Source organism: Micromys minutus (genome assembly GCF_963924665.1).
Source record: "Micromys minutus genome assembly, chromosome: 31".
Lineage (NCBI taxonomy): Eukaryota > Metazoa > Chordata > Mammalia > Rodentia > Muridae > Micromys > Micromys minutus.
This window is the reverse complement of record NC_137966.1, coordinates 543,127-687,305: the sequence shown is the minus strand read 5'-3', so window position 1 is coordinate 687,305 and position 144,179 is coordinate 543,127. Positions and strand designations below refer to the sequence as shown.

Below are 144,179 nucleotides of genomic sequence, written 5' to 3'. Positions count from 1 at the left end.
TTAGCCTGAAATTCAAAACCCTTCTCAGAGAAACCCTCTTTCATTCACTCCAAGTCCGCATCAATATTAGAGACTGTTTATTGTTACTTTCTGGAGAAAAAGGAAAAATAAATGCAGGCAGAACTTGTGCTCATTGCTCTGACCAAACCCCTGATGTAAGTGAAGCAAGGTAAGGAAGAAGAAAAGTTTAAGGGGACACAGCCCATCATGACGGGCCACATAGTATCCACTCTCAGAAAGCATAGAGTAGTTAAAGTGCTACAGTTGATCCCATTTTCTCTTTATTCAGTACAGAACTTCAGCCTATGGAATGGTGCTGCCCACAGTGGAGGTTTATCTTCCTACTTCAATTAACCCATTGTAGGTAATTCCTCAAAAGCAAGCCCAAACGTTACCCTTTTCTAGATGATCCTTCACAAGTGTTCCCTGAGGCTTGCTCCTAAATGAGTCTAGATCCTGTAAAGTTTATCATCTATATTAACCATCACAGCCTTCATTTTGCTTTTCAATAAAAGCTTGTTGAGCACCAGCTATGTATCTGGTTGATAGCAAAGTGCGCACAGTCAGGCAGAACTCTGGAGGGGGCTCAACATACCAGGGCTGGTTTTCTCATCACTAATTCTTTTCAGCCTCCTCCATTGGCTTGCCATCATTTCCCTTCACTCTCCCAAATGGAAGTGTTCTTCAGGTCCAGCTGTAGGTATCTCTGCTGATTTCCACCTGCACACGAGGCATGTCTTACATGAGGATATCTTATTAACCCATGTTGCTGATGCTGACTTTTTCCCAAGTGTTTCTCTTTCCACCAGAGCATCCTAGCTCAAGTCAACTTGCTAGTCAGGTCAAGTGTCTGATCATGGTGACAGGGTTTCCTTTGTGACAGGAAATGAAAACTTCATTTATTGAGCAGTGCTATTTTATTTATTTATTTATTTATTTATTTATTTATTTATTTATTTATTTATTTTTAGTGACTTGGAACTGGAGAGAGACAGCTCAATGAGTTAGGCACTTGCCATGCAAGCATGAAGACCCAGGTTCAAATCCCCAAAACCCACATAAGTCAGAGTGTGGCTCCATAGATAAATAATCTCAATGCTTTTACAGCAATATGGGTGTTGGAGATAGCAAGAAGGGATCATCAGAAATTCAAGAGCTACTAGCCCAGTAGAAGTAGCTGCAACTAAGACAACATATCTAGGTAGAAAATGGAAACAGATACCTGAAAGTATGACAGGTTTGTGTAAAACATCTTTTCCTATCCCCAGTTGCCTATCAATTCTTAAATACTGTCTACCAACCAGAGACAGTAACATCTCCATTGGTGTGTGTGTGTGTGTGTGTGTGTGTGTGTGTGTGTGAGTGTGTACTATGCAAAAATGTGAATTAATTTAGAACAAACAGATTGTCTGAATGCCGCTAAGGAGCTGCTGCTTTCGATGCTATGTTGCTGAGGTTGGAGGTGCTCCAAGGTGATTGGCTGCTGAGCAATACCTGAATACATCCTTTATCGGGATGATGCATCTATCCAGAAATAAATGTGCACTATTCTGTTGTATAAAGACCAAATCAGAATGAAGTGAACTTCCAATAAAGATGTCAGTGTTCACCAGGAGTAGGGGTATATGTCTGCAGTCCTAGCCTGTAGAAGGCCTAGTCAGGAAGACTGCTAGAAGTTCAAGGCCAGTCTCATGTATATAGGTAAAATTCTGTCTCAAAACAAAATTCTCTCAAATTCCTCTATGGGATCAGCATAAGCTCTTGGAAGATCCAGAATTCTTCATATAAATTAAAATGTTAATGTTACACTTTATATAGAAATAAAAGGAGGCATAACATTGCTTCAAAAAAGAAAAAAACAGAACCACAGTCTGTATGTGGCTCAGGGGTAGAGCACTTGCCGATCAGGCACAAGGTCCTGGGTCCAGTCCCTAGAACTACAAAAATAAAAAATAAAATTAAAAAAATAAATTTAAAGAACAATTTAAGGGAATTCACATTGCCTATATCTATCACTTATTACAAAGATATTATCAACAAGAGAATACTATGGTGAAGGCTACCATTATCAATAAAGGAACAAAGTAGGAGGTGCCAAAGCCAAATTCACATACATACTCAGCCACTTAAAATGAAGCTTCTGAGGCAGATCAGAGGAAAAAATTATCTTTCCCACAAATAGCAGAGAAAAAAAAATTCATTCTAAGTTTCTACCATATTAAAAAAAAAAAAAAAAAAAAACAAGAATTCAAAATTAAGCCCTGAGATGTGGAACTGTGATCCTAGCACTCAAGACAAGAAAACCTGTCTGTAAATAAACAAGTAAACAAATTGGAAACTCTAGCCGAGCAGCCTTTAATCCCAGCACTCAGGAAGCAGAGACAGGCAGATCTCTGTGAGTTCAAGGTCAGCCTCGTCTACAGAGCTAATTCTAGAAAATAAAGAGCCATAATGATACAAACCTATGATCCTAGTGCTGGAGAGAAAAAGATGAGAAAACACCAGAAGGTATCGAAAGCTCCAAGCTTAGCCAGAAGCCCTATCTCAGACAGACAGACAGAAAGACAAACAGACAGATAACTTAAATGGTTACATAAAGCCACACTTGTACTTTCCACATATACCACACACGCAAAACATAATATTTTTTTAATGAAGACATTTCATTTTTTTATAAAATGCAACAAATAAGCACACAAAAATTCTCACCAACCCCCCAGAACAGCCAGATACTGGGATGGCAATGCCAAGTGCTGGTGAGCATGTGAAGCTCCTGAAACCTGGAAGCTCACATTCACACAAAGGCTTGTATACAGTGTTCACTGTAGCTCTTCTTGAACTATCTCAGCACTGGAAATAATGCTATTTGTCATCAACAGAAAGACAAACCAGAAACCCATCTAGTGGACAACTGCTCAGTAATGAGAAGAAACCACTACCCATGCGTACTACATGAAAGAATCAGAAAATAACCACAACAAGGAGAAGAAGTGCTGCATGGCTCCATTTGCATGAAACCTTTTATTCTCTCTGACTTTACAAGTTCATCTCCTGAGCAACTTTTAGGTAAACATTAACAAGCCTTTTCACATGGCTACAACTTTCCCTTTAACTTGGTTTATAATGTTTGTTTGGTTTTAATTGCGTTTTATTATATCATCCCATTTTTGTAATAAAAAATTAGTGTCTATTATTACAATGTAGGACCTTAGAAGTGATGTCAATCTATGAACATAAAAGTTTCTTATATGTGCCATATACCTGTAATCACAGCACTTAGGAGGAAGGAGAATCAAAAGAAAAGAGAAGAGAAGAGAAGAGAAGAGAAGAGAAGAGAAGAGAAGAGAAGAGAAGGAAAGAAGAGGGAAGAAGAAGGATGGGGAAGGAAAGAAGAAAGGAAGGAAAGAAGGAAGAAAGGAAGATTCAGGTCATCCTTGACTATATAGTGAGCTGGAAGCCAGCCTGGAGAATATGTGACACCCTGTCTCAAAATATAATTTAAAAACAAATATAAAAGGAAGGCACCATTGAATAAGCAATAGGATTAATAATTCATAAAGCACACCCAACAAAACAATGAATGCAAGAAGCTATCTAGGGGAAAATGATATAGAAAATAAAAAAAAAGGCTTGCAGAGGCTAGGGGGGACAAAGGCCAACACATGTAGCAAGCCTAGCACCAGCACACAGACTTTCATACTAAAAAACAAAAACAAAAACAAATTTAAAAGGAGTTGGAGAGATAGCTCAGCAGTTAAGAACACTGACAGTTCTCCTAGGGGTCCTGAGTTCAATTCCCAGCAACCACATGGTGGCTCACAACTATCTGTAATAAGATCTGTTGTCCTCTTCTGGTGTGTCTGAAGATAGTGACCATGTGCTTACATACATAAAATAAATAAATAAAACTTTTTTTTTATTGAGATAGGATCACTCTATGTATCCCAGGTTAGCCTAGAACCCAGGCTTCTCCTGCATCAGCCTCTACAGTTCTGAGACTTGGGACATGCATCAACATATTAGGACCGGACATGTCACCTTTAAGATATTAGTCTTGCTATTAGATTCTTAGGCCAAAGGTCTGATTCTGTGAATTCAACAATAAACCAGGCTCAGTTATTCACTGCAACTCAGCTGACCAAATAATAACCCGCCCCAGTGAAACAGGCAAAGATTGTGTTCGGTGTAGTCATCCTGGAGAGGAACAGAAAGTTCCCTGCTGCAGTCTTCAAAGCACTGATAAGAAGTCAGGCTTCTGTACAGAGGAACAGCTTCTGTACAGAGGTCAGGAAAGCATACACAGTCAAGCAGTCTTTCAAACTGTAGGCTGGTTCATCCTTATCTCAGGATGGTTCTGCAGAGTCTAGTCAGCAGTCAGCAAGCAGTTACTGCCTGGGGACAGTTTCCTCCCCGTCACAAGATGTGTATTGATACCTGTTTTTCCTGGAATCCAAGATAACTTCAGGAAAAGATGACTCAGAGAAGGGACAAGTCAGACCAGCAAGGAGTCAGACAGGCAAAATGGAGTCATTTAGGCCTTCAGATTAAGGTAATTTAAGACTGGCAACTTCTAGGCACCATCCAGGTAATCTGGAAGAAGGCTTAAACACTGAAGGTTGATAATTTGCTGAGTAAGCCTTAGGCTGGAATTGGAGGTAGAGGCATTGCCACTTTTAGACCAAATGCACCCTAGTGAAGAGTCAAGGACTCTAGCCCAAAATTCAAGACAGACAGGCCCAGCCTTTAGTCAGCTATTAGACATCTATGAGACCAAATAAAGAGTCGGCACTTTTTAGCAAAAGCAGCCTAAGGCCCTGTTTTAGTCCGATGAGCCTGTTTGCAGAGTGGAGTGTAATAAGTTGTTGGGGATATTCTTTTTGTTGTTATTATTTGTTTGCTCCTGGCTTTTTAAGACAGGGTTTCTCTGTTTAGCCCTGGTTGTCCTAGAACTCTCTCTGTAGCTCAGGCTGGCTTAGAACTCAGAGACGGACTTGCCTCTCTGCCTCCTAAGTGCTGGGATTAAAGGTATGCATCACCACTGGCCCAGCTGCAAGCTTCCTCCTTGTCCTCTCCCCTAAGCATGCTCCACTTCTCTAAATAGACAGGAAACAAATATCAAAGGACCACCACACTGCTTTGAATACCCAATTATTAATCTTCCACCAGCACTCACTGGCTGCAACCAGCCCAGTCTTCAACCAAGCTCTACCCTTCCATCCAACCACCTACCATCCTATTACAGAGGCTTTTGGCCTCCCACTCTGCCCATGGTCACTTGGTTCTTGTTTGTTTCTGGACAGCCCCTAGGTATACGCCACATGTTATCAGCAAGCATCTCTTTACGGAGGTACAGCATGCTGCTGACAATCACAGGATGGAGTTCTTTCCTTATTACTATGTCAGCCCCTGGCTACCATAACCACCGCCCAGAAATATCTGCTAATCAACTGGCAAAATGAGAACCTCGTGGTCACTTCTGGGCCTGACATTTCATGGAGATCTTGGAGGGGGAACTCAGAGTTTCTCCGATGTCCATCTGACTCAGTCCTTCATCATTTGTGGAAGGACACTGCTTGCACGGATATCATCCCAAGCCGCCTTGCCTGGTTTTGGTTTATGACTAAGTCTCCCTTTATTGTCTTACACTTTAAGTGGTTCTACTTCCTCTCATGCCTAAGGCCAGTAATGCTCACTGGTAAGTACCATGAGGACTGACGGGGGATGTACTTGAATTAGAAAGTCCATGATGACTTGAAGAGCCAGGAGTGGGGTAAAATCACAAGCATGAGGTGGTTAATAATGTGAAGTCATTGGTGAATGCAAATTTTTACCTAACGTGTGGTAGGGGGATTTTGCTTGTTTTACATGTGTGAGGTCATGGGTTCTATCCTCAGAAGTGCTAACATACGATACTCCAATTAGATCATAAAAGAAGCTCATTATATTGAAGATGGGTGTGGTAACATATGCCTGGGATTTCAGCACTTGCATGGCAGGAGAGAAGGGCCTGGAATCAGAAACATTAAAATGAACATCTAAAGAAGATGTTTACAGAGAGAAGGAAGCATTTCCCCACCCTGGGGCTCTCAGGAGAAACTGAGCATGCTCCGGATCACCATGCTGGAAGACTGGAAGCCCTTCCAAACCTAGGCTTCCTCCTATGAAAAGAGCATGCCCAGTAATGGGCTCTGCACCTCGCCCTGCTGTGGCTTTTTCTCTCCACTCCCTAGCCCCCTTCTGTTCTGGGCAGTGGTTCCCCTTTCTTAATAAATTATATTTCTGTCTCTAACCACATGTCCTCGGCCCAATCATTCTGATTCCCTGAACCACAAGAGCCCAGAATAAGATGACCTCTAAACTTAGATCTGCAGCCCTGCGCCAAGCATGTTTCTTCTTTTGTCTCTGCCGGATGCTGGCCAAAAACCTGAGTGTACTTGCCCTTAGAGCTTCGTCACACCTCTGAAAGCCCGCTCTATCCTCCATGCAGTTTTATACAGCCCTCCATCGCTGAACACACCAGCTGTTTCAGACCCTAACTCGAAAAGTCATGACTTTCTCTGCTCCTCTTGTCTCTTTCCTTCCTCTTGGCCTTTGCTGACATTTACACTTGACTACCCAGTCACTTTTCTCCCAAGCTCTAATTGTCCTCAGACTCCCTTCTGAGTCTGTTTTGGAATCTTTGTATGAGTAAGACTGAGAACTTGAAAGGAACCTAAAACTCCCCCTCACATCTGGGAGATGTAGGAAGGAAGATCAGCAGCTCTGGGTCATCTTTGACTGCAGAGCAAGCTGAGGCCAGCCTGTGCTACATTAGACCCTGTTCAAAATAAAATAAAAGAGAAGAAAGGGAAGGTTAAAATCGGAAGTTGGGAGGAAGGAAGAACAAAGGTTTGAGGAGACCCTGGGTTACACAGCAAGCCACTGTCTCCTAGAAAGACAGTATTATTACGAAGTACCCAGTATCCAGCTAGGCATGTAACCTAACAATAAGATACTTGCCCCAACCCCTACCAACATAAATGTAGTCATTAAAATACCACAGTAGGATAACATCCCCTTAAATACCTATACGTCTCTTAACCGTGCCACCACCATCTCCTTTGAAAACATGTTTTCGGAGTTTATTGTGAATCTATCTACAAGCTACTAAAAACTAGAGCATTCTGGGGCCACTCTTTTGTATTTGTCATTTGTTTGCTTTTGCAGTGTGGAGGTAGAACACAGATGCCTTGCACATGTAGCACTAAACTGTCCAATTGGGTTCTAAGCCCCCTTCGAAATAAGTATTTTATCATGAGAAAACACCCCTGCCTCCTGCACAGGAAAGGCTATAACAAAACCCTGACTGCATTTGGTAGAGGGAACTCAGAAATAGTCCAGGCTCTCCCAGAGCCCTAAGAAGGAAAGAAAATAACTGCTGAACCAAACCAGTGCACTTCCAGCAAAGCCACCTTCCCCTTTTCGACTCTCTGAAGAGGTCCATTGCAAAGGGTGTGTGTGTGTGTGTGTGTGTGTGTGTGTGTGTGTGCGCGCGCGCGCGCGCGCGCGTGTGCGTGTTTGTGTTTTCCAGGGAAGATCAAAAGTTTTCACAGCTGATTAGCAACCAGAAAAGCAACAGCCTGGTTTTAACCTTGAGATGCAAATCGTCAAAGATTGTCAAAGGATCTAAAGGGCTGGCAGATTTGATGGAAGAGCAAATTCCCAACATTTCTAGGGCAATTAGTTTCACATACAAAGTTACCAGAATGGGCTGCCCATTCTCCACCCACAGTAAAGCCCTGATAAGACTGGAGAGGTTTACCGACTTCAGGACTAATTGGCCTGCACCCACCCAGCAGAGTTCATTAACCTTATCCGCAGCTTTTAGAACAGAGTGTGAACAGGGATTTTTTTTTTCACTCTTCCTCTAAAGGAACCGCCTCTTAAATATCTCCCTGCTTCAGATCCCTATACTTAAACTCCATGTACTACGGGTAAGCATTGTGCTGCTGACTACTATTCACAGTACTGGAAAGAAAAGGTCTACAATGAAGTCAAGTCTTTTTTGCAGGCTTCTCTTAATAGTCTACCTGAAACGGAGTCTAAGCCTCAAAAAAAGGCTTAATGGTTTGGCACTACTATTTGACCGTTACAGAAACCAGGGAGGAAGGAAGTTGCTGTCAGTTCCAGCCCAAGACTTTGGAGCATGAACTAAATGGATTTTGAAAGCTCTGATTGCTAAGCTACTTTTCTCGTGCCTATACCCCATAGCTAACTTCTCCCAGTGTGCAATGCTGTCTATGGTGGACAAGTTCCAGCCACGTGGACAAGGGCACAGGGTGACTCAAAAGTAGTCCATTGTCAGGATAAATTTTTCTACTCAGATATCTGGTTCTATGTGCCTTTTGTCATTGCCTTAGTTCTCTGAAGGGCTGTCCATCTGCTTCTTCTGGGGCTGTTTGATGACTAGAGGTCTTCCGTAGGGAGGTTCTGCATGCCTGACAGGTATGTGATCACCCTGGATGCAACTCTAAAGGGCATTTCCATTCTCTTACACTGATGAGGTTGTACCATATTAGAGCTGGCAGTCTGCTCTCTCAGATTAGCCAGAGGACACTTGCAAAGACCTCCCCTAAGGGAATATGGCCAGCAGGAGAGGCTGGTAGCTGGTGGAACCACAGTTTAACAGCACAGATTGCTGCTGACACCTCCACCATTCTGGCATTCTTCTTGTGTGTTTCCCAAAGAACGTGGCGTCTCCGGAGATAGAGACTAGAGAGATGGACAACAAAATTCACAACTAAAGAGATCATCTGACTAAAAGCCTGCAAACCCTTCCCTACCTGGGCTACATGCTTGGTAGAAAAGAAGAATAAGAAAAAAAGCTTGTAATATACAAATGTGGGAGTGGAGGAGCAGATCCTCTGTAAATGATCTATGAAGGGTCATGAGCCTTCCTGGCCCAGTGACTTGGGGGCCTTTCCCCAGCTCATTAGCTCTCTCCCATTCTCAGGAATGCTTTCTTCTTCTTTTTAAAGATTTAAAGATTTATTTGTATAAGTACTCTGTAGCTATCTTCAGACACACCAGAAGAGGGCATCAGCTCTCATTACAGATGAGAGACCATGCGGTTGGTGGGATTTGAACTCAGGACCTCTGGAAGAGCAGTCAGTGCTCTTAACCACTAAGCCATCTCTCCAGCCCTGCTTTCTTCTTCTTAATATGCCATCCCTGTGTCTATTTCTAGCTTGGCATCCCAGGGTGTCTGCCTGGGATTCTTTTTTCACACAGAAGAGCCTGGGGATGTCAGCAGGTGTCCCCCAAACTCTCTGTTCCATACTCTGAAACAGCAGGACAGAAAAGTCCTGCATGGGCTTCAGGGTGCCCGCTAAGCTTCCTGGAGAGCAACAGTCAGGTGTGGCCAATGATAACAAGGCTCTTATCTCTGTCACTGTGCTAACTCTTGTGACCTTCGAGAAAGGTTTTTTTTTTTTTTTTTTTTTTTTTTTTTTTTTTTTTTGTAGTTTCCTCAAGGATTTGTGTGAGATAATATGTTTTGAGTTGAAGTGGGCAATAAATGAGCCACTAAAGTATGGTGAACCTTCAGTCAGTGTGACCTTGGGAAGAGCTGGTAGCAATGTCAGCCTTTGATCCTACGCTGTGACATTCACAAAAACCAGTACAAAAACAACAGTCCAGTGACTTGTCTCAATCTCTTGCTGACCTTTTTTTTTTCCATGTCTTAAATCATTATCTTGGCCTATTCCTTCCTGCCCCACTTTCAGTTTTAGATGTTGTTAAATGTCTTATTTTGTGTGTATGGATATTTTTTGCCTGCATGTATGTCTGTGCAGCATCACTGTGCAGTGCCACAGAGGCCACAAGAGGGTGGGTGGATCCTCTGGAATTGGGGTTACAAGTCAGCTGCCCTGAACTTGCTGAGAACTGAACTTGGGTCCTTCTGCAATAACATCTGGTATTTTAAACTGCTGGGCCACCTCTCTGGTCTGACTTTCTAATTTTTTGCTCTTAAACAGCTTTGTGCATATAATAAATTCCAATCATTGCCACCCCATTATCTCTCCCATGTCTCCCTCCTTCTCCTGCGAAAATCCTCCCTCCCATCTCTCCTTCCTACTTTCATGCTTGTTAGGGTTGAGCTAAGATGTTCACATGACCACAACAGAGGTTATTTGTACTGGACCACGGGTAAGTTATGAATGGCTACAACCCTGAATAAGTGACAACCCTTCCCCAGCCACCTTAAACTCTCAGGAGTCCCATGGGGAGAGCTGGTTTCTCATGAGTCCTTCCCCCTTCCATGATGAGGTGTTGAGAGGCACAATCTTGAACAAGCTTGTGCAGTTAACCACAGCTACAGTGAGTTCCATAGTGCAACAACCAATGTCCTGTCCAGAAGATGTCTTTTTGCAACACACCGCTCCATTCTCCAGCTCTTTTCTGTTCTTTCTACTCTTTCTTGACTTTGCTCTCTGGGCTTTTTAAAAGTTTCTAAACAAACAAAAAAAGATTTTTTAAAAAGAGAAATCGGGATCTTGTATAATCCATGCTGGCTCGACCTTGCTTTGTAGCCAAGCATGACCTTAAACTTCTGATACTCCTGATACATCTACCTCCCAAAGGCTGGGAGCACAGGCCTGTGCCAACTCAACCAACTTTCTTCCTGCTTTGTTATCAGAAAGCCACCCCACCCCACCGACCTTTATTCCTGTGGCAGCCCTCCTGCATGCACCTCCCACTAAAAGGGAGCTCCCACTGGCTTTGGTTGCTCTGCTCTCTTCTCATAGTTTTGGTTGTGAGCCTAGCCTTTAATGGCTGAGCCATCTCTCCAGCCCACCCTGCTCTCTTCTCAATGACATAGGGGGACCATCCCCTGGGCACTGACAGATCACAAGAGGATGACATCCAAGGCCCTCCCTGCACTGCTCTGCCGCAGAGCCTACGTTTTTAATTGATCAGTCCTAAACCTCCAATATAGGCAGCACTGTCCCTCCACAGGCTGTTTGAGAAGTAGCCATTCATGACAAGGCAGCAGGGGTGGGTGCTGGGGGGAGCCCATCACTTCTCTTTCTAGGGACTTGAGTGTACAAAACTCATTGGATCAGCATTCTAAATAAAATAAAGAAAGATCAAGGACCTTTGAGTGGGGAAATTGTGTTTCTTTTGAGACAGGGTCCTATGTATCCCCAAAATTATGTATCCCAGGCTAGCCCCAAACTCACAGAGTAGCTGATGATGACTTTGAACTTTACTTCTCTTGTCCTCACATCCCAAACGTTGGGATCATAAAGTGCTGGGGTGGAACCCAAGCATGTCACTACATGAAAAGCCAGCAGCTCTGAGAGCTATAGGTCCTCAGGGACAATTGAGGGCTCAACAGTTAGGAACTGGGAAGGTAAACTGGCCAGGGTTATAGGATGGACACTGAGAGGTCAGCTTCTCCCACTTGCAGCCTGGGACCTGCCTCCCTGAAGCAGCCCAGGGGCTGCTGTTTACTGAATTTGCATAGTCATGGCCTGCTCCATTGTAGACAGAAGGCATGAAAATTTTTTATCATTTTCTATACCTGTCACAAGCTTGAAAACGTTGGCAATCAAATTTTAGAAGGCAATAAGTATGTCTGAGGTGAGAATACTCACATTCTTCAACTTAAAGAAGAAACTTTCTTCTGCAGGGACTGCCAAGTAACTGGCCAAGGGCAGAGATGAGGTGTGCATTTTTAATTCTCCCCTGAGGTGGGTCACCTTCAGTGAGAGAAGAACCCACAGTCTACAAGTGAGCAGTAATCAATGCAGACAAAAACACCACAGGCACATTCAGCCTGTGTTCAGGGAGATGTACCTTCCACCTTAGACCATAGCCAAGTTCATCTATAACTTCTCAGAGAAGGCCTGGGCACTGGTGACCACTGTCACGACTTACTCAAAGCCTGGATTGGTCACATTTTGGCACTATGCCAAGATAGAGCTGGTTCCCCCAATCCCTGCTGATATCCCTACAGCTATTCAGAGTATGAAAAAAAATAATTCAAAATGCTAAAACTGGTAGCTTCAAACACCTTATAGTTAAGGAAGCTGTGCTGAATGGTTTGGGGACCACTGAGGTGTGGATATGGTTTTTTATCTGAAAGATTATAGGCAAAAATGGTATTGTTGGCTATGGTGTTTGAAGACCAATCTTTAACTTCCAATTTAAGTTCCTTTTTAAAATTATTTATTTATTGATTTATGTATATAAGTATACTGTAGTTGTATAGGGCATTAGATCTCATTATAAATGGTTGTGAACCACCATGTGGTTGCTGGGATTTGAACTCAAGACCCTTGGAAGAGCAGTCAATGCTCTTAACCACCACCAAGCCATCTCTCTAGCCCCTGATTTGAGTTTTTATTTGAATGTTCTTGGACCATGTGTAATGAAACTACTGTCTGAACAAAATACTGTCAGGGAAAAAAAACCCACAGGCTTTTACAGTCGTGACTCTGTTGCCTAAAACATTGGAAGTATCAAAAATGTAATTTTCCATGTTGGGGGTAGCTGGGCGTGAGTGTGTTGCACACATACATGAACACTTGGGTACAGAAGGCCAGAGGACAGCCCCAACTGTCATCTTTTCTCTTTTGAGACTCTTAGGGGCCTAGAAGATGTCTTAGTGGTTGAAGGAACTACTGAACTACAACAGAGGTCAGTTCCTGGAGCATACACAAACAGCTGGATAAGGTAGTAGGAATCTATAATCACAGCTCTCCTGTGATTTTATAAATATATGTGGAAGATGAGACAGGAAAAGCATCTGGAAACTTGGAAACTCATGGTGTCCTGAAGTAGTAGACCACAAGCAGAAACAATAAGAAAATCTACTGCTTAGGAAGAAGGCAAGATTCCCAATAAATAAAGGGCTGAAAGGTGGCTCCGTGGTTAAAAGTATTGGCTGCTCTTGCCTGTGACCAGAGCTCAGTTCCAGCACTCACACAGGGAGAGGTGATTCAAACCCCCCTGTAACTCTGGTTCCAGGGAATCCATCACCCTCTCTGGCTTCAGAAGGTACTGTACTCACAAGCACAAACACACACAGACAAAATATAGATGATTAGAAGTAAACATAAAACCTTATATTTTCTTTAAAGCAAGCGTGTCTCTCACTGGCCTGGAGATTTGCCTAGTTGGTTAAATTTCTGACCAGCAAGCCCCAAGATTACACCTGCCTCCCCAAATTACTCCACAAATACTACCAGAGTGACTTATTTACCAACACAACCAGCTTCTCACCCCACCCTCATTTTTAACATGAATACCGAAGCTAAAACTCAGATTCTTCTGTTTGAAAGGTAAGCACCATGCTGACTGAGCCATTTTACCACCTCCTTAGGAGTAATTTGTATTGGTGTCCATACACACCATGTATTACCCTATAGGTCCCCAAAGCTTCCATGAAGGAGGAAGAGGAGGAGGAGAAGGAGGAGGAGGAAGAGGAGGAGAGTAAGTCAGGAAAATATTTTTGATAACCCTTCCAGAAAAATCTCAGGTGCTTCAGAGAAAAGGGCCTTTCCTTCATTGCTGTTCAAACCCAGTGTAGGTACTGTGGTTACTCAGGTGACAGGATCCATACGGTACATTCTTTATGTGGAGCCCATCCTTAGACGGGAAGGATTTGCACAGAGGGCTCTGCTGCACCTGGCCAGAGGAGATTCATTCACTTCTGCTTACACTGCATCGGTGTGAACTGGTCTCTGGCACAAATTCAAGGGATGGGGCTGGAAGACTGCAGTCCATCTCTGTGAGCATGCCCGGGGGGAGGGAAAATGGATTAGTAAGCACCTGGTCTCTACTACCGCAAGCACCATTAACGCTGGCATCTAATCAGCTCCACATTTGGTTTTGCCCTTCCATTGGCACAATGTGTAATCCAGACATGGCTGGGTTGAGCAAGATGGATTAATAACCACAGGAGGCAGAGCAACCATCTTTCCCCAGACTGGTCCGTTTCTGGCAGGTCGGCTGTCATCTCCCATTTCCCGATCATGGCAAACATCGATAATTAATCATGACATTCCTTCCCTGTAACTCCAGTCACAACTGGGCAGTCTTCATCGGGAAAGAACTGGAAACATTCAGGGCCAGTGGATTGTTGGGGTTGGCACACAGAACAACACTTATCTGCATCCCAGAAGCCAGTCCATCCCACACATTCTATCTGTGGGAAAACTGAAACCCAGAGAAAGAATAACTTTATCCATCCATGCACCCTTCCACTGACAAAGGTGCATTGTGTTCCTACTGTTCTCTAAATATTCTGTTAGGCTCAGACAGTGAGTGTTACCTATGACAAAGTCCAGGCCTGCCTTCCAAAACCACATGGGGGAATAGAAGGTGAACAGAACGAACCAGCGATTACTACTTAGTGAAACAAGCGTCTAGCAAAGACAAGTTTTTTAAAAGAATGTGACCATGCAGAAGAAAATCTAATTAAGCCATAGATCTGGGTGCTTCACACCTCGATAGTGACACTTGAGAGCTGGAAGCAGGAGATCATGAGCTCAAGGTCAGTCTTAGCTACATGGTAAGTCTGAGGCCAGCCAAGGTTACATGAGACCCTGCCAAAGAACAGAATGAGAGACTAAGAGATGGCTCCGTGGTTAAAAGCACTTGTTACTCTTGGCAGAGATCCTGGGTTTGGTTCCAATGACCCACATGATGGCTCACAACCATCTGTAACTCTAGTTCCAGGGGATCTGATGCTCTCTTCTGACCTCTGTGGGTACTAGACATGCACATAAAGCTTACAGGGGGAAAAAAACTCATACATATAAAATAAAACAAATAAACCTATCCTTTTTGTGAAAAGGGAGGGGGAGGCATGGGGAGCAAAGGGGAAAGAGAGTAGGAAGAAGGAAGAGAGGAATTTATTCTGGCACTTGCTACTGTACAGGCCTTTGCAATAGGCAAGAGAGACTGGGCACAGATCCAAATACAATAGAGAAGACTGGAGATTTAGGGCCAAGAGACAGGTACAAGGAGATGACTAAGCATTCAAAATACTTCTGGCTAAGCTGACTTACCTGGATTCTTGCTAAAAGCAGATAAGGGTGATCTCCAAGTTGGGAATTCTTCCTAACCTAACTTAACAGTATTATTATTACATTCTGGGAAGTACAGGTCTAACCAGAACATATGCTGAAGGTCCAGGCCTAGAGCAGTTAGAAGCATTTGACCAGAGTAAGGTCAAAGAAGTCTTTGTTAATAGTGACAGCTAGTCTTGCCTCTGAAGATTAAGGAAAAACCTATTGAGATGAAAACCATTCATACCAAGATTTAAAATATAAATATTCTTAATACAGGAGCATGTCAGGCATAGGAACTAACACAGGCTTACATAGGAATACTTAAAACAAAAGTTGAGAATTAAGATGCTTTATGAGTTTGGGTCCTTAACACCCATGTAAAAAGCAGCACACAGCTGAAATCAGTGAAGTGATTGGAGGCAGAGGCTCTGCGGAGCTCACTGGCCAGCCAGTATATCTGAATTGGTGCAGTCAGAGTTTAAAGAAAAGCAAGGTTGAAGAGCCTAGCAGGAGGCTCAACTGGTAAAAGAGCTGCAGGCAAACCTGGTGACTTGAGCATGACTTGAGGATGTACACAACAGAAGGAGGAAACAACCTCAAAAGTTGTCCTCCAATCTTGACACATGCACCATGGGCTGCATGTGTGAGTGCATGTGAGTGCAGAAACACACACACACACACACACACACACACACACACAAACAAAGGTCAAGAGCAATTGAGGAAGACACTCCAAATCCACACAACTGGGCACACTCATCACACTCATATATACATATACACGTACATGTACTAGGCACACACCGTCTTAACAGTATTATTTTGCTCATGAGTCTAGGATCTAATGAACTGTTCTGGTCTCGGCTAAGCTCATCTAAACACTGACAGTCGGCAGACATTACACAGATAGCTTTCTCCTCTCACAGGTCTGGGCATTAGCTAGACGGAGATTGGCTTAAGGCAGCCTTGGATGCAACAACCAGTCTGTCTTCCAAATAGGTCTCTATCATCTGGCAGGTTAGCCTGTCCCTGGATACACAGCAGTGACATGTTCCAAGAGCCAGCAGACATACTCTATTTCTCTAAGTCTGGGCTTAGAATTAATACAATACCATGTCAAATATTCTTAATGAATGAAGCAAGTCATAAGGCCATCCCATAGTCAAGAGTCAAGAAACAGAATCATCCCCCTAGTGGGAAAGGCTACGTAATCTTTTTGTAAGGCTGTACAAACACACAAAGAGAAGCTTGTGTTTTCTCTTGCTGGCTCACTCTGTCCCTTGCTCTTGACACATGCCTTCTTGCATCAGGCAAAGTGTGCTGCGTGGAGGGAAGAGGTTTGCTGCCAGTCTTCGACTTCCTCTTTGTTTGAGACAGACAGCCTGTTCTTTTGCTGCTGCTTATGTAGAGCTAGCTGACCTGTGAGCCTCTGGATATGTGCTGGCTTCCATCTTCCTTTTAAGCAAGAAGCACTGAGATCATAGCAGGCACTACTATGTTCAGCTGTCCATAGATTCTGGGAACTGTAACTCAGGTCCTCTTGTTTGCCAGGCAAGCACCTTCCCCACTGACCCAGGAATCCAGAACCTTTCAACTAGGAGTTCATAACTGAGACCAATGTGTTTTCTCCATCCTTTGGCACACTCTCCCAATCAGGAGTCAATGGGCCTCTGTTGATAGTAAATTACTTCTCTCAAGCTTGTCTCAGTGAATCATATGCACGACAAACAGATTTTGTCTGTATTCTGTTTGACTGTTGCAACCACACCCTCTGACCCTGATGAAATTGACTTCATTCATTTTGTGTGTCATGCTGGCCAACATGTGCCCTTTATAGTGAAAATCCATACCTCTGTGTGGACCATGCACTGCAAGGCTCAGACCATTTTGTGTCCTTTAATATTATTCCTTTTAGCTGGTTTTAGTGGGACATGCCTATAACCTGGGCACTCAGGCTGAAGCAGGAGAATAGAAAGTTCAAAGTTCAAAGTCATGCTGGGCTACACAGTGAAGTCCTGTAATTCCATCAATACACACATCACACACACACACACACACACACACACACTAGGGTTGTTAGATTCCCAGTACCTTACAAACCAAATGAGATAGTACAAGGCTGTAATCTCAGAACTTGGGAGGTAGAGGACATGTAATCAGCAAGTTCAAGGCCAACCTGGGCTACATGAGACCCTGTCTCGAAAAACATTAAGATAAAATATATATTTATTTGAAACTAGGGATAAGCCTGTTCTCATTACTCCTCTTGATTCATGTCTCCTACTGTAGATCTGAAGGGATAACCTCAGTAAGTGTGGTCAGCCTTTACATGCACACAACTCTCGAATCTGGTTTTGTCTTAGCTATTGCTTAAAGCAACAGAATAGGGAGGAAGCGATCCAGGATAACTCAATAAACCCTGTACTTTCCAATGTAGCTTTCCTAGAGCTGCCACCATGTTAATTAGTGAGAGCCTGCCAGACAACAAGGGCCATTTGTCCCAGCCAGCCTGCTGGGAGCTTAAAATTCTCTCTCTCTCTCTCTCTCTCTCTCTCTCTGTGTGTGTATGTGTGTGTGTGTGTGTGTGTGTGTGTTTGTGTGTAGATTCTACAGTTGATGTTGCCTTCTTGCTAATGTTGCTTTCTTACCTCACTTCTATCACAACCAGCTCCTAACTGGAGAAGGGCTGAATTTAATGAATAATGTTTGTACATTTTTAAGCGTAAGAGGGTAGTTTTTCCCTTTTCCTCTCTCAGAAATGGACTTAGAATCAGGTTGGATGACGGTCAGTTCAAGTGCATCAAATCTGCTTGTCATCTAAGGGAAGGCAGCAAGGTTCTTCAAAAAGCCCTGCCCCTTACTGGGAGAAAGGGTTCACTCTCAAGCAGGGAGAACAGAGAGTGCTTTGAGCTCTGAATACTAAGTATAGTTCAAAAACTCAACTCATTGGAAAGGAGAAAGGAAAATCACAGGTTTTACAACAAAGTCACTTTTCAGGTTCCCAGAATCACTTGAAAAAGACCTATTTTACTGTTTGCCTGGCAAACTTGAAGGTTTTTTTTTTTTTTTTTTTTGTCCTGTCTGCTGCTAACCTCGAAGGCCTCTGTGGGTCATCGTTTCTGAAGGGAGTGGGTTGCCTTGGCTGGACAAACCAGTCAAACCAGTGAAGAGCTATGCAGGTGGCAATCTGGTCTACGGAGATTTTTATGAAGAGACTAGGGTGTGGGTGGGTAGGAGTGGTGGAGAGGATAAAAGGATATTTTCTTGCTGAGACTCTGGGTGTGAAGGAAGCAGTGATGGAATCCAGCTCAAAGCAGAAGGCAGGAGGCCAGCTGAAACATCCTGACCATTATAAGAAATGCAGCCACACAGTGCTGGCAGCCCTTCCGAGGAGGCCATTCAAGACTCGGAGGCTTGCCCTTCCATGCTTGGGGACTGTTCATTGTGCCAATGAACAAGGGACTTTAGGGACTGACAGAAGAGAAGAAAGGGCATTAGAAAGTCACAGAGTCCACAACCAGGCAGTTCAGGCTACGGTGGTTTGCAATGGAGACTATTCTCTGTGGCACAATTGGAAATCAGCTTGTGATTTAGAACCTGACATCTGTATGGATATCGGGTTGGTGAGAGAAATCGTGACTTGGTACTCCAGACTTTAGACTTTCCCAAGCTTTCTAATTCCATCTTCCAGCCCCACACACTGAGGTCAGTGAGAGCTGCTTCTCTCACCCCCAGCTGTCCTTTTGGTGTCTCCTGCTCTTAGGAAGTGAATTCTGATACAGTCATGGAAATATGGAAGTGAAGCTTCTGGCAGGCAGCCTCAGCCTACCGCCAGTATTACTGTTTCTGTGTTCCTTCTTCCCCACTGCTCCATCCACTACAGGCAGTGGATGAAAGCTGGTCCTTCAAAGGTTGGTGCTGGCTGTGGTCTCCCTCAACCTTCCTTTCCTAAGGTCCCTGGGCTATAAGAAGCCAGTCCCTCTTCCTAAGAGCTCTCGGAAACATAACCACTCTCTGGGTAAGGACCTGGCATCTTTAAAGTATATTGTACAAGAAGCAGTGAGATTTGAAGCACTCAATACACAAGTCAATTATCCTATTCCTTTCTTATCTCAACAATGAAGACAGATCTGATGATGCCTATTAATCGTTGTGTGACAGGACCAGTGTCACCAAAGAGCTGAGCCCCTCGGATTTCCTACATTACATGAGAAGACACAACCTAAATGTAGGAAGTGCCATCCCATAGGTCGGGGTGGTATACTGTGCCTAACAAGGAAGTGAGCTGAGTGACAGTGTTCACCTTCCTCTGCTTCCTGACACACGAGCAGGATACTCAAGCTCCTGCCACAGATGCTGGTGTGTCCACAGCTCTGGGTAGCTTGTCTTTCCTGGCTTCTGAATGGAATAGCTATCTTCTCGTTCTTGGGCCCTGTGGTGGTTTGTATAGGCTTGACCCAGGGATTGGCACTATTAGGAGGTGTGGCCTTGCAGGTTGGTGTAGGTGTGTCCTTGTTGGAGAAGGCTTTCAGACCCTCATCCTAGCTGCCTGAAAGCCAGTCTTCTGTTTGCCTGTGAAACAAGATGTAGAACTTTCAGCTCCTCCAGCCCCACATCGCACTGCATGCTCTTTACCTTGAGGATAATGGTCTGAACCTCTGAACCTGTAAACCAGCCCCAATTAAGTGTCGTCCTTTATAAGAGTTGCTTTGGTCCCGGTGTCTGTTCACAGCAGTAAAACCCTTACTAAGACCAAATTCTACCATAAAATGGAGCAAAGCACAGTGGCTGGATACAGAACTGAAAAGTTGTGGAGGTAAGTTATTCCAAGCCCACACAGAGAGTAAATTCCCCAGGAGTTGTCACCACGCGTTTACTTTGCCACACACATCATGCCCAGTGAGGTTATATCTCTGATGATAATTACCGCATGCATCAGCATTATCACATACTATTATTTATTGGAAGCTTTATTTGTGATCAGTGGAGGGGCCACCTCTTCACAAAGGGTCAACACAGCTGGCTCAAAGGGCAGGACGATGTATGCAGAGAAAGTATTTCGCTTCAGCTCGTTCATGACACAGGAGTCTTGAAACCGAAGACTCTAAGCCAGAGGAAGTTATCTAATTTGTGTTTAGGTTTCTTGAAACAAGAGCAGCTTTGTTAGAAATGTGATTTGGATAAAACAGGAAGATCTGAAGAAAATAGATTGGTGGGGGGAGGGGGAGACCTAGCCAGGGCTATTTGTTCACATGTCTCCAATCCTCACTTGCAACATTCCTTAGCATATGGGTCATACGACCTATTACTACACAAAGTAAGAAGTTCTTTCTTGGTTTTTGTTTGTTTGTTTGTTTGTTGTTTTGTTTTTGGAAACAGGTCTCTGTGGCCCAGCCTGGCCTTGAACTCACTAACTCACTATATAGCCAAGGGTGATCCTTCTGCTTTTTTATAAGTGCTAGGATTACAAGTGTGCACCACCACGCCTGGTATTTGCAGTCCTGGGTTTTTAGGTGTGTTAGGCTAACACTCTACCGACTGAGTTGCATCTCCTGCCCAATATGTAAGATCATGGTGGCCACCTCTCTCTCTTTTTTAAACCTTTCACTGGTTCTTGGTGAATTTCACAACATGTATCCCAATCCCCCTTATCTTTCTCCCCCCCACACACCCACTCTCCACTCTTGTAACCTCTCCACAACAAAGAGAAAAGAAAAACCTCATCATGGATCTACAATATGTCACAGTGTGTCCCACAGTATACCCTTTTGTCCACATTTCTTTGCTAGCAAATGTTCATTGCAGTAACTTGTTGGTCTGGCCTGAGGCCTCTGGTTTCTGCTACTCTCTCAATACTGGAACCTCACTGGGATTCCTCTCGGATATCTTGTTCTTGGCCTGTGTCATGGAGATCCTGTAATCCTGTAATGGATCTGTAGAATGGCCCCTTCATGCACTCCAGGGGGTAGATGTTGGGGTGGGTCAATTCAAAGCCTTAGATCTGGGCATGAGAGGTATCTGAACTGGTCAATTTGATGGGTCTCCTGCTCTTGGGGATGCTCATCTGTAATCCCCATCCCCCTATCTCTCCATCCCCCCACTCCCCTATCCCCACAACCCGGGCCAGCTCTAACCTGTTGCTCAGGTAAGGTACAGGGCCCACTCTTCCACTCTCCAGAGTGTTGCAGCCAGTGAGGGACATGGCTAGTTCTCCTACTCTCCTGACACAGGGCCAGCTCTCCAACCTGCCTTAGATGTTGAGGATTGAAGGAAGGGAGGAGTGTATCTTTCCCTCATCCACAGGAAGGCTAGACAAAGGTCAGAATAGTAATTTTGGCTTTTGTGGTTGAGTTAGGGAAGAGGAGTTTTCTAACTTCTCTTTCTGATTTCTATGAACTGTCTGGAGAAAGAGGAATTCAGTGTCAATGACTTCCCTTGAGGGAAGACAATGGAGGGTGAAACAGGACAGGACAGACAGACACTCTAAGAGACCTTTACGTAAGAGCGCTCTCTCCTGAGCCTCAACATAAGCACTGTGTCAAGAGCTATGTATACATTCATGACCTTACTTCAGTCTCACAACAACCCTGAAGTTGCCATTACCATTTCTATTCTCCAGATAGAGAAATCACATCCACAGAGATTAAGTTGCCCCAGATCACTGATCAATAAGTAAAAGAACAAAGTTCTAGGACACGGTGACTCCAAAGCTGGAGCTTTGACCTTCTAGGATATAATCTTCCTCCCACATACAGCTTCTATTCAAATGTGCTTTAACTGAACCTCCTTGGTCCAGCCCTCCCACCTCTCTAGATTTCTTCAGTGAGTAGGAAAACATAAACCACGTAGAGATACCCTATTCCCATATGTCTGAGTCTCCTTAGCAGAATCACTCTCTACCCTATGCAAATCATTCACCTCACACGAAAACAATGAACCCTGAGCACTCTTGAGATACAGTCCCCAATACTTTCTCTAGACTGGGTTTGTCACTGTTATACCCGAGCACCTCAGGCATTCTGCAATCAGTATCATAGTGTAGGACTGTATTATCTGTTCATTTGTGCAAGCAAATGGGTAATTTGCCCGAGTGCCTCTGGTCTATAACCTCCTTGACAGAAACTTTTTTATTGTCTCTAGCACCAAACACAGTGCCTGGTCCATGGCAGATGGTCCATGAATGTTTGTGGGAGAATGTGTGGAAAGGAAGGAGGAAGGTCTCATGCTATATGACAGGAATAGATTTAAAGCTGGGGATGCAGATCCCCAGTCTTTCCTATGGTCTATGATGAGGGCACCAGTTGCTGTAGGTCACTGGGTGTCACACAGGGTGATCCTGAGTCAACAGCATTTAACTTGTGGGAGTTACAGATTCTCAAGCTCCACCCAGACCTACTGAGTCAGACCATCCTGGGTGGGGCCCAGGAATCTGTCCTCTTATGTCCTCCAGCCGATCAAAATGTATGTCGAAGTCTGACAACACAGTCAAGAGACCTCATTCTCTACTGATAATGCATCTGAGGGAATAATTTATTTTAAAAATCTAAAGTACATTATTAGGTCTTTTTTAACCTAATTCAGAACATTTATGCTACAAAAATGTGGTACCCATTCAAGGTATGCCAATACAATACTTAGGTACTGTTTATTTCAAAATAGTTGCAAGAGGCCGGGTGTCATGGTACATGTTATTAATCTCAGCACAAGGGAAGCAGAGTCATGTAGGATCTCTATGGGTTCAAAGCCAGCCTACTGACATAGCAAGTTCCAGGACAGCTAAAGCTACATGGAGAGACACTGTCCTATCCCACCGCCCCCCAAAAAAAGAAAAGAAAAAAAAGGTTACAAGAGAATTTCAAATGTTTTTATAATAAAGGAATGATAAATACTGGATGGCAATTGATATGTTAGTTACCTGGTTCTTTTATATTAGTGGTTCTTAACCTTCCTAATGCTGTGACCCTTTAATACAGTTCCTCATGTCGTGGTGACCTCCAGTCATAAAATTATTCTCATTGCCACCTCATAACTATAATTTTGCTATGGCTATGAATCAGAATACAAATATTTGTTTGCCAGTGGTCTTCAGGAACCCCTGTGAAAGGATAGTTTCACCCCAAAGGGGCCAAGACCCATAGGTTGAAAAACACTGTTTTATATATAATCATAGAATAAACATAGTCTAAAATGAAAATTATAAAATTATTTTAGTGGCTGTACTAAAATTATTGTAAACGATATTATTTGACCAATGCTCTTCTGTTATCCAAGTAGACCATTTTCAGTTGTACTTACCATCCCTGAACTGAAACAGATAAGTTTGTCTGCTTTTAATCTCCATACTTAACTTTTCTTTATGAGAGAAGTGGTCTCATGTAGCTCAGACTGGCCCTCAACTTTCTGTATGATCAAGGTTAACCACTGACTCCTGACCCATTGGCCTCCATCCAAGAACTGAGCCTAACAGCATGCACCACAACACCCGGCCTCTGGTCTTTGTCATGAGTCCACACAATGAAAAGTAACCCTCCTAAGGGTACCTGCAGCCTATAAAAGGTCTCACTGTCATACTTTAAGATGGGAAAACTAAATTATACCATGCTACCCAGTTTCCACTCTACTTGGTGATTGCATGGGTCACTTAAAAGCTCTCTAAGAGCTAATTTTGTTAGCTTTAAATTAACAAAACCACTGGTAATTGGGTCATGTATGACTCAGATGCAGGGCTGGAAAGATGGAGAAGGAGCACTAGATGGAAACATCTATGAAGAAAAACAAAGCTCTCCCTGAATGTAGCTTTATCCTGGGTCCAGATGCTAGACATTACACAGACAGCAAAAGTTTTTCTAGATTCTAGACATTACACATGTCCAAGGGAGGGAATGAACTTCAAGATTCAGTGAAGAGCTATGTGAGAAACTAAAGGAAAGGGCAGGAAAGCTCCTGAAAAAAATTTTTTTTCCTGAAAAGGCCATTTGTTGCATTGTGGTAAACTGCTTGAATAGGATTCTCACAGCAATTATAGAGTAAGAAACACAAACAGCCAAATCTGCACATCACCACAATCACCACAATCCTAGAACAGCCACAGTCCTGGAACAGCCTTCTTCAGCCTTTGGCATGCCCAGAATGGGCCTGGATGTCTCCCAAATATATCTTCAAGGAACTTGAGGGAAACCAAAATATGTAAGCTATATTAGAGGGATGATATCTACTATAAGCTAAATAAATAAATAAATAAATAAATAAATAAATATGACAGGAAAAGTGTCTATGCTTAACTACAGTAGAAAGGGAGGTGTGACTTGACAAATCCAGATCAACCCTGAGCCAAGTGTTTTAGGGAGGAGACGGACAGTTGGCGTTGCTAGATCTTTGTAGATGACTCCTTTTTTTAACCCTGTTGAGAAGTGGCGGGGGGGGGGGGGGACAACTTAGAGGATGTATCATGCAACTGTTTCTAAAGTCAAAGAGTATAAGCAAGCTCATGGGGCCTTCCATCCTGAGCAAATAAATGTTAAGTAGGCCACGGGAGAGTGAACTTATTAAAATAGTGGTACACTACCAGAAGCTAGCAGGGTCTATTGGTGTCAGGATCTAAGGAGACCTTTCCTGCCATAATTATTGCATTTCTGTTCTTGTCAACACAGGGTTTTGGAAGGTGGAGACAGGTTATGCTGGCATAGCTGGTCACCGGGATCATGCAATTAAGCCCTCCAGCATGCCAACTGTTGAGTCAAATACTTGATGATCCTGAAATGGGACAAGTAGAAACCTTAGTCTGCAACAAATCCCAGTCTGGGGTTTCATAGAGGAGGAAATGAAAAAAACAAACAGATGATATGACTTTTTCAGAGCAGCAAAGCAGCCCCTGGTAGAGCCAGGGTATGAACACAGCTTGGCCTTTGTTTTTACACTCACATGGTGAGACCATCCATCCAGTTAACCCCGTTTTCTTGGAATGCCCTGCCAGCCACACACACGCCCCATGTCTGTGACCTTATCTGTAGTGAGATCTCCTTAGCAAGGCCATCCGAAAGAGTATGTTATTTTACTAATTTTGTTTATTTTGTGTGAGTGTGTGAACATACCCAAGTCATGGCTGGCAAGTGGCACAGTCAGAGAACAGCCTATGAGAGTTGGTTCTTTCCTTCCACCTTCCAGGTCCCGGGATCAAACTCAGATCGTCAGACTTGGCAGTGGGTGACTTACCCACTGGGCTATTGTATACATTATTTTAATCAGTGCTGCTTACTTCCTGTCCAAGCCAATTCACTTGTCAGTGTGTTCTGCATGTCCCTGTCTGTTTCTTAATACAGATAACAGGTGCTTCATAGAGAATGGGGTAGAGGGAAGCTGGTAAAGACACGCACAGGGGATCCCATGGCAAGTGCCACTGAAGGCAACATTATTGTGACAGGAGAAGGGTGTCTGGGTATGAGGGACACAGCTCAGTAGCAGAGGATTCATCTACTATGTAGGAAGATTCAGGTACAAGCTGAACCCCAGAACCACAGCTAAAAGGATTTGAATCAGGGAAGAAAATCAGTACAAAATCCCCAAGCCAGTGATTCCATGTCCAGACTCTATTCTGTCTCCCCATTGGCAGCATCTATAAAACCTGGCTAGAAAAGATGGAGCTTTGTATATTTAAACAGTAGAAGGCTAATTAGAGAAGATTAAAGTTGGAGGTGCCACCAAGCCAGGACCCTGAATGACTGACTGATTGGCAAGCAATGGAAGGGAGGAGCCAAAGAGGCTCCAATCCAGCTGTATAGGAAGATACCTAGCTTATCATCACACAAAAAGAGCTAAGGAGAGAGAAAAGGCCAATTAAAAAGTACATGGGAACATACACAGGCAACTTTAAAAGAAATGCAAATGGCTTCTAAACACATAGTATGTCAATCTTAAACCACAGATTGTGACACACAGCCATAAATCCTGGCACAGAAAAAGATAATGAATTCAAGGCCAACTTGGATTACCCAAGGAATCTGAGAACAATCTGAACTTCATGAGATACAGGGGTGGGGGTGGGAATAAAAATGAGAATTATTGGCAAAACAGCCAAAGAATTGACGTGTTTTATAAGACTTTGCAGAAATAGATCCTGTATTCATCAATGGTGAGAAGGCAAATACTATACTATAGAAAGAACAGGCACTGATACAGAATTCTCACTGTTAATTTTTTCCTTTGACCCCAAGATCCCACTCCAAATATCTATTCCAAATCTGCACACACAAGGATAGGAAAGGTTGTCCATGCTGTGCCAACTATAAATTGGAGCTGTTTGGTGTCTCAGTTTGCTTTCTATGGCTGTACTGAAACATGAACCAAAAGCATCCTGGGGAGGAAAGTGACATTTGTTTGTTTGCTTTTTCACTTAGGCGCCTGAGCAGTTTATCATTAGAGAAGTGGGGGCAGAAACTCAAGCAAGAACCTGGAAGCTGAGCAGAGTCCAGGGAGAAGTGCTGCTGGCTGGCTTGCTCAGCCTGCTTTCTTATACAACTCATACCACCTGTCCAGGGGTAGCACCCCAACCTGGGCTTGGCCCTCACACACCTGTCACCAATCAAGAAAATGCCTCGAAGACTTGCCTGCAGGCCCATCTGATAGAAGCACTTTCAACTGAGGCCCCTTCTCCCAGATGCCTCTGGCTTGTGTCTCTGTTGATAAAAAACAAAGCACCAAACCTGGACAAGTGGAATAGTAAAAGAATAGAATTAATCAAAATGTTCAGGGTAGGGAGCTGGCTGAATAAATAATAAATATATGTATATGTGAAGAGTCCTTGGGATGCTACGGGTGCTTAAGGTACAGTTGCAAACAGGAAAGCAAGACAGAAAACGGTGGTTTAATTCAGCTGGTTCAAACACATTTGCACTTACATGTACAGTATATTCATGGTTGTATGTAGCAGACAGGAACTAAAGGATGCTGGAAGAACCAGGTGGCCAGCGTCTGCTTTGATAAGTTAATAGGACCTCAGCTCTTTATCCCAGGTTTGAGACCTAACAGTAACTAACTATGCATTGCCAGTATATCTTTATACAGTCAGGAGGCAGGGAGGAAATCAAGACTGCCACATTTATAACAAAGGAATCTAATACTTAGTTGCCAAAACCCTCAAGCAGGAAAGGAACTGAGGCAAACAAACCTAGGATCTTGTATACCTTTTCCCTTACTCCCGGCTGCCTGTTGAAAGGCAGGAACTGGTAGAGGAAAATAAATTGAAGGCAGACCTTTGAGTCAAGAGAAAAGGGCCTCAGTGGCTATCTATGGATACATCTTAGAGGTGGCCTAATGTGCCTAAATCCTAAAGTTGAACATTAGCCTCAGAGAAAGGGGGTTGAGAAAAAGGGAGGGGAAGAGATGAATGAGAGGCTCATGTAGCCCAGACTAACCTCTAACATATGTAGCTAAGGGTAACCTGAAATTCTTGATTGTCCTGTGTCTACAGCTCAAGTGCTGGTGTTACATGGGTGTGCCAACACAACCTGCTTCAGCTCTGTTTATTTTTAAGACAAAAAGCACTTAACAAGATCCTCCCTCCTCCAAGGGAGTGCTTGTGATCCCCTTTGTTCTGAGCATCCTCTCTTCATCATTGAGATGTGTGCTATAGCAATGCCAGGAAGCTAAAAGGAACAGAGTGAGAAAATAAGTGTATGCTGTGTATGTATGTTCATGTGGAGATCAGAAGACAACCTTAGGCGCCCATCCTGACAACCTTATTTAAGGCAAGACTCTTGCATATATCACTTCAGCCAGTCTACAAGCTCCTAGGGAAAAGCTCTTGTCTTCACAAACCAACTCACCCTAGGAGCTCTGGGACTGCAGATTTGTTACCCCTTTGCTTTCCAAAGGGCTCTGGGGATTCTAACTTGGGTCCTTGTGCTTGTCATGTCAGGCCATCTCCCCAGCCCATGGTATTGTCTTCAGCTCTGAGATCCAAGGTTCTCTTCTGCAGCAAAAGGAAAGTCCTCGGGCAGGACTCAGATGCACACTGCATCTCAAAGTAGCAAAGCTCATTTTTGTCTGTAGGGCGTGTTTTTGGTACTGCTTTAGTTTTTCACCAATTTTTTTAAATAACATAAGTGCACTCCATTTCACAATTCCATCACAACACATAAAAAGGAGAGTTTCAGCCCAGAGATGGAAGCTCTTGGCCCACTGTGACATTCTGCAGGTGCTCATTAACCAAGCTACTGGAATGTCACTTCTCTGGCTAGATTTTTGCCTCCCTCTCCAATATAAGGGAAATAGCTTGTCGCTTCCAGAAACATTTTGACATTGCAGCTTTGAGCTGTTTATTCTTTGGCAACAGATCACTCTGAAGACCTAGAAAGATGGAGGTGGAGAGAGGAGTCTGACATGAGAGACAGTCCTTCCTTTCCTTCCTTCCTCCTGCCCAGGGCCCATATAGTAAAGCACAACCCTAGGTGGTAGGATTATCTCCATTTCGCAGGTAAGGAAACTGAGGTACAACTGATAAGAAGCTGTATGTGTGCATACTTTCCTTGTTTTCAACAATCCAGAAGGGGCTGGATAAGTAGCCCTAACTGGCTTGACTCTTGATATATGGAACCTACTGGCCTCAGACTGGTGTTGCTCCTCTGCCTCAGCTTGCCAAGTGCTGAGACAGCAGGCACATGCCACAACACCAGACTAAGTTTACACTTTACCAAACAGAGATACTAAAGGCAGTTTCTGAATCTAGGATAAGTCATGTCAAACCATATACCAAGTGTAACTTTTTATGGTTAAAAGGAAAGCACTTAAGAAGGAAAATATCCCAAAGGAAGTTCCTTTTTGGACATCTCCAGATCCTAATCTTGTTACTCTATCCTCATTTTCATGACATTCTGCCTTCTTCACCACTTTCGGGAAAAATCTTATCCTTGCAGTGACTGTTCTTGCCCATGTCTTTTCTTAGACCAGGTAAAATGTCTGTGGATTAAAAAATAAAATTCTTGAAGCTTGAGTTACTCAAATTAAAATAACACCCAGACTTGCCAAAGGGTTAATATTCCAGCTGCTTAGCCTCTTTGGTGCCACTGTAACACACTTAGAAACAATTAATGAGCTTTTTTTTTTTCTATCTTGTCTTGTCTATAACCATTAGATCATATTTGTACCTCCCAGAGATTAACACTGTCAGAGTCCAATGAATCTAAAACGACCTGTCCAGGTGGAGAGAAACATCGAGAAAAGCTGTGTGATGTATATCTTTCTCAATGAGGCAGCTAGTTCTTCAGGCTTGCAACTATTATTTGGCTCACTGCTTCTTCCCTACAAATCAAGTTCCCTGGGGCAGACCATTTTTCCTCCCCTTAACTCCACAAGGTTGTAAATGGAACCGATAAAGGCTTAGGTCCTAGGCTTGTCACAAAGTAAATTAAGGTTATCCAGATTTTTGTTTGTTTGAGATAGTGACTAGTGAATGAGGGCTCGCCTCAGATTTCTCACTATGTAGCCAAGAATGACCTTGAACTTCTGATCCTGCTGCGCCTACTTCCCAAGTGTAGGTATTCACCACTATGCCAAGTTTATGTGATGCTGGGGATCAAACCCAGGGCTTCATGTATGTCAGGTAAGTACTCTAGCACTTAAGCTATGTGTTCTGCCCCAGTACTCTTCCTTTTTTGTAAAGCATACTCCCTACATGGTCTATGCAATCAATAAAAGCTTGTGGTTGAGGTGCTCCTTAGTTATTCTAATCCAGACATCAAAAGCATTTATTGAGAGTTGCCTAAGGGCCTGGTTGTTATTAAACAATGTATAACTACTTTCTTTGAGCCAAATACCAGGCCTTGGCCTTTGCCCAGATAAGTGGTAAGAAACCTCATGTTAATGTTTTATTGGGGTAAACATTGCTGTGGTTGGTCCCCAACAGGGATAAATCACTTACTGTAGACAGTCAAAGACAATTATTTTTTGAATGAAAGTGACTCATAAACTGTTCACAGTGGCCAGCATAACAAGCTTCCTGATGCACATTTACACACACACACACTCCCCAGTTTCAATCTAATAATTTTGAACAGTGATTAGAGTTGGCATCGTTACCTGCATTCAGCAGACCAGGAAATTGAGAAGCCGAGTGAGAGTCAAGCGACTGGGCAAGGTCATTCAGCCAGTTAATCGAAGAGCAACACTTGTTTTCTGGCAACCTAGTCCAAATCTTGCCAGAGTGTTAAGTTTGCTTTCTTTATGTTATAAATATTATAAAACCATCCACTCTAGTGTATGGTTCAAAAGGCATCTTTTAAACCCTATTCCATCTTCATAAACACTCTATGTGTGAGTACTGTTACTTCCCCACCCAATAGAAAAGGGAAATTTAAAGTTATTTACCCACACACCATATAGAAGCTTACCTTACCCTTCTGGTGCTTCAGTGCCTCAGTGTGTTTGGTACAGTATTACTCAAGATTACAAATCCCAGAACAGTTTCTGAGACAAATGTCTCAGAGTAGAAAAGAGCAAAGGGTTTTGAGATAACCTACAAGCTAGCAATCATTTGTGTTATTATCACTGATACTGGGAATCATTTCTGAGCTGGATCAATTAATTTTCAGCAAGTCACCAAAACAAACCATCGGAGGAAAGAATAATCTATTCAGTAAACAGCACTGGAACAACTGGCTATCTCCCATCAAAAGAATACGAGATGGCACCCACCTCTTTTACTGAAATCCAGCAGTACCAGCACATGCATATAAACCTCACACTCTAGAGGCAGAGGCCAGAGGATTGCAAGTTTGAGATCAATCTAGACTACATAGCAAGAAAAAAAGAAGAGGAGGAAGAAAAAGAAAAAAAAAGAAAAGTTACTGAAATGGACTGTCTGAATGTAAGAATTAAATCTATGAAATTCTTGAAAGAAAATGTAGACCTTAGATAAGACAACCGATTTTTAGATACATCATCCAAACATAAATATCTGGGGTATTGACGTGGCTCGATGGTGCTGTGTTTGCCTGGGAAGCACAAGGTCCTGGCTTTGATTCCTAACATAAACAAGCATGGTGCCACATGCCTATCAATAATCCTAACATCCCTGGCATTTAGAAGGTGGAGGCAGGAAGAACAGTTCAAGGCCATTTCTGAAAATTAGAGCTAGCCTGGGCTAAAGAGTTACAAGAATCAGTTCTCTCCTTCTGTCATGGGGATCTTAGAGATCAAACATAGACTTGGTGATAGGTGCCTTTACCTGAGAAGCCATTTTGCCATCCCTGTACTACATTTTAAAGCAAGAAACATTACTCAGCATGATCTAAGACCTACTTATGTGCAGAGATGTTTGTTTATACCTGTGAAGACAACATAAAAGGTGGGGAAATCCAATGCGTTCTAAACAGAATTGCTGCAGAGGAGAGAAGACATGAGTTTTGAGATCATTTCCCTTTGAGTTCCCCTGTTCCCACAATTCTTTCTACCTCACTCAGGAAACCACAGTGCTGATTTTTCTCACTTCATCTTTTCCTGTTCTAGCATTGCAAGAGAATAGAATCATAATGTTCAGTACCCAGGCACTTTTGCTCACTATTAACCCAGGATGTTGCCTATCTTAGCAGTTTATTCATTTCTCTTCCCGAGTTGGATTTCACTCAAATGATGTAAGCCATGCAGTTCATTGAAACCCCTTTGCCACACATTTCAGGTTTCTGCTATTATGAATAAAGCAGCTAAGAACATTTTCCACAATTTTTGTATATAGCTTTTTGATCTTTTGGCTAAATACCTAAGAGTTTAACTTCTGGGTTAAAGAATAGATAGGGGACACATGAGTGTGTTATATTCATTATTAAAATAATGAATAGACTCCTTTATAGAGGAAAAAAGGCTGAGGGCTCAGGTTGTAGGTTAGTTTCTTAAATTAGTTCCCATTAAGTTAGTTCCCATTCACAACAGAGCAGAAACTGACTGTCTAGCATCTGCCTATAATCATAGCACTCAGGTGACAGAGGCAGGGATATTAGAAGTCCAGGATCCTCAGCTACTTAAAGAGTTCTAAGTCAGCCTGGGCTATATGTTACCCTGTCTCAAAAACAAATTTTTTTTGAAGGGAAAGAATCTTTTTCTCCATTTGGTTTTCTCCCATTAGGCAGTTGGGTCTCTCAGATCTTCACTTTCCTGGCCAGATCCACAACCCAACATTCTCTGGGGCCAATCATGGAAAAAGGACATTCCTAATAGTAAGCCTGCCTGAGAGAAAATGCATTTCACTACTCATGGTTAGAAATGCTGCCAGCACACCAGAAAAACAGCATCACCACACAGAGACCAAGGCAAGCTAAACAATGCACAGGATGCTTAAATTCTATAATCACGGGGTGTCGCCAGAACACATACTTAGCATTAACAAGAACAAAGGGAGAAGTTCTAGGACCAGTGTAATGAACACACTAGAAGCAGCCTCACCTCTGGGAGGGTCTGGACACAAGGAGTGTGAACCAAGCCTTGGCAGTTTTCCACATCCAAGGAGCTACAAAATTCCAGCTGATGGCATGAAGACACATTCTCAAGAAGTACTGCATTGTGAAATTTATATATATATATATATATATATATATATATATATATATATATATATATATAAATTAGTACTACATGAAGATAAATATGACGCAAGTAAAAGCAAAAGAAAACAAACATCACAGACAATGGAGAAAAGGGATGTGGATGGTGACAAGGTGGTACCTGTTGAGCTGGTAACCTGCACCATCACCGCTTATCCCCAGTAGCTGGCCTTGAGTCCTAACCCAGAGCAAAACCACAAAAGATTTGTCCATCTAGAAGTAGGGATTTGGGAGGAACACCTGAAGGGTTAAGGTTGAGCTATGTCATGGAAAAACCATTTCAGATTTTCTGCTGCTAGTAACATGACCCAATTTATAGCCCAAAGAAAGGTTATGGGTGCCCAGTCTAAGAGGTGCTGCAAATTCTTCAAAATCCCAGAGACATGACTATGGTTAACGTCTCTCCCTACTCACATCTAGAAGCAGGAAAGGAATACAAGTTATCCAAGGAGCCTGAAATATAGGGGGTGGGGCAGAGGTGAAGTTTACTTATTATCAAGAAGTAATGATAGAGATGTTAAAAGGAAACAGAGGAGGTTCAGTTTGTAGAATGTTTGCCTGGTACATATGATGCCCTGGGTTTGAACCCCAGCACTGCACAACAGGGAAGGTTGATGTATATTTATAATCCCAGCACTTGAGTGGTAGAATTAAAGGGTTCACAAGTCCAAAGTCATCTTTAGCTACATACCTTTAATTCTAGCATTCGGGAGTCTGAGGCAAGAGTATTTGAGGCTTAGGGCCAACTGGGACAACACAAAAATTATTAAAAATAGCAAGTCCTTAATTTGACATGCAAAGCCCTCCATGCCAGGATAAAGGCAACACAGCTCACTGAATAAAATGTGTGTTTGTCAAGTCTGACAACATATGCTAAATCCTTGGAACCCATATAAAGGTTGAGCCCATGCCAAAGGGTTATCCTCTGACTTCTACATGTATGCCATGACATGTATGCACCCACTCAGACACATACAAAATTTTTAATGCCTTTTTAAAAAGTCTCTAGGACTATAACTATGGATTAGCAGTTAAGAGTGTGTACTGTTCTTCCAGAGGACCCAGGTTTAGCTCTTAGCACTCACATCAGGCAGCTTACGACTGTGATTTCACCTAATCTGGCCTCTGTGGATGCCACATGAATTGGCGCATACTCACAGTTTAATGAACAAAAGAAAACTTTAAAAATACTCCACGTTGTGATTCTGTCTGTCAGTCAAAGCATGAGCATAGTTTGGAAGCATGGCTAAAACCCTAACAAGGGGCAATACACAGTAAGTTGGGCAAAGTGAGTGTGGTGGTTTGAATACACTTGGCCCATAGTGGGTAGCACTATTAGAAGATGTGGCCTTAGAGAAAATGTGTCACTGTGGGGGTGGGCTTTGAGAAACTCTTCTCCTAGCTGCCTGGAAATTGGTCTTCTGGTTGCCTTCGGAACAGGATGCAGAACTCTCAACTCCTTCTCAAGCACCTTGTCTTTCTGGACAATACCATGCTTCCAGCCTTGGTGATAATGGACTGAACCTCCTGTAAGTCAGCCCTAATTAAATGTCGTCCTTTATAAGAGTTTCTTGGCCATGGTGTCCCTTCACAGCAATGGAAACCCTAAGACAGTGAGGAAACCCAACATTTAGAAAAGCAGGCATAGTTACCATCAGAGTAAAAATGTTGTTACCCAAAGCCTGAAGACTCAGGGAAGGAACCTGTACTGGTTTTGTGTCAACTTGACACATGCTGGAGTTATCATAGAGAAAGGAGCCTCAGTTGAGCAAATGCCTTCATGAGATCCAGCTGTATGACATTTTCTCAACTAGTGATAAAGGGGGGAGGGCCCAGCCCATTGTGGGTCGTGCCATCCCTGGGCTGGTAGACCTGGGTTCTATAAGAAAACAGTCTGAGCAAGCCAGGGGAAGCAAGCCAGTAAGTAACATCCCTCCATGGCCTCTATATCAGTTCCTGCTTTCTGACCTGCTTGAGTTCCAGTCCTGACTTCCTCTGGTGATAAACAGCATGTGGAAGTGTAAGCTGAATAAACCCTTTCCCCCTCAACTTGCTTTTTGGTTATGATGTTTTGTGCAGGGATCAAAACCCTGACTAAGACAGAACCTTAGGGAGGGCTAGAACCATAAAGGAGTGCTACCTGTCAGTAGAATGTTCCCAAAGAAGTTATGGTGCCAAACCACCCTTCCCTCTCCCAACCTTCTTCTCTCCCCTCCTCCCCACTCCCCCAAATGGCAGAATCTTGATAAGTCAGAAGCCATAATACTCTGGGCCATGAAGTCCACACAAGTCAGATGGACTTGAAGCACAGCCAAGGATGAGTTGGGTAAGCAAAGACCTCTCTGGTTCCCGCTCACCTTGCAAGTTCATCTCTGCCCTTCTCTTTCTCCTTCCAGCCCCACAGGACCTCCTCTCAGGTCTCAGCACAAACTAGTCACCACTCTACCTGAGGCCTTGACACAGAACAATTCTTTCACACACCTTAAAGTTATCTTTCCTCTCCTACTTTAAATGTCACTCTGCTGGAAAGACCTTTCCTGGGCCTCACCCATAGCCAGTCTAGATGAACTGCCACATGTAGTCTCACTCTGTCCTGTACTTCATAGCCTTCACCAGAGCTTGGCAAGACAAGTAGATCATGGCGTTGTTTATATGCAAATTCTCCCTGAGACTGAAAACTCCCTGAGAACAGGAAGTCAGTCTGGTTTTTACAGTACATTTCATTTTCAATGAAGTGCCCAAATAAATATTTATTGCAAGAGTTAATGAACCTCCTCCAATGCCCTCTCCCACATCAACTGAGATGTCTGTCTGGATATAAACAATTTAGCAATAATAGGCCTTATATTTAATGAGATCTTAAGCCATGCCAAGTGCTTTGCTACATTTTTAAAAAAGAATGTAGGGGTCTCTGTGTGCGTGCATGTATGAGTATAGCATCCTATGAAGGCCAAAAGAGGGTGTAAGACAATTTCGAGCTACCTAAATTGATTTGGGAGCTTGGAACCCAATCTGAGATCTCTGGACTATTCAACCATCTTTTCATCCCCTTTGGTAGAAATTTAATATATTTCAACTCATCTACTATTCACAACAACCTAGTAAGACTCAGACTCAATTTTACAATGAAGGTGCTTAGATCTGAGGGGTCACAGTTGAATTCACACAGCTCTGTGGTAGAGACCAGGTTTGACACAGGCACATGCAGGTACCACAGCTGATACTTATGTTCTTGGCACACAGCCCTGGCTCATCTATCACTCTTCAGCTTTTGTTTTGACACCTGTTGATGTGTCCACCTGGACAATGGTGGAGGCTCAGCAGAACCCCAAAGTTAACTAAGTTAAGACATTTGAAATCTGTGAGTACAGTAGCCTCCTGGAAATACCCCTTACCTGACTTCATTAACAGAAGATTCTGAGAAAGGGAGACTACCATAAATTCCCTTTTCAGTAAGGTGTCTGCCCCAAGGACAGAGACCAAGAGTAAATTGACTATAAAGGCCCTTCTCTGGTTGGGGTTTTATGACCCTCAAAACAACACTAAGACCAGTTGCAACCACATGGGGAAAGTATCATCATAAACTTCTTTTCCATAGCTCTTCTAAGGGTCCACTTATCCTGCCCATGGGTGTCTTTTCTTCCTGCTCTCTTCCCCTACTGAGTTAGAAATATGAGCCCAGATTTCAAACAGACCCCTGTGTTACTCACTGCTAACACTCACATAGATGAAGTCTTCCTTGCCAGTCTGTCCTCTCAGTCTCATTAGCATGTCTCTGCGTAGAAAGTTGACAGGACAGGAGTTTCCTCCTGTGCATCAAGTTTTTCAGGCGACATCTAGTACTTAATACCACTGTGTATTAGATATCCCACAAGCGATATCTAATACATATGTTAGCTATCCCAGGAAGACAACACACCTGGTACTGATTATTTCTACCACATTTGATAGAATTCATTCTTTGGTCACATGGGTGTTTACTAAAAGCAAGCAGTCCATCTGTTATTCATCTTCCCCGTCAGACGCTGCCCCACAGCTCTGAGCTCTTATCCAAGAGCATCATTCTCGAGAGGACTCGAAAGGGTTCAGGAACTGATGAAACCTCACTGTGTTTTCTCAAGATACTTGGCCTTATTCAGAAATCCCCTTCTTTAAAAGGGAGTTCACCAGGGCTAGAGAGTTATCTCAGTGGTTAGAGGATCTGGGTTCAAATTCCCAGTACCCACATGGCAGCTCACAACTGTCCGTAACTCTAGTCCCAGGGGATCCAACACCCTCCTCTACCTCCATAGGCACTAGGCACACACACTGCACATATATATGCAGATAAAACACTCGTACACATAAAGATGCTAAAATAAATGTAGAAAAGGGAAAAAAAAAACTAGTTCATGGTTTCTGACAACCACCCAAAGTCTATATTTGACTTGGCTGTGTAAAACACAGCCATGCTGATGCCATCCTGGCCTTCTAGAAACAGTTTTTGAAAGGCCTAGACTAGTGGCAGCTTTTCCACCTGGGCTATCCTCTTCCAGGAGGCAAAAGACATGGAGCAGCAGCCAGACAGCACACAGTCAGCAAGCACACTTTCCTATTGGTACACCTATTCATGCCTGCCCATCTCCAGAATAACCTGCTTTCTTCCTACAGCATACCTCCAGGCTTTCTGAGGAGGCCCATCTGAGCCCCACTGAGAAACCCAATGCACCAAGAGGGGATTGAGTTTCATCCAGGAAGGGCCCATATCAGCAGAACAGACAGTGAGTGAGCAAGGGCAAGTCTGGATAGTAACTTGCCCGCCACCTACATGGCAACAGGCAGCAGCCACTGTCTGTTCACATCTTTCTTGAAGGCTTTTACCTATTATTCCTCCTACCTTCCTTTTTAGTTTTGTTCTCCCTGATCCAGCTGTTTTTAGAATTCACACAACTAGGAAGAATGAAACAGTATCTAGTCTAGGGCACTCCCAGCTCTGGCAAAAATTGCTTAGGTTTTGTTTTACTTGGTCTGAAAATGCAGAGTCCCTAACTTCAACTTCAGTGGTTGTTTTTGTCTGCATCGGAGTTCCCAAGTGGTATTAGGGTTGTCCCCTCCTTAAATTCAGCTGTCTGAAGGAGGCTTGTGAGCCAAACCAAAACAATCAGTTATCCCTGGAGATGATTAGCTTTGATGGATACATGGTCCAAATTGGGCTGGTCAGAATCATCACCTCTAATGTTGGCCTCCTGGTTGAGACCAACTTACCTGCTTCCCCCAAGTGTAGGTTAACTGAAAACAAATGGTAACTATCCCTCACAAGGGGCCAGGCCAGTCTTCCTCTCAACTGTGAGATGCCTATTTGCATCCAGGTAAAATGAAAATCAGAGGGAGAATTCTGACAATACTTATTACCTGTCCAAAGTGAGTGTCTCAGTTTCTAATGTTAAAAATTTCCTGATTTTGTCATTCATTCATTCATTCATTCATCCATGTTGTGCACACTAGGCAAAAAAAAAAAAAAAAAAGCTCTACCCCTGAGACATATTTTAAGGCCCTCGAACTCTGCCGAATGTGTATTTAGATGACAATGTCTTTAGCAAACAAGCACGTGTAGAAGAAACTGAATCAGAAGTCTGAGATGTAGACCAGAAGACTGATATTTTGGAACATGTCCATGAATTTGTGATGAGTGGGTAGGTTTGGGATACTCTGTGAGCCAAAACCCTTGCTTATAAGAATTGTTAACGCTTGAATCACATAAGAGATTTGATTAATAATGGGATAGAATTTTTTTCAAAGATTTATTTATTTATTTATTTATTATAAGTACACTGTTGCTATCTTCAGACACACCAGAAGAGGGCATCTGATCTCATTACAGATAGTTGTGAGACATCATGTGGTTGTTGGGAATTGAACTGAGGACCTCTAGAAGAGCAGTCAGTGCTCTTAACCACTGAGCCATCTCTCTGGCCCAATGTGGTAGAATTTTTAAATTAATTTTTAAATTTTTGTTTGTGTGCATCTATGTGAGTGTATAGCTGTGAGTGTGGGAGGATGCCTACAGAGGGCAACTGATCTTCTGGAGCTGGAGTTAGAAGTGGTTATGGGTTCTGGGAAGTGATCTTGGGTCTTCTGGAAGACAGCAGGTGCTCTTAACTGCCGAGTCATCAACCTATCCCAATGATGTAGGATTACTGTTAATATTTGTTTGTTTATTTATTTATTTATTTATTTATTTATTTATTTATTATTTATTTGTGTGTGTGTGTGTGTGTGTGTGTGTACCACATGTATGCAGTTGCCTGCAAAAGCAAGAGAGCACCAAATACCCTGGAGTTGGAGTTACATGTGGTACCCCATGTGAGTCCTCGGAACAGAACTTGAGTTTTCTGCAAGAGCCAAAAGCACTCTTAACCACACAGCTGGCCCCATGAAATAGAATTTAAAGAGCACTGAATCTTTGTGGAACTTGACAGGAGGAGTTATACATACCCTATGATATTCAACAAGTAACCTCACCTGTACCTTGGCTACCCAATAAAACTCTTATTGTTTTTGGTGCCTAACTTATCTACAATTGTATATCCTCCGACCTGTATGATGACCGAAACATAGGGACCCACTAAATACTTAGTAATGGATGGCATTCATGGCTTCATATAATCACTACTGGCAACATTAATATTCATTTACTGAATATTAATTTTTGTGCTATAAAACAATGTCTGAAAAATGTCTTCATGATAGATCTCTACTTCTTCCCATTCTTAAGAGGAAACTGAGGTGAAGATGCAAAATAATTTTTCTCTAATTAGCAAGTGGAGAAAATGGAGATACCAATTTTAAATTCAGCCAGCTTGACTCCAAGTTTCAGAGTCTCAGTCAAAACTCTTCATTTTATTATTTTATTTTATTTTATTGTTTTGAGACAGAATCTCTCTATGCAGTTCTGGCAGGCCTAGAGCTTGCTGTCCAGACCAGACTGACCCATAACTCATAGAGATCCACCCAGTTCAACCTGGGACTAAAGGTGCATACCATAATACCTGAGTATTTAGTTCACATCTCTTATGCCACACTCTTTAACCACACTCTTCCTAATTGATTGTATAGCCATTCATGATAGTCTATAAAAATGGTGCCCCAAGGGGTTGCGCAATCTATAATCCACCTGACTTCTTGTGGCAGCTCACACAATACATTTAGAAAGAAAGCAATTCTTCCTTCTAAAGAGAAAGAACTCTGAGCATGACCAGAATCAAGAGTCAGGACTCAAATACAGAAAGCCAAGATGTGCACTTTTACCTTCAGGTCAGTGTGGGACTGCAGATAAGGAGCTAAAACGGAATCAGTAATATAGAGGATTATAAGGTGGGTGGGAAAAACTCAGAACTCAGAGTATGAACAGGTGGCTAGAGTTTCAAGCCCTGAGGCAGTTCTGCCACCTGTGAAGGGAGAGAAGGAAGAGCTAATGAGTGGGCCCATGAGCAATCTTTGCAAGCTTGGATTGCCCAAGGAGTGGAGGAAGTGGGTGGAACATTGGGCAGAAACCGCCTTCTGCACACCTTGTTGTAGAAACAGTGGGTCCTAGAAGAGAGGCCATTAGAAGGTGTAGGGTAGTGACAATTTTGGAACTTTGGTTTCTTTTAAAAGCACAGAAATATCATAAAAATGGGCTCTCCTTTTACTCCCATGTGTGGGAATGTGGGGCTGCTTCTGACTGTCCATAGCAGCTGACTAGTTTGCCTCATGCTCAAGTAGAGGCCTGATTTTGCCAGCCGCAGATAGTTTTTGTGATTGTGTGACATTTAAATTCTGGGAACTTTTCAGGTGGTATTTAAATGCTAGGCCTCCATGAGGTGGGGTTGGTGGTTGTTGGTCATAGGGTGTGTGTGTGTGTGTGTGTGTGTGTGTGTGTGTGTGTGTGTGTGTGTGTGTGTGTGTGTGTGTGTGGTCTGTCTGTCTGTCTGTCAGGAGGTAGAGATTGGCTGTGGTTCATTAGTAGTACTCAAAGAAGAAACAAAGGAAAGAAATTAGATTCAAGGACGTCTATCTCTCTCTCTCTCTGTCTGTCTGTCTGTCTCTCTCTCTCTCTCTCTCCCCCTTCCCTATGTCTTTCTTTGTCTCCCATCTAGGCAGGGAAACTAGGGGTGATAAAGGGTGGGAAATTGAAGAACCCACAAACTAGCAAAGGCCAGGTACAGATGTCAACCAACTATATACTTTGTAATTGGTCCTTTGGTTTTTGGGTGGTTTGTTGTTTGCTTTTGGTCTGTTTATTTGCTTGCTTGCTTTGTTTTTGTTTTCAGTTTGAATTACCATTTTCTTTCTGAGTGTTTTGCCTGAATGCATATCTGTGCCCCACTTGTGTGCCTAGTTTCCATGGAAGCCAGAATACAGTATTAGAACCCAATGAACTGAAGTTATAGAGTGTTGTGATCTACCCTGGTCCTCTGGAAAAAACAGCCAGTGCTCTTAGCTGCGGAAAACCCTCCCTCTGTTATTATTATTATTATTTGGCATGTCATTCTGTAGCTCAGGTTGTCCTGAAACACAGTATGTAGCTATGCTGGCCCAGAACTCATGCTAGTCTGCCTGATTGAGTTCCCAGGTGTAGCATTACAGATGTGAGCTACAGGGGTCCTCTTAGAATTCTGGATAATGCTGAAGCAGGCAAGTATAGAGTCTGGTAACCTGGGACTCTACTAAATTTGTGTTAGGTACACACCCCCTCCTCACATAATTCACTTGACTGCCTACCTCCTTTACCTGCATGTACCATGAACACAAACCCCCTTTGAACAATGCACCTAGAAACCTTAGGACCCCACGTACATCTAATTACCTATATTCTTCCCAGAACAATGGAGTGAATTTCTCATCGATTAACAACAATTAATCTCAGACAATTTTCTGTCCCACTATAATCCCGATGTACCCACTATAAAGACCAGAGATGCCTATCCCGCCTGAAGTGTGTTGTTTGGGTGCATGAACAATAAGGCAAAGGTCTTTAAATGACCTTTGGGAGATGGTCGCCTATTTACTACATTATGCCTATGTATAATTGGGAAGGAACATGTGCAGCATAAAAATGATCCTAAGATGTAACCTATCAATCAGACAACTGCTCCCATTATACACATCCTTTAGCCACCAAACCTCTCTCCTTTTAAACTCCCTGAAAGGGAGTGCCAAGTATCAATCAGGGTCCTTAAGTTCTTTACCAGCATAGCCTGCTGCTGCCTTGCAGTGTGTTCCAATCTTTTCTATTGCTTTGTTTTAAATCAAGTTTTCTTGCTGTTTTGAAAATCAGTGTAAGCCCTTATTTCGATTATTTGAATAATAAGCCAAGAACCTGGAACTCCTAGACTCCCAACAGTGATCTTTGGTAAGTGTTGTCCCATGGCTGCCATATTGTGCTCTGAGCATAAAATCTCTCCCAAGGAACCACTCAAGAGCCTACCACCTGGGCTAAGCAGTCAATGTCCATTGTCCATGACTATTCATTGCATGTAACAGACAGAGCTGAGTATGTTGTCATTCAAAGCACATATTGGTTTATTCTTGTTTCAAAAGCATTGGTTCATTTATCGGAAAAATATATTCTCCTGAGGAGGGATGAGCAGGGCACCTTCTCATTTATTTTTCTACCCTGGACATTTAAGTCGCTACAAAGAAGTTACTATGGAAACTGCTCCCAAACTTGCATGATAAAAAGGTAAAAATGGAACATTCTGCTGATATGCAAATGATTAGTCTCAGAAGACCACTTTTCAAACAAACTCCTTCTGAGCCCTTTTAGGGACTCTCGAGAGTGACAGGTGGGCAGGAAGGGTTCTAGATGGGCCCAATGGACTCCAAACCTGCCACAGGTGACAAGTCAGATTAAGTCTGACTGAGAGCATCAGCCGCTCACACTGTGCTTTGTGGATAAGGGGTGAGCCTGCCTGTGCACTGCTTGTTTGGTGCCAAGTCCACTCTGCAGGGGTCCTCATGACTGACATGACTGGCCTGTTTGAAAGTTAACTTGCTGAGCTCTTGTTTATGCAAAGCAGTTTCTCTTATCTGCCCTGGCCTCATTCCATCCTTTCAACAGGAAAATCAAACCTTTCTTTTGAAAGCTCCATTTCTCTGGTTACCTCTGCACCTCTTTGTCTCCCTTCCCAGTCAACTTCCTTAGTGTGATCTCTTAAGGAATATTCCAGCCAGCTTTGTCTTGGTTTCTGCTGTCCGTGGTTCTCAGTTTTGTTTGCTTCTTTTTTGGGACCATATTGGAGTGCTTTCAAAGCTGCTTCCAATAAGGAAGTAAATACAAATTGATGTCTTGACTGAAGGATCCAAAGAGGGCCCGGGTCTTGACTACTTACAGCCAGTGTTTTCCCTTCATTGTTAATCCTAGTTGTCTTGTGTTCCCTCCCCAATAATTCTTTTCTTGATCTTCCTACAGCCAGTTCCTTTGTATTGTTCCAGTTTTAGCTTACATTCACTCTCCTCAAAGAGCCCTAAATACTCTCTTGTTTTTCCTCTGTAACATCATGTTCTTGATTTTGACCAAGCATATAGTCTAAATATTTTCTTGATTGTTATGTTCCTCCTCTAGTGACCTTTAAGCTCCCAGGGAACTTGAGCCCCAGCTGTAGTCCTTGTTTGTACCCTCTTAAGATGCTCAGTGGTTAAGAGCATTGGCTGCTCTTCCAGAAGTCCTGAGTTCAATTCCCAGCAGCTACATTGTGGCTCACAACCATCTGTAATGGGATCCTATGTCCTCTACTAGTGTGTCTGAAGTCAGCAACATTGTATTCATATACATAAAATAAATAAATAATCTTTAAAAAAAAAAGCCCACAGCTCAGCAAATAGTGGAAGATGGCAGATTTTCTCTCTCTCTCTCTCTCTCTCTCTCTCTCTCTCTCTCTATATATATATATATATATATATATATATATATATATATATATATATATATATATATATATAAATAACTTTTATTTTCTATGTAAACCAGACTGTCCTCAAACTCACTGAGATTCCCCTGCCTCTGCCTCCCAAGTGCTAGGATTAAAGCAGTCGGCAACCAGGGCAGATCTCAAAAATTATGTATGCTTTTAGAAACCAAAACCACAAAGTTCTTGGGTATACATATAGGTGTGCTGTGTATGTGTACTGGTGGCTTTCTGGTTTCCCAACTATTGTGAACTAAGTTTCTGAGGCTTGTTACAAAGTATCTAACGAGGGTACTAGGTAGTTGGCTACAGATAAAAACATTGTATCATAGAACTAGAGTGAGAAAGGATTCAGAATAAAGTTCTTCTCTTGTCAGGGCTGGAATCCCGAGTTCAGTGATACATAGACGCCTAGATGTTTCGAAGCAAACGCAGAAACACGTGTGTAAATGAACACGCAAGCCAGTCATACACTGTGCAATCATGCTTTGCATCAGCGTTGTACATCTGAAGAAGGTGAGCGCGAGTAAGTCTTGCAACTGTCCTGATGGCAGTCACCTAGAGGCTGTATCTGAGGTCCTCAAACTCTGGTGTCCTCAACCGGCCCACGCTCCGGGGGCGAAGGGCGCGGACTACAATTCCCGGCGTGCGGCGCGCGGCGCGGGCGGAAAGTCGGCCACTTCCGCCCCACGCAGCGCCGGTGCGGCCGCGTCTCGACGTGTCACTGGCGGCGCCGTGGCTGTGGCCGGGAGAAGGAGCTCCGGCTTGGGAGAGTTCGCGGCGGTGGGTGGCGGCGGCAACCCGGACCTGGATCAGCCCCGGCGCGGAGGCGTCCCGGGGTCCGTGGAGAGTGGCGGCGGGCGGCGGCTGGCCGGGCCGTGCGGGGCGCGATGCTGAACATGTGGAAGGTGCGGGAGCTGGTGGACAAAGCGTGAGTATCGGGGGGCAGTTGCGGCCGGCGCCGCGGCGGGGGCGGGGAGCGTGCGCACGGTGGTCCAGCGCGCGGGGGCACGCGGCACGCCCCCCCCCCCCGCCCTGCGGCCTGGTGAAGGCGGCGGCCACTGCGGGCCTGGGCCTTGATCCCTGAGCCTCCCACGGCGCAAAACCCCCCTCCCTGGTCCGGTCCCTGCTCCCCGGAACGTCCTCACCGCGCCCCTACCCCGCACCCCGCAAGCGGATGCTTTGATCGTACCCAGCTTGGAGTTTGGCCTCCTGGACACCAGGCCGGACTTGAGGGCGAGGGGACGCGGAGCTCAGGTCCCCATAACCCCCAGGGTGTAATTCGGAGACACTTTAGGCCTGGCCGGGCATGCCCTTTACCCTGTTAGACACCTTTTAATTTCTAGTGAACCTGCAGTGGAGTGAGTGGGAGGTGTAACAAGTGGTCATTGTGGGCAGGCTGGAGTTGCTCAAGAGGAGACTCGCCCTTCGGATTTTTCACACTAAGTGAAAGCAGATGACCAGACAACTTTTCGTGATTGTTTTCCTCTAACTTTTCCATTACTCTTAGTTTTGGGGTGGGCCGCTTATTCCATTAGTTTTCATTAAGACAACATTTGAATTCTCTAGAGGGAAAAAAAGCCAAGTTTATATCCTATTGACCTGCTTTTAACTGCTTTCAGACTGAAATAACTCAGTGCTTTTAGTATACTGAGTTATTTAACATTAAAGTTGAGCATATTGAAAATAACAGTAGGTCTTTTAGGTCACCAGGAAATAAGAGTTTAAATATTTAACCAGCCCTCTTCCTTTTTGGTTTTTTTTTTTTTTTTTTTTTTTGTGATTATGCAATAAGTGTGGTAAGAAAACAGTTCTTTTGAACCACCTACCTAACCTGAAACCAGGAAATGTAGAAGCTCTTTTTAACCCCAGAAAACAACATACTTTAAAGCGACTTGGCTGATGCTTCTGACGGAACCAAAGGTTGACGGTGCTTTCAGACTTGCTTTCTACCAAGAAATTGGTCAAGTGCTTAAAGAGTACTTTTTTTAGAACTGAAAGAGCTGGGTTCTTAACTTTGTAGTATTCCTGTCTTCTCCAATTCAGAATGACGATAACTGTGTCCCTCTTAGTCTATGAGAGTGAAGAGCCAAGGGCTTCCATTTCGTATGATTCCTTGTAATACAACACGTTCATGCCTGTGCTTCTGAAAGAGAACAGTTTTCTGACTTTGAAGTAAGATAAACCTCACGGAGAAACTGCAAGTCTGGAAAAATTTTGCTTTAGTGGTTTTATTATTCATTTTTTTCATTAAGTGTGCAGAAATTTATATAGGACCATTTCACTACTTGTAAGCTCTGTTTTTGCCAAAGAAAAACAAGCATTTCTTTTACAGATCCATGGGTGTTTTCAGTATATCATATTAGGAGTAAAATAACAGCTTAGTGTAAAAGTTGAAAGAAGTCTCAACTGCCACACTTCTGCTTCCAAGCCAGGATAGCTAAAGAAAATTACTAAGAAACCCATCCTACCAAATGTGCCATACTGCAGTCTGAGGACACAGTGAAACATGTCTCCTGTCTTTCTTGGTTCTGCCCAATGTGAATTACAGCCTTGAGTCAATTTACTCAAGGATGTGTAAGAATGTTGCCACCAAGAACTTTCCCAAATCTCTTTTGTGTACCTGACACTCTGAAATTGAAACAGGAGGCAGTTTTACAGTTGAGTGCCCAGCAGTTGATTTTCCTCTTTAACTGTTAGGAAGGAAAATTCTTTAAAATGTAATCATTGTACAGAACCATATACTGTTAAACTATATACTTAGAAAATCACAAGAGGGTGAAACATTCATAGAATGGCTAATTGGTTTCTTAGAGGGATGCAGTTATGAGGTAACTGGCAGAGGAAGAAACAGTCAAGAGATTAACACTGGTGCCCTGGTAGCCAGATTACAAGAATATGGTAGTACTTCAGGTTCTGATACTGCCTCTAACCAGCTCTGTGTGTGATTTGAGGCAGAATGACTCCAAACTAGGTGTCTTACTTGTAAAATTATGGGTGTGGGCTATATACAACTTCAGATTCGTTGGGTATTTGATGAAATAAATTTATCAATGAAACAGTAACTACAACCAGTATTTCACATTAGCAAGCACATTTTGGAAAATTATGGTCTTCCAGGAACACTTTAATTTGAAAAGAGTGTAGTTTTTTGTTGTTTGTTTTTACATGATAATCAAAGAGACCTGGAGAAATAGCTTTTCTATTATGAATATGTATTGTCATTCTGGAGGACCAGAACATAATTCCCAGTGCTATCTCAACAGTCACCTGAAACTCCAGTTCCAAGTAATCCAAAGCCTCTGGCCTCCATGACTACCTTCTACCACACACATATGCACACACATACAGCCAACAGTGAAATAAAACTTTTTTTTTCTTTAAGATGGTGATTAAAGGTTGAAGCTAGAACTCAGTGGCAGAGCACTTGCTTGTGCGGCATGTATAAGGCCCTGGGTTCAATCCCAGCACTGGGGCAGCAAGTTTAATTTTTTTAAAGTTAAGCATAGTGGCACATACTTGTAATACCTGTTCTTGGAAGGCAGAAGCAAGAAGAGTTCAAAGCCATTCTCTGTTACATAGACCCTTTGAAGCCAACTAGGTTAAGGAAGACCCTTGGGGGAGGGGGAGGGGGAGGTCAAGTAAAAGCTCAGTAGTAGAGTATTTTCCTGGTATGTGGAATTCCTGGGTACAGCAAAGTATAGGCAAAAGGATGCCAAGGAATGTTATATTTAAATGTTTGAAGTAATCAATAAGTACAGCTCATGACTCAGGAAAACTAAGACATTTAATGTATATCCACTAGCAAATGTGACTTATTTCAGAAGGGTAAATGTACTTTTTCCAAATGTTTTCGTTCCTCAGAGCAACACTTGGGTTCTGTGTGGCGCTGAGCTCAAAAGTAGGGGATGGTGTCCCCCTGTGGTTGTACCTCCTGGTGGTATAAAATGGATCTAGAACGGAACATTATGAAACAGCAGGACAGCTGATAAGGCCACATAGGCCTCCAGAGCTGGGGCACCCATTTCCTTCCATCTTGTCTAGCTGCTCACAAGGCAACTGTGGCAGAAGAGAAGTGAAGAAACTTGCAGCTATAGCTAGCTAGGTATTATCTATGACCTGAATTCAAAACTATAACAAATTGGGTACATTTATAATCCATAATCCCACACAAGGTATGAATCAAAAGTTCTGTAGCTCTAGCATTTTTCTCTGGGAATCTGGCAAAAGTGATATGCATGGTTCTGGTACCAAGAAGCTGCTTGCTGCTGGCTCTGCAAGCCAACTCACCCTTCTCTTTCCTTACAGGGAGTCATGTATTCCACCAGCAGACCTTTGTTAGCATAGTTGTTTAAACAGTGCTGACTGTGTAAGGCCTTCGAGGCTTCTGTGCTAAACAGTCCATTTTAAGTTATTCTCTCAGCTATAGTCCCCTCCCGCCCTTAGCTATTTGTCACCATACATTTTTGTTCCCATACGTTTAGCTAATGTCTGTGTGCACTCCTGTTGCAGTGTGACTGGCTCCATGGGAAACATCTTCAGTTGTTGGAACAGATCATACATTTGTTGTGACTTAGATTAACTTCAGTGCATCTCGTGCAGTGTGGCCCACACTTGGCAGAGAACTTTGCTCCATCCACTGCAGTGTGAACACTCTTGGTTTTGCTTTCCTTTCATCTCACACTTTTTTTTCCCCCTCATCTTGACCATAAAAGTCTTTACTCAGTTCTTGGAACTTGAAATCAGATGAGATGGTGGTTATCGGCTCTGATCTTCTGAGAACTGCTCCAAACCAGTCTTTGAGAATTGTTGCTGCTTACACAATGAATTAATTATTCTCCTTTTCTTCCAGTAACAGGACACAATCTTTCTTAATTCCAAAGAAAGATGAGTTAGTTTTAGTTTCCCCTTTGCCAGCATTTTGTCAGGTAATGTCCAGATGATTAAGTTGGTGTGTTTAGCACTGCTGTCAAGTTCTTCTTAAAAGCCCTTACCTGCCCTGTACCTTTCAGTGTGCATTTTAGTTTTAATTTACAAGTACTTGTGTGTTTACGTAGTCGTTTTTATTTTAAGCATGGCTTACTAGTTGTGCTCCAAGATTTTACAATATGCATGACCATTTAATAAGTCCTTTAAGAAGAATACATGGTTAAATATGACAGCTTAGTTGCTAAAGTGCTTAGTATTTAGGAAACCATATTTGAAGTTTTGTGTAATAAAAGCTGAAAATAAGTGCTAGCACCAAGGATCTAGATATGAAAAGTAAAATAATAAAGCCTGTAGAAGGATTTTAGCATACTGCTTTTTTTTGGTGGGGGGGGTAAGGATGGGTGGGACAGTTTTATATAGTCTAGGAGGGCATTTTAGAGCAAATTTCAGATATTGTATCATGTTATCTATCTGTAAATGAATTAGTTCCTAAAAGGTAAGGAGTTGCCTTATGTGTTTGTGTGCACCATCTTTTAATTTTATGTGTGTGTAAGGGGAAGGGGGGAATGTTTGTTAGTATCAAATGAAGACCAGAAGAGGATGTTGGATCCCAGGAGCTGGAATTACAGTCAGTTGTGGGCCTTACTATGTCGGTGCTGAAGACCAAATCCTGGTCCTCTGCAAGACAGCAGGCACCTATAACCACTGACTCCCACATCTCCAGCCCCATAATTTGTTTCTAGTGTTCTGATTAGTAGATGTATCTCTTTGTTCTCCAGATGCTCCAGTGCTCCCTTAATCTTTTATTCTGTAAGTCAAACTTCACTTTAAAAATAAAATCTCTTTCTGCTTGTTATTGAAGGGCCTAGGTTATTTGAATTTCTCTCAGTCTGTATTTTGCAAATTTTACCCCCATTGTGGTGTATGAATGTTCCTGACCAGTGTATCACCTGTAAAATGACATCTTCGTCTAGTCAGTTGATAAGATTCAAGCTCCAGTTTGAGGAAGCAAGACTTCTTCCTAAATTGGAAGTACATTCTTATGACTTCTGACATTTCTTATATACAGAGTTAACATGTTTAAGTCCCAGATAAATATTACTTTCAGGACTACATACTCTTGTCACATCCTATGGGCTTTCTCAACCAACTTCTATATGCTAGCCAAAGACACTTCTCAGCACAATTAGGTATCTCTAGGTAGTGCTTACTGAGTTTGGAAGCCATTGATGGATCAAAGATTAGACATGGGTTGAAATCTTAGGACTGCTACCGAGAAACAGTCCTTGTGGTGTTAGAGCAGTACCTTTCCTGTCCCCGTCTATAAAGTAAGACATGATTATTTGTTTTAAAGGTTCATAGGTGTTAAGCAGAAAACCTTCTTAAAAATGTTTAATATCTGTTACCTTCTTGGGTAATCTGTCATTACTATTACAGTGGTCACTAACACTTAGGAAACTGGGTACAGTGAGAGAATAAAGATAGAGTAGATCATGTACTATGTAAGACCCGTGACCTAATAATGAGCCCACTTTTCACAATGGGCTTCTAAAAATAGGTACATGTTTTTATATTATGTGTGTGAATGTTCAGTTCCTGTAAAGGCCAGAAGAAAGAGGCAGAGTCTCGAGAACTGGAGTTGGAGACTATTGTGTAGTGTCACATATTATGCTGGGATCCAAATCCAGGTCCAAATCCAGGTCCTATGGGAGAGAAGCAAGTACTCTTAACCACTAGCCATCTCTCCAGCTCCACGGCACTCTTTTTCTAGAACTTTTTACTTTGTCTTGTTTGGTTTTTATTTTTCTTATTTTCTTCTTGAGAAGCACTCCCTAGGCTAGAACTTGCTGTGTGATTCAGGGTGGCCCTCTCCATTCTTTTGCCAGTTTCCCTCTACCCTGAATGCTGTCATTATAGGTATGTGACACCATGCTCAGCCTTTTGTCCCAAACACTGCTGTGCGTGCATTGTGTTATTTCTACCAAATCATGAATGCTTTTACATGAATATTTTGAAGCATATTGCAGAGTATTCTTTCAAAAGACATATTGAAGATTGAAGTGTTTGGAAAGACATATTGCCGTTTCCACCTGCCAGTTTCACTGAACCATTCGGCTTGTTTTGTATTTCCCTAAGATTTAAAAACTACTGCTTATGTAAAACATTTTATCTAAAACATAATAAGATTTTATGAATGAAAATTGGAGCCAACATTTCATCAACATACCTCTGAAGTATGTGGTAACAGATACACAGTTTCTCTCTCTTGAAGATTAGTTACTTTTTATTTATCTCAATGTGTGTGCCTGCATGAATGTGTAGCTAGAGGTCAGGTGGCTGTGACCTGATGGGGTGCTGGGAGCCAACTCTGGTTCTTTGCAAGAGCGTTAAGTGATTTTGAGTTCCCTCATCCCAAAACATGACCACTTGGCCATAGCATATGTGAAGAAAGGGCTTTCTAGGTCTGCAGTGAGATCCTTTTAAACTCACTGGGGCCCTCCAATCTGAAAGTTGAGGACAGGTAAAGGAATGTGACAAACTAAACATGTCGAAGCCAAAATATAGCTACTCCTAAGTAGATTTAACTTAAAGAGTCTAGCAACTAATTATTTTACAATGTCTTTTGACATGAATTTTTGTTAGTTTCTTGAGTACTCAAATGCTTTGATAATTTGAATATAATTTTTTAAATCTTTTTTTTTCCTTTAAAAACAAATACCAGAAAGTTGCTATATAACTGCCTGGCCTAGAACTCTGTGTAGATGAATTTGCAGAGATCAGCCCCCCCCCCTTGCCTCTCATGTGGGATTATAGGCACAAATCGTCACACCCAACTATAATGTTTTCTTTAAGACAGTCTCAAGTATCCCACAATGATCCTGAATGAACTCTCTTGAATTTATGATTATCTTGCTTCTACCTCCCAAGTACTAGGGTGACAAGGGAATGCCATCAAGCCTGAACTATGTAGGGCTGGGGATTGAACCTGGGGCCCTTTGCATGCAAGATAGGCTGTACATTTAGACATGCCACCCTGTGTTTCATGACATGCACACACCCGACATTGCTGGTCATTTTCACACATGCTTTTGTAGCATTTCACTTAGTTCTCATCTAGACAACTTTGTATTTTGTAGTGGAAATGACATACATTGTAAATTCAGGTTTTTATTGTTTTGTTTTTTAAGACAGGCTCTCCCTGCATATCCCTGGCTGTACTGGAACTCACTATGTAGCTCAGGCTGACCTTGAACTCACAGAGATCTGGTTGCCTCTGCCTCCTAAGTTTGGGATTAAAGTCATGTGCTGCCATACCCAGCCAAGTTCAGTTTTATTTTCTTTTTCTTGGCATTTCATGCATTTTTAGCAAATCTGAAAAATAATGCATCAGGCTTGGTAGTGTTTTCTGTAATTTTTCTCTAATTTATTATTGTATTTGCTTGTTTTAAAACCAGGGCCTCATTATACATTCAGGCTGGCTTCAAACTTGATTGTGATCCTTCTGCCTCAGCCCTAAGTACTGGGATTACAGGTGTCTGCCCCATTTGTATCTGTCTCTTTTCAGGTGGATAAAGCCAAATATTTTAGCCACCTAAATATTCTTAGTTTGCCATTTTTGGGCCATGGTTAAGTGTGGTGTTGAATGGGCTTTTGGCATGTAGTTCATTTATCAAGAAGCTAAATAAAAGTTTATAATGGGGATGGCATGATGGGTCAGTGATTCAGTGAGTAATGGCACCTGCTGTACAGGTCTGGAGCCTGGAGTTTGACCTGTGAAATCTATGTGGATGAGTCAAGGTTCTCTATAGTCACAGAACTTATGGAATGAATATATATAAGCCAAAGAGTAAAAGCTGCCTTCTGTGTTCGTATGTTCCAGTGGAAGGTATGGCCTGTATTGAAGGTATACCTTCCTACCTCAAGATCTGAATTAAAGCTCCATGTCTTCCAGCCTTAAGATTTGGGTCAAAGGTGTATATCTTCTACCTCAAAAGTCTGGACTAAAAGTGCTTCACTTACTTCAAACCAAGCAGAAAATATCTCATTTCTGGATTATAGGTCATTCTAGATGTAGTTAAGATGACAAGAATAGCCATCACACCATGTAAAGGTGGAAAGCAAGAACTGACTCCACAAGATCTCTACACATGTACTATGAAATGCTTTCTCTCTTTCTCTGTCTCCCCTTCACACAAATCCTGTACACATACAGAAATAGGGATAGAGTTTTCGAGATACTCCCTAGAGCAGCAGAGCAGTTCCTTAAAATATCCAGTCAGCACTGCATGTGGTGTCTCACTCCTATAACCTGGTGCTAAAGAGCCTAAGGCTGGAGGATCATAGGTTCCAGGCTCCCTGGACTACGTGGCATAGACATATCTGCTAAAAGCAAAAATACCCATCAGTTTTGCTCAGAATCCTTCAGTGGCTTCTCTGTGATCTGACTCTTCCTCTGACCTCATCTTCCACTGCTGCCTTGGGGTTCTGTATTTTATAACCAATGTTCATACACCATCCCTGTGCCTGCCCTCCTCTGTTTACATGTAGTCATCTGTCATAGTTCCTGCTTTTTTTAATTGCTAAATGGTAGAATATCATGATGTGCAGTGGGCACTTAATAAATATTTTTAAATGAGCTTGTCAAACTTGCTAACTTGGTACCTGTTAGACTGTCCTTTAAATCAGGATACTTCTAGTAATAAAGGCAGCAGTGACTGACCATTTGTTATGTATAAATGTGTACCAAGTATAAATGCCAGTTAGTGTTCATCTTCCTTCCTTCCTTCCTTCCTTTTTTCTTTTTTAAAGAATTTTTTTGGGAGGCCTAGAGAGATAGCAGTTATAAGCATTTGCTGCTCTTTTAGAAGGCCTGGGTTCAGGTCTTGTGGGTTTTGATATCCATAAGGTGGTTCACAACCATCAATAACTCCAGTTCCAAGGAATTCAAAGCCCTCTTCTGACCAGGCATAAATGTGGTGCACATACATACATGCAGGGCAAATATTAACATACAATAAACCTTTCTTTTAAAATAAATATTTTTAAATTTGGGGCTGGGGAGAGGGCTCAGTGTTTAGGAGCCTTTCTTGCTCCCGCAGAAGACCCAAGTTCAGTTCCTAGCATCCACATAGCTGTGTAACTATCTCCAGCTCTAGGGAATCAGATACTTTCTTCTGTCCTCTGCGAACATTAGGACTACATTTTTGTTTAAATAATCTTTAAAAATAATAAAATCTTCTTAAAATATCTTTTATTGTTTGACAGTTTCATACATATATGCCGTGTACCTTTATCATACATACCCCATACTGGCTGGTTTTGTGTCAACTTGACACAAGTTGGAGTTATCACAGAGAAAGGAGTTGAGGAAATGCCTCCATGAGATCCAGCTGTAAGGGGGGAGGGCCCAGCCCCATTGTGGGTGGTGCCATCCCTGGGCTGGTAGACCTGGGTTCTATAAGAAAGCAGGCTGAGCAAGCCAGAGGAAGCAAGCCAGTAAGTGACATCCCTCCATGGCCTCTGCATCAGCTCCTGCTTCCTGACCTGCTTATTGCAGTCCTGACTTCCTTTGGTGATGAACAGCAATGTGGAAGTGTGAGCTGAATAAAACCTTTCCTTCCACAACTTTTTTCTTGTTCATGATGTTTTGTGCAGGAATAGAAACCCTGACAACTAAGACATACCCCTTAATTCCCACAGGTTTAATTTTCTAGTAAGAAAATTAACTACAAAAATCTTGGAGCATCCTGACCTGCAACGTAGTCTACACTAAAATCACAGCCACCTGTTTTTAGGACATGACCAGCAGTTTTTACTGCTCTTCCAAAGCATCACCCAATAGGCTTGGCTCAGTTATTATCCTAAAGAGGAGTGTTGCAAACTAACACTCATCTGGAAAAAGCATTTTCCTAAAGATTTAGAACCAAACTTGACAGTTGCCCTTTTTTCCCACAGGAGAGATATCTATTGTTCTCTTGCAGTAACCCACCCCTAACACGCGCTCGTGTGCGCACACACACACACACACACACACACACCATCTGTTATGTTAGATGACTCAAAATGAAGGGAAAACATATATTTTTATATGTGAGAGAGGAAGCCTTCACTGTAATGAAAGCATTCTCTGGCACCAGTCTCAAAAGACTGATGTCCCATTTTCGGGAGGTATCACACTGCAGAATCAGTGGTGAATTGATGTGAATAACTTCCACAACTCTGTTGTTTCACAGTCCTTTGGATTTTGTACTCATGGTCACTTTGATATGCCCATTGTGGTTTGACTACCTTTTCCTAATGTTTTTATGTTCAAAATGGACCATATAGAAATAGCATCTTAGATTTGTATGGACCTGACTAGGTACTGTGCTTTTCTAGTAGTTCCAGATGTTTAAATGTTACATAGTAACTGGGATAAACTTACCAGTATTTGCATACTTTGAGAAGTCTTACTAAGTTTCTACTAAAAGCTCTGCAGAGTACTGGACAGCATGAAGCCAGACCTTAGGGTTCTTGTTGACTCTCTGGCTCTGTGAAGTTGCACATTAAAAACAAACAACACTGTACGAATGCTCTTCCAGTTTGGATACTTCAAGCACAACACACAGCAGCAGACTGGGAAGAACCAGGCGGAGCCAACGCCTGTTTAAGGTCCTAGTGTTCAATCCTGATTGCTGACAAATTCAAGTGAGGTACCAAACTCAGGTCAGATTACACCCCTCACTGTGATAAGCTGCTCCCAGATGTTCCAAGCCTCTGTTGATAGCAGTGAGCACTGGTTGGGAAGGATAGGACACCCCTTCTGCCCTCAACAATAGTCCAAAGTCAATCATTCGAAGTAGTTTGAAGTATTAAATATAAAACTTGTTAGCTATTATGTCAAAAAAGTCAAACCTAATCTTGAAGATTTGCTAATATATAAGTTTAATCACAGGTAAAAATGAAAACAAGAGGTTAGATACAGTGACATACACCAGTCATCCTAACATTTGGGAAGTGGATCAGGAAATTCAAGGTCAGCCTTGACTGACTAACAAGTTTGTGGCTAGCCTGAACTACACAAAAACTGTGTTCTCAGAAGTGAAGTCATGGACATTGCCTCGTTAGAGTACAGATTTCCTATTGCCTTTCTTTGGGGCGTGTTTTAGAATCATAGACAGACAATTGAGTGTTACTACTTGGTACTGCATCTGAAATTAATTGAGCAGTAGTAACAACAGTTTATAAGAGAATCAAACTGCCATATGAGGCATTCGTGGACCCACCTGCAGGATGTTTGATGTTCACTCTGCTGTATGACTTTATTTGGAAAACTCAACTGTCCAAGTTGTTTTAGGTTTTTCCATCCTTACAGTGATATAGTACATTTGATAAAACTACTTGAGCATAATGTTTTAAGCAAGGTACCACCTTAAAAAGATAGCTGCTTAGGACTGTGTCAAAGCTGAGCAGATTCCTCTGGGTTTCAGTTTTATATTTTTGTAAGTTGTGGTTAGAATCATGGACGGGGCGACAGCTACTTTGTGTAAAATGGGTGTAGCTCACAAGTGCATCTGTTAGAGGATTAAATGACCTACCTGGTTGGTGTATTGGGAAAAGATTTTATTTGTGCTCTCAGTAGAGTTTTATTCTTCAGTTTTGAGATAGCTTTAAAGTTATAACCCATGGTCATCAAGGTGGCTCTGAGGTGCTTATCACCAAGCCTGATAATCTAGTTCAGTTCCCAGAAGCTGCACTGTAGCAGGACAGAACCAACTTCCTCAAATTGTCCACTGGCCTCTCTCAACACGTACCCACGCGGATTAATCAGCTTTTTAAAGCTATGATCCAAAAGTTTTTAAGTTACATAATGACAGTTTTTTCAGGTTAGTTTTAATTCAAAGGAATTTAAATTTTATTTACCCAAGCATGGTGGTGCAGACCTGTAAAGCCAGCACTTGAGGGGCATAGTCAAATGGGTCTCTGTGAATTTGAGGCCAGCCTGTTTTAGGTCAGCCAGAGCTGCCTAGTGAAACCCTATTTATACATATTATACATACATACATTGCAAATAATATGCTACTTTTATAACACTTTAACCTCTTCTAAATGCAGCAATTTTACTATTAAAAATGCTGTAGTAGGTACTTGATTATGCTAATAAAAACTAGAATTGGAATCTGTCATGCAAATAAAAGTTTTTAGACTGTATTCATTTGTAAAAGTACCTTGGATATTTGATCTGTTTGTCAAACAGTTTAACATGATACCCTCTGTTGAGAATACTACAAGTGTCCTTGTCTTAGTCAGGGTTTCTGTTCCTACACAAAACATCGTGATCAAGAAGCAAGTTGGGGAGGAAAGGGTTTATTCAGCTCACACTTCCACATTGCTATTTATCACCAGAGGAAGTCAAGACTGGAACCCAAGCAGGTCAGGAAGCAGGAGCTGATGCAGAGGCCATGAAGTAATGTCACTTACTGGCTTGCTTCCCCAGCCTTGCTCAACTTGCTTTCTTATAGAACCCAGGTCTACCAGCCCAGGGAAAGAACCACCCAAAATGGGCTAGGCCCTCCCCTCTTGATCACTAGTTGAGAAAATGCCTTACAACTGGATCTCATGGAGGCATTTCCTCAATTGAAGCTCCTTTCTCTGTGATAACTCCAGCTTGTGTCAAGTTGACACACAAAATCAGTCGGTACAGTCCTTTAAAAAAAAAACAGTGTAGTGAAAAGCAGCTAATTATGCATTCAGTATTATTGAGATTGGTCATGTAACATAAACTGATCACTTTAAACTGTTCAGTAGAACCTAGTACACTGCCATATGGACAGTAAGGGCACTTTCTCACATCGCCCAGGCTATCCTAAAACATAAGGTTTCACCAAGGATCTTGAACTTCCAATGCTCCACTTCCTCCCCACTGCTAGCACTCCTGGTTTGATGTGGTGCTATAGGTAGAACCAGGGCCTAGTGTGTGCTAGGCTAGCACTCTACCAACCAGGCTGTATCCCTAGCTCCCGATTTTATTTTATTTTTAACTTTAATTTTTAAATGATGTGTGCGCACGTGCATGCTCACAGTTTATTGCACCCCTGGGGGCTAGTGGAGGGTGTCAGAGCTCTCAGGACTGGAGTTACCGATGGTTGTGAGCTAAACTAAAGCTAGGTCCCTTTTATTTAAAAAAAGAATTGCATATATGAATACTTTACTTACATCTTTCTCTTTCCCCTCTATCTCCTATGCCCTTCTAAGTATATGACCTTTTCTATAACTATTATTTTTACATATACAGACATACTTATAAAATATACGTCTGAATATGTATTTGAATATATGTAAAAAATAACCTGAATCCCTTTACATACATGCTCATATGTATGTATATTTAAGGCTGACCACCTGGGTTTAGAATATCTTCCAGAAGACCTTTTGTCCTTAGAGAAGACTTTCCCCTCATTCAGCACATTGATTGCCTGTATTTCTTCATCTAAGGTAGGGCCTTGTGAAATTTCTTTGGTCCACATTGGTGTGTCAACAGGTGTTGTAACTATGGATATCTTGTTTCAGCAACCATACTGTTTATATTTCATGGGTACAGCCTCTGTGTCATGTCTAGAAGACACTCTAGCAGCCAGTGCCCTTATTTTTTAAACTTTGTATTTTGAAATGAAAGTTCTAAGAATTATAACAAGAATATTTCTGAACCCCTTGTCCATACTGACCAGCATTCACATGCTTTTCTGTGAACCATCTCCCCATATGTCAATAAACACATGTTCTGTTCAAAATGAAAGGATGCAATTTAAATTTATACCTCTCCTTTTTTTTTTTGAAAAATATGCTTGTACTGTGCAAGCACTCTACCAGTTAAGCAACATCCTCATCCTTGCTTTGTATTTTTGAATCTTAAAAGAACACAGTTTATGAAGATATTGTAGAGGCTCAGAGAATAAGAGCACATTTGAGTATCTGTTTTCTCTCTCTCTCTCTTTTGCCTACAGCAACGTAATTTGCTTTCCTTAAATCAATTAGGTATGAACAGACAACAATCAAAGCATATTTATTCTGATTATGCCAATAAAGTGTTCTGGGAGAAGCTGCTGCTGCTGCTAGTAGCACTTCCTGGCCTTGCTCACACCTGCGCTCAGCATTCCTGTAGCACTCCGACCTCCTTCAGCTTTAACTGATGACTCAGTAAGAGTCTCAATTATGGCAGCAGTGCTCTAATTAGAATGCTCTGTGTTGGCACTTCATTTAGCAACTGCAAGTGTGAAGTAGCTGTTCCTGAAGTTTGTGTAAGTAAGAATTGACAGGGTATCTGTAGATAGTCTGAAATTACATATTGCGCTTTCCTCCCAAACTGAAAATATGGCTCATTTGGAATGTGAAATCATTTTGAGTAAAGTTGGAGATGAACTGGTTATATGTTCGGAGTTGCATTTTTCCAGCAATTAAAAAAAATATGTATATGCCAGTACTTGGGAGGCTGAGACTGGGGAATCATGAATTATTATTTTGTAGCCCAGGCTGGCCTTGAACTAGCAATGTTCCTGTCCCAGCCTCCCAAGTGCCATCTCCCTAGCCCTAGTTTCGTAATTTTAACATAAATGTTAAAGAGTAGAAGAACTGGACCAAGAAGATGGCCTAGAGGATAACCATTCTTGTCATGCTAGTCTTCCAACCTGAGTTTAATCCCAGAACCAACTCAAGGAAGTTGTCCTCTGACCTGCACATGTGCACTGTGGTGTTAGATTCACAAACAAAACAAAACCTTAAAGAGTTTGAGCTATAGAAGTTGCTCATTTGGTAGATAATCATATGATGAATAAAGTGCATTTTGTGTGCACACGTGTATATGTGCACTGTACTTATGAATCAAATCAAGGACTTTAAATAGTATAGACAAAAATTCTTTCATGGAACCTGTCCTTTAAAAGTTAGATTTTAGGCTGGTGAGATGGCTCAGTGGTTAAGAGCACTGTCTGCTCTTCCAGAGATCCTGAGTTCAAATCCCATCAACCACATGGTGGCTCACAACCATCTGTAATGGGATCTGATGCCCTCTTCTGGCCTGCCCGTGTACATGCAGATAGAGCACTCAAACATAAAATAGACAAAGTTACATTTTGTTCCTTGTTGTTTTGTTGTTGTTCTTGGTGGTGGTGGTATGTGTGTACTTGCTGTGGGAGTCTCTCCTTCTACCATGTAAATACTAATGATTGAACTTGGGCTTTCAGGCTCAGCAGCAAGTACCTTTACCTTCTGAACCATCTCAATTGTCCTTTAACTTTGTTCTTGATGCTTATGTAATCTGCGATGAGTAACTCAGATGAAAGGCATGTATCTCGAGTCAGATGCTGGAATCCCAAGGAACAAAATGTAATGCTAATACAGGAAACTGTAGGAAAGTTTATTGAATGTATAATTACTTTTTACCTCGATCTCTTCTGGGCACTTGAGTTGTAAAAATATTTAGATACAGGCATAGATGAAAACAGTAGTTGGGTCTGGACCTGGCTCAGAGGTTAAGAGCACTTTCTTTTGTAGAGGACCTGGGCTTAGTTCTCAGCACCCTCAATTGGCTCATCAACACCTCTTCTGGGGGGAATCTAACACCCTCTTTCAGCACTGTGGGCACTACAGATGTGATAGACATAGAGAAGCAGGCATTATTTATAATTTATATGACACATACATAGAAATGAAAATCCATCTTAAAGAGCACTATACAGGAAGTGTTGGGAAGAGGCTGAAACAGTGATGGTGAGGACGTTCCCTTTTGAAGAGATGGTGCTTTCAGTACTACTGAGAAGAGGACAACCACAGGGGAGAGTTTCAGAGACATGCAGGGAAGAGAAGTGGGATTTAGATTTGTCCTGAGGATTGTAAGATACTTTTGAGGGATTTTTGAAAAGCCAGAACGTGAAACATGTCTCTTACTCCTAGTGCTGAGTTGTATGCTGACTGGGGAAGGTTGTTGAAATCAAGTCTTATGACATAAGACTGAATAGCACAGTCTCTAGAGCTGTACTACCTGAGCTTGGATGGTTGTGATGAGTGAGAGACTTTCAACTTCTTATACCTCTGTTTACCTTCTGTAAGATAGAGATCATCATAGTACCTGCCTTCAGGGATTAAACAGTCCTCCTCTCTAGCATAGAGTTCTGTGTATTAAAGATTTATACTGTTTGTATTTGTATATAAACACACACACACAAAACACAACACCACTTGTGTATTATTGCTGTAAAAAGACACCATGACCAAGGCAAAAGAAAGCATTTGCTTAATCCTTGAGAGACTTGAGGCCCCAGGGAAGAGGGAGGCCTGGGAGGTGGGGAAAAGCACCCTGGGAGGCAAGGGGGAGGAGGAATGGGAAGATGAGCTGGGGCAGGGGCAGGACAATGCCTGGAATGTAAATAAATAAAATAATTTTTTAAAATTTATTATATAAAAAAAGAAAGCATTTAACTGAGGGCTGGCTTACAGTTTCAGAGGTTTAGGCCATTATCATCATCATGGTACATCATGGAGATACACAGGCAGACATGGAGCTGGAGAAATAGCTGAGAATTTTACATCCTGATCCACAGACAACAGGGACAGAAACTGGATCTGGCTTGAGTTTTTGAAACTTGAGTCCTCACCCAGTGACATACTTCTTCCTACAAGGCCTAGTCCTTCACAAGTAGTACCACTCCCTGGTGACTACATTTTCATATAGATGAGCCTATGGGACCCATTCTTTCTTATACCACCACAATACCTGTATGTGGTTGTCCAAAGTGGCCAGAAGAGGGTGTGGACCTTACGGAGTTTAAGGCAATTGTGAGTCACCTGATGCAGGTACTGGGAGCTGAACTCGAGGCTCTGAAACAACATCACATACTTTTTCTTTTCTTTTAACTTTTCATTGATTGTTTGTGAATTTTACATCGTGCCCCCAGATCCCACTCATCTCATGTCTTTGTATCTGCCCTCTGGCCTGCAGCAAGCCTCTTAATCACCAAATTTATGTATTTAAAAAGCAACCAACAGTAAACAACAAATACAACCATGTTCTAGGGGAGAAAGTGAAGCCAGGGATGCAGTGCTTTACAGTTGATTTGCTGTAGTTTGGAGAGAACCCAAGAATATTTTATTTCTGCTATACAGGCAATGGCAGCTTTGTGCAGTTCTTCGATGGGAACAGATTGTGCAGGAAAGAACACAGTTCCAGTGTTGAAGTGTTTCAGTAAAACAAGCTTCCGAGTGAAGAAGGAGACGTGAGAGAGTCTGTGTGTGTGTGAAACAGCATCCATGGTGGTGCCTCCATCTTTACCTAATACTGAGCAGGAGGAGGGAGTAGGCTTAATGGAATGCTCAAGTCTCTAAGTTGTAGAACTCCACTTTTGTTTTCAGTGTTTCTTTGAGACAGACAGCTCCTGCCATTGAAGTAATTTCAGATGATAGAGCAAATTCCAACCAAGCCCCAAACAATCCCTAGATAGAAACAATCTTCTTTAAGACAGCATTAACAGCCCCCCCCCCCCCGTGTGCTTGGGATGAGGGTGTTTTCCTCTGCTCTTGGGCTCACTCCCTTACCTTCCAGCCCACCTCTGTCTACAAACTTCATCTCTGTTATACTTCTTAAGTCAGTTCATAAGTGTCTGTTTATATGTTCTGGGTGCTAGGAATTGAACTTAAGCCACAGTAAAGCATCCATTCTTAGGTACTGAGAGAAACACAGGTGCATGAGATGAAGCAGTCAGTCCTTGTTAGGTCTTCAACAGAGTTAGCAAGAACCAAGCCCTTGCTCCTAGGTAAAAAAAAGTTAGATTTCTAGCCTGGCAAGAGTTATACATAGAAGCAGCAAAACTAGTTAGAAGGCTCTTAGGGAGTCCAAATGGAAAGAAGTGCTGGTGTGGGAGAGAAGAAGCAGACAGATGTATGTCAGAGGTGCTTAGGAAATAGTATTGAAAAGACCTGGAAGTATGTGGGAAGTGAAGAATGTGACTAGAGATGCTTAGGCCCTCCCCCTGAGTAAGATTGTCCTTGGATGCAAAATGACAGTGTGTGAGGGCTAACATGGCCACCACTACATGTTAAAAGGGTAAATGGAAGGACACGCTGGAAGTAGCTTGTTCCTTGGTCAGAGAGGAGAGCCAGTATTCTTAATACAGAATACACAAGTGCACTGTTTCACATTTCACATTTCAGCTATTGCATGTAGCCTCCCCAGCCTTCTACGGTCCCAGAGCCATGTTGCTGTTTGTCAAATAATACAGAGAAAAGTAACACTTTATTGCAAGAATAATCATTTTCACTCTTGGAACTTGGTGAAGTTAATTCTTTTGCAAACATCACATGGATATTTAATTGCATCAGTGGGCAACATTATACCTCGTCATGGGGGACAGAGCCCACAGAAGCACTGCTTTACAGAGTCAGGCCATGTGGAGGGGGCATCCATCCCTCCTTTCATTCCATTTCTTAGAGTTCCTTGTCTATCTATTCAGCTGTGCCATATAAAATTAGCACAAAATGAAGTAGAAGATGTTTGGCATAAAATGATTAAAAGAAGGCTAGAAATTAAAAATACAAAGCTAAGATAGAAGAATTTTGAAAGGATTGGAATAAAGGTTAAATACTTTGTTGTTGTTTTGTTTTGTTATTTTTACACCTAGTGTAAAATAAGGGAGAGGGGACTGTTTACAGAAAAATAAGCAAATGAGTTTAAAGAAAGCCCAGTTGCAATAGCAGGCATAAAGAAAGCAGTGGGTAGGGCAGGGAGGATCCGTTGCACATGCAGAGGAGGTGCTCTGTGGCTGTTGTGACGTAAGCTAGCAAAGCCATTAAGAGAATAGCAGATGAAAAGCAGAAGTTAGGCATAGATGGGTTGGAGAGATGCCTGAGAGGTTAGAGCACAGCAGCTATACCCAGAGGACCAGGGTTTAGTTTCTACCACCAGTATAACTTGAGATTCAAGGGACCTGACACCCTCTTTAGGCCTCCTTGGGCACTAGGCATGCACATGGTGCCCATGCATACATATGAGCAAAACACCCATGCACATCAGACTGACTAGCTCCACTTACAGGTGAAGAGATAAATAGCACTTACGTTTATTGAAGCATTCATAGCATGAAACCAAGTCACCTGTGTCCTGCACTAACTATATGAAGACAATGCACATATCCACCGTGGGATACTCTGCAGGATCAATAAGGAAATGTTTGTGTTATACAGTAGCATAGATGAAACTGGAGGACATGATGAGGGAAATTAGACACAAAGACTCCTGACCTCTTGGCTGTCGCATAGTGAGAAGCTAGCTGCAGTGATTACCAGAGGCTGAGAAAACAGAAAGGTGAATAATAGGGAATGGGTGTGTTGTTATAGAAATACACTTCTGTAATCCTAGCCTTCAGCTGGTGGTCCACCCTGGGGTATGTAGCAAATTCCTGATGATACTGTCTCAGAAAAAGAGGTTCTGGTGTAGCTCAGCATTAAGAGCACTTGCTCAGTGTGTAGGTCTTAGGCTTGATCCTCTCAACCCAATTATCAATACAGGAACAGGAAAGAAACAGAAATAAGTTCTGCTGAATCACTGACTAACAATGTGCCCAGTACTTTAAAGTGGTCAGAACAGTGCTTTGAGGGTCTCATCCCAAGGATGGTTGTGCAGAGTCTTACCCAGTGTATAATTACATTAAAGCACATGGCTGTACTGCATGTGTGCACAGTTACGTGTCAATAAAAAGTAAGGTAAATATATAAAGTCAGCAAGTGGGCAAAATATGACACGGACAACTGGGGTTTTCAAAATATACCAAAAATAGGTGAGACTAGAGGCAAATTAAAAGACTGAAATCTTAGCCAGAAGTTAAATATAAATTACTTTACATTTGTTTTTGTATATATGTGCACAAGTGTATGTGTGCATGTAATCACACTATGGCACACAATTGGATATTGGTGGACAATGTGAAGAGCTTTGTTCTTCTAGCATATGTGTTCCAAGATTAAACTAAGAATAGTGGAATGAAAGTGTATTTTGTATTTGATGGCTTGAAGAAGTTACTTGTGTTTGCAACTACTAAAGTGAGTTTGGGAACACTTAAAAGATGTTCCAGGAAAGAAATGTCTCAGAAGTTTGAGAAATGTACATTGCTGTCCCTTTTGGGGCCCAAGGATGGGCCATTAGACCAGGAAAGTCGCTGAGAAGCAGGAAATTTGGGACGTTTCTCTGTAGCCAATGCTGCCCAGCTCCCGAGGGAGCACTATTCCCAGGGAGAACCTGTCTTCAGTCGACAGTGACAATTTTCACAGAACCGTGTAGACCATTACTTCTGAGAAAATAAAATTACTTAAGTTCTTTAAAGTTACTGAGAAACATAAGTTTCTTAGAGTTTTTAAAAGTTGGAAAACAGAAATGGCTCAGGGTTGTGACTGTCATCCCTAGGGACTGGTCCTCCGATCATAGCCAGCTAGTTGTTCTGGCCAAGGGATGAGAACAGTGGACACAGTCTTCCTTGTAGACAAGGAGCTGGGCTGGTTCCCGACACAACTGTGTCTGTCCAGCAATCGAACAGTTGCATAGAAAATGGGACAAGTCCTAATACTGTTTTTTTTCTTTCAAAAAAAAGTTTATTTTTTCTCATTGTCTCAATAATACTAAACAGAATAGCCATCAGTACTCTATTTACTGGCATTTTCTTTTGGAGCTTTGATGTGGTTTTTGGTTCTTTGAGTCTTTTTCTACATGTGTATATGTTTGTTTATCTTCATATAATTTTCTTTGTGAGAAGTCTTTCTGGGGTAGGGATTTCTTAAGAGTTAAAGTTTTGCCCACATGGGAGTTACTTTTTATTTTGCTTTTTGTGTGTAATATGTGTAATATATTTCTTTTTGCTAGCCATAAGAGTCTTGACCTCCCAGTCTTTGCTGGCAAGGTGCCTCTCTGGAAACCAGTAGCTATTGTGCCAATGGCACTAGCCTATGTGGCAATGGCTTTTCTTTAAGCTTGCCTAAGTCGTAAAAGCAGCACTCCTAGGAAGTGAACACACTTCCAAACAAACCAGTAAGAACCAGTGACTTCCTACGATAGTTGATATCTTTGGAAAGAAAAACAAGTTTGTGGCACTTACAAACCCCCTTGCTCAGCCACACACCACATGGAGTAATGGTTTAGATGTTTTAAAAGCTCAGAATTCTACTACTTTGGGTGTTAGTTTTGGTGTGGGGATTGAACCCAGGACTTTGTTTTGTACCACCAAACCACACTGCCAGCCGCTGCTAAGTACAGTTTTTTAAAATTTGAGTTTAACTTTTGATTATGTGTATGCATGTCTGTGTGTAGTTGTGGGTGTGAATCAGTTGCCCTCTTGGTCCAGAGGAGAATGTCAGTACCAGGAGTTACAAGTATCTATGAGTTGCCTGACCAGGGTGATGGAGAACCCTGTTGGAGAACAAGATGCAGTCTTTACCAAAGAGCCATCTTTCCGACACTCTGCTAATGATTTGTTTGTAAGACCATTCATTGGATTAGCACGTGTATTATGGTCCCTCCTTATGAGGGACACCATGTCAGGTTCTGTCTTGGTGACTATTTACCTGACAGACAACCCGGACAGGAAGAGGCTCTTTAGCTCATAGTCTCAGTAGTGCGAGCCTGTTATGGCAAGGAAGAGAGTGAGCACAGAGGTTCACAGTATGGCAGCTAGTAGAGACAGAGGACAATTTAGGCACAAGGACCTTCCCTGGTGACTAACTTCTTTCAGAGAGGACTTATCTCCTGTAATTTCTAGAACCTCCTAAAATACTACCACCATCAGCATTCAGGCTTTCGACACGTGAGCCAGTAGAATGTTTATTAGTCAATCTGTAAATCCATCTAGAATGAAAAACTCACCTAAAAACAGTGGTATCAACTTTGCTGTCTTGCACATGTTCTTTGGTCACCTTGATAGTGTTTTGAGGGACCTTCTAAATGAGGAAACTGAGGCATACCAGTGGTTGATTTGTTTAGAGACCCTAACAGTAAGTATATACCAGAGACATAAATTACTGATGGGACAAATCTATGAATGGCTTTGCTCTTTGTTGTACAGAGTGGCTGTGAAAACCCAAGTAGCATGAGAACACAGGAGTCCACAGTGCCTTTTTTAATGTGTTCTGGAGATGTGAAATGTGTCTTCCCATAGCTCATAGTTTAGCTGCTGACACCATGATGTTTTTCTTGGCTTGTCCCTTTCATGTCATTTCTTTGCACATCTGCTTCATAAATTACTCAAGGATTTCCCTGAAAACTTGCCAGATTAAATCACCATTAGCAGCAATCAGAAAGTTGGTGGCTTGTGGGAACAGGACTTCTATTTATATTTATTTTAGGACAACTTTAGACAGAGAGGAACATATTGGTTTTTATGAATCTCAGAACTTTATACATGAGCTTGGTTAGTGTTGCTTCCTCTACACTGACACAAAATATCGGGAATTTTTCTAGAGTGTTAGGTATGTGATCTTATAATCAAGGGAACATATTTGGGGGGGGGTGCAGCAGAACTTTATTGAAGACAGTAGGGAGGGCTCCCTAGGCCCCTATTATTATGGGGGTCTGGGATGGAAACTGTGAGGGAGATGCTCAGTGTTGGGGGCCAAGTTGGGATGGGACTCCTCAGCAACTGAGGGCCTCTCTCTTGCTCTCAGTGTCCTTGCTGGGGGGTGGGTAGTCCAGGGTTTCTTACTCCTTAGAGGCCATGTAGGCCATGAGGTCTACCACCCTGTTGCTGTAGCCATATTCATTGTCATACCAGGAAATGAGCTTCACAAAGTTGCCATTAAGAGCAATGCCAGCTCCAGCATCAAAGGTGGAAGAGTGGGAGTCGCAGGAGACAACCTGGCCCTCAGTGTAGCCCAGGATGCCCTTTAGTGGGCCCTCAGCTGCCTGCTTCACCACTGCTCAATACAGCCAAATCCCTTCACACCGACCTTCACTGTCTTGTCTAAGGGATGAGGCTGTCTGTAGAACAGGGAGGAGCAGAGAGCTGGGAACACATTTCTTGAATGCACATGTTGAAGTTACAGGGTTTTAAAATTCCCATCCTCCCTCCTTCCCTTGCTTGCTCCCCTCGCTCTTCCTTCCTTCCTTCTTTCTTTCCTTCCTTCCTTCCAGACATCTTTCTGTGCATAATTCAGGCTGGCTTGTGGGTGCTGGAATAACAGGCATGTAGGTTAACCTGCCCAGCTTGGAATGCTTATTTTTCACTCTTGGAATTTGTAGAGAATGACAGTTTAGAACTGGGGGGAAAAAAAAGGATTAGATGCTGTAATCAGCTCATATCAGTGACTGATAAATTAACAGATTATACTTAGACTGCATTTACCTCTGTGATGAGTTCGAAAGCACAATGGTTTCTTATTAGACTTTTTGTTCAGTTTTAATTAACAACTGGGAAATTTGTGAGAAAAACATAGTTTATAGTTCTGTCATGACCCAAATCTGCTATATGTGGTTGGGCACAAGTCACTTAGCCCAGCTTCTTACTGTGTTTCACTTTATAGATGTGGGTGATCTCCAACCTGGGAACCTTGGCAAAACGGCTTAAAGTCACCTCAGGGGGCCAGGGAGATGGCTTAGCTGTTAGGAGCACTTGTGCCTGTAGAGAACTTGAGTTAATTTCAGGGATCCAATGCCCTCTTCTGGCCTCAGTGGGTATCCTTAACATACACATGGTTTCAGTAAACTCTGTAGAGTTGATGAGTTGAAGTGCACTGCCCACAAAGATGTCTTATTTTGACAAATAATAGAATTGGTTGTAAATATTGGCTACCCCATAGTGAGAAAATAAGTATTCACAGACTACTCCGATTGTCAGGAGTCTTTGAAGACATTGCATTGTTCAGACCATGAAGGTAGACAGAGTTTTCAGCTATCAAGCCTGTTAAGGTTTTGTTCAGGAAGTCTAGTTTTTCTCACCTGCAGTGTGTTGTTAGAGATGCCTCTGTGTGTGACGACTGACAGAGAGAATACAATGTCTGAGAGAGGAGAAAAATTACTTTTATCTCTTTGTAAGAAAAGATTATTTTATTTATGTGTGTGTGTTGGTGCCAGAAAAGGTTGATAAAGGGTATCAGGCCCCCTCTAGCTGGAGTTTCAGGACCTTGTGCATAGACTGCCCAACATTAGCATTGGGAACTGAATTCTGTCCTCTGCAAGAGCAGAAAGTGCTCTTAACAGTTGAGCCATCTTTCTAGCTCCTACTTTTTTCTTCATCAGACACTTTCTGTTTAATATATGCTAAAACAAAACAAAAAGCAGTAATTTAGATGAGATTCAACAGAAAGTTTCTTGAGCAGAACAGTGCCTACAGCACTAAATGTCCTGTGTTAATTAGGGTGTTGCAGCATTTAAAGAAATCATTTTCTGAGGCAGGGCTCAATCTCTTGATCCTGCTACCTCTGTCTCCCAAGTGTGGGTGTTCCAGGGGTGTGGTTACACTAGCGCAAAGGTTGATATTTATCAGGGAGCAGAACTGTTTCACAAAACTGGATTATCAGCTGTCCTTTGGCAGTTCTTCAGGCATACAAAGCTTTAAGAGGTGACTTAAATGTAGCTTTCACTCTCAGTACAGGTTTTAAAAATGTTGTTCCAGTTGTAGGTGTTTATATTTGCTCAGTGGCTTATTCACACAACACTAGGTGTACATACTTCAGTTACTTACTATGCTGAAGCACTTGTTATCCAAACCAGAGATCATCAGGCTGTAATATCCCTTATGTCCTAACCTATAAAATAGTTAAGATGTAGTCAACTTCGACACAGAATTTGATGTGTATCTTAGTAGTATTTTATCGTTTCCCTTGGTCAGAGTGTAATAATACTCTTTGGGATGAACTGGGAAAATGTGAGGAAGTATAAAGAAAATACTGTTATTTGAAACTGTTGCTTGGAACTAAGTCATTGGGTCTGTTTCTGGCCGTTTTTCTGTCTTAACTGTGTATACCTGAGTATAACAGAACATTGAGATCTTGGTATTCTGTGATCTTGGGGTGAACAAGGTTGTAAGCGTAGCCCTGTGAAGATACAAGCCCATTTGACCCCATTTGGAAAAACCGTCAGAGTTACCACATTGCTCCTCCGTTCTAGTAAAACATGTTTTTATGCTAAAAGCATAAAAAGTACTTGATTGGCAGTTGCCAAAGTGCTGGAAAGCCTACTTTTCTGCTCTTCAGCAAAGCCAAGTTCAGACATTTGGGAGTTTGTGTTCGAAAACTGACTACAGGGCCCCCTCTAGTGACTGAATTCAACATCTCTGTCAACCCTGGGAAGATTTAGAATTAAACTACAGGGAAGTAAATGTTTTTAATTGTTTTTCATTTCCATTTTTAAAGGGATTTTTTTTTTTCATTTCTGGAAGGTTACTAAAGTTAAGAATAGGCTTAACATTAACTAAGATTGAGGCTGTCAACAACAACAAAGGGTCAAAAGCTGTATTTACCTCTTTAGAAAGTGGTGCTTTTAAATGGTGATAGAATGAGGCTGTGCTCCACAGGTTCTTTGTTGTTAGTTACAGTTGCTTCTGACTTAATGAAGTTTTAAAAATTGTTTTGATTTAGAGTTCTTTCTGTTATCAACCTCATTATCTTGACCATTTTTTTTGAAAGTAGGTCTATTTAAAAGTAGCTTTAAAACAACATGCTCATTGAAAATATTAGGTTTTTGCTGTTCTAATAACAACACATCCTATGGATGTCCTATATACCCAGTGGTATGTTTTAATGGCTCCTGTTGTTTTTTCAGTTAAGGAAATGAGGAAATTCTTAAATTTCTGGGTCTCTGCCATCTCTCCTAAACACACACAACTCCAACATACAGGCCTTTAGCTACGATCCGTTGAAGGGTTCTCATCTGACCCACAACCTTTGTAGCTTGAACAAGGAAAGTAGTGTTCCAAGAGCCCCAGCATAGCTGAATGCTCTGGTGAAAATATTTCATGTACATGGAGTACAGGATCTTTCATCTTTTAGTGGAGGTCTCTGCAACAGAATGCAAGGGTTGGTTATAATCCTGTTTGGGATTGTTCATTTTCCCAGCTACATGTGGATGCCTACAACCATGCAGTCTTTAGCCACCAGGATAAACAAAAGTATAAAGTCTATTATTTTGTATATCTTAAATTGTAGATCTGGTTTTGGCTGGGTTACCTTTATTTTGTTTCCATTGTTGATAAATTAAGGAGAAGAGCAATACCATTATTTATACATAAATTGTGGTCAACCAAATCATCTCTAAAATATTAGGAAAATTTATTAAGAGTCTTCAAGGGCCCCAGAAGTTGTGAGCTCTCAAGGAAATAACTTCTAGTTACATTATCACACTAGTTTTACAGTTGGAGGGAGTACCCTCGGGATTTAGGGGACACTTTTCTTATAGAGCACTGCTCTGGGTCTCAGTGTAGGAACCGCACTGTTTTGTGACTTGACCATTTATATATATGCAACTGTTCAGTTCTGGCACAGGTCTGTTTGTCACTGTCTTACCTAAGCTAACGTACTTGAGGGAATGAATGGCAACAGACGAGGTCTAAAAGTGTTGAGCTCCATCATTTAGAAAACAGTGTTTGATGACTTTTTTAAAAGCCACAAAACAAAAGAAGGGAGGGTATATGAGTAGTAGCTGTCTAAATGTGATTTTATTCGTTCATTTATTATAAGCTTTGATTTTTGTGTGGAGGATTTGGATCGCTGTGTTCGTCTGTTATAACACTCGTTCAGTAGTGAACTGAAAGTGTGCACATCAGACAAGCACTACACTGTTGAGTTTTTATGGCTTTTCTTCCTTCAGATCCCATACACATAACTTAAAAAAAAAAACAAGTGTTTTGCTGTCTTGTGTCTTACTCTTTGAAAGCATTCTTTCTTGCTGTAAGATGGTTATCGTTAACCGAGCACTGCCTGTATGTCAAGCACCATGGAGCTCAGCACCATTTTCTGTGCTGTCTTTTGAGGTATATAACCCCATCACAGTTGAAACCAAGGTTAAAACAAAACTGTTTTACCAGAGGTCATGGAATGGGATTGGAGTCAGGTTTTCTGTCTCCTATGTTCTTGTCAAAAAAAAAGAAAAAGAAAGTCTAGAAGTCTGAAGGAAAAACTAAATATAGTTTCCCAATAAAATATTATATTAGGTGAAGGTATAAGGTTTACAATAACTAATGATTTAGTTTTTGTTAGAAAAAAACAGTGAGTGATACACAAGGAAATGTTGGTAATAGTTTTAGACTGTTGTAAAATACTCTTTGTGTCATGTCTTTTTTTAAATGTCACAGAGTCACTGTATGTTAGTCCACAATAATTAAGTATAAGAGAATAGAATTCCTATAAATACAAAACTAACCTCTTGTAAAGTACGGGCAGAGTGAAAAATGGATAGATATCCTGGCTCCATGATAGATTCTAGCTTGTTCATTTGTCTTTGAGATTTGACCTGGAGCCATTTCTCCTAGACTTGTTCCAAGGCTGATGATATGCCTCTATATTCTTGAAAGCTAAATTCTTCTTAAGATAACTTAAAATTTGTAATGTGGTGTTCTTGGAGTAGCCCGTGCACAGAGCTGCCCCCTACTACATAGAAGTGGCTCATTAAGACATACATTAGTAGAATAATTAATTAAAAAGAAAACGAATGGAATAATTAATTTACAAAAGACATACATTAGTATCATGTTGCTCAGTTTTGATACTAATCCTTACATATCTATATGTATGTGTGTGCGCATGCACACATGTGCATTTTTTTTCCTCTACAGCACCAATGTGGTTATGAATTATTCAGAGATCGAGTCTAAAGTTCGAGAAGCAACGAATGATGATCCTTGGGGGCCTTCTGGGCAGCTCATGGGAGAGATTGCCAAGTAAGTGGTAATTTGGCTCAACAGTGCAGAAAGAAAGTGCCTTTACACAGAAAGGAAAGTTTGCCTTCAGTTTTAACTGTTTAGCTATCAGCCATACATTCTGCATTTCATTTTGATTAATGTGGAGAGTTTTATATAGGTTCTACTCCCATTAAAAATTAGCTTTTGATGATACATCAGCCAAGTTTAGAGCCAAGTTTATAGCTTTTCTTGTAAAATTTGAAGAACACATAAAATATTTGAAGTAAAAAAATTACAGTTTGTTCTTGGTGTGGGCACCGAGGCCATGGAGGAGAAGCTTACAGAATGGCACCGTGATTCCTTGTAGATGTGCTATGTGCCATACAGAGTAAGAGGAAGTGTGCTGTAGGAGGGATGTCATTAACATTTGATTTAGGCTTGTTTTTTTCTAAGCTGTTTGCAGTCTAAAGAACCTAGAGCAAGGCTGCCATCTGCTGTCAGAGTTATCATATTACAAATGCTTAAGGAAAACTCCTTTCTTCCAGGGCTACCTTTATGTATGAACAGTTTCCAGAACTTATGAACATGCTTTGGTCCCGAATGCTAAAAGACAACAAAAAGAATTGGAGAAGAGTTTACAAGGTATGGTGGGAGCCCACACGTGTGAGCGTTGACAGCGTAGACATGACTGAGTCCACTAACTACCCAGACCTTCCTGGGACACACCAGACGTAGCTGTGTCTGCTTCCAGTTTTCATGTCAAACAGTTCTTCATACTGCAGACTGTTTTCACACTGAGTTATTTTAAATATTAAGGATTTTTATTGCTTTAAAATTTGCTTTCCTATTTAATCTGTTTGGGTGTTTTAAGTATTGACTCTACTTATATGCATGTTTGCTATATAAACATTTGAGATAAAAACCAGTCTCATGTTTGTCACCTCTGTGTAAAGCTTTGTTTAATTAGTGTTTGTATGATAGTAGTATTTAGTCCAGGGAAGTCTACAAACTGGGACTAGGATTGAGACTGAGATGCAGACCTCCTGATGTTTTTACTTGTGCATGGATTTTTTCCTCAGCTTCATTTCATTTAGTGTTGATTCTATATTTCTAAAGCACGGTGATGGTCTTCTCTTTGATCATGTATTCCTGCTCCTCAAAACTTATTTGTAAAGCATGCTGTGTGCCAATAGGATTCATACTAACACGAGGCAGACCATACACATTTGCAACTTGAGACATTTTGACTCTCAGAATTAAAAACCTGTTTTAATTAGAGTTTTGTTGTCTGAATGTAATGTTCCTTTGTATGTGTGTTTGGAGGCATATGAAGACCAGAGCTTTGCCTCCTGTGTCTTCCTCGGGCATTCTATGTTATTTTATGAGCAGGGTCTCACTGAACTCAGAGCTTTCTGATTCAGCTAGCTTCCTTGGGATCCCTGTCTCATCAGCAATAGGATTACAGACAGGTATGCCCACCTTTCTATGTGGGTGATGGGAATCCAAGCTTCTATACCCATGTTTGCATGGTGAGTACTTTATCCATTAAGCTTTCTATTCGCTGTCGCTCCCTCCCCCCCCCCCCCCCGTTTTAATTTGATGGGAGTGCTGGGGAGGACAAAGTCTCTTTGTAGCCCTGGCTGACCCAGAACTAAGTATAGACTATGCCTTGAACTACTAGAAATCTGTCTCTGCCTCCCAATTAGGATTAAAGGCATATAATGCCATGTTCAGCAAATTTTGTGATTTTTATGTTTGTTTTCTAAAATATTCTCTGGGATTTCTATAAATTGTATGTCTTCTAAAGTGAGGGCTTTTAAAGGTTGTTGTACTAGTTTTTCAGAAAATGAGAAAATTTGAGTATGATTGCCACAGGGCTACAATCTCAACATTTAGGAGGCTGAGGCTGGAGAATTACTGTGAGCTAGAGGCTGGCCAGAGAGGCATGATGAAACCCTGTCTCAAAACCAACCCCCAGATTAGTTATTAGTAAATGCAAGTTTATACCCTATGTCACTACCCTGCAAAGACCCAAAGACCTGGAATCATGGTGAAATAAAGTTTCAAGTGAGAAAGCAGTGTTCACAGCCTTGTGAAGAGCCCGCTGCCTAGTTCAGCGCAGCCCATCACATTGCTAGTCTCAGACCCGTTAGCATGCCCTTAGTTAGCATTCCTTGACTTAACTTTTCTGCAGTTTTTGTGAAGCTCAAGGTTTCCTTTCTTTGAAATTTTTCGAAACCTCATTAGCATTAGAATTAGGTTTTGTCAGAGGACACTACAGCAGGGTCCTATAGAGACAGAAGGATCCTCCAGTGTTCCCAGTATCTCAGCACCATAAAGCCAACAGAGAAAGCCAAGCCACTCCCCTAAATCCCATAGTTTGTTTGAATGACACATTTAGACATCAGAATTACTTGTTAGTTACTTAAAATCTTAATTTAAAGTGGCCATTGCCTGGGTATTGTAATTATTGTCTGTACTAGATACCAGAGGAATGTGAGGTTGAAGTTCAAATGGTATTTTGGTCTAACAAAAAGGGGAGGGCACACTACCATCTAGTAATATTGGAGTTTGTGTTTAACTGTATACCAAAGCTCTTCCAGCTTAATCCATTCAGTCATTTGGTGCTTTATATTTCCACAGTCATTGCTGCTTCTAGCTTACCTCATAAGAAATGGATCGGAGCGAGTTGTTACAAGCGCCAGAGAACACATTTATGATTTGCGATCCCTGGAAAATTACCACTTTGTAGGTGAGCAATAGAAAACCCTTATAAGCAAATTAAAACAGTAGTTGGAGTTGTCAGTCACCTGAACCAGCTTGGAAGCTTCTCTGCTCTAATTAGCATGTGACTCTTGCTGGTTGTGTGACGAGTGCAGAATCCAAGGCGTGGGGCCCTAGAGTATTAATTAGTGAAGACAGGAGCTTGCAGAAAGGACTGGCTAATAACAACAGAACCAACACAACATGAGTGTTGGGGTTTATATTAAAATATGCACTGGAGACTGGTCCCCTGTGGTGTCCATAAAGGAACAGCTTTAATCATGTGGGAAGAGAAGGTTAGAGCTCCAAAACACACACATCTGTTTGAAGCCAGGCCCCCTCCCAGCAGATAGTCTGTACTGTGTGAAGCCAGAGTGTGTTCTGAATGTGAAGGCAGCACAGGGTGGAGAGCGTTTCCTTTGGAGCCTGCCTTCCTTGTGATGACTGTAAAATGTCACGCTTTAGTTGCACTAAGTCCTAGTGATTAGTGTTTCCAATCTTAGGGAAACAAGATACTTGGGGTGCTTTGGGCCATCAGAGTGTTAAAAGTGAATGGTCATTCTTTATTATAATACGATAGAAAACACTTTAAGCTGTGTTGTGCATTCCTTTCGTACATCTTGTGTAATCCTTTCAGTAAATCATGGATTGATCTTGTCTAGTTCTACTGTCTAGGGTTATTAAGTCAAAATAGAATTTAATGCCATAATTGCCTCCTTAAAAAGATAACAATTTGATGTTAGTTTTGTAAGTATTTTCATTTCTATTCTTTTGTGATAAGAGTTTGGTGCACACTAAGAGTTCTTACAGTTTGCTTTCTCCTTCACTGTCCTCAAGATGAGCACGGCAAGGATCAAGGTATAAACATCCGACAGAAGGTAAAGGAGCTGGTTGAGTTTGCACAGGATGATGACAGACTTCGAGAAGAGCGTAAGAAAGCAAAGAAGAACAAAGACAAGTATGTCGGGGTCTCCTCAGACAGCGTTGGCGGATTCCGATACAGTGAGTATTGGGGCCAGGTCACTGCTACCATGGCCCCAGCTTACTCACCCTCAGCTGTATTGTAAAAGTCAATGAAATACCAAAAACCAAGCTGCTGGGTTTTTTTCCTAGTAATACACAGAATTCTAAAAATATATGTGGTATCATTTTGACTCCTATTTTCCAGATCTTCTAAATCTTTTTGGCTTTATTATGGATCCAAAATATAGGGTGTTAGCAGATACTGGCTAGTTAGATAATCAGAGACTGAAAAGGGTGCACATTCTCCTAAGGATTAGAGTTCTTAAAGAGGGTAATTCTTTAAGAGTTCCATCCAGCCAGTTCAGCTGTGGTTCCTATAAGTCCATGAAACCTCAGTTCCCTTCCCTTAATTTAAGCAATGTATAATCCAGTTAAAGTGTGTGTCAGTTGTTGCTTTCTTTGTTGTTAATGGCACAGTGGAGAGCAGGTGGAAGCCAGATGTGGCAGTGCACACCTGCAATCCTAGCACTTCAGAGGCTGGAGCAAGATGATAAGTTTGAGGCTAGTCCTGGCCGCACAGCTAGACCCAGATTCTCTTTCTCCCTTCATCCCACCTCTCCCTCCCAGAAGGTAGCTTGAACTTGAATTGTTTCTAATGTTTATTGTTAATGTATAAATTGTGCATTAGATTCTTGAAACATAGTAGATAAAAATTATTTTTGAGAGTGTGTCTCTTGGGCCTGGCCCATCTTCTGTGACCTATGACAGTGCCTGACCAGTGTGTGTATATGCAGGCAGTGCAGCCTTAGTGTATGCTCATTCTGTCTCTGCTCTAGCACCTGCATCTGCTTTGTGTATGTTTGGATTCTTTGAGGCTGTACATTTTTCAATGGATATAGGTAAAAGGAATTTCCTATTGCCAAGTATAGTGGTGCACACTAGACGAGGGAGGTCTGAGTTCAAAGCTAGCCTGCTTATACGTAATTCCTAGCCATTGAAAGATATGGAGTGACCTTATTTCAAAAAAAATGTCTCTGATTTTGTAGTGGCTTATAAAGTGTCTTCACTCTTATTCCTTTGCTTGTCTGCTCTCAGAGGAAAAAATACCTCATTTAATTAGTATAAAAAGATGTTTCTAACAACAGAAAAACAGTCTTATGTCATACATCACATAGAAGCCAGGCTATGAACTGATCAAGAGTATGTATTTTCTAGTAAGTTTTGGAGCAGCTTCTCTAAGAGAATGAAAAGGTGCTGTATCATATGTTCAAGTACTCATTTTGTTTGGCTTTTTCTGTTGCTAAATTGCTGCTTGTATCTTACTTCTTCCCTCCAAGTACTTGAGTCTTGAGTTCCATTCTGTTACCAACACTACATGAAACTGGATCCAGTGAATTCAGAAAGTTGGGTGAGCTTGCCAACCAGGTCACAGTGGGTTGGCTCACTTCTGTGTTAGGGTGGAGTTGAACAGCCTATGTTTGAGTTAATGGTCTTTGTTAGTTTTTTTTTATGGTTTTTGGGCTTTGAATAGCTTTAACTAATTGGTGTGGGTTTATTTCTGGCATTAAATGATGACCTTCATCCACCCAATAATTTACTCATTCTGTAGCAATTAGGTTTGAACCCTGAACTTCACATTGTTATGAAATAAAATGCTGTGAAGGAGGTACCTGGTGGGCCCATGCCAAGGTGTGCCCCTGAAAAATTACTCTATAAAAGGGGCTTACTGGGGAAAGGGAGAGGAATGCAAGCCTGGAGAAGGAGTAGAGGCAGACCAGTGGACATATAGACAGGCAGACAGATGAATGCAGAGAAGAGGGGGCACGGAGAAGGACAGAAAGAGAACACCGGGAGAGAGAGAGTTATGGGCAGTTCATGCACACCACACCTGGTGCACCTGGCATAAGCCCTTGCTAGGTCCCTGGGATAAGCCTAAGTAGAATCGGCCGTAAGCTAACACATGTGACCTGGGCCTTTTTTTTTGAACTGTGTTCCAAGCTCCTACTACACATTTAAAATCTTTAAACTCATTCTGTAACATTTAACTTTCAGGTTCTAGCAGATAGTTCAGCAATGTATATTTAAGAACTTTTCCTAAGGATACTGTGCAATCATACCCTGTAAACAAGGGCTCAGTGTTCCCTTTTGCTGCCCTTTCTTGTTGTTTCCCAACCTGCCCCATTCTCATCATTTCTGTTTCTCAAACCTCACATGAGTTCTCTTCATCCCAGTTTGGCTTGGATAGGCAATTTTCTGTTTGTGTCCATAATTCCATCTTCCCTGAGCTCCAGACAACTACCAGCACAGATCATGACATTTGGGTTTTACATCACTGCAAACCTCTCTTTACTCCAGACTCACACAGAGGTTTTCTCATACAACAGCACCGGGTGTTCCCTACTACTCAGAGCTGCTTGGAGCTGCCTGGAGCTGCTGTGCACACTTGTAGTTCTAAAGTGTGCAGATTTAGAGAGTTAGAATTCTTTCTATAGATTACAGGATTCTTCACATGCCTCAGTCCACTCAGTTTCAGTCTTGATAGTTTGTTACTAAAGAATGGGGTTCTTTCAGGTAATTGTGTCATGGGCCTCAGACTGAAGTTCTTTTAGCAAAACAGTACTTAAGTGGTTAATCGGTTGCTTATTCAATTTCCTTCTCTCCACCTTCTTTGTGTCCATCTGTCTGTCTGCCATTCCTTTTACGTGTTTTTGAGGTGGTGATCCCACTGTGTTGCATTGCATCGATGGCTTTGGACTACTGCTCGCAAGACCACTGAGCTTCACTCCAGTGGTTTGCCATCGTGCCTTGCTAGCTTGCTTTGTCTGTGCTCACTCCTCCAGCCTTATTGCCATCCCTCTCCCTTCTCTCTGCCGCTGCCTCCATCTCCTGAACAGGGTTGGGGGATTGAGGGGTGGATTACAGGCATGGACCACAACATCTGGCTTTACTTTCTGTTTAAGATAGTGTTGTTGACATATATTTTTCTAAAGATGAAGAACCATTCAGAAAAGAATAAAATAATCATTGAACTCATTGGATGACTTTAGAAGATTGGAAAGATTTTTAGTTGTCTTGTGTTTGTGGGGTGTCTTTTGTATCCACTCCTATAGCAGTATTCAGGAGCTTCATGACTGCCACCGTCCATCAAAGCTGTAAAGTTATCGTGAAGAAAATCTTTTCAGCCTGCATTTTTGACAGTGATTGGCATGGGCTCTACCATGCTGTGTTTGTGTGGCACTGTGGGAGATTGGTTTTCCCTTAAAAATAACGTTCTCATGAGAAGGGAGAACACTGGAACCTTTCAGATTTAATATCCTCTGTTGTCCACACAGATGAGCGGTATGACCCTGAGCCCAAGTCCAAATGGGACGAAGAGTGGGATAAGAACAAGAGTGCATTTCCATTCAGTGACAAGCTGGGTGAGCTGAGCGACAAGATCGGGAGCACAATCGATGACACCATCAGCAAGTTCCGGAGGAAAGACCGGGAGGACTCTCCGGAAAGGTGCAGGTGCGCCAGCCACCTCTCCACTACTTGCTTTATGCAGCCGTTTGGTTTGGTTTGGTTTGGTTTTGAGGTATTGCTGTTATCTAAAGTTTAGCCTTTTATTTTTAAGCATACTTTGTTAGAGGAATGGAAATGACAGAAAATTTGATCATAAGTACAGATGGCACTATAGACCCTTTCCCTTTCTCGTGGTCTCAACATGATTGTGTTACTTTGATAACATTTCTTAACTGAAAAGCCAGTATTGAGAAGCTGTTAGCTATAGTGTCCAGTTTATGCTGGAGGCTACCATGTTGAATGGCTCTGTGTAGTTTGGTGAACATGCAGTTCTACTGTAACCAATGTTGCCTCCCTGAAAATGCCCTGTGTAAAAAAAAGTGGAATCATTTATGAAGTCTCCAGTTACCTACTTTTATGATATTAAGTCAGTGTGGGTAATATTGACACTTCTGAGCTGTTTGCACTGGTCTGTCTCTCTTGATCCTTTTTTCCCGACCCTACCCCCACCCCACCCCGATCTCCCACCCTCTCTACCAGGAGCTGAGGACCAAACCCAGGACCTTGCACTTGGTAGGCAAGCACTCTACCCTTCCCTCTTGTCCTCTACGTTTTTCTTCAGGCATCTCAGTCTTAGCCTCAAGTTTTTACCCCCTCTAAAATTTATGATTGTCATCTTACTTTTGGACATCCGATGGTTCTGTGGTCTAAAATACTGTCCGGAGGTAAAGAAGTTGAGAAAGTTCAGGGCTGAAATTTAACTACCTGAGACTTTGTATTACTACCCTGCACTCACATGACCAGCAGAACCCTGTACAGTTGGCACCTGGAACTAGTAGCACAGGCCTGTCATCTTCTGTTGTAGGGCAATTATATTTAACTATACAAACAATAGAAGTAAAACCTGAGGTCCACTCAGACTGCATGAACCTGTGGAAAATGACTTTGTTATTTGTTTGGGGGTTTTTCATGGTATTGCTGTTTGTTTTTAACTAATTAGTATCTTTTTCCTACCCATAAACGTATAGTAGTTCAGATTAGGCTGTCATGGGAATGAAGTTCAAATAAAACCATAACCAGATTTTACAATAGGTTTCAAAATACCCACATTTAGTATACTTTCAGTGTCATTCCACAGTCTTTAAATCTCTAGAATGTCCTTTTCATGACTTGTAAGGACATGATCTTTAAAGGGACAGTAACATCAGTAATAGGAATGTATCTGCTTTCTACCAAAGGCCTGTAGGCACAGCACTGAGCCCTAAGAAGCAGTATCTAAGTACTCTCCTTCATCCTTATTAATTTTATTCACGGGCTCTTTTGACCTGACTTGAAATAAATGCAGCAACTGTATATTTCATTCTTATTTCCTTTTTTAAAAATTATTTTATTGGATTTTCTCTGTATTTACAATCAGATGTTATCCCCTCCCCCTCCCCCTTCATTTGTTTCCATGAAGGTGCACCCTCTCCCATTCACTCTCTTTTCTGAAGTGGAGGTGAGGTAGGTCTTAGTGACATAGCAGTATGTAGTCCCACTCCGGTTTTTACCTTCTTCCAACATCCTTAGGGCTTCTTCTTTTCTTCCTTGGACTCTGCTTGGGTTTTTTTTCCTCTTGTTTGCCTGAGTGGTGCTGCTGCTGATCAGTCAGTCAGTTGGTCATTGTTCTTCCTTACATTGCCACTGAGGCAGGATGGGTAAGAGTTCCTACACCTTTGATCCAGAGAATTCAGATTAAAGATCTGGATTATATTCCAAACAGCAGTTAGTGATGTGTGCATGTTGCATTTTTAAGTATCGGTGAGAAAATACTATGTTGTATATAGAGTTGCAGGTAACTCAGGGCTTTGTGTGTCAGCCCATGTGCTGTGCTTCCTGATTCTTGATTTATAAAAGTCCCAGATTGACTTGTATTTAAGTTAAGATTGCTTTAGATTAGAGTCATAGTTCATCAGTAATAGTCATAGCTTAAGGGGGAATTCAAGCATTTTACTTTAGGATATTTATAAATCAAACTGCCTATTCTACAGTTAAGTAATACAGATAATGGAACATACTTCAGGGTCTTGTCTTTGCTCTCTCCTGCTCCCTTTCTGTCACTCCCCACTTTCCGATTTCTCTCCCTCTCTCCTGCTCACACCCAGACAAAATCTCAGTGACTTGATAGAGAATAGACTCTTTTCATTCCCTGCATATGGAAATCCTGGATTCCTGCTTCCTAGGGGTTTGCATTTGTAGAGGTTTGATTAGTTGACTTTAAGTGTTAACATGAGTACAATAATTGTTTCAGAAATATTTAAAATATAGTTAGGCTTCTACAGTTGACAGTTATGTGATGTTTGATGTGACAGTAGCAAGATAAAGCACAACTGTAAAAAGAGCTGCTTTATTTGGGTTCATTTTCAGGTGACTGTTGATACAGTATACTGTTTTAAGCTGACCATTGAAGTTTCACTGTTTCATTATCTTCTTTCCTCTGAGCCAGTCTCTGATAACTCAGGCTGGCTTCAAACCTATTGTGGAGCCAAGGATGACCTTAAGCTACTGACCTTCTTCTCAAGTGTTAGGATTACAAGGGTGCATCTCTTGCTTCATCCTTGTCACATTTGTTATGTTCCTTGGATTAGAGCATGAGACTCTAACAGAGTTCTTAAAATGAAGCTATAAAAGCTTGGTGTACATCACAGCCTTTATTTTAACCCAGCAAGAGGGAGGCAGAAACAGAAAGATCAAGGAGTTCAAGGTCATCTTTGGCTATATAGTGAGATAGGGACCAACTAAGACTCCATGGCACTCTGTCTTTTAAGAAAATCAGTAATGATGTTAGAGAAATGGATGGACGGACGGACGGGCAGACAGACAGGAAATGGAATACTAGAGACTTGCACAGTATATTTAAAGACTGTGAATGTGTTGCCTGAGATGCTGGAGTCCTGCAGCTGGTTCTGACATCGTGCTGCTATTTTATCTTCTAGCTAAGTTTTAAGTCTGAAGCAAACACTGAGGTATTTCAGGCATTTTTTGCATATTGCCCCCCCCAGGTGTGTTTTAGACTTAACTGGGGAATTGCACACATTCCTCTTCCCTCCCTCCATATGCACTTTGTTATTCAGCAGCCTAAATAATACTGTGTCAGTCCTGTCAAACAGTGTGTAGAGTTTTGGAGTTCGTGCATTTGAAATTCCTTCACTCAAATCGCTAAGGACTCCTCCTTACAGTATTCCCAAGCCTTATTATGTTCTTTCATTTTTAATATCTTTTAGTGACAGCGATGAGGAAAAAAAGGCAAGAAGAGGCAGGTCTCCCAAAGGTGAATTCAAAGATGAAGAGGAAACAGTGACGACGAAGCATATCCACATCACACAGGCCACAGAGACCACCACAACCCGACACAAGCGCACAGCAAACCCTTCCAAAACCATTGATCTTGGAGCAGCAGCACATTACACAGGGGACAAAGCCAGCCCAGATCAGAACGCTTCAGCCCACACGCCTCAGTCGTCAGCAAAGGTGGGGACAACATGGGTCTACACAGTATGTTTGCCTTATTCTAGTAAACTGCTTTCAGAATTCTTGCCATAGTAAGCTGGAGCCTTTTAATCAGTCATATCAATTATAGATCATCCTGCTCAGTCATTAATAGCGAGATCTCTTTGGTTAAGAAACCTGTCTCGGTGCTGAGTGACTGTCTATATACTTTGCTAAGATGTAGAAATGACACTGCTGTGCACATGGGGAGATTGTGAATCCCAGAGAAACCAGTGTGCCCCCAATCTCGTGTCACCAGCATGGCTAATCTCAACTACAGTCCTTAGGGAAGCATGGGCGTACTTGAAAAGTTGAAGAAACATTCAAGAGCAGGCTAGCACTCTAAGGGGTTAGTGTGAAGTGCACTGTTTTCCAGATTAAAATGCAGTACAAAGGGAAGTGAGTGAGAAGAGAATTCAGATGTTAGAACTTGGTTTGGTCATGCATGCCTGTAATTCTAGCACTTGGGAAGCTAAGGCAGTAAGTAGGATTCTGTTCAAGACCACCCTGGGCAAGACTGTTTTGCAAAGGTTTGGGAAATGGTGCACAGCTGTCACTGCCCACATCAGACAGCTCTCAACCACCTGTGTTGTACAGACTCTGGCTTACGAAGATCGATACCTTCTTTTGAACCTCAAGTCATCTGCATGCACGTGTGCAGACATACACACATACATGTTTCCTTAATAAAATGTTTTAAGACTGTGAAAAAAAAAAGCATATTTGGGGGGAAAGAAGACATTTTCGTCAGGATTTCCCAGTGCTTGTTATATAAAGAGTGATTTGGTGTTTGCTCCTCCTCTATGAGGATTCAAGGCCGGTTACCATTTTTTTTAGAAATCTAAATCTAGCCTTGTTTAGATGATTAAAGGATTTCTGTCAAAATTGGGGATCAGCACTGGAGGTCTTTGTAACCTTGCTCACTCTCTGTTGTTTCAGCCATCAGTGCCAAGCAGCAAGTCATCGGGGGACCTTGTTGACCTGTTTGATGGCAGCAGCCAGTCAGCAGGTAAGTGTGACAGTGGCTGCTTCTTCTGCTTCTTCCCTGCAACTGTGGTTCTGTTTCTTTTCTTTTTAATGCTGTATGAAAGATGGAATTAAAAAAAGAAAAAAAGTTCTAGTTGGGTATAGTGGTGTAGACCTTTAAGCCTAGCACTTGAGAAGCAGAGGCAGGTAGATCTCTGAGAGTTCAAGGCCATCTTGGTCTACGCAGTGGGGGTACTAAGACAGCCAGGGCTATGTAGAGAGATAAACAGTTAACTGTAAGGTTATACAGCCCTGTAATCATTGAGGAAGGTCACAAATTTAAGGCCAACTTGGACTAAGAGACCTTGTCTCAAAATAAAACTTAGAAATGGAGTCTGGGGATATAGTTTACTAGTGGAGCATTTGCCAAACATTTGTGTGACTCTGGACTCTTCAGTCCTGCAGAAATACTTCTGGATTTGCTAATGTGAAGTTAATGAGCATTCTCTGCTATTTGGAGAGAAGTGTTTGACTGCCTAACAGGGAGAAGGTGATAATTTGGTAACCCCTTCCCCTAATTTCTTTGTTGCCTATAAGTGAATCTGTGAGGCTACCTTTGCTTTCTTGGTCTTACATGCATACACCCATTTCTCAAAGCTTTGAAAAGGGTCTCACTCAGCTTTAAACCTTCTCACCTTTAGGCCTTGGGAAGAAAAACTGTTGGTTGTAGTCAACAAATATCAGTGAATGGTAAATATGACCTCATATCACACCTACAGGGCTTCCTCTTCTCTATCTGCTTCCTCTTTCAGAGTCTAATATTTTAATGACATTTTTCACAAAGAATTTGGAGGCTTTGTTGTTTGCATATTTAAGCTGTTAAGATACATTTTGTAGACATAAACATTTACATTAACATTCACCTCTTAAAATTTCCTTTTATAAAAACCTGTGTTACTCTGCATCTTTTTGTTGTGCCCTAAACTTTCACTGTGGTTGTTAAAGAAGACATGTTTATTACTTCTTTTTCATCTGTCAGTGAGCATTTGCTGACCAAGACACCAGTCGATGCTTAAAATGGAATTCTTAGGCTCTCAGAAAAGTCAAATAAAGGAAATGATCATTAGTCAAAGGGCAATAATTGACTATAACTACCTAGTTATAAGCATGCTGGGTGCTTTGGAGGAAAGGGGGCATTATATGAATTTGTGTACAGTTCCCCACCAAGAATATTGTAAGGGGGCTGTGGCCAGGGTGGAGTGCACATGTCTGCCTACAGTTCTTGACAAGCAGAGTTGAGAGCAACCTGGGCAACATACCCAGATCTGTCGGGAGAGAATGAGAATAAGGATTCTTCCTTGTGATCTCCAATGTGTACTAGATGTTGAATAACTCCTAATAACTTGTTTGCAAGTAAATTGATGCCATAGGGTTGCACTTGATGATTAGAGTCTTAACAAAATACTGTACTTCAATAAAAACAGCTCAAGATAGGAGCTTTTTAAAGATAGTTTTTCTGAGGCTATTTAAAGTTGATTACATCAAAATGTAGATCAGCAGGATGTGGGTTGAACTAATATGCAAAGTGCAGCTGTTTTTCAAGTTGTGTGTAAATAATTCTCAAAAGCAAAAGTGTTTTTGGACTTGTTTGTTTGCTTTAAGCACAAGTCCATGATATAAATTATTTTTCACAGATAGATTAAATGATTATAAAACCACCAGTTCTTTTCTTGTCTTTCATGCTGTCATAAAAGTACTAGCCTAAGAATAAACTTGCAAGGCATCTAGTTTGACCCAGTTCTGAGATTCTTCTATAACTGTCCTAAAATTACTTGTGACCTAGAGAGACTACCATACTCTCAGTGGCAAAAAGCTGCCTGGGTTGTTTAAACAACTGATGTGTATAGTCTTTGTATATTTAAGATTTGAACATTGTAGTATGGACTGGTAGTTAGCATACAGCCATCTAATATAGACATAGTGTCTTGGAGTATCAGTTATTTTAGACTTCCTGGCATGAAATATTGATCGGCTCTGTTTATGCCTCTGTGAAACAGTCAAAGAATTAAGTAACTGGAAGGTCAGCTGTGTGGGTATGACTTCCTCCTTTGTGATCCCAAGATTACTTTGAGCAGAAAAAACCCTTTGAGTGGTTTTTCTTCTCTGGTGTAAATGGTAGACTGACTTACATACATATAGCAGTTAATATTAATAGAGTAACTGAGGCAGAATTTAAATGAAATATGGACAATTTCTTGCCCTTAAAATTTAGCTTAATATTATCTCAAAAGCAACTGAACATGATTTGACATTAGAATTACTTTTTAATAACTTCATTTGAAGTATATATTTAACTGTAGATCTTAAATGAAGTTCTGCTGCAGAAGGAAGTTAGATTTAAATATTAGCATTCACACATGAGATGTGTAAGGATCTGCCAGGTGTCCTGTATATGTCATAGGACGACCATGCAGGTACTGAGGCCACAGGCCACTGGGGAGGAAAGCAGATGCACATGCACACCCCTGATCAGACGACTGTCTCTACAGCCATGCGACCCTTTCCTCCTTCGATGTGTGTGTGTCTATGTGTCTTTAAGTCTTCATTGCTAGTATTTTATAGAATATCTGCTAAAAATCTGTAGACTATCTGACCAAAGTTAAAACTGTATATGTGAAACCCAGGCTGTGCATCATCTTGTTCTTGAGATCGTTTTGATAAACGCTCCATCGCAATCTTCCATTACAATATCCTAAGGTGATGTTTAAGTACCTCCTACATAGCAGCTCAGGTCTACAGGAACATTTTCCTAAGTCAGTGCTAGAAAACAGGTATTAAAATTAGAAACTAAGCCAATTAAAAATAGAATGCTAAAAACCATTCCATTTCTCTTTTAGCGTGAGTCAATCTTTTAGGCTTTGTCCCTTTGTGAGTAAGAAATTTAGGTCTTGACTTATTGTCCCTTAAGCTGTATGTCTCTTGAGTTAGAGTAAAGAGAAACATGTCACCAGTATAACTAGAAAAACTGTGTTAATAGGGGTTAGTACAAAACAGGGTTTGTCTTTGTATCCTTGGCTGTCCTGGAACTTACTCTGTAGACAAGACTGGCCTCAAATTAAGAAATCTGCCTGCCTCTGCCTCATGAGTGCTCAGATTAAAGGTGTGCACTGCCATTATGTGTGCCAAGCTTAAAAACAGTTTTTTTGTTTTGTTTTGTCTTTTTAAGGACTGAAAATGTATCAAGTCCAAATTATTCATTATTTGAACCTAGCTGCATTTTATGTGAATTGGAAGCACTGTGGGGCAGCCTCAGTATATCATCTTTCATTCCAGTGGAAGTTGTCTCTAAGTTGTGTTTACTGGAAGTTGTTAGTGGCTTTTTTTTTTCCGACAATGATGATAATGATGATGACAGTGATGACTTTTTCAAATGTGGGAAACTATTGGTTTGCCCCAAACTAAATATACAGAGAATATTATAAAATATTCAAATTTTTAGTGAATATTATTTGTGAAATGTTTTTAAGATGAGACTTTGCCATGTAGCCCAGACTGGCCGTAATCTGCTCCTGCTCATCTGTAATCTGGCCTCGCAGCTAGCTGCTCAGGGTGACATCTGCACACCATCTCGCAGGGGGACTCTGTGTGTATTCAATGAGATGGACTTCAGCATTTGTTGGGTGGCAAAGCTTTGTGACTTCTGGTTGAGGACAGCCTTTCTTCTGACCTCCTCTTCCGTTGGTCTTCAGCAGCACTTGCTGTGAGTTACACATTGTCTGTAAAGTCATTTAACCAAGTGGTCCTTTTTCTGTACTTCCAGTTTCTTAGCTTGAGGTTTTCCTAAATTCTTTTATGTTCCAAAGTAGTCCTGCTTCTCAGACTCTGATGGGGAGAGAATCACATTACATTTGAGTACTGTGTTTGAACATGTATTTTATAGGCCAGTTGGACTTTGCCTGTTGATAGTGTGGGATCCTTTTTTTCTCTAGTGGAGATATTTGTTTTTACTTACTATTTAAAAATTAGTTATTTTATATATGTTAGGACTCTGGATTAAACTCTGTATGCAGTTTTCCATTTGTATTTCAAGCACTGTCTGACCACATCTTTCTTGTTCCCAGTATTGCTTTGGAATACTCACATTCCCAGCTGGTAAGGAGATAAATAACCTCCTTGCTGGCCTGGAGAGGCAGATGGGTCTGGTTTGTTTGTAATGACAGTCAGTGCTCATGTGGAAATCTGCACAAATGGCAGCAGCGGCCTTCCTGTGCAGCACACTTCCTGTGCAGCACACTTTGATGGTCTTATCTGTACTTAGAGGTGATGTGGGAAGAGCTAGAGTGGAGCATAGGTGTCATCATGCCTGCCCCTTTAGAAATGGGTTTTTAACTTCTGAAAGACTTCTGACAGTTAAAGGTGGTTTTGTGGTGCTTCAGAAAATGCCAAATCTGTGCCAAAGAGCATGTATGCCCACCCAGTCTCACTGCTCCTTCCTCAAGTCATGTAGAAACCAAGCTGCATGTGACTGGGGTGGGTGCTGCTGTGAATGTATGATGTGTATAGTCTTCATGTGGGTGGAAAAGGGGGAAGATTGACTGCACCTGAAATACCACGTTCAAGAAAAGCTTCTGAAAATCTGCTCCTCGATGCTTTATCTCCAGCATAGATTCTTCTTTGTAACTTAGACTAGTTCAGATTTGACTTAGACCAGGTCTGTACTTGGCTTAGCATGAAATTTCCTCTCTGTTGTTTATTCGCTGTTTGGATGAAGCAAATTAATATAATCTGTTTTTAGATCGTTTACTATTAATAGGAATAGGAATTAGTATTCTATTAGCAGTATACTTTACCAAAATATTTAACATAAAGGAACAGAAAATAAAGGTATATTTAGTACCAATTGTCTGCAGTATTAATTTCCCTGTTTTTATTGACATGTGCTTGTCTGGGATATGCACATTGAGCTCACTGTTCTTTGTGCTCTTAACATTTTATCATGTTCTGTATACCTGTAAGAAAGCAAAAAAAGAAGAAGAAGAAGAAGAAGAAGAAGAAGAAGAAGAAGAAAGAAAAAGATCACTTTGATACTCTCTCCTTTGGATAAATGAGCTGTTGGGTTGGTAGTGGCAGAGCCTGTGGTTGGCACTAGCTGGATGCTGTGAGGATGTATCAGTAAGTGTGCTGATGGAGAGTGAAGATAGAAGAAGGTATTAGTTATGCAGCTGATAGTTGACTACAGTGAATGTGCATTGAAAAGAAAGAGCAACAGACGTGTGTTGAAAACTGATTCTTCCCTTTACTGAGCTGGCCATCTAAGAAGAGGCGGGGGTAACACTTTAATTAACCCAGCTGAGTGGAGCAGATGGGATAGAATGTCTCGCAGCAATAAAACTATTCAGAAATGGCACCAGATGTTGGAGGCTGTCCCTGGTGGTGTTTTGAGTGCTGCCCAGATGTTGCGGTCCCACCTGGCAAGTTTCTAAGCACTGCAGGCTAAGCAGCTGTGATGTAACCTGTGCAATGTTCATAGAACAGTAAGAGCTCTAACTGAGCTGCTGCTCTAGACTTCTCAGGTTCTAGCTCTCAGGTGAAACTTAAGGACAAAAAACAAAGCCATCAGCTTAAAGTTTTAGATCTGTGATTTGTTAATCATTTATGTAGAAGAAAAACAATACGAACACTTAAAACACATGGTAGTACACACTGTTGATAAAAGTAAATCTCTCACTGTACTGCACATAGGAGATTGACCTAGTGGCTGTGGTTTTGCCGTTTACAAATAGCTCTTCAACAGTAGTAAAAAGGGCTGACAGGGTGATGACCTGAGTTTGTCCTTGGGTTGTGACCTGTGACTTGCATGTATGTTCTGTCATAGCCACACATACAATAAGAAGAAGAAGAAAATAAATACCAAAAGGCTGATTTTTTTTTCTTCATGCATTAAAGTATTGGACCCTTTGTGGAGAGAGTGAGTGGGAAAGCATCCTCCTAGCAGAGAGTGTTGCTGGGGGTCTTCAGCTCTCTCTTCACACTGATTTTTATGCAAACCAACTTTAAGTTTTTCCCCAAATTTTTGTTTTTAAAACATTGACATAGGGGGCAGAGGAGGTGATTCAGTGGTTAAGAACACATACTGTTCATGCAGAGGACCCAAGTTCAGTTCTTAGCACCCACATCACAGTATCCTACAGCTCCAGTTCCAAGGACACCGTATACCTTCTTCCAATCTCCTTGGGTACCTGCATACATGTGGCATATACTCATACAACACACACATAACACATAAATAAAAGTATATTTTTGAATTGTACAGACTCCCCACCCGTCTTGTATATGTGTGACTGTCTGGATTTGGGATTTTGTTTTATGTTGTTTTTCTGGTGTTAACTCTGACATGGAATTTTCCTTTTTTTTTTTTTTTAATCTAAAATGCGGTGTGAGGATCCACAGCTTCAGAATGACTATTCTAACTGTATAGAACTTCATTTGACATGTACAGAGTTTGAATCTGGTTAATTTCAGTGTATGATTTCATTCATATATGAATGTCACATATGTAATCTATATAATGTGTATGTAAAATAAAGTTTTAAAAATTGGAGGGGGAAATGTTAAGTCTGAGAATCAAGGAAGATGGCACAGAGAACCACAAGAGAGCAGGTCAGTTCATATGATAGGTAGACCTCTCCTGTTGCATGTTTCTTTGTGTGGCTTAAAAGGGATTCCTGTTTAAAATTGCTTGTCATTATTCCACAACTCAAGCTGTTTAAAATACCTGCTCCATTCTTGCCTTCCAGGAGGATCAGCTGATTTATTCGGGGGATTTGCTGACTTTGGCTCAGCTGCTGCATCAGGCAATTTCCCTTCCCAAGGTATGAGATGCTTTGTGAGAAGTTATCAGAAAAGTTGACACAACCAAAGTCGCTAATCAGCTTTTTTAATCCTTGTAGAATTTACAATCTCATAATTCCCAATAGGTTATCCACAAGATATTTATTGGGCCAGTGTCTTAGGTATGCCAGATGAATTAACTTGTATACTAAACTATGCCATCAAAAATACCCATTTTCATAACACTCTTGTTTAGTGTTGCAAGGGTGAGTGTTAAGGACACAGGATCTTACTTTAGAGCAAATATGTAGTAATTTGTGTTTACCATAGTTGACCTGGTTTTCCGGGAATGAAAATGGGCAGCTGTCTCAAAGCTAAGGATAGACACCACCTGCCATGTCTCCTCACATAGACACATATGTCGTAGAGGTGTGTGAAGTGCACACTAAGGTCCTTAAGTCTTTCTCCTGAGGTTATTAAAAGAAAAAAAAGATTCTTTTTTCATAGAATCTGGGTCATCTATAGTGTGAGAGGCCATGATTAAAACAGCTATAAGAGTCAGAAGCATGAGGCAGGGGCTGGAGAACAGTGTTGTGTGATTGAATTAGAGTCACTCTTCAGTTCATGTAGACTCTTGTTGGTAAAATAACCTGGATTGAATGTATCTAATAGGGGAGTTAAGGAGAAAAATGCATGGATTTGAGTGTGGTTTGTATTACTTTGACAGTCTCCCTCTATAAAGTCCAAGTCTTTCCCCCAAACTAGAGTTGTTACGTAATTAAACTGCTTCATTCTGGGGCTGCAGCACCATCCTAAGACTGGCACCTTACTGTGGGCACACCATACAGGGTCCCTGAGTAATCCTTGGTGTGCTGAGCCCACAGCAATGATCAATCATTTTTGAACAGTGTGTGCCCCACTAAGAAGCTCGTCCTTGCACAATCAATCACCTCAGGACTGAGCTTTCAAATAGGCCAGCATGCTTTGCACTAGTTCCAGCATGCTCTGCACTTGTTCCACACATGCTCTGCTTAGTGGCTCCTGCAAATGGAGATCAGGGAAGTTTATGTTCATTTACCAGCCTTACTTAAGATGGGTTGAAACACTGAATGTCAAAACTGATTTAGAACATAAAGAGTAATGGCAGGTTCCAGTAAAACCCTAAGTAAAGAACAGTAGCCCACTCTTACATGAACCTGTGTACAGAGCTTGGGGTTTCTCTTCTGAGGATGCTGAATACTCTAGTAATGGAGGAGTGTGATCTGCAGGACATCACATGACTGATCTCTTCTGATATTTAGCATCGTTGTCTTTTAGGTTAGACATGTATTTCCACACTGTAATGACCATTGTGAGGACTGTTCATTTAACACTTCCAGGTGACCACCCTTAAATGGCCATTTCTTGACTTTCTACATTCTCAACTGCCACAGACTCATATTCTTGTACTTGTCCCCTCCCCCCTCCCTTTTTTAAGATTTATTTATTTATAATATATAAGTACACTGTAGTTGTCTTCAGACACACCAGAAGAGGGCATCAGATCTCATTACAGATGGTTGTGAGCCACCATGTGGTTGCTGGGATTTGAACTTAGGACCTCTGGAAGAGCAGTCAGTGCTCTTAGCCCACATTTGTCCCTTCCTAAAGGAAAGATTGATTTACCTGGAGTCATGTGTAGCCTAGACAAAGTAATATTTAAGTATGACTTGCTTATATAATCAGAATACTTCAGATAGCATGCTGTACGCAGCTTTTCCAGAAGCCAAACACAACACTTGGACTGTCCAAGTTAATCCAGTGTAATAATATCAAACTTTAGATGATGACACATGCCATTACTTCATCTTTAGAGTATATAGTTAAGTGTTGGGCCTAGAGGAGCTATAACTCAGGCTTGACTTCTTAATAGTTTGTCTCTGGAATGAGCTTATGCTGGTTGCTAGCCTGAAATGTGAGCTTTCCATTACTATGAGCGAATGATAGAGAAGACTACCTTGGATGAAGCATGTTTGGCTCACAGTTTCAAAGGTTCTGTTCCTGCAGGTTCCTGTTTGTAGGCCTGGGATAGAAAGGCTACTGTCCTTAGAATAGAAGCAGAGAGGCTGCCAAGGAGGGCCAAATATGCCCTTCAAAGGCACAGCCTTCCTCCAGCCTGGCCCCACCTCCTAACTGCCTACCCTGTATGATCTCGTCTAGACTGACCCACTGACACACTTAGCACAGCTGTCATCCAGGCGCCTGTCTGTGCTGCAGACTGCACACCAAGCCTTTAATACCTGCCCCTTTGGTTTGTATTTTAAATTCAAATTAGTAAGAGTTCCCCTTGCTTTTTTTAAAAAATACACTTGAGCAGTCAGCATACTGAAGATTGATCTTAGTAGCAGCCCATGTGTAGTCAGTGGGGACAAGAACAGAGTGAGACTTACTAACACAAATAAATGTATTAAATGCTCACACTTCATTTTATTAGCTTCTTAGTCTCCACGGTTTGTTTTGTTCTTATTAAATTATAGATCATGAACATGAGGCTTTGCCAGTTATGTAGGTATAAATTGCAGGCTGATTTCTCTTTGAACCTTCTAAATGATGAGCAAAGATGGGATTCTAATTGTGGATTACCTCCCCAATCCCAGCATGAAGTTAATCAGTGTAGAATTTCCTCCTTTTTCTGAGTCCCATGTGTTTTAGCTAATGCAGACTTCGTTGTGTAGTTTCATGATGCTTTTTGTGAATCATGCATAGGTCTGGTAAAAGGTGAGTTTTACTTTGAGAGTTCTAACTTTTCTTTGCCACCTTGTAACACTCTTGTAATATTCATGAGGAAGGATACTGTCCAGATGGAGATGGGGCCTGTAGACGCTAACCTGCATGGACTCCCATCAGCTTCAATTAGTTGCAGTTCAGATAGCTTATGCTTGCTCTGGGCACTTCAGAGTGCCTCTCACCCTTGCCTCCTTTCTGTCTCGGTAGCCGCAACAAGTGGGAATGGAGACTTTGGTGACTGGAGTGCCTTCAACCAAGCCCCATCAGGCCCTGTTGCTTCTGGTGGTGAGCTCTTCAGCAGTGCCCCACAGCCTACTGTAGAACTCATCAGTGGTTCACAGCCAGCGTTAGGCCCACCTCCTGCTGCCTCAAACTCTTCAGACCTGTTTGATCTTATGGGATCATCCCAGGCAACCATGACGTCTTCCCAGAGTATGAATTTCTCTCTGATGAGCACTAACACTGTGGGACTTGGTTTGCCCATGTCAAGATCACAGGTAAATTGTCTGTTTCCCTTGGGAATTGTTACTTACACCTATGTCTGATAGCATGATGGGTTTGTGTGAAACAAGGACCTCTCCTCCACCCCATAGTACAGTGTAGGCCTAAACACAATTGGGTGGCACAGAACTGCACAACAGATGTGAGATGGGATGAAGAAAGGAAAGAAAGAAGCAGAAAAGTGACTAAGAGGCCAGTGGTGTTGGTGTTTTCAGCCACTGTTTCTTCTCTGACCCTTCATCTTGGTAGACTTATTTCTCATCTCCCATTCTTTTTCTGTCCCTTTAAAATTGCTACTGTGCACCTCTGACTCTTTCTCCTGAATTTCTTCTCTGTCAATCCACATGTGTTTTAAGAGCCACTGGTGGTGCCCACTCGAGGCAATAGAGGTGCACAGAGCCAGGAAATACCAGTCAGGCCCTGTGATGTACATTTCCTGTTTGATGCCTAGAGCTTCATGGCCTGAGCAGACAGACCTGCATTCTGTCTGTAAAGACAGGTCTCCTCCTGTCCTCTAGCGTCAGGTGTGTAACCCAGCTGTGGGTTTCTGCTTCCTATCCAGGTGCTGCCCTTTGGCTCATACTCAGTAACTCTGTTGTCCTGGAGTAGGGAGCTTTATTAACCCCAAGTTGGTTATTGTTCAGGGCAGTTTTCAGAGATAGTGGCTTCTACAGGACTGAGCAGTGGGCTATGGGATAATACCCAATGTCTTCAGAAGGCCCCGTTTAAGACTGGGAATGGATCAGTGAGCAGGATGTAAAGTGAATAAGTAAAAAGAAGTATTTTGGCATTGAAGTCATTAGTACAAGGCATCTGTCTTAGTCAGGGTTTCTGTTCTTGTACAAAACATGACCAAGAAGCAAGTTGGGGAGAAAAGGGTTTATTCAGCTCACACTTCCACATGCTGTTTATCACCAGAGGAAGTCAGGACTGGAACTCAAGCAGGTCAGGAAGCAGGAGCTGATGCAGAGGCCATGGAGGGATGTCACTTACTGGCTTGCTTCCCCTGGCTTGCTCAGCCTGCTTTCTTATAGAACCCAGGTCTACCAGCCCAGGGATGGTACCACACAACAGTGGGCTGGGCCCTTCCCCCTTGATCACTAATTGAAAAAAATGCCTTACAGCTGGATCTCATGGAGGCATTTCCTCATCTGAGGCTCCTTTCTCTGTGATAATTCCAGCTTGTGTCAAGTTGACATAAAACTAGCCAGTACAGCATCCATGGTTATTGGATATTCTGATGAAGTTGTTGTCTGATAACTGAGCTGGTACTTCATTTCTAGAGCATCCTTTTCTTTTCCAGCCTCTGCAGAATGTTAGTGCAGTGCTGCAGAAGCCTAACCCTCTCTATAATCAGAATGCAGATATGGTCCAGAAGTCCGCCAGCAAAACCCTGCCCTCTACTTGGTCTGACCCCAGTGTCAACATCAGCCTAGACAACTTACTACCTGGTATGCAGCCTTCCAAGCCCCAGCAGCCATCACTTAATACAATGATTCAACAACAGAGTAAGTCACCTCAAATGCCCCCATCTGTGTTCCATATATTTTGCCCTTACTACAGGGCTTCTTCAAGCATTAAAATAATAATAGATGAATATACTGGGGATGGGTGGGGGTGAAGATAACCTATTCACCTAAGATCTTTCCTGCTTAGTGTTGACTTGACACCCTTCCCACCAGCACACTGACTGTGTACTGTGCTTCTGGTATAATATGATGTATGAGTTCAAGAACAGCTGAACTGCATGGAGAGACTCTGCTAAACGCCCAGGCAGTAAGACATAGCTTAGGGGTACAGCTCTTGCCCATCTGTACAGCAGTCTAGAACAGAAAGTGGCTTTTCCCAGCTATTTTTGCAAACTATGGTAAAGAAACAAAACTATGTGAACTCCCCAGCTCAGGGCCCTGCCTCCTGGCTGTTTTTTTCTCCCAGGATGCTGAGGAGTGAATGGATGTCTGTCTGTGCTGTTGTCTTTCTTGCTCTTCTCACTTAACCACATAAATATTAGGAATTTTTTCCTGTGTTGAAGAATGTCAGAGAAAAATTATTTTAGATTATCCCCTCATACCAGTATATATAGCTTCTCTTGTTAGTTATTTATTTTCAAGTTTTTAAACTATAAATAGAATTAAATTTGTGTACATTTTGTACATCTGTTTTTCCTTTTTACAACACTGAGTCAAAGTATATAAACTTTTTTAAGGCTTTTGGTAGACCCTGACTTTGGACAGTTTATTGGGTGGGATTCAGCAGTGGATTTTGTAGGAATGGTTTTAGGCCATGTTTCTTCCACTCTTACTGTTTCTACATCTCTAGGAGCCCAGCCCAGCATCCACTGAATGTTTGTTGAGTGTAACCATGGCAGATTAATTAACTTACTGGGTAATGACAAGTCAGGAAAACATATGTTTTCTGCTCTGACAGAAGTCATTTTTCTCCTTTCTTTTGGTAGATATGCAACAGCCTATGAATGTGATGACTCAAAGCTTTGGAGCTGTGAGCCTCAGTTCTCCATCAAACATGCTTCCTGTCCGGCCACAAACTAACCCTCTGATGGGGGGACCCATGCCTATGAACATGCCCGGTGTAATGACGGGCACCATGGGAATGGCCCCTCTGGGGAACAGCGCAGGGATGAGCCAGGGCATGGTGGGCATGAACATGAACATGGGGATGTCGGCCTCGGGGATGGGCTTGACAGGCACAATGGGAATGGGCATGCCCAGCATGGCCATGCCTTCTGGAACTGTGCAACCCAAGCAAGATGCCTTTGCAAACTTTGCCAACTTTAGCAAATAAAAGGTTGCAATGGAAGTGGAAGAAGACTCTGTAGCTGCAATAGGGGATGTTGGGATGGAAGAAGCTAAGCAGTTCCCTTTTCTTTTATCAGTTAATTAAATAACCCACGCAAAGAACCAAAAAGGCTGGTGTTTGAGAAGCGATGCAAGAGCACTTCAGATGAGGCAGTCAGGACCAGTTTCCCCAGTGAAGATATTCTCCTAATGGGGTGAGGGGCATGAGAGCCTCTGGGTCGGAGAGCCCGTGCCACAGCGTGGTCTGTGGGAGGGCTGGCACAGGTGGGGCTGAGGAAGTGTGCTTCGCTCTCTAACTTTATACTTTTCTCTCCCTGAGGAACTTGATCTTTCTGTCCCTCAATCGCCTTGTCATGATTGGGTCTGTTCCTTTACTACCACTCTCAAGTCCATATATGAAATCATTAAAGTTGGATGATCAGTTTTTTATAAAAATATATATTTTTGTCCAAAAAAAAGGCATACATATGTGATTATGGCTAAATCAGAGGTAACTGGATGTATGTACTTTTGCCAAGGCTCCAGCAATGCTGCTAACTACCATCTGAGTGTCGATGGATCGAGCCCTCTTCCCGCAGTTGGTAATAGCAGTGAGACTTCGCCCATGTCTCCTACAGTTACCCTGGGCAGCACCGGGAAAGCCTTTCTCAGGACTGCTTGGGGGTTTCCTTTACAAGATGGAGAAGACTCGTGTGTGTTGTCTGTAGCAGTTGTTCATTGCCTTTCGCAGTGACTGACTTGGCAAAGCTGCTTCCTGTGCATATCCTTGGAGCCATCATTCAAGTCAGACAGTCAGAAGAGAAAAATATTTATTTTTATCTTTGTTGGTGTCTTTTCAAAAAAATTGAAAGGTAAAAATACATTAAAACCTTAAGTTAAATGTACATGTTAGGACTCAGCAATGTTCACATTTAGATTTTATACCGTATTTGTTTTGTTTGCGTTTTGAGTGTGTATTTCCACATTAGCAATATGGTTCCAATAGAAGTTCAATATATATTATTAAAGGAGACCTGTAGCAGTCAGATTTTATTGATTTCATGGCAAATAAAGGAAATTAATTAAAATGTTTTTTTTCCCTGCTGTGATTCTGCATTAAGCTCACATGAAAATCATGATGCTAGAGTTTGGAATGCAAAATTAAATATTTCAACCTCAAGCTGGGAATATTTTTTAAAATAAATACTATAAGTATCAAATTATTACCTCCCCCACTTTATGTTAAATTTTTTTATTGAATTGATACAACTTTGTTTCCATTGTATTCATGATGTTCTGTTCTATATAACATTAAAACATTCATTAAAACCAATGTGAACCCGCCTCTTCTCTCATCCACTAGTCAGGAGGCCATTGGGGGAAAAATAATTATACTTTGGGCAAAGTAATTTTTATAAATAATTTAAAATTATTTAATGACTTCTCTATTCTCTCCTATCAGGCTCTACTGTCAGGAATTAAACATGAAGCAGTAGAGACACCCTGCTCTGCTCTGCTCTCGCTAACGTCCCATCTACAACATTTCTAATTAGGCAGAAATCCATGTACTTCAGCTAAGTGGGAAGGAAAAGTGATTCATTTGCTGAATAAGAGATGAGAGAGGGTGTAATTAGCTGACTGCGGTTTTTAATCTTTCAACAATTCTGTGTGTTTAAATTAGTTTCAAAGAATGGGAGCTTTCAACTGTTGTTACTTCAGAGTGGTCCAGCCAACCTCTGCTGCCAGTGGGGTAGGCGGTCTGCATTTACGATTGAACCCTGTAGTCTTCACTTATTCTTAATTGAGAAATATGTCTTCACTTTCTCAAATATATATAGTTCTTAAAGGAAGTAAATATTTCATACCTGAGCCTGTTTTGCTGTTGTTGGGTTGGATTTTTTTGATAGCATTTACCTCAACACATTTTCCAGCCCTTGCATTCTTTTGCTGTGTCTCTGTGGATGTGAAGGGCCCCCTTCCCCTTTCTCCTTGGACCTGAACACTAGTTTGCCATATTCAAAGTGGTTTTTGCCACCACAGAGGATGACTAAGTGCCCCCTCAATGAGGGCCTGTCTAGTTCATTTTGCCTTTTGAGATGTCTTTCTGCAGAGCAAGCCCTACCTCAAACTTCTTAGCCTCCCCAAGCTGGGATTACAGGTATGTGGCACCACACCATCAAGGCTTGTGTACTCTAAGGATTTGTCTGTTTGAATTTCTCTGTTGTATAAATTATGTGAGGGAAAAGTTACCCAGCAATGGATCACAGATACCCTAGTTCTATTTTTGTGTCTTTTTCTTAACCAGTTTTCCCTTCTCTAATAGCTTCAAGAACCAAAAATAAAAGTAGCCATATGAGTAGGCTCAGTGAGTAGAGGCATTTGCATGGTGACCCAAGTTCAGGACCCAGAATCCACAAGAACCAAATTCTCACAAGCTGTCTTCCCGCCTTCACAGACACCTAAATCCGTCCAAAATGTGTGTGTGTGAATGAGATCTGTGAGATGCCTCACTGAAGTGCTTGCCACTCCATCCTGATGTGAGTCCCATCCCCAAAACTCATTAAAGGTAGACCGTGAGACTAACTTCCCTAAGTTTTCCTCTGACGAGCACACTTGTGTGCAGTGGCATGTACACATATTCATGGAGTAAAAACATCATGTGGTGCTCTTTGCTGTACTTCATTCAGCTTCCCTTTTTTTTAACCTCTAAGGACTAGAGAGAGAAGGCTCCGCAGTTCCAACTGCTTTTGCAGAGAACTGGAATTGGGTTCCCAGCCTCCTGTCACTCCAGTTTCCAAGGCATCTGACAACCTCTTCTGTCCTCCACAGGAGCCTGCACGCATGTGCACGTACACAGAGACAGACACACACCCATTAACACAGTAAAACATCTAAATTGTCTTGGTGATACTAGTTTGGAGATAGTCACAAGAACTGGGCTGTACAGTTAACTTAGAGTCAGATGTACAGTTAGCACTTTGCTTCTGCCACAAATATTCGTGAAATGGTAGATTCTATTGGCAGCTTTCCATGCATTCTGGGCTTCCCACTGTCTATGATGATTAGTCATTATGATACAGTTTTATAGCTAAGATAAAGGGAAGTGAAAAGACGTTTGTATTGGACGTGTTAAATGGATTAGACTGCTTTTTGTTTTAGTACGCCTGGATAGCAGCCTGGTGATGGAGGAAGACCCAAAGCACATGTGTTTCCTAGTTTATAATAAGATCGGGTAATATATGAAGTTCTGTGGTTTCATGATCCTTTACAATAAGCCATAAGAGAGAAGGCCTCAAAAACAAAAACAAAAAGCACCTGTGGCTGCTGCAGTTGCTCAGCAACACTAACATCTGAGCTCTGGGCTGAGCCCATGGTCTTACTCAGTTCCCTTCATTCTCAAGGCTGGTGGACTATTATCTCCTTGTCATAAATAATAGGCAATGCAGACATTTTTTTAAAGTTCTACAAGAGTATCCCAAACAAAGACTGCACAGTCACCCAGTTGTCCAATCAGGCCAGGGATTTGCCATGGGAAGACAATGCCACCTGGAAATCCTCATCTAAACCCTTCATTTGGAAACTACTTGTAGTGTAGGTGCAGATGTATTAAAAGTGTGATGTTCTAGATCAGTCGTTCTCAACCTTCCTAAATCTGTGACCCTTTAATACAGTTCCTTATGTGACCTCCAACCTTAAGATTATTTTGTTGCTATAGTTGCTTACTGTTGTGATATGGGACCCCAGAAAGCTCGTAACCCACAGGTTGAGATCCACTGTTCTAGAGCATATCCTATAAATTTTTTTAAATGTTATTTTTACTTTCTGTCTTAATGCCCAGTCTTAATGAAGTCACTTTATATCTGAAGCAGGCTTTGAATTTATAATTCTCCTGCCTCACCCTCAAAAGCAACAGGGATTATAGGTCTGGCTTATTTCTTTTTAAGTCCAGATGCTGTGCTATACTGCCCAGGTTATCCTGAAATTCAAGATTCTTTTGTTTAGGCCTCCTAAGAACTGGGGTTACAGACACTCCACACCACACTCAGCTGGTGTTTTTTGTTTGGTTTGGTTTGGTTTGGTTTGGGGGTTTTGGTTGCTTGGTTGGCTTGGTGGGAAAGGGTGCAGGTGTAAACAGGCTATGAACTTTGCCTCCAACGTGTCAGGATTAAAGGCGTACACCACCATGCCCAGATTTTTCTTTTTAAAGTGTAAGTGAAATTAGATAGTGGACTATGTTCCCAGTAGTTGTAGTTTTTTCATGATATTTTGTTCTTAAACATTTAAAATGCTGGGGGTGGAGAGATGGCTCAGCAGCATTGACTGCTCATCTAGAGGACCTAGGTTCAGTTCCCAGCACCCACTTGACAGCTCACAGCTGTCTGTAACTCCGGATCCAGGTACATATATCCATAGATACATTTGTGCACACGTGTGCATGCATGCTGTCACAGCATATTTGTGGAGGTCAGTTTGTGAAAATCAGTTCTTCCCTTTGACCACATGGTTTCTGAGGATCAAACTCAGGTTGTTAGGTTTGGCAGCAAGAACCTTTACCACTGAACCATCTCACCAGAATTTAGTGTTTTTTAAGTAATTGTGGAATAGCTGTGTCATCTGTTTGCATTTTCTAAAGGTCAGCAGTGGGAGATAGGCCTCATAGCAAATAAAAACCTGCTTACTCTTCTGGAAGGAAACTGTTCTGTCTGCTTTCTAGAAATGGACATGTATCTTATACACACATCATCATCATCAACAACAACCAAACCTAGAAAGCAGAAAAACCTAGCAAAGTCAGAGCAAGTTAACCCAAAGGCACCCAGAGTGGTCAAAAGATGGGTCCAAGTAAGCTGCAGGTGGAAGGTGGTGGGGCTGGGTGGCTGTGTGAAAGGACCCATTTCATAAAGTACACACTGGTTTCCAAAGCATGTGTATGCTCTTGGCAATGTTCCTATGAGGCTAACTCAGGAGAAAGAATTGAGAGGCCCAGTCACCAAATCAAATTAGATAGGGACTTTCTACAGGTAGTTCTGGGTGTTCTTTTTAGTTTTCGACTCTTTGAGACAGGGTTTCTCTGTGTAGTCCTGTCTGTCCTGCAACTCAATCTATAGACCAGGCTGGCCTTGAACTCAGAAGTCTGCCTTCCTCTGCCTCCTGAATGCCAGGCTTAAAGGTGTGTGCCACCACCACCAGGCCAGAAAGATTGCTCTGAAGAGCTTTGAAGGGCAATGAGACATCACTCAGCCATTTGAGAATGCTTTTCATTACCAGGTGTTGAGTGTATTTTTGATGGGTGGGGGTTGATTGGAGCATGGATCGCATGTGCACACACACAAATTTTAAATTCTCTTTTTACAGGAAAATAATAAGGTTAAATAAAAAAATAGTAAAGAACTTTGATCTTACTGTACTTGGCTTACCAGTTTCGTCCTTTAGACCTAATTTCTGTAATGAACCAATAAAGGATATTATAACATAAAAATAGTTAGGAATTATTCATAGCTGGATGGTGGTGGTGCAGTCCCAGTACTCAGGAGAAAGGCAGACAGACCTTTGAGTTTACGCCAGCCTGTTGTACAGGAAGTATTCCAGGACAGCCAGAACGACACAGAGAACCCCTGTGTTGAAAAAGGCAAACCCAAAAGTAAACAAAAAAATTAAGAACTTATCATATAGAGACCAGCAAAAAAAAAAAAAAACTCACTCAGTAGGTAATTACACCAGCTGCCAAGTCTGAAGTCCCAAGTTCAATCCCTGGGACCCACCTGGTGAAAGGAGATAGTTATTCTCTGACCTCCTCCACACATGCACCAGTGAATAGATGGATGCACACACACTCGTGCACGCACACACACATACACACACACACACACACAGAGAGAGAGATAGAGAGAAATAAAATGTAATACTTTCAAAAAAAGCCAAAACTTTTCACATACCCTTAGTTCCTCTAACATGGAGCTGTGTTTTTCTCTGAGCACAGCACCTATCTTTGTGTATGTAATAAATGTCTCTTAAACACTGTCTTCACCCAGTTTTTTAGCAATCCCGAGAGCTCTTGGATTTGAATGATAAAAGGGTGCCATAAGGTACTGATTTAGTAATTAACCAGTTCTTTAATAAAGCCTCAATTACTTTATTTTCCCGATAAGGAGGGGGAAAATGTTCCAACACAGAGTTACATTCGACATCTGGGAACCTCCTAACAGCTGGCTACCTAATGAATATTCATCAACCATAGAGGCTCCAGACCATTAATAAACCAGTAGATGTAAAGCAGAAACAATCTTTGTCAGCCTCAAATGAGATCGGATGCAATGTGCTGCAAAGTGTCACTGCCACCCTGAATTGAGTCTGGGAGGCTAACAATGAGTCCACATGGCCTCTGTATCTTCCCAGTTCTAAAATCGTTCCCAGACTTGTACAACTTTGTTCCTTCCTGAGACCTTAATTGGAAGCTTACAGTGTCTGTGTTTAAAACAAAAGTCTTCCATTTTGTTCTCCTAAGTCTCTGTTCACCAAGACTCTAAAACAAAGGACTCATCTCCACTAGATAAAGGTAGGAGCATGTCGACATCAAACTTGCTCCATGTGTCTCCTTGAGAGCTAGAAAATGCTTAGGGTACAACCTAGGGACACTTGGGGCCATTGTTTGTTGGGTCCTTTTGAGGGACCCCCTCACCCCTCCCATGCAGGCAATGACCTGGGTGTTGCCATGCTTCCTAAGTGGGAGCCTAGAGTCGGAATTGCTTCAGTGTAACGCTGGTGTGATTGGGGTCAGGGCTCCCGTTTCCTGGGTGAGGTCTGGGCACATGGTTCTGAAGCCCTGTCCTAAGTTAGACAGAAATGGGTTCTAGAGGACTCTACTTCCATAATGCAACATGAGCCCTTGGCTCTGTTCTCAGAGTACTGAGAGGTGTTCTGGGAGAATATTGGGGTGAAGGACAGACCTCTTGGAGGGTCTTTCAATTAGCTCTGTATTTCACGTGACATTGTTATTATTATTTATTATTTATTATTATTATCATTATTATTTTGTAAAGACGTGGTCTCACTCAGTCTAGGCTGACCTCAAACTTATCATGCATCTGAGGATGACCTTAAAGTGAGCTTCCTGCCTCCCCTTCCTGAAGGCTAGGATTGCATGTGTGCACCACCACACCTTGTTTATGTGGTGCTAGGTATCAAACCTAGGGCATACAAGCTAATCAGGCCACTCTAGAGACTGACTGGCCTACCTCTCCAGCACCTCCCTCCCAGCCCTGTAACTTATGGTAAAATAGATTTTGTCTTAAATGTACAACATGGTGAATATATGAGTATAAATAGACAATACTTAACACCCTTTTTCTTAACTAGACAGTTCAGTGACATTGTGACACGCTCATTGCTACACAAGAGTCACTGCCATCCACTCTCTGAGTTTTTCTTATCCACTCCAACTCTGTATCTTGCTCTGAGCAGCTAGTGGCCCATCCCACACTCTGTCTCTCTGAGTGTGCTCTAAGTATCTCACATAAATTTGGTCATATAGTATCTGTCCTGTGTGACTGGTTCATCTTGCTTAGCATTAGCATCCTCTGGATCTATTCATGTTTTTCATACCTCAGGATTTCACCCCTTTTTAACGCTGACTAAAGGTTTGTTGTGTGTATCTGTCACGCTTTGTTTATCTGTTCCTGTATGGGTTGGTGCCTGAGTTGTTTGTATTCTTTGGCAATTGTGAATAAGGACACACTGAAGGTGCTGTAAAAACATGTGTTCAACCCCCTCCTTTCATATATAATTCTGTTTTGTTGTTTTAGACTGGAGGCTCTTTGTGTTATCTGGGCCTGTCCTGAACTCAGAGATAATCCTGTGACCTTAACATCTCCCAAATAGCTGGTATGCTTAATTTTGAGGAACTATCATCTTGGATCCATTTGGCTTTCTGTCATTCTTTCTTTGATGTGTGACCTTTAGCTAGATTCTGTTCCCTTTTTTGGCCTTTTAGAGTGGAAAGCTCAGTATGACAGACTTTATTTCTTTCTAAACTTTATTCACTATGCCGCTTGAAAACTCACATTAGAGAGTAAGCAAGAGTAAGGGGAGGCTGAGATGAGCTTAATGGTAGAGCACTTGCCTCGTTCACCCAGGGCCTAAGACAACCCTTAGCACCATGAAGGGGAGGGTTATGGAGATAAGGTCCACTCACTGTGCCACACAAGGACATCATTTTACAGCAAGTGTGGCATTCTGTCATAAGCTGAGCACTGTGACTGTCTTGGGGGGGAAAACACAACATCAAATACACACATGAAATAATGTATGCCAGCCCCCTGTTAAAAGAAACAACAACAAAAAGCAAAACAAACAAACTGCCTTGAGTATATACTCAGACTTCAATACACCATCAAGGAGACATGAGATCCATTTCCTTGCCGTGACTATCACTTCTTCTAAAGTGTCCCAAAAGGAATGCCAAATCACAGATACAGAATGTAATGGCTGCCTCAGTGACAGAGGAAGGGGTTACACTGTGACTTTCATGGAAATGGGACAATATCCTGTACAATAGTAATATCAAAAACCGTGTAATTGGATGTGGACTGAGAGGCAGTCACACAATCAAATCCTAACCCGATGCTCACTCAGGCTCTGGAGACTGGACCATCAGCAAAAGGTAAGTGTCCTGAAAACCTAAATGTGTGCACGTCTTCAATCCCAGCACTCAGGAGGCAGAACAGGCAAACCTCTGCGAGTTCAATACCAACCTGGACTCCAGAGTGAGTTCTAGAACACCCAGAGTTGTTACACAGAGAGAATGACTAAGAAAAAAAAGTAATAATATTCATCCATTTCTTATATTTGCAAGATAGCCTCCTCTTTCCCCTTCTCCCCCTCTCCCCCATCCTTCTCACTTCTCTTACTCACCCCCCTCTCCCATTACTTCCTGTTTCCCACTGCCTCCCTCCTCTCCTCTTCTCCTTCTTACACTGCATCAGTGGGGACAGAATCCAGGGCCTGTGCATGATGGGCAAGTACTCTATTGAGCTACATCCCCAGACCTTTTTATTAATATGTTATTTCTTAGTTTCTTGTTTCTTTGTTTCTTTCTTACTTTTGGAGATAGATGTTTGGTTGGTTGAAGTTGAGGGTGGGGATAAGATGACACCGTCTTCTCTGTTTAGTTATAATAAATATATATTATGTAATATAGACTAATTAATGATGAAATATATAATATATACATATTATACACACACACACACACGTGCATAATCATCAGCTGGCATCTTTCCTTCCCACCAATTCCCTCTGAGCTCAGAAGGGATTCATTTTAGTGGCTTTCTGGATTACATTCCCATCTTCTTCCTCACAAGTTCATACTTATCTCCCTCTGGCTCAAAAATTATTAATGGCTCTCATGCCCCAGTGAGCTCAGCTGCTTAGTGACATCTAACCACAGCCAATCCTTCCAGAATCTTATCCTCCAATTCCCTTCACAGGAGTCAAGCAAAGGTGACTGCTTCTCACTCACAGCACCTCCTTTTGTGCCTCTCAGTCAGTCCAGGATAGAGCACACAGGCTGCCTTCTCTGGACAAAGGTCCTGTGGATAGAAAGACCCAGCCTTCTCCAGAACCACAGGGGAAGAGAGGTCTTTTCTCTCCTCTTGGGTAAGTGCACTAATAATCACATGGTTGGTATCACACAGAGCTCACAGTTCCTGCTTTGGATGGAAAGCAGTAACAGTTCTATTAAAATCATGGTTATACCTTCCTTGCCAGTCCTGTGCCAGAGGTGGTGCTGAAAGCAGCACAGTTGTTAGTTACCCCACAGGATGCTCCTGCTAACCTGTAAGCTAGCATTTCAGGTGAGTAACAGCTTCGTGGGGCTTGGTTGCAGAAGCTGGAAAGTGGTACACAGAATTACCTGAAAATCTCTTCACTTGCATGTGGTTATATGGGTATGTGTTCGTGTACAGCAATATATACGAGTTTAAAACCAAGCTTAGTGGCACACACCTGTAACTCCAGCACTTGTACGGTGGAAGGAGGAGAATCGGGAATTCAGGGTCATCCTTGGCTACTTAGTGAGACTCGGAGACTAACCTAGGCTGTTTGAGATCCTATTTCAAAAACAAAAACAAAACTAACCAAGGGCTGGAAACATAGCTCAGTGGTTCAGAGCACTTGCTGCTGTCGAGAAGACCCAGGTTCAGTTCTCAGCACCAACAAGGTGGCTCACAACCACCCAAGTTCCAAGGAATATGACACCTTCTTTTGGCCTCAGTAAGTAAGCTCTTGCATAAATGCAGAGCACATGCATACACCCAGGCCTATATATACACATAAATATCATAAAATTCATCTTTTATTAAAAGCCACAACAGCACAATTCTAATTTTACATGATAATTGTCATTAAATGAAGTACAATTTTATGTCACTGAGTTTGTAGACATCAAGCCATATGCACAAATCCCACTCTAAGAGATGATGAGACTCTTCCAGGTAAATGTGCATGGTTGGGCTCTGAAGGAGAGCCCTCCCTAGTCCATTTGCTGGTGATACTGCTTGAGTACCCCTAGTGTCGATCTCCCTGACTAATCAGGAATCGATTATAGCCGGGAAGTATTGAAAGTATTGCACAGCCCAGGGATAGGGAGTTACTGAGGCAGGTAAAAACTGCTTGCCTTTGAAAACTCGATGAACTGAGCCCTGGCCCTGGAAACCCACATACAAAGCCAGATGTTGTGGCTTACATCTAGAATCTTCAGGTAACAGGAGGCACACGTCTATACAAGTTCACTGCAGGCAAGTTTCCAGACTTGATAGTGATTATGACTTTACAGAATCCTAGCCAAACCTCACTGTCTCACCCTGCCTCCTTTACTCTCTTAGCTCATCCCCTTCCACTCAGATAAACAGAGACGCGGTCTTCAGAACTGAGGGAAGAACAATTTTCCAGATCACTTTGCACAAGCCACTTTCTTCAGAGACCTTCTCTGGTGACCTAATTACAAATTCACCCTCTACTACATTCTGCACCTTTTACAGTATGGATATATATGTATATATGTGTATATATGTATAATTATTACTTTTACTGTGTGTGTACATGTGTGCATCACCAGAGAACAATTTGTAGGAGTCACTTCTTCCCCTCAGGGCTTGAACCCAGGTCCTTGGACTTGCCTGTAGAACCATCTTCACAGTCCTGCTCTTTAAATTTTATGTACATAATATGTTGCATTAGCTGGCATTCTTATTCATGCCCTCTTCCCTTGCAGATTGTCCTCCATCCCAAGACAATATAAGCCTCATGAAAACAAGACTCTCTGTGCCCAGTGTCTCCAACGCCCACCCAAGGCCTCACCCTTGTGTTCAGTAAAATCACCTGTTTAGGTACATAAGAACTACAGAAGACAAAGGGGGCCCGTGGAACTGACTGAATTGCAGTTTATCCATTAGGAACCCTAGGGAGAAATGTCAGGTGTATTCTGAGATTCGCGAAGGTAGCACAGGAGCTAATCCAGCCGATGAGCCAGAGCCAGAGCCTAGTTAGACAGTAGGCATTCAATAAAGGAAGCTGTTAGGTTTTTATTATCATGTGTTGTTATCCAGGAAGATGACCCAGGCCCTCGTGTTCTTTCACTGTGAAAGCATTTGCTTCTTCCTGGCTCACTCTGACCCCAGAAAACAATTCTCTCTAGGGCCCTGAAAACAGCCCCTCCCAGCCAGCTTTGGTCCAGCGCCTGCGTGCTTTAGCAGCCCCGCCCCCACCCTGCAACTTCTAAAACCCTAGGCCAGAACTCCCCACAGGATTGGCCTCTGCTTTCTTTGTTCACTTTGTTTGCTTTGAAGCCCTTTGCAGGCACTGAGAAATCAATAAACCCGGTTGCTTCTGGCCCTGAGTGTGGCTCTTTCCCATTCTCCTCTGGGAGGCTGGGCTCACTCAGTAGGTCGTGAGGAGCCCCATCTCTGTCTGCAAACGAAGGTCCTTATAAGTAATCAAGGAGCACAGGTTTAGTTGGCTGGGGATTCCCTGCCCGGGCTGTCAGGAGATGAAATGGAAGCTTGCGGTCCAGGTTTGCGTGATGAATAAGCCTCAAGTTAGGCTTGCTTCCATAGGGTTATCAGTCACCGAACAAGTTAATTATTTAGGAGAGGGCTTTTATGGTGGGGTCTCATTTAAATTTTGCCCCTTGATGTCCGTATATAAAAATGACTAATCTGTCGGACACTGCCATTGTGCGCCAGCATCCATCACTATCGAGCCTCTTTTTCATAATTGGTTTATTAATTATAGCATCTTAATGATCTGTTTAAAATAAATAAACCATTTGCACCATTTCAAAGGTATTTTGTGAGGCTCAGCTGATATTAAAATAGCACCGGCCTTATGTGCCTCTTCAGCAAGTGACCTAATTAGTTAATAAAGTAATTGAATATTAAAAAGGATGTTGCAAGTGATTAAAATTTAAGAGCCTTCAGAATGTTATTAAAGCTATAAATCATACATCAGGGTTTTAATTTGCATAGCTCCGGAATTACTAATGGTCCCCCATGCACAGGGGGGTTTGGCAGTCAGTCCTTCAACAAAATGTTGCTTATGTTCAGGCACCAAATTCTTCCAACCTCTTTTCATAGCCACATAAAAGCCTCTCTTGCTGAATTAAATGTCTGGCTGTTGACACTGCTGCTTGCTTCCTCTGGCAGGTATATCCATCCACACATTCATCCATGAATGCACGTGCACGTACACACACACACACACACACACACACACACTGATGAAAATCTTCTGTGTCCAACTTCTACACCAGCTGTTGGGCCTTGTGAGAAGCAAACTGGATCCACATGGAAGTTTAAAGCTGCGTAGTCATATTGTCCCCTCCTTGGGGAATTATGAATGGTGCTGAGGATCTTGTCTGCTAGACTAGGGAGGGGACACCTAACTACAGGAAAGAGATTGGGGCTTTGCTGTGTAGGCTTTGCGTGAGGCTGGGCCACGAAGGACACACTTGAATCAACCAATAGAGTGTGGGAAACTCTATTTATTGTTTGATAAACTCTATTTATCCAACAGTCATCATGTCTGCGGAGCTACAGGAATCCCAACTGTGTTTACCATGAATACAGTGCTCAGAGAACCCAGAGCCAGGCCTAGGGACACCAATCATTGTAATTCTGCTCCACTGTGCCTATGGTTAGTTAGGGTAGTTGTGTTTTGAGGAATTCTAGGAAGCTTTCTAGAAACTGTCTTTTCTGTGCCTTTGGATGACATCACAAGTAGAGGTGGTATTTGGAGCCAGAGCAGCCATACTGAGGCCATGAGATAGAAGGCAAAACAATCATTTATATGCACTGTCCCAAGTCAAACCCTGGTATTGCATTATTTTTGAACGAGTTGTGGAAACTGGATCTCTTAATGTATAAAATAACTGTTAGTTGAATGCTCTGCTACTTGAGGCTTCCAGCATCCTAAGGGAGCCATGTGGGTCAACAGTGAAGGTAAATACCCTTGAGGGACCAGTGAAAAGCTAACTGAATTGTCCAGGTGAGTAGGAATGAGCTTCTAAGCCTTGGCCTTGTGAAAGGGAAGGAAGAGCTAAGAAGGTGAAGGCAAACCTGAGGTCTTATGGTCAGAGCCAACGGGACATGTCTGTTGGTCAGTCAGTTCGTAGGTCCTCTGCAAGGCAACTGCTGTTTGCTGGGTGTTTCCTAAGCCTCTGGCATACTTTCATGCATTCTTTATTCGGTATCTCATGGCACAATTTCAGCCATGGACTACTGAAGTACAATCAACTGTCATCAGGACTGAACTTGGTTTCATGTCTCATGTCAAAGTGGGTGGAAGGGTGCCAGTCCCTCCTAAGCCCTCAGACTGCCTGAGAGAGTATGGATTAGAGGAAGGCTTTCCAGGTTGTGCTTCAAAGCACACACAGAAAATACTTTAGTTACACTAGGATAAACTGGAGGGGACCTGAGATGCACACAGGGGAGCTGGCAAAACTTCAGTCCCTCCCTCCTCTTTTTGTTTCACACAATCTCTGTGTATAACTCTATACACAGAGAACCCCACGATATGGATCAGCCTGGCCTCAAACTCAGAGATCTGCCTGCCTCTGCCTCCCTGGTGCTAGGACTAAAGGCCTGTACCGTGCATGGCAAGTACTCTTAATAGTATAAAAGAAAATCAAATATCCAGGTGTGGCATGTGTCTGTGGTTCAAGCCCAGTGGGCTGAGGATAGAAGCTGGCTAACGACTGGAGGAACAAAGTGAGCTGAGCAGCAAACACCTACTTCGCATGTTTGCACTTGCTTTAGCATCCGCTGCATGGTGGGCTACATAAGGTATTATGTGAAGGGTTATGGACGGTGGGGGTGGGACAGAATCTATGATTCTGGAGTAAAAGGTGCAGGTAAAAGAAGCCCAGGGTTTGTTCCAACTTAATAGCTAATATCCAGAAAGGCCTTGGGTGTTGAGACTCCTGCAAGGATAATAACTTTATCAAACTTGAATATGAAACTTCAAGGTTCTGAGCTCCCCCACTATGGAGAACTGGTTTCATGTGTTTGGAGCAAATGTTTCCTAATGCTGTCATTGCAGATGGCTTTTGATTACTGCCCCATGTTACACAGCACACGGTCACTCTACATCTACATTTATCAACAGTGGCAAGCAAACGCGCTGCTTAGAGCTGGCCGGAAGAGAAACACTTTATTTTGAATAGTTACATATGTTGTACAGAGTCCTGACCAGGCCACATTTCTCAATTTTCCTCTCAGCTCCCATTTAAGTCAAAGTTAAAAAGCAAGCCAACCTGAAGGAAAACAACAGCTAAATAAACATGGGGCAGGACATCTGCTGGAGACCAAGGCAGGAACTCTGAAGATGCCATGAATTGCCTGAGTCTGGGGCACACTGGGCCATGCAGTCACAAGAAAGTTGATGTAAGCAAAGGGTTGGGCTTCTGACAGTGATGATAGCTGGTGACGGGCCATCCTGGTGACCCGTTAGCTAATGTGTGAGTTCTGCTTGCTGCCTCCAGCATGTACTTTCCACGTGACTCTAATTGGCCCACACAGGAGTGAATCTGACCCTTCCCTCATTAGCCACAGGCTCAGACCATCTGAGCTAGCTCGCACTGGGTCACTGGGGTCTCTTGTAGGAAATTACCATTCCAGTGCCCCATGGCCCTCTTGTAACCCCCAACTAATGAATGTCCCATGGAGCCTAATGTCCTTCCTAGGGAAACAGGAGGCTCCACTCGCAGCATATGCGATCTTCTGAAGGTTTTACCCAGGAAGAGCCAATTGAGGGAGCACAGAGAATTTGGGGGAGCCAAGGAATAACCTCTCAGACACATTTGTGCTGGAAGGAAGGAGGAGGATGCATGGTGTTAGTGTGATGGATCCGGTCTCAAGACACGGGGGAGTGCAGAAAGCTATAGAACGTCACACAGCAAGTTCAACTGTAAAAAGTCCCAAGGACGTGCTCTATCGGATCAGCAGGCAACATTACTGATGCTTTAAGATCAAGTTTTATTTATGTGTAAGTGTCTGTGTCTGCCACATGTAGCTGGAGACCAGTGTGGCCATTGGATGCCCTGGAACTGGAGGTATAGGTACTTGTGAGGCACCAGACATGGTTGCTGAGACCTGAAGCTATGTCCTCTGAAGGCCTACATGCACCTTTAACCATGGAGCCATCTTCCCAGCCCCAAATGCCAACTTTAAAAGGTGAAAATGGTCTATGCCTTTTTTAGAGACGAGGAAACTTTAAAGGCTTTGAAGTGATTCGTGAGAGCCAAAGACCCTCCTGGGAAGTAAGTTCACTAGGAAATACAACGGGTGTTACTTGCTGTAGCGTGCTGCCTCACTACAGGCTTGGAGTGATGGAGCTAATCACAGGCAGGAACCTCCAAAATTATGGGTCAGATAAACCTTTCTCTTTATAAGTTGACCAAGTTGGGTCTTTTGTTATAGTTATGGAAACTAGACAAGCACAATTATAATCTTGTTTGGCTTTGAGAATCAGTTATTTCACCCACCAAATTTGTCTCCACCACATTTGCTGCTAGAAAATCATGATTCGGGAAGGATAGAGAAGTCTTTTGGTGGTCTTGGCATTCGTTAGGATGTAGGATAATCATCATACCCCAATCCCTGGCCCCGTTGCTTGGCTGTTCCAACCTAACACAACAGGTTTCCTCTGTTAATTGTAAATGCATGTTTGATTCATGAGCATGTTTTTCAGTTCTGGAGTAGTCACTCCACTCAGTAGCAACCATTGTCACACCTGAGCTTTCAGATGGTGTGGCCAGACTGTCCTGTTTCCAAACTTCCAAACAGCCGTGCAGGTGCAGTCTCCTGCCAGCAGGGGGAGACAGTAACTGACACCCTGAAGTAGGGGATTACGGGGAAAATGTTTCTTCTCTTTTCTAAATTCATTTCCCTTCCTGACTGACAGCAGCCGCAGTGGCTGAACTTCAGACTAGGTAAACAACAACAATCCACGACAATTCACATTTCCATGGTGTGGTTCGAAGCGGATTTTCCCCCCTTGATGTTAAAGTTTTTACATATGTAAGTATGGATTGCTGTCTGAGACCGGTCCTTCCGAGTCCTAGTCAAGCAGTTTTCTTTAACCCACTGCCACCTAGTGGCAACTGAGCAGAATGAGAAAGATATTTAGTTCTATCCAAGACTAGCAGTTTGGATGTTTTCAGTTCTTTCTTACCCTACCAGGAAACCAAGAGGAAGATAGATATATTTACTTATGGGATTTCCATACCCTGGACAATCTCTGAGGTTATGAAACAAACAGGAAATGGCCAGATCTTGGGCCTAGCCTTGAGCTCCCCTTTTGTGGTGGAATTTACAAATGCAGTTGAGCTCAGGTTAACCTAGGTCTATCAGAGCAGGGCACTGCATGTCAAATTAACGTGAGAATCAATCAGTAGTGTGTGTGTGAGAGAGAGAGAAAGAGCAAGATTGAGGATAGGGGAGCCAGGGTTTTGCTCATGCTAGACAAGCACTCTACCGCCAAGCTATGCCCTATCCTTGGAGCTTTAGAGATTGGATCTAGCTATGTAGCCTAGGCTAGCCTCCAACTCCTGACTCTACCTCCAGTGTGCTGGGATGGCAGGTGTATCCCATGTCTGAGCCAATATGACTTGTTTGTCCTACTGGGTACTGTGAAAGCACACAGGAGATGTTAAGTCATTGATGTGGCAAGCCTGTGGGCCACTCAGCTCACTTTCATGCACAGAGGAATACTGTGACCAATTCACAGATTTCTGGAAGCATGTCAACATTCAGAGAGGATAAGAGTCAACAGTGACTTCACCAGATTGTGAGGAGAGAGTTAATGCAAATGAAGACCAGGCAGAAGAAATCCACAGGGCAACTCCAGATATCTGTGTGTTTTCTCTTGGTAATAGACCCACAGTTTCTCCAGGATCTCCCCCCACCCCCCAGTTAGTAGAGACCAAGCAGCAAGCAAATGGATACAATTATATTTATTACAGTTTCCAGACTCCCATTTGACACATATCAAAAGCAGAACATTGCGAAGGTTACTAGCAGCAAGCCCCCTCAACAAGAAGGGTCCCAGTTAACCTAACAACAGGGGTGATAAGAAGATGAGGTCAGTCAGGGGTCCTTATATCAGCTGCTGAATTAGCACTCCTAGAGTCACCCAGTGTCAGCCCTGTCCATAAAACACCACCAAGTCATGGTGCAGAGGAGACATAGTTGCCAGAGTCTGTACTGAATAAGCAAATTACTTTTGGTTGCTGTCATTTTAGTTTTTTGAGACACTTTCCCCCTGTAGACTGGCCTGGAACTCACAGGGATCCTCCTGCCTCAGTCTTCTTAGAGCTAGGATTACAGGTGTGAGTGTCTTAGGGCATGGCTCACTGTTGTCTTGCTTTCCTGGCAGGAAAACAGATAAAAGGGACCAGCTGCTCTGAAATTAGGCAACTAATCACCTGAAACAATCCCTAAGAGTTCCCAGGTATTTCCTCATAGTTCTGAAGATACAACATCAGACTTCTGCTCCCAAAGATTCACAATCAAAAGTGACTGCAATGTGCCAGGAACCAAACTCCCAGCTTTCCTTGGAGATGTCCATGATTGCAGACAGTGTTCTAAAGGAGCCTGGACACCAAAGGTTAAAGGCCCTAAGGGTCTCAGGTGTGCTGAAGTTTCTTGCCCCTGATCTTCGGATCACCCATGCTGTTTCTTGACAGAGGGCTTTCATTTGTGTTAGCACAGCACAAGAGAACTGACGGACATTTGAAAAATACCCAAGACACTGGGAGGTAAGGAGTCCCAACCCATCTTCAAAAAACCGTGACAGGGGCCCAGGGCTTATCTTAAATCCACCAATTTGCCAGAAAGTAATGGAAGACTTAACAGCCTTTCCTGAACAAGCCAGTTGAGATGGTTTTACTTCCAACTACTGAGAAAAACCTTGTGGACAAGAAAGACACAGGTGAACAGGGTTACCAACAGCAGATTGCGTGCATTCCAGATATGGTGCAGGGAGAGGAACATGAAGACATCTCTCAAAGTGCTCCATTCATACCACCAGGCTCTTTCTTCCATTACACTGACCTGCGCACAGCCACCATTTCATTCATAAAAAGCACATAAGGGGATGAAACGATTTGGGGGAGCACCAGTGACAGCTAGCTGTCTTTGAATACTTTTAATCTTTTCCTACAGAAAAAAATCTACAGGACATTTAAAGAAGCAATTTACAGAACCAAATGTATTTCGTGATTTTTGCCTGGGTGGCTGTCACAGAAACGGTGCAAACAGAAACACAGACACCCACTTCCACTCATGCTGCGGTCTGTTTCCTTTGTCTTAAAGGGCAGAAGTGTCAGTGCAGACCTCTGTGAGGCTGATGAGGATTAAGGGCAGCTCAGAGCTCATGACCGGACAACCTGAAGGAGCATTCTTTCTGCGCCAAGGCAGATGGGGCTGCTCCTGACCTGACAGCAGCTCACAGCAAGAGTTCATGGGCATTCATACCAGAATGCTCTCTGCCTTAATGTGCAGCAGGCAAAGACTCCTTCAGACCCCCTGCCTCAGATGCTAACTGGCTAAGCATTTCACAAACCACCTGCTGGTCCTAAGAAGGGAAACCTCAGGCTTCCCAGACACTAAAATGGTCAACCCAGGTGGAAGCTGTACCAATACAGAGTGCAAGAACAGTTTTGTTGACACAGAAAGGCATGTGGCAGGACCCTGGTTCTATGTGAGCTCTGCCCATTTAATGCACACTACTTTTAAAAACAGTATTTCCATGCAGTCTTCCCAGATTCCCTGACTGGCTTTCTTGTAACCTACATGGATTACATCTGAACTTGTCTCTGGCAGCTTCTGCAAGCTGAACACTGACAGAAACAGGCAGACCTCTCCGTCAACCCAGCCACTGAGACACAGAGAGAAATGTGGGCCTCTGTACAATGGTTGACTTGGCCTGCATAAGCCTGGCTCCCTTTGTCTATTTAAGCTGTATTGCTTAGTCCTTGGACAGCCCTGTCCTGTCCTGTATGTTGTTTCCCTTATGTTTGAGCATGAACCTTTAACAGCCTTGTTCAGGTGGTGACACTTGCCTATGTGTAATTTCTCTTCAAGCTGAGCATAAGAACTGTGGCCAAGTTAGTAGCACTAAAGGCTGAACCAAAGAGTGGGAGGACACCTCTTTAGCCACAGCATTGGCAGGCAGGTCTGTGAGTTTGAAACTAGCCTGGTCTACTTAGTGAGTTCCAGACTAGCCAGGCAGACACTGTGAGATTGTTTCAAAAAAAAAAAAAAATAATAATAAGTTATTTTCTGTGAATTATTCAGGTGGCTAGAAATTAGTTTGAACAATCAAAGCCATTTATTTGAAAATAAAGTGTATCCTTAAGAAAACTATAACCCCCACAGAACACAAGTGAGGAGCCTGTATTCCATTCCTGAATTATGGGGATCCTTGGAGGAAAGGGGTGCATCTTCTAGTAGGTGACCTCACTAACCCCTTTCCCTGGGTTCTTTTTTTCCACCTAGTGACTCACTTGCTCATTCACTTACTCATTCAGCCCGAGACTGAACTCATGGTCACCATGAAGCAAGCACCCAGCCCAGTTCCCCAGTCCCCAGTCCTCCACTGCCTCTGCCACTGCAATGACTCACAGATGACCTATGTGCTGTCATTTCAGAGAAGCAATACATCACTAGTACCTATTTTTCTTTATTTCTGAAAATTGTCCCAAGACTAAAGGCAATAATTTATTAAATTGAGTTTTCTAAAACTAATTGCCATGCTTTGTACAAAATTGCACATTTCCTAAAGATATTCATTTCAGAATCACCATCCAAATTAAGCAAATAGATGGAGGAGATCTAAAGATAGAACACACACAATTCAAAGATGATTTTCATAGAGAGATAGAGAGTTGTCATGTTGAGGGGGAAATTATAAATCAGTCCTAACAGAAATATGGAAAAGCTACATAGCAACATGAAATCAGAACCAGGGGTTTCGATAGGATGAACAAGAACTTTCTATTCCTTTTGATTGCACATAGTCAGGGGAAAAGAGCATCCGTTCCAGCTTCTAGCTATGGGGCGACAGGGCAGATGGGTGAGCACTGCTGGAGACAGAGGCACTCCAAACTGTTGGCTTGAGAACAAGCCTGACCCAGGAGGCAGAGGAGAATTTAGACTAGAGAATCAAAGAGCTTCGAGCTTGAGTCTTTACCCAGAGTTCCTACAGACCCCTGTGCAATGTAGATACAACTCGAAATAAAAGCGAGGAGAGACAGAAGCCCAGAAAGCCCCCTTCGGGATCTGTGTCTTTAGATGTATATTCTCCCTTCAGTACCAGAATAGACACCCTTGAAAAGCAGGCCTGGGATGATGTGGGGCAGCAGCAGAGAAGAAAGTCACTTTCTCCTAGATGAAGTATTCCTCTAAGAATTCTTGCTTCTTTTAGAGGAAGGAAGAGACCATGGAAGCAGCTGCTGAAGCTCTCATGGCCCTCTGACAAAGGATACAAGACCAGACACAACAGTTGGAAGATCCCTTTCTCATATAGCACCTGCCTCGCTCAAAGGATAAGAAGTTTTAAGGAGCTATGCTATAGAGTAAGAAAAATTTATTCATGGCACTTAGATATGCTTAGAGGCTGTAAAATGCCTTCTTGAAATTCTGCCACAGTGCCCTGGTGAGGTAGATGTCTGATGGGGAAATTGAGGCACGTCTGCTGACTTTTCATTGTCCAATGAGGCAGTGGTCCAGCTAACAGAAGAACCAAGTGTCCCAGCCCCCTAAACTTTATTTACGCTGCTTCTCAGAGGGCTTGCTAATGCTATTCACAAGCCCTGCAGAGATGTTCTCTATCCATACATACATTTGAACTAACTAGCTATTTCTCACTCTCCCTTTGAACATAAGTTATCTAAGATAGAGCAAGTATAAACGAAATTTTGTAAGTCAATATTGCCTAACAGTCTGTGTCAGGATGCAGCCCATTCTTTACTAGTGATTGAAAAGCATACAGTGATGGAATTCAAGTAGGAGCACCCCTAGGTCCTTTGGTGTTCCCGACACGCAAGCATAAATGGAAGTCAAGGGCCCTTAGGACACACCAGTCCTTCTTTCTAAGAACCTCACTGGCTTGACACAGAGAATTCGTATGACCCCTCTTTCAGTAACACCATTCTGAGACTTTCTATACAAGGCCAGGCCTGTCTGGAAAGGCGACTCTCAGCCATGTGAGATATGTATATCACTGAGTTCATGTAGAACTCTCTGAAGTCAGATGAGAAGGGCACATCAGGACAGGTCACACACAACACATGGGGTGACAGCACAGGTCACATGCACTAGCACCATGCCACAGGAGTTGGAGAGGACAACAAGCCACCATGAGTGTGGTACAGTCCCATCTGGTGTGCCATGTGCAGAGGCCACCTCTGGTGAGGGGAAGACAAGCTTCCAAATACCTTCCCACAGGAAGAGGGGGTCAGAACAGAGAGGTTACCACTGGCTGCTTTGAGTAATCACCTAGCTGAGCTTCACTCCTTCACAAGCTGGTAGCTTTCCCAGACTTTATTAATATTTAAGGATAAGAAATTTCATTTCTTGGTCAAGAGAGAATGATGTAGAACAAAGATCAGTACCAAGATATGGGTGCAGGATCTTGGGCAATTTACAGTACTCAAACATGATCATCATGAGATCAAACTCACGTGCTCAAAGCACTAGCTTTTAGAAATGAAATTATTCCTTCTCAGACACTTCCACGGAATGGATTCCACTTGTACTGTGACCCTATGTCAAAGCAAAGTGCTTACGCTTGAGATTCTGGAGCAGCCAGTGACAGCCTGTCAGAGCATGTCCTGTGAATGGCTTTTGCCCTGTTAGTACCGCTGACCTGTCCTTCCAGAGGGTGAGCCAGCTCTGTGCTCTGCACAGGCAGGACCAGCGGGAATCATTCGACTCACACTTGGGATACTAGGATATAGCATAGGAACAGTTCATGCACTTTATTTCTAAAACCCCAAGGTCAAGTGGGGCTAAGCTGCTCACTGTGCAAGATGAACCAGCAGGACATTTTCACCTCGAATGAAAATCTGATTTATGTGTCGAGTGAATACCTGCTGGTAATCCACCTTGGGCTTTCGTTTTTTCTTACGGGACTGGCCCCGTGAAAGGGTGGTGGCCCTGGAGAAGGTACCTCCCACACTGGACCCTTCTGTCCGTATAGTCCTCCCTGACAGCTCAGACCTGGACTCCTCCCTTGCAGACGCCTGCAGGGAAGAAGGGACAGAGCGGGAGCGCCTGTGTGAGCTCCGGTCAGTGTCTCCTCGCCCCCATACCGAAGCCACCTTCCATGTAGATGTCTGGGAGTATCGAGACAGGGTGGAGTCCTCAACTGCAGATTTGGAATCCGCTTCCTTTTTGGAGGAATCTTGGAGTTTCAGCCGATCAAACAGCTACAAGGAAAGCAGTGACAACCATCAGCCAAGGCCATGCCTACAGTGTAACTGTCAACACACTCGACAAGGTCAGATTCCTTACGCACATCCTCTGAGCGTCTTGCATTGGCATTCTTTAAAAGAAAGAAGTCACTTTCTAATTTCTGTAAGTGATCTAGATAAAGATGACAAGATAAAAGCCACCCTTATCTCTGTGGTACAAAGCTGAAGTGCATGAAGGCTTTCCAAGAAGTGACTTGTGGCTCACAGACATAGGCAGGAAGCAGGTGCTTTGGGGATCTGCTGGGAGCATGAGCTGAGGGGCTAAGACTACGATAGACACAGCGGGCTTCTGGGCATGGTTTCTATGCTAGAAGGCGGGATAGGTGCCCAGGTCAGGGAGAGAGAGCGGCCTACCCTAGTGAGAGTCAGCGAAGAGTCCCGTTCGTATGCTTTGCCTAAGACAGGTTTACGGTAGGTCTCATCCACATCTGTGAGGGCCTAGAGGAAGAGCCCAAAGGGAAGAAAAGGAAAAATGGACATTATTTATAGAGGTTTTGCAAAAAAGGAAGAATAATATCTAATTATACAGAGCTAAACAAGTGAGCTGCACAGCTTGGACACAAGATTGTAAGTCTGACACCAGCTGCCTAAGATTCCCAAGCTCCTTCTATAGATTAAACAAGCTTCTTTGACAATGACAAGGTCTTTGCAATACCATGATAGACGTTCTAAAAATTTCAGTGCACATAAACATGCAGGAAGCTTATTAAAATTCAAACACAAGGCTGCTCTTTTTTAAAGTGAGGTTTTGTGTTTGTTTCTTCCTTTCTAACCCCACCACTCCCACCCCCTTTGAGTCAGGAGCTCATTATATAGACCTGGCTGGCCCAGAACTCTCTATATAAACCAAGCTGACTTGGAATTCACTGAGATCCACCTGCTTCTGCCTCTTATGTGCTAGGATTAAAAGTGTATACTAGCACACTGCTAACTTTGTTTTTACATTTGTGTGTATATGGGGAGAAGGTGCACACTGTACATTTGCAGCTCTGGGGAAAGGTATCCTGACAGCCAGGAGCCAAGGAATACCACAAACTCACGCAGCACAAAAAAACGGTGGTTGCCTGTGCTTGGCTGTGAGGTAGCAGAGAACTGGCCAGGAGGCGGGCTTTATATAGGGTTTATTGAGGGCAGTTTACCAGGGTGAAGGTTTCCAGGGTAAGGATTGGTGGAATTTCAGGCCAAGCCCAGGGATTGGTGGGTTTTCTAACCAGGAAGTAGGTCCATTCAGGATGGCCGTTTTCAGGGTAGAGAATAGTGTTTCAAATCCTGAGTTTAGGGTAAGCCCAGGGATTGGTGGGTTTTTGAGCTCAGAGCTTGGTGCGTTTTCAAGACCCAGAAGAGGTGAGGTGAGTGCAGACTTTTTACCCTACACACGTTACCACTGGGCATAGAAGTCAGACGACCAAGTTAACGGGACTCAGTTCTTAGTTTCTACCAGTGGGATCTGGGGATCGAATCTTGGTGGTCAGCGACTTTACCTGCCTAAGCCATTTCATCAGCCACCCCAAATTAAAGATTACCACGTGTGCTGCTCAACAGAAATCTCAGGTGATTCTGCTGCAGGGCAGCTGCAGACCTCACACTAAGAAGCATGACTGCTTCTTTAGCTTCATCTCAGTTCCCCAGAGTGAAGTAAACAGTGGTTAACAAGATCAGCCTCACAGAAAACTGTTAGGATCTATGACACTGAGCAGTGGAAGTTACCCTGAAAAATGTAAACTCACCCTACAAATCTAGAGATGCAGTAATTATGACCACTACTGTCAGTAAATACACTCTCTTTAATTCTCTCCTCCCAGGTATGGTGGCTCACCCTGTAATCTTAGGCAGGAGACTGAGGTAGAATGACAACTGCCACAAGTTCAAGGCCAGTCTAGGCAGCATAATGGGTTCCGGGCTGTAGAGTGAGGTACTGTTCAAAAATCTTGAGAAAGTTGTCTCTTTTTAACAGAAAAAAAAAAAAAAAAATCAGTGTGTTGTTAGCCTACTTTTAGAAATGAGAAGAGGCTCAGAGAAATTACCAAATGGTAAAGCCCCTGGATCCAAATTCTATAACAATTAAAAGGAGGGGTTCAAGCCAGATGCACTTTTATTCCCACCACTCAGGAGGTAAATAGAGGCAGGAGGATCTTGGAAAGTTCTAGGGCAGCTTGGTCTACAGTACTAGTTCCAGGACATCCAGAGGTACATTATAAAGAGGCCCTGTCTAAAACAAACAAACAAACAAACAAAGTCTGGGTTTTAGAAGGCCATAAAGACTCAGGCAATAGCCTTGTAGCCTTGAACTTTAACAGTAGGAACTGGCACGGAACTAATTCCTCTGGACTCGTCCTTCCATAAAAACACATGAAGGGAGGCAGGAGCAGAAAGGCTGCAAGTTTGAGGCCAAGCCTGGCTACTGTGTGTGTGTGTATGTGTGTGGTGTTTGTAGTGTGTGGTGTGTGTGTGTGGTATGTGTTTGTGTGGTGTGTGTGCATAATGTGGTGTATATATGTGTGTGTGTGGTGTGGTGTGTGTGTGTGTGGTGTGGTGTGTGTATGTGATGTGGTGTGGTATATGTGTGTGTGGTGTGTATATGTGTGTTTGTGGTGTGGTGTGTGATGTGGTATGGTGTGTGTGGTGTGTGTGTGTGTATGCTCACTCTAGGAGACCAGCAGTCAGACCCCAGGTGTTACAATTCTCAGAAGCTGATCACCCTGTTTTTTGACACAGGAAAAAAAGAATGGCTATCAGACATGGTGGCACATACCTTTAATTCTACCACTCAGAAGGCAGAGGCAGGTACATCTCTGTGAGTTCTAGGGCAGCCTGGTCTATACAATGAGTTCCATCAGGAGTACATGGTGAGACTTAGTAGTTCATTGTCTACAGCCTGGTCTACAGAGCTAGTTCTAGGACAGCCACAGTCACAGAGAAACTCTGTCTTCATCAAAAACAATCAAGCAAAAGAATGGCTGGTGGGTAGTCTATTCTAAATTACTCCAGGAAGACATATGTATTCTTTAAGGTTACAGGTCTGTCAATTTTAGCACTATGGGCACGGAGGACAGGAGAGTTCTTTGATTGGTAGAGGGAGACTATCTTGTGTGCTTGTCAAGCATCAACTTACATGATCCTCTTTAGCTATTTTAAAAATGGCTCAAGAGAATCATGTGGGTTGAGGTTTAACATTTAATCAGGTAGAACTTGAGAAAGGCAGATTATTTTCCATTATGTGGATGTGTTTTAGTCATTATTTCTGAAACTGGCCCCACCGATGTTGTGGCGGTTTGAATAGGAATGGACCCTGCAGACGCAGTGTTTGAATCCTTGGCCATGAGGAGTGTGTGGCTTTCTTGAAAGAAGTGTGTCACTATGGAGGTAGGCTTTGAGACTGTAAGTGTTTAAGCCATGTCCAGTGTGGTACATAGTCTACTGCTACCTGTGGATCAAGATGCAGAAGTCTCAGCTCCTTCTCCACCACCATGTCTGCCTGCATGCCACCATGCCCCACACCATGACAATAATGGACTAAATCTCTGAAACTGTAAGCCTGCCCCAAATTAAATGTTTCCTTTTGTAAGAGTTGCTGTGGTCATGTTGTCTCTTCACAACAACAGAATCCCATCTAAGCAGCACTCCAGCATCTCTCACAGATGTGACTATTAAAAAATAATCACTATCTCCATATACTGCCCTATGTCCCTGGGAGCAAAAGAAGAGCAAAATTGCCCAGGTTGAGTACCTCTGCTTTAAAAGAAATGAGCAGAAAAGCTGTTTTCAGTGATGGTCAGGATGCATAAAGTACAATTTTAAGAAATTATTCCTAGGGCTTTGCTTAACAAGGTTACTTACGCCGTTTAGACACACAGATTTTTAAAAAGGCTTGTTACCATATTCCAGAACTTGTCGAATGCGACAAGGAAGCCAGTGCAGACACCGCGAAGTCCCTTGAAAGTGCGGATGTGAACGTTCACCTTCACTCCCTCGCGGATGCATCGGTGCAGTTCACCCAGAGGGCTACCTTCATGCACTGAAACAAGCGAAGGCCTTGGTCAGCACTGGATAACACCCACCTCACTGGCAGGACAGCCAGGGCTGCCAGGGCTGCCAGGGCCTCCCAGCACACCCGGCACACCCGAGGAACCCTCATCTTCACCACTAAGGAGTTCCTTGAGTGGCAGGATGAATATAGCCAACGCACTCAGAAAAGAGGCCAGATTCCAACAGACTGTGGAGAAGCCACCATGTGCGACTCAAATCTAAGTCTTTCACTATCTATAAATGTCTACTCTGTTTGATGAGGACAGTGATTCTAAGATGTACCATCATTTAAAAATGTCTGCAGGCAAAAAAAGAAATAAAGGGAGTGCACCCACCAGCAGCTGGGCTCTTCTCTGTCCTGCACTGCTCAGTACAATTCTGGTGAACTGCACTCCTGGGTCAACCTTTTTATGATCCAAAAGCCTTGTTCATAAGTTGAGGGCATCATACTGCTTTTAAATGTATGCTAGCTTCTCAAAGAAAATGGCTTTTTAGGGAACCAAATATTATCTGTTAAGATAAAAACATATTTTAAGCAGGGCATGGTAACACACACCTTTAATCCCAGCACTCAGAAGCTAGAGGCAGGCAGATCTCTGAGTTCAGGCCAACGTGGCCTACAGAGCGAGCTCCAAAACAGCCAGAGCTTTACAGAGAAACCCTGTCTCAAAACGAACAAACAAAATCATAAACAAACAAAAATGAACATTTAAAAAATATAACCTTTATAGCTATTTCTATGGGTTCAGAGGATTGCTCCTTTGGGTAGTTTTATATTATGTGCCATAAAAGTTTAAAGTTGTAAACTGGACATGGTGGCACATACTTTTAATCATCAGTGCTTTGGAGACAGAAGCAGTCAGATTTCTGTGAGTTCAATATAGCTGTTCATAAAATGTAAAATTGTTTCAGTATTTGTACTTTTATATTTTGATAAATATGTTGTTATAGCTGTCTCTAGGATGAATTAGTCTGTTCAATTATATATATATTTTTTAATTTTGATCTTCAATTTATCATATAGAATACTAGGTTTCATCATGGCACTGTGGAACAAAACCTGTTATTATTGTAGAATGGCCTTCTGATGTATACTTGGGGGCGGGGGAGCTCGGGGAGTTATTGTATCTCAGTGTACATCTTCACACCAGGAGGAAATGGACTTGACAGTGTGAGGTGCTTACGCTGGGTGTCTGGCTGCTGAGAGCCCTAGAAAGCATCTTGTGAACACAGCACTGTGAGCATGCAAGGAAGGAATGATGGGCAGGAAAGATTCAGTTGTTATGTTGAGAGCTTCTCTCGCAGAGCTTGGTATACTGGATAGACTTTTCTTCATGTCATTTTATTTTCCATGTGCTGCTGGTTCTAGTATTGAAAAACAAACAAACAAACCGAAGACCCCCAATACATTTTTTAAACAAATATGTCCTTATTGCTAGTAGTATTACACACACACACACACACACACACACACACACACTTCAGTTTAGATAACTGATTCTTCATTCATGAGTTGGTGTGGAAATAAAAACCATGACAAATGAAGGAAAATACTCTTGGGAGAAAAATGACTCAACAAGCGAGAGAGGAGTTTTTATGTCATATTGGAAACTAGGTTACATGGTACAGATGGAGGCAAAGTGTCAGGACAGGGGTCTCAGAAGGAAGCAGTGGGGCTGGCTAAGCTCACATCTAGAAAAATAAGAAAGGAAACAGAGAACACTGCTGGTCATCAATTTGTCTTCTGACAACTGCTTTGAATCCTTGGTGTGTGTGTGTGTATCTGTGCATGTTACAGGCTTCCTAACATCAGGTGTGTAAGCAGCATTAAGACCCTTACTCAGAGTAACCCTAAGCAAGTGAGAAGTTCAAGTTTCTTCATTTGTAAAACAGAATTGAACTAGTAACCATCTAGCTCACATTTGGGAATAGGTCTCTATAATTCAATTACTGAAGCTCACCACAATGCCTGGGTTAGACCCTTTGCAAGCAAGCATGCAATGTCTCTTCCACAAATGGAAGTTCCCTTCGTAAGCTGAACAGAATAAGGGGCCTGTATCCTCCTAAAACAGAGGAGCAAACACATATCATAAGCAAACGGCAGCTCAGGTATCTTAATCTGTTAATGTTCTTTTGATTTTTTTCTTCTTCCAAAGATTCAACAAACTGTAGTTCTGGGAAGCATTCACTTCTCCCTATCAGTGGTCTAAACTCAACACTAGCATCACCTATAAAAACAAGCTGTCAAGGCAAAATTGAGCTTCCCAGTCTAAGACTACATATTCTTTCCAGCCATTTCCATGGTAAACTCCAAAAGGATAATCTTAAAACTTAGTATGGAAAAACTGCATTATTGTGAGGAAAGTTCTTCCAAAATCTCTTCTTCTATTGCTAATAATCTTGAGACACACCCATCCAACTCCAGATGAGCTTTGCCTTTTTTTTTTTTTTTTTTTTTTTTTTTTAGGTCAGCAAGAAGTTCAGGCCGAGAATGACCACCTTCCTGGTATTCTCTATCTCTGAGGCACAATTCCGTCCAGAATCTTACTTGATGATTGACATATTTCAGGTTTCCTGGCTCCCTTCACCAGCTACAACATCCCCCTCATTACTGTCACTCCAGGTTCTGTAAGAGCCAGGCCCCCTGGTAAACCCACTTTAAATCTATCATTTGTTCAAGTCTCACTATACCTTAACACACAGGTACTTTAGCTACCAAGAGGCAGAGGGTTCTCTTGCTGTATTCATATGAAAATCATGGACAGACAGATCCCTAGTTCAGCAACTCCATGCGTAAGGTGCCAGGACCTTGCTTTCCTATCTGTCCATCCCTCCACTGCCAACTCTAATAACTCTCGATTGTTTTCCACAACTCCTCTACCTCTTGGCTGCCCTTCTCCATCCACAGACTCTGTCATCTTAGTATTCCTTCAGTTCTTCAGTCTCAGCCTATACAATTTCTGTTCCTAGCCACTCTCTGGAACTCTCCAGCTAGCTAGCTACTGCTGGGCATGCCTGGGGCTAGCTAGCATCCTCAGGACTCTGTCCGCTCTTCAAGTTACCAGCTCTGCCAGCTCTGCCCAAGACAAGGACCACACTCAGTGAAAGCATTCAGATGAGGACTCACTGAGGCTGAGTGCTCCAGCAGAAGAGGGTACCACAGAGGAGAGTAAAGCAAGGGCTGTGTGCATAGCAAGCACACACACCCCAGGCTGCTGGCCCCTAAGTGTGAGCACAGGCTTACTGGGTACACTTCTGGCTGTCATGAATAGAGGAGGTGATAGCCCTCCCCCTGACTGAGGACATTTAAAGATGGATGGGGTCATCCAGAGAGGCTGTTGAGTTAAAGTAGTGTTTCCTGGAGCCATTAGGGTGACACTGTGGGGTTGACATACAGTCTGCCAAGGTGGCAGTTGTCAGTATGACAGTCTCCAGAACAGAAGTGAGAGCTTAGCAACCGGCACAATAGCTACGGAGATGGACTGACAACAAGCTGGGGTAACATGCTCCAAGTGTCTGAAACAGTGTTCTGGGCAAACATGAAGCATTAAAAGTAGCCATAGTATCTGAGGAAAGACTCCAAATGTGGATGGGGCTGGTTGATTAACAGCTCCAGAGGTTCTGAGAATGTGGGGTGGAGCAAAAAGGGTACACTGGCCATCTTCCCTAGTGGAAATCCTAGGAATGACAACAAGGTCCTTCACAGCACCACTGGGCTCAGGGACCACACAGATAACAACAGACATCCCTATCTGGCCCATCCCCTGCCTGACAGGATGGGTTGTTTCTGGGCAGTTTGGACTATAGAAGTATGCTGGGAAGGGTCTGAGAGCTGCCAATTAAAAGACTGAAATGCTCATGTGTTCCCAACTTCAGTCATTTAAAAAGGTAAACAAAATACTAACAAGTGCTCACAGTGTGGACAAGGACACCATGAGAAAACTACAGAATCAACTAACCTGAGCCCACAGGGACTTCCAGAGACTGAACCGCCAACCAGGGAACTTGCCTGGGACTGACCTGGGCTCTCTGTACATATGTAATGGTTATGCATCTTGGTCTTCATGTGGGACTCCTAAAAGTGGGAGCAGGGGCTGTCTCTAACTCTGTTGCCTGCCTTTGGGACCCTTCCCATCTCCTGCTGTCTCTTCTAGCCTTAATAGGAGAAGATGCACCTAGTCTTACTGCAACTTGTTATGCCAAGGCTGGCTGATATTAGTGGGAGGCTCCCCTTTTCTGAAGAGAAAGGAAAGAGGGATGGATGGGAGGTAGGGGGAGGACCAGGAGGAGAGGAGGGAGGGTATGATGATTTGTATATGCTCAGCCCAGGGAGTGGCACAAACAGAAGGTATGGACCTATTGGAGTAGGTGTGTCACTGTGCATGTGATCTTTAAAATCCTAATCCTAGCTGCCTGGAAGCCAGTATTCTGCTATCAGCCTTCAGATGAAGATGTAGACCACTCAGCAACTCCTGCACCATGACCTCAACTTGGTGATAATGGACTGAATTTCTGAACCTGTAAGCCAGCCCCAGTTAAATGTTGTCCTTATAAGACTTGCATTGGTCATGGTGTCTATTCAAAGCAGTAAAACCCTAAGACAGAGGGGAAACTGTTGTCGGAATATAAATTAATTAATGGAAATAAGACAAAATAAAAAGGAATGCTCACAACAAAGACCTACCACAAAGCTAACTTTCTTCTCTGGTGAGCTTTATCTAATAACGCCTACTTCAAGTACTGTCAGGGAAGGCACGGTCCTGCAGGTACTCACAGTAAATCCCAGTTTAGTTCACTGAGGCTCAAAGGCATCAAAGTAGCTTGTTCAAGGTTATTTGCTTAATCAACAGCTGAGCCAAAACTCAGTCCACACAGCTACAAGTATCCTGACCTTTAATTATGTCAACCTGAAAATAATAATGACCAGCACTGGAACAACCTACAGAAAGTGACTTTGGATGTTGATGAAAACAGACAATTAGAGAATGTCACTGTCCTAAATGTTTTCAAATGTTGATGAATTTAACCGTTAGAGAGCCAGACAGACACACTACTACTGCTTTCATTAACCATGTTGGGAAATTCAGGCCCAAGAGTGTAACTTGCCTAAAATAAAACAACCAGAAATAAGAGAAGCCACTGTTCAGACTTAAGTGAACCCTATACATTATGAAAAGGGCTAACCTCTGCTATATATAAAGTATTCTAAATAACTTGATTTTTGAAGGCTGTATTTTCATTCATGCCCATCCTTTACCTCAAATCCTAAAGGTGGCCCTTGGAGAAACTCCTTAACAAATCTAATCCTGGTGTTTTAGTAACTTGCTTGCTTTCTGGAGGTGGTTCTTTGCGGTACCCACCAGTCTCTCATGGTACTCTTATCAGCTTCAGGTTTCTAGTGAGAAAGGCCAATATTGTGAGGTCTTAACTCCAGAAACTAACTTAATCATGAGAGCCAGGCGAGGCTGGTCTTCACAAAGTCCTGACAGCACAGTAAAACCAGAATGGCTCTCAAGTGTTTCCCATGACAATCTTGGTAGCAAGGCGGTAACAGGAATAAATGTCACACTCTGAGACTTGGGTGCAATTCAATAACCTAACAGTGGCAACACACACAGGCAAAAAGAAGTTACTGTAGCTGCTTGTTCCAGAGCCAGTCACGCTCTGTCTTTTTGTTTCTGCTCTGCAAACCAGCTCTGGGAAATCCTGGCTGGGCAGGGAGAGGATCTAGTACACTATGTCAGCCCACAAAGGCACCAGCAGAGCTTATACGGCTTTTCAGGGTCTCTCTCCTAATAAACAAACTTCTAGGAACATAACAAAACAAAGTCTCTTGCTGAATTCACACCTTCTATTCCAAAAGAAGCCACCTTAATATTGTAGTAATTTAATTAGCAGGCTACAGAAGCTGTTGTCTGGCTAAGTAGGTCATTGTGTTCACAGGGCAGATGTCACAACTATTTGATATAACCCTAGGCTGTTTGTATTCCATTTAAACAAGATCTAAATAGCACATTAGAACCTTTGCGGTTTAAGGCTTCATTCACCCTGAGGATCTATTAGGAAGCTGCAAGAGATTCTTTTGTGCCATTTACACCTTCAGAATTTAAAACAACCTGCACATCTGAGCCTGACAGTCCTGCCCCCGCCAGCCAGTGGCTGTAAAACCGCACCTGTGTTTTGGTAGCATTCTGTGTCTGCGGCACTCCAACACTAGTGATTTAGTTAATGTGAACATATATGGATCAAGTCCCTGCAGCCTTTTGGAAACAGCACCCCAGGCGGGGCTGTCACTTCCCATGCTGGGATATGAGACATCTCTGCTGCTATATATAAACATATCTATCTCCTCACTCTCTACCTGACCCTCAAATCCCACTAACCTTCAGACTGGCTGTGCTTCAGCACAACTTCTGTACATCTCCTCAACTCCCTGCAGTGGTCCCCAAGACCTCTCATTTCTGCAGACCTCTGATGTCCTCCCCATCCCCCCCAAACCGTCTACAAGCCCCACAATCGCTCCGTATGCCTCATCACCCCCGCAGCCCCTCAGCAGCTCCTCACCACCTGGAGGACACCCCTCCGGACATGAAAAGTCCGTGCAAATCTTTCCCCCGTGGGTCGTCACTCTCCCTGTTCCTCAACTCGTGCACAGCCTCTGTGACTCACAGGGGACCCTCCCCGCGCTCCCACGGCCACCGAGACAACAGCAGACGCCCTCTGCAAGCCCTTCCTAGACCTCCGGCCTCCCCACAGCACTCACAGGGCATCCGCGTGAGCACGTTGCGGGGTGCCTTCTTGCTGCGCCCCGGGCCCTGGCGTCGCGACCCGGCCGTGCCGTCCGTGTCCTCCTTGACCACCATAAGCCGGCGCAGGCGCTGGATGCGCTCGGGATCCGGGGTGGGCGCGCCTCGGCGACGGGCCCTGGACGAGGTCCCGGCTCCCGTGGAGGTTCCGGTGGAGGTTCCCGCCGAGGCCGGCTCTCCTGTGCCCCGAGCCCGACCGCGCCCGGTGCGCCCGCCCTTCAGGAAGCTCTCGTATTCCGCCACGTTGTTGAAGCAGGGCGCGTTGGGGTAGGGGATGGGCGGCAGGCGCGGCGCATACAGGGCCAGCAGCGGGTCGAAGCTGTAGGAGCTGACGTCCAGCCGCGGGCTGGGAGGGCTGGCTGGGCTGCCGGCGCGAGCCGACCTCGCCCCCCACTCGCGCTCCTCCATGTTTGAAAGGCCCGCAAGCCGAAGCCGATGGGCGGGAGGAAGGAGCCGGGCCGCCAGAGGGCGGCACTGCGCAGCCGCAGCTGCGGCTCAGGGGAACGCACTGCTCAGCCGCTGCCACCAGGGGGCAGGATAGATTTGCTCTGGAGAGGTGCACGGGGCGTGGCGCAAGGCAGGGGCGTGGTGAGAGGCGTGACCTGCCTAGGCTTTGCTCCGCCTCTACCGCCAGCTGACAGGTTGAGGCTGTTCTCAGACCTTTTTTTTTTTTTTTTAACTAAAGTAGATATTATTTATTAGTTCTCATTTCCCTTCTCCCATTGACATTTACTATCTCTTCCAAATTTGAGACCTAACGTCAACAAAATATACAATTAGGGACATATTATTCGAAAACAAAACCAACATTCCGGAGGTTAAAAAATTAACCATTTATTTAGAAAAACTCACGGATGCTTATAGACAGCTTAGTGTGTTCGATGCTCTAGACTCGGAGCGGGGGTGGGCTCCGAGAGCAGCATTTTTAAAGTTCCAGGATGTTTTCTGGTCCAGCTTGAGCTGGAGGCAAAGGACAGGAAAACAAAACATACCCTATTTTTCATTCCTGTTAAGTATATACTTGACGTGGGTCGTGTCAGCCTGTCTGGGCTCAGATTCCTGAGCCTCTTTGGGTTCTTATTGTCATCTGAAATATGACAGGAAGGGTACAGAGTGCACAGTGGATGCATGTTAGCTGGCTGAGTGCTATAAAAGGTGGGTGACTCCAATCCTGTTCTTTCCCTGCCCACTAAACCTGGAGAACCTCTGGTATCAAAGACAACAGAATATCAATGGACAACAATATCTGAGTCCGCTGATGTTCTGTTGAGTACTGCAAAATCCAAAGAATCAACAATATTTTGTAGCTCTAATTCAGCAAAACTCTTTAAGAAATATTTCACGTGTATGTTTTCCATCATGTATGTCTGAGCACCATGAGCTTCCAGTACCCACAGAGGCCAACGGGTGTTGGATCCCCTGGAATTGGGGTCCTTGTGAGCTACCATGTGGGCTGCAGGTCTTCCTTAGGAAGAATAGCCAGTGTTCTAACCACTGAGCCATCTCTTCAGTCCCCAAAGGAATTTTTTTAAAGTCTCCTGTAGACAGTCCCTCCTCATCCAGCACAGCTGTCTTGCTTCTTGCCATCTCTAGCCCCACAAGTCATTCTCCTAACTGCCATCACCTTCTCAAAGTATCAATCAGCATTAAGTCTACACTAGCTGCTTTGGGGTTCTCTTTACTTTCTGTAAGTTTGAAAATCTGGCCCGAAGAACAGTTGAGTACCTTTAAGACAGAGGTGAAACTTAGCTCGCAACTGTGAGATGCATGGCAGGACAGAAATGCTCGAAGATCAAATGAAGAACAAGCTTTGTGTAGGCAATGGTACTTCATGACACTGCCATTTAAGTTGTTTATTGCTTTAAAATCCCATGCCTGAGCGAAAACTTCCAAGCTACGCAACCACCATTAGATGACTGGCTCAGGACCAGTCCAGGCGTAGACGTCCCCATATCCGGAAGCACAGGCTTTCTCAGGCGGTTGTTATGAAACTTGGGTCTTCTTTTCCCCACTTGTCCAATTGTGATATAAAATGCAACTTACCATTAAGTTAAATTTGCTCATCAAGAGCTAATGATCTTACTGCCTCTTCAGTACGCTCAGGGAATAGCCTGCCTGAAGTACTATAATGCTCACAGCCGTGCATCAGAAGCATTTGGGCTTAAAAAAAAGAAAATCACCAGAGTCCCAAACATCCACATGGGTATCTTACATTGGCATTTTCAAATTAAGCATTCAAATGAACATTTTAAAAAAATGTACCCAGAAGTCCCTGAATGTCTGCTATGTGGGGATATGCATCCTAGCTTTCTAAAAGACAAGCACACAAGTTAGACTCATTTTCTAAGAACCAATTAAGTAGGCCAAGGAGCTCATCTTTATTATACTTTTTTTGTTACTCTTAAAAAGATTTTAGCAGTTACCAAACATGAGCTCTATTGCTTCTTCCTGGGGAGTGGGGGGAACAGGAAGGAAAAAAACAGCATCAGCAGATGGGGTGTCAATTAGTGAGGGATGAGGCCAGACGCTGCTCTTTCAAAAATACATTTTCTTCTTGGCTGAAAATCCTGCAACTGCAAGACCAGGCAGCAGGACATGGGTTGTCTCTTAATTAATTTCTAATGGAGCCAAATAAACTTTTCCCTCTGAGATACAAAACAGGGTCAAGGGGAAACCTGATTTCCGCATTGAATCCAACACCTTGGGAGCAAAGAATTTCCATCCCCACTCTCTGCCCCTTGCCAGCTCCCATCCTGCCATCAGTGGGAGGAGCTATTTTAAAACCTCTGCAATCACCAGTGACCCCCAACCCCAACTCTACTCCCTTTGAGAGTCTTGCCAAGTCTTGCAGTTTGGCTTCAAATATTTGATCTTGCTGCTCCAGTCTTCTGAGTGCTAGGATTAGGCTATTCCACTGTATCAGGCCTTTCAGTACTCCTGAATTCAAATGGTGTGGTTATAACTGCATTGAGACTATTTGAAAATGGTGGTCCAGAAGTCTAACCCAAAGTTAGCTCTGCCACTGACGTTCTTCAGCGTAAATGGAGTAGCTGCTTCTCCACCCTCTTTCAAACACACACATTTCCCTCTCAGATGTATACACGTATACTTCCCTAAAATACCTTTTCTTGGAAAGAGTTAAGCGACTAGAAACTATGGTCCCGGTTGGAGGATGACAATGATTATGTTAACAATTCTAGAAAAAAAAAAAAATCAATCCTGGAATGGTACAGGATACCCAAACCATTCCTCCCGTATTCAGTTCAGTCAAAGCTGTCACCCTGGGAACTTGCCACCGAGGCAAGGAGTGTTCCCTGGGATTTCTCAATCTGGAGGCATCATGCAGGCAGCAACCCATATTTAACTGCATGCCAAAAGATAAGTATAAGCACTTGGGTGTCAGAAGTGGGATTTTTCAGTCGTCGTGTTCTCTAGTTAAGTGGGTGAGGGTAGAGTTTGGGCTCCTCTTCTATCAGAGGTGGAAAGAGGTGACAGGTTTTTGTAAGGTTTATATCACAGCTAAAAATGACTCCTCCAGCAAAGTATGAATAGTTCCTTTATAAAAATAGGACCATGATTTTGAAGAGAGCCAAAGAAGTCATGTTCTAACACCAGTTTTTTTTTTTTTTTTTTTTTTTTTTTTTTTTTTTTTAAGGTATTCTGCTTAAGCAGAACAAGATATGCCGCCCCCACACATCTCTCCTTCTGTCTCCACCCAACTCCAGTCCTGTCCCTCCTGACAGTGTTCTTGGGACCAGGAATGCTCGAGCCACCTAAGGTTGGGGGAAACTCGGGGAGCCCTGCATGATTAAGTGTGCCATAATTGAACAGCGCAAGATCAATTCTCTTCCACCAGAATCTCTGGGTGTTCCTTCCAGAAGGCATCCCCAATGAGATCACAGTTCAAGGCCACCAGCCTGGTTCTGGTCCGAGTCACAGCCATCTTTTCCCCTTCCATTTCTGCTGGCAGCCTAACTTCTTGTTTTCTGATTTCATCTACCTACGGGCAAAAGACAGAACAGGGATGATGTTGAGAGAGAGGTGGGTTGGGGAGGGGGGAGGCGCAAAGGGAATTATGGGAGAAATTCACCTTTTCAGTTGATATGCCACTGACTGCTGGAGTTTTATGTATCAGCAGGGTAGCCATCTCTCTGTGTAGATACACATCTAGTCTGGAATGGCATACACACCTTTAATCCCAACACTTGAAAGGTAGGCACATTTTTAGGGGTTCAAGGTCAGCCTGGGTTACACAGTGAGACCCCGTCTCAAAAGCTAACAGAATCAACCAGCACTTTTAGTGCTGTGGCTGCAGACTTGTGGTAGACTTCCCCTCTGCAATAGGTAAGGCCCTGGGTTGGTCCTTGGCAACACAAAAGTTTCAGCGAGTCTTGGGAAAAGGTCACTTTGCTGTGTTTTGAAAAGGGATTGTGATGGCCAGTTTTCACGTCACCTTGCCACAAGTTAAGAGTCATCTGAGCAGAAGGGCTCAACTATAGAATCTTCCAGACTGTCTTGATATGGAAGGACCCACTCAAGGTGTGGGCAGTCATCTTCTGGTACCTAGAACCAGCTTCCATTGCTGACTAAGGACCAGCAATCCCAGGAGCCTTCCAGGTTTTCAGTGCCAGACTGGGACTGCTGAGCTACCCAGTCTAGTAAACTGTGCAGTGACAGGGCCCTCTGTCCCCGAGGGACGACTATAAAGGCTGAGGCCTAAGAACAAGGAAACTAATGGGTTTTTACCCTCTTAGTTGAGAGACAACTGTTGTTACTATTTTAGTGTAAGTTGATTTAGTTAAAAAAAAAAAAAAAAAACAGAACTGATTTCCTAATCAGCAACAACTATGAAACTAAAGGTACCTCTCCTCTGCCTGAATAAGCACCCAAGGTTGGACTAAAAAGCAAACACATGAGAAAAGGTAATAAACCGAGGCTGCCAGTGGGATGTCTGGCTCTCAGGGTGCCCTTTAATCCTTAGAAGCACTCATTCATAAAAAATCTAACATGAAAAAGAAATGAGTTTAGAGAAATAATTATGCCTATGGGCTGATGGCTAGGAAAATAATGGCTGGATTAGGTACAGATGCACCCCAGAATAGTAAGGTGAGTGTGAATTTCTGGGAAATCTAATAGAATTGCTCAGAGTCAAAGCCTCTCATCTGTTCCCCACATTCCCAGTTTATGGTATCTCTCAGGACTTAGTACTTCAGTTGTCCTAAAGGGGACGAACCACGTAATGGTGTCATCCAGCATGGGAAAAAAATATTCTTTTTAATGTTTTATGATGCAAAATAGGTGTGCCACATTCACACTGTGCCTGAGGAGGTTAGAAGGAGGTGTTGGATTTCCTGGGACTGGAGTTACAAATGGTTGTGAGCCACCATGTGGGTGCTGGTAACTGAACCCAAGTCTTCTAGAAAGGAGCAAGTGGTCTTAGCTGCTGAGCCATCTCTCCAGCTCCATACTTCACCATTAAAAAGGTTTATTTGATATGTGGACACAGGAAGCATGTGTACAAATTTAAAATTCTGAGATGCTAATTACATCTACTCTAAGAGATTCCAGGCCACTACTGACTGACAAAAATGAGCATCCAAACTATTCCTGTACATTGCCTTCTTTTGGAACAATTCTATGACATGCTAGTCACCAGCACCAGAGCCAGACACGGTGAGCAAAACAGAACTGGGGAGGGACTAGGGCTCCCACAGTCTGACCACCATTTTTCTCTGAATATGTAGCCTTACCTTTTGCCACAATAACACTGTCCCTTTCCGGTATATGTGTGGCTCGTTGTTGTAGTTGATTTGGAACTCAGAGAACAGAATCTCATTCTTGTCTGCTGTCAGAGTTCCCTGAGGAAACACAGAGAAAAATCTTCAGTAGGTCTTTTTCTTACCCTCCCACTGCCAAGGGAAAGGACAGTGGGTTCCTCTTACAGTTGCTAATGAATGTTATTTTAATTAAAATTCAAATTACTCTACTACTGAGCTACATCCCAGTCCCTAATACTCTAATCTCGGCATCTACAATCATGAAATCCCCCTCTGCTGCAAACCCTGGCTGCACTGACCACACTCTGTGGCCTTAGTAGGAGCTAACAAGAAAGAACAACTTTGTGGACATATCAACTTGGTGTTGACATTTCTTACTTGATCACAATATCATCTCTATTCCCGAGAAAAGAAAGTAGATAATGGCTATCTATACTATTTGTTTTGTTTTCTTCAAGACAGGGTTTCTCTAGGTAGCCCTGGCTCTCCTGGAAATCACTGTGCAGACAGGCTGGCCTGAATTCAGAGATCTGTCTGCCTGTGCCCCAGACCTCCAACTCCCATGTGCTGGGAGTAAAGGCATGCGCTACCACTGCCCAACTGTCTTTACTCTTCTAAGAGGAAGCAAAATCTGATTTTGGCTCTAACTGGACATGGCTGCTGGAATTCCTACTGGTATTAATAAGTAAGTCTTCACCACTGATACTATTAGTAAAGACCACAAATACCTCAATACTCGCAATGTAGAAGATACTGTATCAGGACCTGTCCTGAAGAATTAGTCATCCCACAAGTGGCAGTGTTATGGAAGAAAGCAGGCCAGCACTTACTCAGCACTTCTCTGTGTTTGAATAAATCAAGGCATGCACCTTCTATAAGCCTATGAGGTAAGAACTATTATCCCAAAGTTTACTAAAGCAGAGAGGACACAGCCTACAGCTACGTGACTCTGAGCACTGACCCCCATTTTATTCAGGGGCTTATAACAGGAGTCCAATACAATATAGCACAAGGGGAGAGGACTTTCAGGGGCTAAGGAGAAGAGCACATGCACCAACTACAGAGGTGAGGACCCAAGATGCAACCGTAGCCAAGTGTAAGCACGCTGACACAGTGGCCCCAAGAGAAGTAATGACCAACTCTGCTGACCACAGGCAAGAGTTTCTGCTACTGAGATCTCTATATCCTTTCAAAATAGAGCTGTAAAGGAAACTAAGGAACAAAAGGGAACATTCTCGAAATGCTATAAGAGACCAGAGCAAATGTCCTCAACTGTGTTTCTGTTGTAGGATCTTTATACCTTTAATCTCTGCTGGGCTTGGACTGGTGTTAGTCCAGACTGCTGGATAAGGGCCCAGAAAACTGTATTATAAAGATTATTGATGTGACCTGTGAGAAAAACAAAATAACATTTATATATACTCAATCTTATTCTTATAAATGTATAATATTATGTATTACAATATATTTACTTGTGTTATATATAGACTATTTAAGTTTCCAGGAACACCACAATCTAGCTTTTCTCCATTTTAAAGTACAGAGATCTCAGAGACATTTAGTGGCTGCCCAGTCTGCCTACACAGACAGTAAAAGGGGTGGGAATGTAAACTTACTTCCTGATAACAACTTCACATGGTCATGCCAGCAATGCCTAATGCAAATCTGCTGACTTAGGTGTGTTCATCCTAGAAACAGCTGCCAAGACAACTCCAAGGAAATGGTAGGGAATATCAAGGGCTATGCAGCTTATGACTTCATGAGTGTGTCACAAAGCAAAAAGGGTGCTGCTACCATGCAGGCTCTGCATAAATGGAACGAGAATGCAGGAATACCTTATCTTCTGGTATTTAAAAAGCAAACATGGGCTGAAGAAATAATGGCTAAATAAATGGGTAAGAGCTCTTGCTGTGCAGGCCAGAGGACCTGAGATTGGATCCCAGTACCCGTGTAAGAGGCTGGGCATAGCCATGTGCACCTGGAACCCCAGAGCTGATCTAAGAGGATCTCGGGGGCTTGCCAGCTGCCAGACTTGGTCCAGGTTCAGTCAAGGAATAAGGCAGAACAGAGTGAGGAAACAGGACAACCCATGTCTTCCTCTGGCTCTGCAATACGTGTACAGGCAAGCACACATAAGCACATGCGTGTACAATTATAGACAAGCATGCATATGCACACACATCCATACACACATAGAGCAAACAATTACAGGTAATTTTCCCATAAAATCTACTAACTTTTCAAATATTGTTAAGTAATCAGTGTATGAGAGACAGCTTAGTGTAGTGGTGCACAAACTCTAATACAGGCCTCATAGCGTTGAGGCAGGATTGAAAGTCAGCCTGGGCTAAAGAAAGACTCTATTGAAAGGAAAAAAAATTTTTTTAAAAGACACTCGACTCCAAGCAACATACCAATGAGTCAAACTTTTATCAGACCTACAGTTTTAATGAATGGGTTTGGTAGTTTGACTCAAACTGTGTTCTTGGTGCCACTTACAGTCTGCCTGTCGCCAGCTGAGGTAGTCCTTCAAAGTCTGGTTGCTAGGATACAACACAACTCTTCCATCAAATCCTGGGGGATACAGAAGGGGCTGGTCCTCAAAGTAATCCCGCCAGTAAAACACATAACTGGAGGCGAATTGGGAGGCCACGAGAGTCATGAACTTACTTGCAAGACACATTGGGTGGAACAAGAAAAGAGAAAGTATTTGATATTAATTCCCCACCAAGATAGGACTTGTGGATACAACAGAGAGATTATACAAACCTCCCAGTCAGCTAGAAGATAAAATATATTCAGCTAAGAAAAACTTTTAATATCAGGCTGTATATTTTAAATATGGCCAGCCTCTACTTAAGCTACTTAGTGTCTTAGCATCACTAGTCCTGTGATGAAGCACCATGACCAAAAGAAGTTGGGGAGGAAAGGGTTAATTTGGCTCATACTTCCACATCACGATTCATCACTGAAGGAAGTCAGGACAGAAACTCAAATAGAGCAGGTTTCTGAAGGCAGGAGCAGTGGCCATGGAGGGGTGCTATTTACTGGCTTGTTCCTCATAGCTTGCTCACATTCTTTTTTTATAGAACCCAGGACCACCAGTCCAGAGAGGGCACTCCCCCATCAATCACTAATTAAAAAAATGCCCCACAAGCTTGCCTGCAAGCCTGATCTTATAAGGCATTTTCTTACTTGAGGTTTCCTGCCTCTCTGATAATTTTAGCTTCTGTCAAACTGACATACTGACATAAAACTAGCCAGCACACTCACTAACACCAAAATTTTTCTCCATATTGTTGTTTTGTGGGCATGGTGCTGTTTTCAGTCTTGGAAGAAAGGGAACCATTACTTTAAAAACATACCAATTTGGCATATAATTTGATTCCTCTAAGAGTTTCAACATACTACCAAACTCAACATCAGATGTATCTTAGTTAACAAGTTTGATAAATTAACAAATGGACAGGGTGACCCTGGCGAAGCTGCCCATGAATCACTAATACTCTATTTTTCTAGCTCTGTTCATAGTCTAAATAGTCAATAGGTTAGTCTGGAAGCTGGACTGATGGGACACAGAAGGGAAAGAACTAGATAAAGAAAGCATCTAAAAAAAAATAGACAGCATGAAGGAAAAGTCAAAATAGGACATGTGTACTCTGTAAATGCAACATCACCCACAATCTTTAAGATCTCAGCTGTTGTAATCAGAGGGACAGAGAATGGGAGAAAACATCCTAACAGGAGGCTGAAACTCACCTGGCTCTTCTTTTGAACCAGTTGCTTTTCTTCCTGAACACAAAGCTGTACTCATCACTCTGTCCATACGCAATCACAATGTCCTCCAGCTCCTCCATTACTGTCTGGGCACATTTGGTCATCAGATGGAGAGCCCGACTGTCATTAGGTTTGGCAAAGTTGTGCTTCTCAGCAAACCTTCATAGATAAGAGAAGAGCACAAATGGTGGAGAGTCTGTCATTACCAACACCATCCATAGAGGCAGTTAAAAGAGATGGAGAAATAACTCGGTAGATAAACTGTTTATCAGGACCAAGTTCTGGCCCGGAAATGCAAAGAAAGGGTGGGGGCTTGGTAGCACCTGTTTGTAATCCCAATGCTGGGGAGGTGGAGACAAGAGGATTCCTGGGGCAGATGACCACCAGGCTAGGGTATTTGGTGAGGTCCAAGGAAGTTCCATCAGAGACCTCATCTCAAGAAAGACAAGGTGGACAGCTCTGACAAGTGACACCCAACATTGACCCTACACTTACACATAGGCATATACAGAAAAAAAAAAAAAATAGTAAGTTTTTCTTTCTTGCTTTGACAGTCAAAAAGGGATACAGCTGCTAGGCCTAAGTCTACTTGCCTATGAAGTTCACCTTATTAAGTGAATAGGAAATATTATTACCTTACCAGGTTGTACTGATGATTAGGAGATCAAAATGTAATTATGTCTGACTCTTCCTAAGTGCTCATAAACATTACTATAATTCCATGTACTTATACAGCTATAAAATGGTAATAACTAATAACACAGCCCTTTATTGAAACTAAGTCCCCAATAGTTTACATTCTCTCTCCCCTTTTCCTCCTGTCTCTAGTGTAGCCAGCCCAGGTAATATGAAGCTGACAATGTGAAAGGGACATACTGTCAACTGCTGACCACAGATAGGCCTATGCAGGCCTCTTAATAGCTCTCAGAAATAACAAAAGGGTTGCACGTTTGGCTGAAGTTTAAGTGGTGGACCGAGAAATAACCCCTCCCCCCAACACAAAGTTCTTGCGAACTGTTTTCTGCTAAAGTAGCACGGGCTTTTCACCAATTACAATACCCGGTTCCTTTTTAAATATCTCAACCACCTAGCAGCAAAGCCTGATCTTAGCAAGTTCTACAGGAGACGCTGAATGCTGCGTGCTCATTGGCTGCCGCGTTACCCCGGAAACTATGGGCGCACTTCCCGGAAGTGCAGGCACACCACGCGGTCTCCCACCCTGCCAGCTCACCGGTGGAAATTCCGGCCGTCCAGCCGCACCACAACCCAGCAGTGCGGCAGGCAAGTGTCGTCAACCTCAAAATCCCGCACGTACTCAAACTTGCTCTTGGCCATGGCCAACCCCAATCTCAGGGATCGTCTTAAAGTGACGGAAGTAGCAGTCAAGAGACTGCCGATCCTAGCGGTGTTGAAAGTCCACATTCGCCATAGGGAAGCAATGAAAGGGCCCCACCCCGGAAGTTCCTGTCGCTGTCGGAGCCGCTCTAGCCACAGTGGAGGTTTTTCGACTCTACTGTCTTCATCTTGGCCAGCTGCCAGAAGAATGTGTTCTCTTGGGCAACTGTGCCTTTCTGCTCCCCACCGGCAACAATTTTTTCTTATGAAGCGATCAGATGTTGTTTTGTAACAAAGTTTGAAAGTGTATTTGTGATCTTTTTGTCTCTCACTTCTAAATAGTATTTACTAAGTAGCATTTCTAAATTCCTTGCAAAGATGAAATACACAGTTATCACTTTATAACTTGGAGGTGGGGTGGGGACCGTCCAGATTCTTCTGAGTAAGTTTAAACAAGAAACATAAAGTAGAAATCGATCACCTGTACAATTTTGTATTTTCCTCCATTGACCATGTTTGGTTTTTTTCCCAGGGTTATTTACTGGTTGTTCCAAAAGTGTGATTTTTAAACAAAGAAAGAGTTAGTGAGACAGCTCAGTGTGTAAAGTTGCTTGATGCCAAGTGTGATAACTTTGATCTGTAGAAGCCACATGGTGTGACCTTCCTTTCTCAGGCTTTCCAATAGGGAATGTTACCCTGTCATATGCCATTAGGTGAATTTAAATTTTGTACTCATCACTATTAAAAGATTTTGTATGTGCATGAGTTTATGCACATCTGTGTTTATGTGCATCTGTGTTTATGTGCATGTGGAGGTAAGAGGAGGACATTATCTTTGTCAATCCCTCTCTTAATTTTCGAGACTGTCACTGAACCTGACTCTCACTGATTCACCTAGACTTCACCAGGTAGCCAGCAAGTTTTAGAGAGCCTCCTCTCTGCTTTCTAACTTAGCAGGTATAAAATTCCACATCTCACTTTATATGGGAATGTTGGGAATCTGAACTTGGATCTCTATACTTGCCTGGAGAGCATATTAATTACAGAGCTATCTTCCCACTCTTGAACTCAGGAGAGAGAGAGAGAGAGAGAGAGAGAGAGAGAGAGAGTCAGAGAGAGAGAGAGAGAGAGAGAGAGAAAGAGAGAGAGAGAGAGAGAGATGAGAGATTCCTTGGAGCTTGAGTTTTACACATGGTTGTAAAACCACCCCTCCCCCAGATGTGAGTGCTGGGAATTGAACTCCAGTCCTCTGAAATAGCAGCAAGTGCTCTTACCCAGTAAGCCATCTCTGCCACACCTCTTGCATGTCTTAAGAGACTTAAAAACTTAAAAAAGTAGAAACACTGCACAGTAGGATAATTTAGCGTAGTATTAAATAGGAGTATTACATAGGTTTGTGTGGAGATATACAGCAAATCCTAGTAATGATGTTCCCAGAAACTCCCCCTTTCTTTCCATCAATTTTTCTATCAAACCCTCAGTGGTTTTTGTGGTGGTTCTGGGGTTCCCAGTGTCTGGTGACTTGAATTTAGACTTTGTGTTTACTTTCCTGGTTTCTGCCACAGGTAAGGCAGGGTTTATTCACCATGGGAGTTTCTAAGAATTCAGCACATCACCGGTGCTCTACTGTGTTTGATTTGTGAATGTTTTTACTGGTGTGTGGTGATTGTACAAAATAGTGGGTTTCGTTTTCATCCATGCCTGTAGCACACTCTGATTATATCCATTCCCCATGTTCTCACACATATTCTACCTGATCCCATGGCTTCTCCAATAGCTCTATCTTCTATGAACACATAGTTTTTAGAGTCCACATATGAGAGCAGCAGCTCTCATTTATTTCCCTCAGTTGGGTTAAACTCCTGTTGGGTGTGTGTGGAGGGCACAAACAATTGCAGACTCCACGCTCAGCCTTCCTTAGTTTACCCTATGGTGCCAAAGCTGGCCTTCAAGGAGGACCAAAAACAACCTGTCGAGGAGTTTATTTCAGCTTACAGCTTGTCATCCATCATGAAGGGAAGCCATGGTAGGAAGCTGGAGGCAGGCACTGACTTGGAAAGCTGGCTTGCTGCTCAGTTGGCTTGCTCTCTTTTCTTTCTCCTCTCTGTCTCTGTCTGTCTGTCGCTGTCTCTCTGTCTATCTCTCTGTCTCCCCGCCCCTTTCTTTTTTGAGACAGGGTCTCACCATATGGTTATAGCTGTCTAGAAACTAAATTCACTCTGTAGTCCAGGCTGGCCTTGAACTCATAGAGATCCTCCCACCTCTGCCTTCTGAGTGCTGGAATTTTAAGCCATGCACCGCACCATCATTACCTGTTCAGTTTGGTTTCTTATACAACCCAGGACCACTTGCCCAGGGTAGCACCATCCATAGTGGGCTGGGCTCTCCCGCATCAACCATTAATCAAGGAAATGCCCCACAGATAGGACCCCAGGCTAATCTGACAGAGGCATTTTTTCAATTGA

General features: G+C 42.7%; 3 protein-coding genes across 4 annotated transcripts; 1 reads left to right on the top strand and 2 right to left on the bottom strand.

Moving 5' to 3' along the window:
- Positions 1–44,291: 44,291 nt before the first annotated feature.
- Positions 44,292–98,297, top strand: CLINT1 (clathrin interactor 1). 2 transcript variants are annotated; one of them, XM_080942230.1, is made up of 12 exons: positions 44,292–44,509; positions 72,282–72,386; positions 72,893–72,989; positions 74,991–75,099; positions 75,948–76,112; positions 79,406–79,583; positions 82,841–83,087; positions 84,045–84,114; positions 90,869–90,943; positions 93,876–94,165; positions 95,527–95,677; positions 96,625–98,297. In XM_080942230.1, exons 1-12 carry the CDS (start codon positions 44,469–44,471, stop codon positions 96,969–96,971), a joined length of 1,875 nt encoding a protein of 624 aa, XP_080798356.1. In that variant the 5' UTR covers positions 44,292–44,468; the 3' UTR covers positions 96,972–98,297. The 2 variants fall into 2 exon arrangements, with proteins under 2 accessions (XP_080798356.1, XP_080798355.1); XM_080942229.1 differs by having other exon boundaries at positions 95,473–95,677.
- Positions 98,298–119,537: 21,240 nt separating this feature from the next.
- Positions 119,538–131,233, bottom strand: LSM11 (LSM11, U7 small nuclear RNA associated; the record flags this gene model as incomplete). The annotated part of the gene is made up of 4 exons (XM_080942067.1): positions 119,538–119,948; positions 120,348–120,431; positions 123,869–124,008; positions 130,783–131,233. 4 exons carry the CDS (start codon positions 131,231–131,233, stop codon positions 119,538–119,540), a joined length of 1,086 nt encoding a protein of 361 aa, XP_080798193.1.
- A 3,172-nt stretch (positions 131,234–134,405) lies between these two features.
- THG1L (tRNA-histidine guanylyltransferase 1 like) lies at positions 134,406–141,801 on the bottom strand (the record flags this gene model as incomplete). Its single annotated transcript, XM_080942491.1, has 6 exons — positions 134,406–134,825; positions 136,576–136,683; positions 137,903–137,991; positions 139,102–139,271; positions 140,362–140,538; positions 141,611–141,801. 6 exons carry the CDS (start codon positions 141,799–141,801, stop codon positions 134,664–134,666), a joined length of 897 nt encoding a protein of 298 aa, XP_080798617.1. The 3' UTR covers positions 134,406–134,663.
- Between the last annotated feature and the right edge of the window lie 2,378 nt (positions 141,802–144,179).

Coding starts and splice junctions, on each gene's coding strand:
- CLINT1 (XM_080942229.1), top strand. CDS start 44,469: ATGCTGAACATGTGGAAGGTGCGGGAGCTGGTGGACAAAGC. Junction 72,990..74,990: donor ATTGGAGAAGAGTTTACAAG/GTATGGTGGGAG, acceptor ATATTTCCACAG/TCATTGCTGCTTCTAGCTTA. Junction 76,113..79,405: donor CGTTGGCGGATTCCGATACA/GTGAGTATTGGG, acceptor TTGTCCACACAG/ATGAGCGGTATGACCCTGAG.